Genomic DNA, 144179 nt, shown 5'->3' with positions numbered 1-144179 from the left:
CTGTGTGCACTGCTCAGGCTCAGGCCAGTGTGCTGCATCATCTATATATTAGAGATGAGCGCCGGAAATTTTTCGGGTTTTGTGTTTTGGTTTTGGGTTCGGTTCCGCGGCCGTGTTTTGGGTTCGACCGCGTTTTGGCAAAACCTCACCGAATTTTTTTTGTCGGATTCGGGTGTGTTTTGGATTCGGGTGTTTTTTTCAAAAAACCCTAAAAAACAGCTTAAATCATAGAATTTGGGGGTAATTTTGATCCCAAAGTATTATTAACCTCAAAAAACATAATTTACACTCATTTTCAGCCTATTCTGAACACATCACACCTCACAATATTATTTTTAGTCCTAAAATTTGCACCGAGGTCGCTGTGTGAGTAAGATAAGCGACCCTAGTGGCCGACACAAACACCGGGCCCATCTAGGAGTGGCACTGCAGTGTCACGCAGGATGGCCCTTCCAAAAAACCCTCCCCAAACAGCACATGACGCAAAGAAAAAAAGAGGCGCAATGAGGTAGCTGACTGTGTGAGTAAGATTAGCGACCCTAGTGGCCGACACAAACACCGGGCACATCTAGGAGTGGCACTGCAGTGTCACGCAGGATGTCCCTTCCAAAAAACCCTCCCCAAACAGCACGACGCAAAGAAAAAAAGAGGCGCAATGAGGTAGCTGACTGTGTGAGTAAGATTAGCGACCCTAGTGGCCGACACAAACACCGGGCCCATCTAGGAGTGGCACTGCAGTGTCACGCAGGATGTCCCTTCCAAAAAACCCTCCCCAATCAGCACATGATGCAAAGAAAAAGAAAAGAAAAAAGAGGTGCAAGATGGAATTATCCTTGGGCCCTCCCACCCACCCTTATGTTGTATAAACAAAACAGGACATGCACACTTTAACCAACCCATCATTTCAGTGACAGGGTCTGCCACACGACTGTGACTGATATGACGGGTTTGTTTGGACCCCCCCCAAAAAAGAAGCAATTAATCTCTCCTTGCACAAACTGGCTCTACAGAGGCAAGATGTCCACCTCATCTTCACCCTCCGATATATCACCGTGTACATCCCCCTCCTCACAGATTATCAATTCGTCCCCACTGGAATCCACCATCTCAGCTCCCTGTGTACTTTGTGGAGGCAATTGCTGCTGGTCAATGTCTCCGCGGAGGAATTGATTATAATTCATTTTAATGAACATCATCTTCTCCACATTTTCTGGATGTAACCTCGTACGCCGATTGCTGACAAGGTGAGCGGCGGCACTAAACACTCTTTCGGAGTACACACTTGTGGGAGGGCAACTTAGGTAGAATAAAGCCAGTTTGTGCAAGGGCCTCCAAATTGCCTCTTTTTCCTGCCAGTATAAGTACGGACTGTGTGACGTGCCTACTTGGATGCGGTCACTCATATAATCCTCCACCATTCTATCAATGTTGAGAGAATCATATGCAGTGACAGTAGACGACATGTCCGTAATCGTTGTCAGGTCCTTCAGTCCGGACCAGATGTCAGCATCAGCAGTCGCTCCAGACTGCCCTGCATCACCGCCAGCGGGTGGGCTCGGAATTCTGAGCCTTTTCCTCGCACCCCCAGTTGCGGGAGAATGTGAAGGAGGAGATGTTGACAGGTCGCGTTCCGCTTGACTTGACAATTTTGTCACCAGCAGGTCTTTCAACCCCAGCAGACCTGTGTCTGCCGGAAAGAGAGATCCAAGGTAGGCTTTAAATCTAGGATCGAGCACGGTGGCCAAAATGTAGTGCTCTGATTTCAACAGATTGACCACCCGTGAATCCTTGTTAAGCGAATTAAGGGCTGCATCCACAAGTCCCACATGCCTAGCGGAATCGCTCCGTGTTAGCTCCTTCTTCAATGCCTCCAGCTTCTTCTGCAAAAGCCTGATGAGGGGAATGACCTGACTCAGGCTGGCAGTGTCTGAACTGACTTCACGTGTGGCAAGTTCAAAGGGCATCAGAACCTTGCACAACGTTGAAATCATTCTCCACTGCACTTGAGACAGGTGCATTCCATCTCCTATATCGTGCTCAATTGTATAGGCTTGAATGGCCTTTTGCTGCTCCTCCAACCTCTGAAGCATATAGAGGGTTGAATTCCACCTCGTTACCACTTCTTGCTTCAGATGATGGCAGGGCAGGTTCAGTAGTTTTTGGTGGTGCTCCAGTCTTCTGTACGTGGTGCCTGTACGCCGAAAGTGTCCCGCAATTTTTCTGGCCACCGACAGCATCTCTTGCACGCCCCTGTCGTTTTTTAAAAAATTCTGCACCACCAAATTCAAGGTATGTGCAAAACATGGGACGTGCTGGAATTTGCCCATATTTAATGCACACACATTATTGCTGGCGTTGTCCGATGCCACAAATCCACAGGAGAGTCCAATTGGGGTAAGCCATTCCGCGATGATCTTCCTCAGTTGCCGTAAGAGGTTTTCAGCTGTGTGCGTATTCTGGAAAGCGGTGATACAAAGCGTAGCCTGCCTAGGAAAGAGTTGGCGTTTGCGAGATGCTGCTACTGGTGCCGCCGCTGCTGTTCTTGCGGCAGGAGTCCATACATCTACCCAGTGGGCTGTCACAGTCATATAGTCCTGACCCTGCCCTGCTCCACTTGTCCACATGTCCGTGGTTAAGTGGACATTGGGTACAACTGCATTTTTTAGGACACTGGTGAGTCTTTTTCTGACGTCCGTGTACATTCTCGGTATCGCCTGCCTAGAGAAGTGGAACCTAGATGGTATTTGGTAACGGGGGCACACTGCCTCAATAAATTGTCTAGTTCCCTGTGAACTAACGGCGGATACCGGACGCACGTCTAACACCAACATAGTTGTCAAGGACTCAGTTATCCGCTTTGCAGTAGGATGACTGCTGTGATATTTCATCTTCCTCGCAAAGGACTGTTGAACAGTCAATTGCTTACTGGAAGTAGTACAAGTGGGCTTACGACTTCCCCTCTGGGATGACCATCGACTCCCAGCGGCAACAACAGCAGCGCCAGCAGCAGTAGGCGTTACACGCAAGGATGCATCGGAGGAATCCCAGGCAGGAAAGGACTCGTCAGACTTGCCAGTGACATGGCCTGCAGGACTATTGGCATTCCTGGGGAAGGAGGAAATTGACACTGAGGGAGTTGGTGGGGTGGTTTGCGTGAGCTTGGTTACAAGAGGAAGGGATTTACTGGTCAGTGGACTGCTTCCGCTGTCACCCAAAGTTTTTGAACTTGTCACTGACTTATTATGAATGCGCTGCAGGTGACGTATAAGGGAGGATGTTCCGAGGTGGTTAACGTCCTTACCCCTACTTATTACAGCTTGACAAAGGGAACACACGGCTTGACACCTGTTGTCCGCATTTCTGGTGAAATACCTCCACACCGAAGAGCTGATTTTTTTGGTATTTTCACCTGGCATGTCAACGGCCATATTCCTCCCACGGACAACAGGTGTCTCCCCGGGTGCCTGACTTAAACAAACCACCTCACCATCAGAATCCTCCTGGTCAATTTCCTCCAAAGCGCCAGCAACACCCATATCCTCCTCATCCTGGTGTACTTCAACACTGACATCTTCAATCTGACTATCAGGAACTGGACTGCGGGTGCTCCTTCCAGCACTTGCAGGGGGCATGCAAATAGTGGAAGGCGCATGCTCTTCACGTCCAGTGTTGGGAAGGTCAGGCATCGCAAACGACACAATTGGACTCTCCTTGTGGATTTGGGATTTCAAAGAACGCACAGTTCTTTGCGGTGCTTTTGCCAGCTTGAGTCTTTTCAGTTTTCTAGCGAGAGGCTGAGTGCTTCCATCCTCATGTGAAGCTGAACCACTAGCCATGAACATAGGCCAGGGCCTCAGCCGTTCCTTGCCACTCCGTGTGGTAAATGGCATATTGGCAAGTTTACGCTTCTCCTCCGACAATTTTATTTTAGGTTTTGGAGTCCTTTTTTTTCTGATATTTGGTGTTTTGGATTTGACATGCTCTGTACTATGACATTGGGCATCGGCCTTGGCAGACGACGTTGCTGGCATTTCATCGTCTCGGCCATGACTAGTGGCAGCAGCTTCAGCACGAGGTGGAAGTGGATCTTGATCTTTCCCTAATTTTGGAACCTCAACTTTTTTGTTCTCCATATTTTATAGGCAGAACTAAAAGGCACCTCAGGTAAACAATGGAGATGGATGGATTGGATACTAGTATACAATTATGGACGGACTGCCACGGTTAGGTGGTATAAAAAAACCACGGTTAGGCGGTATATATTATAATAATAATACAATTATGGATGGACGGACTGCCTGCCGACTGCCGACACAGAGGTAGCCACAGCCGTGAACTACCGCACTGTACACTGGTTGATAAAGAGATAGTAGTATACTCGTAACAACTAGTATGACACTATGACGACGGTATAAAGAATGGAAAAAAAACCACGGTTAGGTGGTATATATTATAATAATAATACAATTATGGATGGACGGACTGCCTGCCGACTGCCGACACAGAGGTAGCCACAGCCGTGAACTACCGCACTGTACACTGGTTGATAAAGAGATAGTAGTATACTCGTAACAATTAGGATGACACTATGACGGTATAAAGAATGAAAAAAAAAACCACGGTTAGGTGGTAGGTATATAATAATAAATAATACAATTCTGGTCGGACGGACTGCCTGCCGTGTGCCGACACAGAGGTAGCCACAGCCGTGAACTACCGCACTGTACACTGGTTGATAAAGAGATAGTAGTATACTCGTAACAATTAGGATGACACTATGACGGTATAAAGAATGAAAAAAAAAACCACGGTTAGGTGGTAGGTATATAATAATAAATAATACAATTCTGGTCGGACGGACTGCCTGCCGTGTGCCGACACAGAGGTAGCCACAGCCGTGAACTACCGCACTGTACACTGGTTGATAAAGAGATAGTAGTATACTCGTAACAATTAGGATGACACTATGACGGTATAAAGAATGAAAAAAAAAACCACGGTTAGGTGGTAGGTATATAATAATAAATAATACAATTCTGGTCGGACGGACTGCCTGCCGTGTGCCGACACAGAGGTAGCCACAGCCGTGAACTACCGCACTGTACACTGGTTGATAAAGAGATAGTAGTATACTCGTAACAATTAGGATGACACTATGACGGTATAAAGAATGAAAAAAAAAACACGGTTAGGTGGTAGGTATATAATAATAAATAATACAATTCTGGTCGGACGGACTGCCTGCCGTGTGCCGACACAGAGGTAGCCACAGCCGTGAACTACCGCACTGTACACTGGTTGATAAAGAGATAGTAGTATACTCGTAACAATTAGGATGACACTATGACGGTATAAAGAATGAAAAAAAAAACCACGGTTAGGTGGTAGGTATATAATAATAAATAATACAATTCTGGTCGGACGGACTGCCTGCCGTGTGCCGACACAGAGGTAGCCACAGCCGTGAACTACCGCACTGTACACTGGTTGATAAAGAGATAGTAGTATACTCGTAACAATTAGGATGACACTATGACGGTATAAAGAATGAAAAAAAAAAAACACGGTTAGGTGGTAGGTATATAATAATAAATAATACAATTCTGGTCGGACGGACTGCCTGCCGTGTGCCGACACAGAGGTAGCCACAGCCGTGAACTACCGCACTGTACACTGGTTGATAAAGAGATAGTAGTATACTCGTAACAATTAGGATGACACTATGACGGTATAAAGAATGAAAAAAAAACCACGGTTAGGTGGTAGGTATATAATAATAAATAATACAATTCTGGTCGGACGGACTGCCTGCCGTGTGCCGACACAGAGGTAGCCACAGCCGTGAACTACCGCACTGTACTGTGTCTGCTGCTAATATAGACTGGTTGATATTTAAAGAGATATTAGTAGTATACAACAATACTATACTGGTGGTCAGGCACTGGTCACCACTCCTGCAGCAAAAGTGTGCACTGTTAATTAATATAATTGTACTCCTGGCTCCTGCTAACAACCTGCAGTGCTCCCCAGTCTCCCCCACAATTAATTATAAGCTTTTAATTTATACATTGATGACTGTGCAGCACACTGGGCTGAGCTGAGTGCACACAGACTGAGTCACACTGTGTGACTGACTGTGCTGTGTATCGTTTTTTTTTTCAGGCAGAGAACGGATATAGCAGAGAGAAGTGAACGGATATATTATATTAAATAAAAGTTAACTAGCAACTGCACTGGTCACTGACTGTGGTAAACTAACTCTGTCTGCGACTCTGCACAATCTCTCTCTCTCTATCTAATCTATCTCTATTCTAATGGAGAGGACGCCAGACACGTCCTCTCCCTATCAATCTCAATGCACGAGTGAAAATGGCGGCGACGCGCGGCTCCTTATATAGAATCCGAGTCTCGCGATAGAATCCGAGCCTCGCGAGAATCCGACAGCGTCATGATGACGTTCGGGCGCGCTCGGGTTAACCGAGCAAGGCGGGAAGATCCGAGTCGCTCGGACCCGTGAAAAAAAACATGAAGTTCGGGCGGGTTCGGATTCCGAGGAACCGAACCCGCTCATCTCTACTATATATATTATATATCTGTCTGACTGCTCAGCTCACACAGCTTATAATTGTGGGGGAGACTGGGGAGCACTACTGCAGTGCCAGTTATAGGTTATAGCAGGAGCCAGGAGTACATAATATTATATTAAAATTAAACAGTGCACACTTTTGCTGCAGGAGTGCCACTGCCAGTGTGACTAGTGACCAGTGACCTGACCACCAGTATATATAATATTAGTAGTATACTATCTCTTTATCAACCAGTCTATATTAGCAGCAGACACAGTACAGTGCGGTAGTTCACGGCTGTGGCTACCTCTGTGTCGGCACTCGGCAGCCCGTCCATAATTGTATATACCACCTAACCGTGGTTTTTTTTTCCTTTCTTTATACATACATACTAGTTACGAGTATACTATCTCTTTATCAACCAGTCTATATTAGCAGCAGACACAGTACAGTGCGGTAGTTCACGGCTGTGGCTACCTCTGTGTCGGCACTCGGCAGCCCGTCCATAATTGTATATACCACCTAACCGTGGTTTTTTTTTCTTTCTTTATACATACATACTAGTTACGAGTATACTATCTCTTTATCAACCAGTCTATATATTAGCAGCAGACACAGTACAGTGCGGTAGTTCACGGCTGTGGCTACCTCTGTGTCGGCACTCGGCAGCCCGTCCATAATTGTATATACCACCTAACCGTGGTTTTTTTTTCTTTCTTTATACATACATACTAGTTACGAGTATACTATCTCTTTATCAACCAGTCTATATATTAGCAGCAGACACAGTACAGTGCGGTAGTTCACGGCTGTGGCTACCTCTGTGTCGGCACTCGGCAGCCCGTCCATAATTGTATACTATCCAATCCATCCATCTCCATTGTTTACCTGAGGTGTCTTTTAGTTGTGCCTATTAAAATATGGAGAACAAAAATGTTGAGGTTCCAAAATTAGGGAAAGATCAAGATCCACTTCCACCTCGTGCTGAAGCTGCTGCCACTAGTCATGGCCGAGACGATGAAATGCCAGCAACGTCGTCTGCCAAGGCCGATGCCCAATGTCATAGTACAGAGCATGTCAAATCCAAAACACCAAATATCAGTAAAAAAAGGACTCCAAAACCTAAAATAAAATTGTCGGAGGAGAAGCGTAAACTTGCCAATATGCCATTTACCACACGGAGTGGCAAGGAACGGCTGAGGCCCTGGCCTATGTTCATGGCTAGTGGTTCAGCTTCACATGAGGATGGAAGCACTCAGCCTCTCGCTAGAAAAATGAAAAGACTCAAGCTGGCAAAAGCAGCACAGCAAAGAACTGTGCATTCTTCGAAATCCCAAATCCACAAGGAGAGTCCAATTGTGTCGGTTGCGATGCCTGACCTTCCCAACACTGGACGTGAAGAGCATGCGCCTTCCACCATTTGCACGCCCCCTGCAAGTGCTGGAAGGAGCACCCGCAGTCCAGTTCCTGATAGTCAGATTGAAGATGTCAGTGTTGAAGTACACCAGGATGAGGAGGATATGGGTGTTGCTGGCGCTGGGGAGGAAATTGACCAGGAGGATTCTGATGGTGAGGTGGTTTGTTTAAGTCAGGCACCCGGGGAGACACCTGTTGTCCGTGGGAGGAATATGGCCGTTGACATGCCAGGTGAAAATACCAAAAAAATCAGCTCTTCGGTGTGGAGGTATTTCACCAGAAATGCGGACAACAGGTGTCAAGCCGTGTGTTCCCTTTGTCAAGCTGTAATAAGTAGGGGTAAGGACGTTAACCACCTCGGAACATCCTCCCTTATACGTCACCTGCAGCGCATTCATAATAAGTCAGTGACAAGTTCAAAAACTTTGGGTGACAGCGGAAGCAGTCCACTGACCAGTAAATCCCTTCCTCTTGTAACCAAGCTCACGCAAACCACCCCACCAACTCCCTCAGTGTCAATTTCCTCCTTCCCCAGGAATGCCAATAGTCCTGCAGGCCATGTCACTGGCAATTCTGACGAGTCCTCTCCTGCCTGGGATTCCTCCGATGCATCCTTGCGTGTAACGCCTACTGCTGCTGGCGCTGCTGTTGTTGCCGCTGGGAGTCGATGGTCATCCCAGAGGGGAAGTCGTAAGCCCACTTGTACTACTTCCAGTAAGCAATTGACTGTTCAACAGTCCTTTGCGAGGAAGATGAAATATCACAGCAGTCATCCTACTGCAAAGCGGATAACTGAGTCCTTGACAACTATGTTGGTGTTAGACGTGCGTCCGGTATCCGCCGTTAGTTCACAGGGAACTAGACAATTTATTGAGGCAGTGTGCCCCCGTTACCAAATACCATCTAGGTTCCACTTCTCTAGGCAGGCGATACCGAGAATGTACACGGACGTCAGAAAAAGACTCACCAGTGTCCTAAAAAATGCAGTTGTACCCAATGTCCACTTAACCACGGACATGTGGACAAGTGGAGCAGGGCAGGGTCAGGACTATATGACTGTGACAGCCCACTGGGTAGATGTATGGACTCCCGCCGCAAGAACAGCAGCGGCGGCACCAGTAGCAGCATCTCGCAAACGCCAACTCTTTCCTAGGCAGGCTACGCTTTGTATCACCGCTTTCCAGAATACGCACACAGCTGAAAACCTCTTACGGCAACTGAGGAAGATCATCGCGGAATGGCTTACCCCAATTGGACTCTCCTGTGGATTTGTGGCATCGGACAACGCCAGCAATATTGTGTGTGCATTAAATATGGGCAAATTCCAGCACGTCCCATGTTTTGCACATACCTTGAATTTGGTGGTGCAGAATTTTTTAAAAAACGACAGGGGCGTGCAAGAGATGCTGTCGGTGGCCAGAAAAATTGCGGGACACTTTCGGCGTACAGGCACCACGTACAGAAGACTGGAGCACCACCAAAAACTACTGAACCTGCCCTGCCATCATCTGAAGCAAGAAGTGGTAACGAGGTGGAATTCAACCCTCTATATGCTTCAGAGGTTGGAGGAGCAGCAAAAGGCCATTCAAGCCTATACAATTGAGCACGATATAGTAGGTGGAATGCACCTGTCTCAAGTGCAGTGGAGAATGATTTCAACGTTGTGCAAGGTTCTGATGCCCTTTGAACTTGCCACACGTGAAGTCAGTTCAGACACTGCCAGCCTGAGTCAGGTCATTCCCCTCATCAGGCTTTTGCAGAAGAAGCTGGAGGCATTGAAGAAGGAGCTAAAAGGGAGCGATTCCGCTAGGCATGTGGGACTTGTGGATGCAGCCCTTAATTCGCTTAACAAGGATTCACGGGTGGTCAATCTGTTGAAATCAGAGCACTACATTTTGGCCACCGTGCTCGATCCTAGATTTAAAGCCTACCTTGGATCTCTCTTTCCGGCAGACACAGGTCTGCTGGGGTTGAAAGACCTGCTGGTAACAAAATTGTCAAGTCAAGCGGAACGCGACCTGTCAACATCTCCTCCTTCACATTCTCCCGCAACTGGGGGTGCGAGGAAAAGGCTCAGAATTCCGAGCCCACCCGCTGGCGGTGATGCAGGGCAGTCTGGAGCGACTGCTGATGCTGACATCTGGTCCGGACTGAAGGACCTGACAACGATTACGGACATGTCGTCTACTGTCACTGCATATGATTCTCTCAACATTGATAGAATGGTGGAGGATTATATGAGTGACCGCATCCAAGTAGGCACGTCACACAGTCCGTACTTATACTGGCAGGAAAAAGAGGCAATTTGGAGGCCCTTGCACAAACTGGCTTTATTCTACCTAAGTTGCCCTCCCACAAGTGTGTACTCCGAAAGAGTGTTTAGTGCCGCCGCTCACCTTGTCAGCAATCGGCGTACGAGGTTACATCCAGAAAATGTGGAGAAGATGATGTTCATTAAAATGAATTATAATCAATTCCTCCGCGGACACATTGACCAGCAGCAATTGCCTCCACAAAGTACACAGGGAGCTGAGATGGTGGATTCCAGTGGGGACGAATTGATAATCTGTGAGGAGGGGGATGTACACGGTGATATATCGGAGGGTGAAGATGAGGTGGACATCTTGCCTCTGTAGAGCCAGTTTGTGCAAGGAGAGATTAATTGCTTCTTTTTTGGGGGGGGTCCAAACCAACCCGTCATATCAGTCACAGTCGTGTGGCAGACCCTGTCACTGAAATGATGGGTTGGTTAAAGTGTGCATGTCCTGTTTTGTTTATACAACATAAGGGTGGGAGGGAGGGCCCAAGGACAATTCCATCTTGCACCTCTTTTTTCTTTTCTTTTTCTTTGCATCATGTGCTGATTGGGGAGGGTTTTTTGGAAGGGACATCCTGCGTGACACTGCAGTGCCACTCCTAGATGGGCCCGGTGTTTGTGTCGGCCACTAGGGTCGCTAATCTTACTCACACAGTCAGCTACCTCATTGCGCCTCTTTTTTTCTTTGCGTCATGTGCTGTTTGGGGAGGGTTTTTTGGAAGGGACATCCTGCGTGACACTGCAGTGCCACTCCTAGATGGGCCCGGTGTTTGTGTCGGCCACTAGGGTCGCTAATCTTACTCACACAGCTACCTCATTGCGCCTCTTTTTTTCTTTGCGTCATGTGCTGTTTGGGGAGGGTTTTTTGGAAGGGACATCCTACGTGACACTGCAGTGCCACTCCTAGATGGGCCCGGTGTTTGTGTCGGCCACTAGGGTCGCTTATCTTACTCACACAGCGACCTCGGTGCAAATTTTAGGACTAAAAATAATATTGTGAGGTGTGAGGTATTCAGAATAGACTGAAAATGAGTGTAAATTATGGTTTTTGAGGTTAATAATACTTTGGGATCAAAATGACCCCCAAATTCTATGATTTAAGCTGTTTTTTAGTGTTTTTTGAAAAAAACACCCGAATCCAAAACACACCCGAATCCGACAAAAAAAATTCGGTGAGGTTTTGCCAAAACGCGTTCGAACCCAAAACACGGCCGCGGAACCGAACCCAAAACCCGAAAAATTTCAGGCGCTCATCTCTACTATATAGCCTCCTCTGATTGTACACGAGGCAGTCCGCCAGCCGCGTCCGCCCGTCACTTCCCGCCCGGTCCAATGACGTCATCCGCAGGCGCCGGCGTCCGGCATCATGACAACTTTAACGAAGCACACCATTAATAACAAAAAGTGAACAAGTGCTAACACCTATGAAGTGCAAAGAATAAACATGTAGTACAATCCTGTAAAGAGAATAGGAGCTGTTATACATAACTGAGTACTGGAAGACCTATGCTATTACAGTACATGATGTTCAAAATAGTCTCACAAGGAGTAAAAGAACCATAAGATTATGACAAAATTAATAAGATACATAAAGATAACAGCTCAAAGAAACAGTATCCTATGGGTATATGAGCATCAACTTCTTGGATGTATGCATTCAGATAGTAGATGGCAAAGTCAATACCAAACTTTTTGTTAAGCCTACAGATAGGAATAATGGCCCTCATTCCGAGTTGTTCGCTCGCAAGGCGAATGTAGCAGAGTTACACACGCTAAGCCGCCGCCTACTGGGAGTGAATCTTAGCTTCTTAAAATTGCGACCGACGTACGCGCAATATTGCGATTACAAACGAGTTAGCAGTTTCAGAGTAGCTCCAGACTTACTCTGCCTGTGCGATCATTTCAGTGCTTGTCGTTCCTGGTTGACGTCACAAACACACCCAGCGTTCGCCCAGGCACTCCCACCGTTTCCCCGGCCACTCCTGCGTTTTTTCCGGAAACGGTAGCGTTTTCATCCACACGCCCCTGAAACGCCGTGTATCCGCCCAGTAACACCCATTTCCTGTCAATCACATTACGATCGCCGGAGCGAAGAAAAAGCCGTGAGTAAAAATACTTTCTTCATAGTAAAGTTACTTGGCGCAGTCGCAGTGCGAACATTGCGCATGCGTACTAAGCGGATTTTCACTGCGATGCGATGAAAAATACCGAGCGAACAACTCGGAATGAGGGCCAATATGTTAGCCTCTAGCCATCACCTCTCAAAAAAGGTCTCCCGTACTCTCAGATGCTGCGAGTGCGCAGGATCGTAAGTGATGAGAGTGCGGTAGAAGCAGCATTAGAATCCATGGTTACAAAGTTCCTACAGAGGGGCTGTTAGATGACTTATTGGCTACTAAGCTGAAAGTGTTAAGTATTCCTAGATCTGTTGCACTGACGTCTGCTGTTAAAGCACCACAAGATCGATTGATTTGGACCAATAAATTTCATAGTTCCAGCAACCAGATTAATAGACTAACTAAGTCCCTGTGGCCAGTGGTGCAGTCCGACAAACATTTGAAAAGCCTAGCCCATACTAAAATCATGCCAGCCTACAAAAGGGGTAAGAACGTGAGAAATTACGTAGTAAAAACGGATATTCAATTTCCGTTAGTTCATGAGGCTAAATCTTTGGGTTTTCTTAACCCGACACGCTTGGGTTGTTTCAAATGTTTGGGCTGCACGACCTGTAGCCACATGATTGCTGGAGATAGCTTTTGTCACCCCTATACTGGCAAAAAATTTAAAATCCTGCATCGGGTGACTTGTACAACCAAATTTGTGGTGTACCTGCTGAGTTGCCCCTGTGGCCTACACTATGTGGGCAAAACGGAATGCGCCTTTAAAGAACGTATGGCGGCGCACAGATCTGTTATTAGAGCAGCACTCAGTTCTGGAAAAAGCGACCAACCGATATCTAGGCATTTTGTGTCCGCTCGCCACTCTCTGGCACAACTACGATATCGCATCATAGACCACATTCCCCCACTTAGACGGGGGGGTGATAGGGGTCTTTTATTGCTTAAAAGGGAAGCTAAATGGATCCACCTTCTTGACACAATGTCCCCCAGAGGACTCAATGAACATCAGGGCCTCAATTGCTTCATCTAGAGGGTTTTAGTTTCATGCAGTATTTTGCAGAAACCTCTTGGCAGTCTTTGTACTGGTGTGGAGTCTGTATGTTCTCCACACCTGTCTTTTTACATTCTATTGCTCTATGATTGTTTTTACATACTGCCAATATGGGATGCATATATTTAGTCAGTTTTGAATTTATTTGCTAAAACGGTGTGTTATGGTGTGGAGTTTGTATGGTCTCTACAGATTTTTACTAATGTTTATTATTAAGCTGCGTTGCTAGTTAAAATATTTGTAATACAGTTGAGCTATTTCTTTATGCTAGCCATTACCCATAGGATACTGTTTCTTTGAGCTGTTATCTTTATGTATCTTATTAATTTTGTCATAATCTTATGGTTCTTTTACTCCTTGTGAGACTATTTTGAACATCATGTACTGTAATAGCATAGGTCTTCCAGTACTCCGTTATGTATAACAGCTCCTATTCTCTTTATAGGATTGTACTACATGTTTATTCTTTGCACTTCATAGGTGTTAGCACTTGTTCACTTTTTGTTATTAATGGTGTGCTTCGTTCAGGTTGTCATGACGCCGGCGCCTGCGGATGACGTCATTGGACCGGGCGGGAAGTGACGGGCGGACGCGGCTGGCGGACGGCCTCGTGTACAATCAGAGGAGGCTATATAGGTATGTATGTCTGTATGTTTTATTTGTCCTGATGAAAATGTAATTATTTACATTGAAACGTTGACAGTATCCTTGGAGTTGTGTCTTGTTTTATTCGCCGAGAGTGCCGCCCGCACAGACGTGGTATTTTTGAGGGAGGTTTATTCCTCTCCCTATGGGAAGGCACCGGAAGTTTACTCGAAGTATTTGGAGGTTTATGGAGTGCCACCTGACTGGTTGTTATATAGGTACAAGGCATTAACAGCCTGTTAATTTTTCTACCCTGGAAATACAGTTGATGCCGACAGGGCATCCACCAACAACTGTGTCTCCCCTAGCGCGTTGACTTGTTTTCAAGCACACAAAACCAACCTGCTAATACTTAATTTTTTTGAATCAAGTACCGCCAAGCGTCGGCGAAGCCGACAGTTATCCCCACAGCAGCTTGTGACAAAGCCCTAACACCTGTCGACATATGTCGACTAACCGATAGTGGGTAAAAACAGGGAAACAGTGAGTTTATGTACCACAACAAGGATTATGTGTCCATTATTAAAATAAGATTTTACTCACCGGTAAATCTATTTCTCGTAGTCCGTAGTGGATGCTGGGACTCCGTAAGGACCATGGGGATTAGCAGCTCCGCAGGAGACTGGGCACAACTAAAGAAAGCTTTAGGACTACCTGGTGTGCACTGGCTCCTCCCACTAAGATCCTCCTCCAGACCTCAGTTAGGATACTGTGCCCGGAAGAGCTGACACAAATAGGAAGGATTTTGAATCCCGGGTAAGACTCATACCAGCCACACCAATCACACCGTATAACTCGTGATACTATACCCAGTTAACAGTATGAAATATAACTGAGCCTCTCAACAGATGGCTCAACAATAACCCTTTAGTTAGGCAATAACTATAAACAAGTATTGCAGACAATCCACACTTGGGATGGGCGCCCAGCATCCACTACGGACTACGAGAAATATATTTACCGGTGAGTAAAATCTTATTTTCTCTGACGTCCTAAGTGGATGCTGGGACTCCGTAAGGACCATGGGGATTATACAAAAGCTCCCAAACGGGCGGGCGAGTGAGGATGACACTGCAGCACTGAATGAGCAAACTCTAGGTCCTCCTCAGCCAGGGTATCAAACTTATAGACTGTTGCAAAAATGTTTGAACCCGACCAAGTAACAGCTCGGCAAAGTTGTAAAGCAGAGACCCCTCGGGCAGCCGCCCAAGAAGAGCCCACTTTCCTCGTGGAATGGGCTTTTACAGATTTAGGGTGCGGCAGTCCAGCCGCAGCATGTGCAAGTTGAATCGTGCTACAGATCCAGCGAGCAATAGTATGCTTAGACGCAGGAGCACCCAGCTTGTTGGGTGCATACAGGATAAATAGCGAGTCAGTTTTCCTGACTCCAGCCGTCCTGGAAACATATACTTTTCAGGGCCCTGACTACGTCCAGTAACTTGGAATCCTCCAAGTCCCAAGTAGCCGCAGGCACCACAATAGGTTGGTTCACATGAAAAACTGAAAAACTGATACCACCTTAGGAAGGAATTGGGAACGAGTCCTCAATTCCGCCTTATCCATATAAAATACAGATAAGGGCTTTTGTATGACAAAGCCGCCAATTCTGATACACGCCTGGCCGACGCACGGCCCACAGCATGACCACTTTCCACGTGAGGTATTGTAGCTCCACGGATTTAAGTGGCTCAACCCAATGCGACTTCAGGAAATCCAACACCACGTTGAGATCCCATGGTGCCACTTGAGGCACAAACGGGGGCAGACTATGCAGCACTCCCTTAACAACAGTCCGAACTTCAGGCAGTGAAGCCAGTTCTATTTTGGAAGAAAATCGAGAGCGCCGAAATCTGGACCTTAAATGGAACCCAATTTTAGGCCCATAGTCACCTCTGACTGTAGGAAGTGCAGAAATCAACCTAGCTGAAATTTCTCCTTTGGGGCCTTCCTGGCCTCACAGCACGCAACATATTTCCACCATATGCGGTGATAATGGTTTGCGTTCACTTCTTTCCTAGCTTTAAATAGCGTAGGGATAACTTCCTCCGGAATGCCCTTTTCCTTCAGGATCCGGCGTTCAACCGCCATGCCGTCAAACGCAGCAGCGGTACGTCTTGAAACAGACAGGCCCCCTGCTGCAGCAGGTCCTGTCTGAGCGGCAGAGGCCATGGGTCCTCTGAGATCATTTCTTGGAGTTCTGGTTACCAAGCTCTTCTTGGCCAACCCGGAACAATGAGTATAGTTCTTACTCCTCTCCTTCTTATTATTCTCATTACCCTGGGTAAGAGAGGCAGAGAAGGGAACACATACACCGACTGGTACACCCACTGTGTTACCAGAGCGTCCACAGCTATTGCCTGAGGGTCCCTTGACCTGGCGCATTATCTTTGTAGCTTTTTGTTGAGGCGGGACGCCATCATGTCCACCTGTGGCCTTTCCCACGGTGTACAATCATTTGGAAAACTTCTGGATGAAGTCCCCACTCTCCCGGGTGGAGGTCGTGTCTTCTGAGAAAGTCTGCTTCTCAGTTGTCCACTCAGGGAATGAACACTGCTGACAGTGCTAACACATGATTTTCCGCCCATCGGAGAATCCTTGTGGCTTCTGCCATCGCCATCCTGCTTCTTGTGCCGCCCTGTCGGTTTACATGAGCGACCGCCGTGATGTTGTCTGACTGGATCAGCACCGGCCGGTGTTGAAGCAGGGGTCTAGCCTGACTTAGGGCATTGTAAATGGCCCTTAGTTCCAGAATATTTATGTGTAGGTAAGTCTCCTGACTTTTCCATAGCCTTGGAAGTTTCTTCCCTGTGTTACTGCCCCCCAGCCTCGAAGGCTGGCATCCGTGGTCACCAGGACCCAGTCCTGTATGCTGAATCTGCGGCCCCCTAGAAGATGAGCACTCTGCAGCCACCACAACAGCGACACCATGGCCCTTGGAGACAGGGTTATCCGCCGATGCATCTGAAGATGCGACCCGGACCACTTGTCCAACAGATCCCACTGGAAAATCCTTGCATGGGACCTGGCGAATGGAATGTCTTTGTAAGAAGCTACCATCCTTCCCAGGGCTCGCGTGCATTGATGCACCGACACCTGTATACGTATTAGGAGGTCTAGAGACGACAACTCCTTGGACTTCTCCTCCGGGAGAAACCCTTTTTATCCTGTTCTGTGTCCAGAACCATACCCAGGAACAGTAGACGCGTCGTAGGAACCAGCTGCGACTTTGGAATATTCAGAATCCAGCCGTGCTGTTGTAGCACTTCCCGAGATAGTGCTACTCCGCCGAACAACTGCTCACTGGACCTCGCCTTTATAAGGAGATCGTCCAAGTACGGGATAATTATTTCGGCCATTACCTTGGTAAATACCTCGGTGCCGGGGACAGACCAACGGCAACGTCTGGAATTGGTAATGACAATCCTGTACCACAATTTTGAGGTACTCCTGGTGAAGAGGGTAAATAGGGACATGCAGGTAAGCATCCTTGATGTCCAGTGATACCATGAAATTCTCCAGGCTTGCAATAATCGCCCTGAGCGATTCCATTTTGAACTTGAACCTTCGTATATAAGTGTTCAAGGCTTTCAATTTTAGAATGGGTCTCACCGAACAGTCTGGTTTCGGTACCACAACATTTTGAAATAGTAACCCCGGCCTTGTTGAAGGAGGGGTACCTTGATTTCACCTGCTGGAAGTACAGCTTGTGAATTGCCGCCAGTACTACCTTTCTCCGAGGGCAGCAGGCAAGGCTGATGTGAGGTAACGGCGAGGGGGAGTCGCCTCGAACTCCAGCCTGTATCCCTGTGATACTATTTGCAGAACCTAGGGATCCACCTGTGGGCAAGCCCACTGGTCCCTGAAGTTCCCGAGACGCGCCCCCACCGCACCTGTCACCACCTGTGGAGCCCCAACGTCATGCGGTGGACTCAGAGGAAGCGGGGGAAGATTTTTGATCCTGGGAACTGGCTGCTGGTGCAGCTTTTTCCCTTCTTCCCTTGTCTCTGTGCAGAAAGGAAGCGCCTTTGACCCGCTTGCTTTTCTGAAGCCGAAAGGACTGTACCTGAAAATACAGTGCTTTCTTAGGCTGTGAGGAAACCAGGAGGTAAAAAATTTTCTTCCCAGCTGTTGCTGTGGATACGAGGTCCCAGAGACCATCCCCAAACAATTCCTCACCCTTATAAGGCAGAATCTCCATGTGCCTTTTATAGGCAGCATCACCTGTCCACTGCCGTGTTTCTAATATTCTCCTGGGAGAATGGACATTGCATTAATTCTGGATGCCAGCCAGCAAATATCCCTCTGTGCATCCTTTATATCTAAGACGACGTCTTTAATATGCTCTATGTTAGCAAACTATTATCCCTGTCTTAGAGTATTAATATTATCTGACTGGGTATCAGACCACGCTGCAGCAGCACTATTTATGCTGAGGCAATTGCAGGTCTCAGTATATAACCTGAGTGTGTATATACAGACTTCAGGATAGCCTCCTGCTTTTTATCAGCAGGCTCCTTCAAGGTGGCCGAATCCTAAGACGGCAGTGCCACCTTTTTTGACAAACGTGTGAGCGCCTTATCCACCCTAAGGGATATCTCCCAATGTGACCTATCCTCTGGCGGAAAAGGGTACGCCATCAGTAACTTTTTAGAAATTACCAGTTTCTTATCGGGGGAACCCACGCTACTTTACACACTTCATTCATTCATCTGATGGGGGAACAAAACACTGGCTGCTTTTTCTCCCCAAAAATAAAACCCCTTTTATGTGGTACTTGGGTTCATGTCAGAAATGCGTAACATTTTTCATTGCCGAGATCATGTACCGGATGTTCCTAGTGGATTGTGTATATGTCAACCTCGACGACACTGGAGTCAGACTCCGTGTCGACATCTGTGTCTGCCATCTGAGGTAAGGTGCGCTTTTTTGAGCCCCTGATGGCCTTTGAGACTCCTGGGCAGGCGCGGGCTGAGAAGCCGGCTGTCCCACGGCTGTTTTACGTCATCCAGCCTTCTATGTAAGGAGTTGACATTGTCGGTTAATACCTTCCACCTATCCATTCACTCTGGTGTCGGCCCCACAGGGGGCGACATCCCATTTATCGGCCTCTGCTCCACCTCCACGTAACCTTCCTCATCCTACATGTCGACACAGCCGTACCGACACACAGCACACACACAGGGAATGCTCTGACTGAGGACAGGACCCCACAAAGTCCTTTGGGGAGACAGAGAGAGAGAGTATGTCAGCACACACCAGAGCGCTATATAATGCAGGGATTAACACTATAACGGACTGATTTTTCCCCCAATAGCTGCTTGTATAAACAATATTGCGCCTAAATTTAGAGCCCCCCCTCTCTTTTTAACTCTTTGAGCCTGAAAACTACAGGGGAGAGAGCCTGGGGAGCTGTCTTCCAGCTGCACTGTGAAGAGAAAATGGCGCCAGTGTGCTGAGGGAGATAGCTCCGCCCCTTTTTCGCGGACTTTTCTCCCGCTTTTTTATGGATTCTAGCAGGGGTATTTATCACATATATAGCCTCTGGGGCTATATATTGTGATGATTTTGCCAGGCAAGGTGTTTATATTGCTGCTCAGGGCGCCCCCCCCCCCCCCCCAGCGCCCTGCACCCATCAGTGACCGGAGTGTGAGGTGTGCATGAGGAGCAATGGCGCGCAGCTGCAGTGCTGTGCGCAACCTTGGTGAAGACTGAAGTCTTCTGCCGCCGATTTTCCGGAACACTTCTTGCTTCTGGCTCTGTAAGGGGGCCGGCGGCGCGGCTCCGGGACCGAACATCAATGGCCGGTTCCATGCGGTCGATCCCTCTGGAGCTAATGGTGTCCAGTAGCCTAAGAAGCCCAAGCTACCACCAGTTAGGTAGGTTCGCTTCTTCTCCCCTTAGTCCCTCGCTGCAGTGAGTCTGTTGCCAGCAGATCTCACTGTAAAATAAAAAACCTAAAATATACTTTCTTTCTAGGAGCTCAGGAGAGCCCCTAGTGTGCATCCAGCTCAGCCGGGCACAAGAATCTAACGGAGGTCTGTAGGAGGGTCTTAGTGGGAGGAGCCAGTGCACACCAGGTAGTCCTAAAGCTTTCTTTAGTTGTGCCCAGTCTCCTGCGGAGCCGCTAATCCCCATGGTCCTTACGGAGTCCCAGCATCCACTTAGGACGTCAGAGAAACATAATGCTATACGACACCCCCCCCCCCCCTCCTGCACCCTGGAGGCCGACGGGGAGCAGGAGCAGAGAGTGCAGCGCTTCCGCTGCCTCTCCCTCCCGTTCGCGCGGCACTGGCTGGCGGGCGCCGAAGCATGTCCCCCAGTCAGTGATCACATTTTTTAAATGTTGCCCAGGGCGCTCCCCCCCAGCACCCTGCAGGCCCGGTGGAGTGCGGGAGCCGGGAGCGCAGCGCTACCGCTGCTGTTCCCTCCCGTTCACGGCGCACTGGCGGGGTGGGCACCGAAGTATGTACCCCCACCAGTGATATTACAGATTTTATTATATGCTGCCCAGGGCGCTCCCCCCCCCCCCCAGCGCCCTGCAGGTGATGGAAAGCGCGGGAGCGCAGCGCTACCGTTGTCTCTCCCCCCTGCAACACGCTGGCGGGGTGAACAATACGCTGTGCCCAGGCACCGTAATATGTCCCCCGCCAGCATTACAGACTGTCAGCAACATGCCCCCAGGGTGCTCCCCCCCAGCGCCCTGCACCCTGCCAGACACGTTGGTGTGTGGGAGCCTGGAGCGCAGCCCTACTGCTGCTGTTACCTCCGTTACTGAAGTCTTCTGCCGTCACTGAAGTCTTCTTTTCTTCCAATACTCACCCGGCTTCTTTCTTCCGGCTTTTGTGAGGGGATTGACTGCGTGGCTCCGGGAACAAGCAGCTAGACGCACCAAGTGATCGAACCCTCTGGAGCTAATGGTGTCCAGTAGCCGAGAAGCAGAGCCTTTAAACTAAGAAGAAGTGGGTCCTGCTTCTCTCCCCTCACTCCCACAATGCAGGGAGCCTGTAGCCAGCAGGTCTGCCTGAAAATAAAAAACCTAACAAAGTCTTTAGAGAAACTCAGGAGAGCTCCCCTAGTGTGTGACCCATCACTCCTGGGCACAAAGTCTAACTGAGGTCTGGAGGAGGGGCATAGAGGGAGGAGCCAGTTCACACCCAGTTTAAGTCTTTATAGTGTGCCCAGGCTCCTGCGGATCCGTCTTTACCCCATGGTCCTTTTGGAGTACCCAGCATCCTCTAGGACGTATGATAAAGTTACATTCAACACATTCAGTAAAGGAGCCAAGTTTTTCAACCTAGGACAGACCCAAACCTGAGGGCCACGACGCCTGTGTTAAACTAATTGTGGCATTAGTTTAAAGGAAACTTAATTCGTGAATTGTAAGGTGGGTTATTGCTAAAAAACCTCTACAGTATTTAACACATACTTCTCTTACCAAATGTGTGGCAACAATCTCTGCTTCTGACAGAATCAGAAACCTTGTTACCGGTATTAAAATATAGCAGTTTCAAATGTAGGCTGTTTTATCCTACAAAATGTACGCTACAGTCGATCCCATGTAACAAGCAGGCTAGGTTTCAAACAATTTAAGCATAAAAGTTAACTATGCATGGTGTACAAATGCTCAATGCTCATGTTATCTTGGTCTAAAGATCTTAATAGTAACAATATTCTGGTTACTCTATTTACTTACCATATTTGCATAGCTGTAGTTTTAAATAAATCTTGATACACACCACGGAGAAATGGACTAAGCGGTTTGTAATCTCATCAGTTTTGCATTTTGAATATTTCCTAAGCTCAAACCAACATTTTAGAATAGCATACTGAATGACCACCGAAGTTTTTACTATTACAAGTATAGAAACCACCAGATTTACTAAGTAGCACTTTTGAAACTGCCACAATCATTTGCCTTACTCAATACATAATTACCCTTAAATGTATTGTGATTCTTCTACTGATTAGCCAGATAGACACAGCAGGTAAAGGGGGGTACTCATGGAGCGATCGCTGCTTAAAATCTAAGCAATCTGACTAGATTGCTTAGATTTTAAGACTGATCGCTCCGTGTGTACCCCACACAGCGATAGCGATGCGCAGCCCCACGCATCGCTATCGCTGGTGTTAGATTGGCCTGCCGTGCAGGCCAATCTAGTGGGTCGCTTATTTGTTCACCCGCTGGGTGAAATGAGCGCCCCCCCCCCCGCACGCTCAGCACACATCTCTCCCGCATCGCCCAGTGAGTACTGGCCTTAACAGCCATTGTATCAGTGGCGTAACTACTGCCCCCGCAGTCCTCGCGGTGGCTTGGGGGAGAGGGGCTGCGGGGGCGCCACTGATTTAGAACAGATTGACATGCGGACGAGCGTCCGCATGTCAATCTGCGATCTCCTCTCCCTCCCTGCGGTGCCTGCTCCCCCGGCCCCCCCCTATGTGTTGGAGGGACACGAGCGCATCGCGCGTCTCTCCTGTGTCCCTCCTGGCTCTCCCCCGGCCGGTCTAAGGAAGCAAGTGCCGTTCGTGAGCTCTGATTGGCTCACGAACGGCACTTCCTTTATTAGACCAGCCGGGGGAGAGCCAGGAGGGACACAGGAGAGACGCGCGATGCGCTCGTGTCCCTCCAACACATAGGGGGGGGCCGGGGGAGCAGGCACTGGGGCATATACCCGGCACTGGGGACATATACCTGGCACTGGGGGGGCAGATCTGGCACTGGGGACATATACCTGGCACTGGGGGGGCATATACCCGGCACTGGGGGGATATACCTGGCACTGGGGGGGCATATACCCGGCACTGGGGGCATGTACCTGGCACTGGGGGGGCATATGCCCGGCACTGGGGGGGCATATACCCGGCACTGGGGGGGCATATACCCGGCACTGGGGGGGCATATACCCGGCACTGGAGGCATATACCTGGCACTGGGGGGGAAGCAGGCACTGGGGGGGAATATCTGGCACTGGGGGCATATACCCGGCACTGGGGGGGCATATACCCGGCACTGGGGGGGCATATACCCGGCACTGGGGGGGCATATACCTGGCACTGGGGGGGGCATATAACTGGCACTGGGGGGGCATATACCTGGCACTGGGGGGGCATATACCTGGCACTGGGGGGGCATATACCTGGCACTGGGGGGGCATATACCCGGCACTGGGGGGGCATATACCCGGCACTGGGGGGGCATATACCTGGCACTGGGGGGCATATACCTGGAACTGGGGGGGAAGCAGGCACTGTGGGGGAATATCTGGCACTGGGTGCATATACCTGGCACTGTGGGGGAATATCTGGCACTGGGTGCATATACCAGGCACTGTGGGGGAATATCTGGCACTGGGAGCACGGCCCTAGCAACAAGCACTACCCCCTAGCAACGAGCATGACACCCAGTGCATGAAACCCCTGGCAACGAGCATGACATCCTGGCACCGTGCATGGAACCAAGAGCATGAAACCCCTGGCAACGAGCAGGTAATTTAAAAGTAATTGGAAGCCTTACTGTAGAACTTAATGTGTAATGGGCATTACGGTGTGTGGCATAATGTATCACGGACATTGCAATGTGTGTCATAATGGATCTGGCATTACGGTGTGTTGTATACTATGTCACGGGCATTGTGGTATGTGGTATAATGTCTCAGGATCATTGTGGTGTGTGTCATAGACATTGTATGTGCTATAATGTATCAGGGGCATTGCAGTGTGTAGCATAATGTATAACGGGCATTGCGATTCCTGTCATAATGTGTCACAGGCATTACGGTGTGTGGCATAATGTGTCGGGGGCATTACGGTGTGTGGCATAATGTGTAGGGGGCATTACGGTGTGTGCATATTGTGTCATGTGCATTATTGTCAGTGATCGCAAAAACGCGCTATGGCGCGTATTTTACCCAGAAACAGCCGCCCGGGACTCACATTTAGAAGATGAACGGGTCCCACAGGACGCGCTCATCTGAATATGTGTTTGCATGTGTTAAGCCTGTCAGCGGAATGCAGGTGGTGACTGGCTGTTTCCTCGGCCAATCACCTCCTGTAGTCTCCATCCAATCACAGCCTGCAGCATCTTCCGCTTTGAATCCTGCTCCCCGCCAGCACATGAATCTGTGCTGCAGGGCTGACAGACTGGCCCCGCTCATCCGGCTCCACTGCCGCTCTGCCGCCAGCACCCTCCTCTGCGACTGGGAGTACAGCTCCGGATCTACCCGCCGCCACCCCCCTACCCGGGACCCGCTCAACGCCCCACCGAGACCCGACAACTACCTTCCAGCAGGAGCCGGCCGGGCTGCACAGCTCCCGCTGTAGGTAAGCAGTAGACAGTGCTGCATCGCCCCGCTTCACCTGGAGTAGCTGGTGCAGATGCGGGATGTCCGGGGGCTGCAAGCTCCGTGTGTGCAATGTGAGGCCGCTCAGAGTGTCAGGGCCTCACTGACACCATTTTTCTGACAGCACAGTGCAGTGAGTGCACTGGCACAAGTAGCCAGCCGGCGCCGCAGCATGAAGGAGCTATCTGTGAAATCGCAAGCAGAGGCTGGCAAGAAGGAGCTCCTCCGATCGCTTCCCCTGACGGGCTGGCCACTGCTAAATATACCAGTAATCAGTACAACTGTGCAGTGACATTGACTTTCCCATTGCACCTGGGGCTCCACTACTTTGACACAGTTGGAACTGATTATCGGTATATTTAGCAGTGGCCAGCCCGTCAGAGGAAGCGATTGGACGAGCTCCTTCTTGCCAGAGAACAGCCTCTGCTTGCGATTTCACATAGAGCTCCTCCAGGCTGCGGCTACTACAGGCGCAGGCTGGCTACTTGTGCCAGTGCACTCACTGCACTGTGCTGTCAGAAAAAATGGTGAGTGTCAGTGAGTTGCTGCTGGGGGCGGAGCCACTTGTGTCAAACGGCCCCTTCGTGCAACTGGAGGTGATAAGTGAGTGGTTACTGCAATGTGCCTCAGTGCTCTACCAGGCGCATTGTGTATAATAACGTGCTCTACCAGGCGCATTGTGTATAATAACGTGTTCTACCTGGCGCAATGTGTATGATAACATGTTCTACCTGGCGCAATGTGTATGATAACGTGCTCTACCTGGCGCAATGTGTATGATAACGTGCTCTACCTGGCGCAATGTGTATGATAACGTGTTCTACCTGGCGCAATGTGTATGATAACGTGTTCTACCTGGCGCAATGTGTATGATAACGTGTTCTACCTGGCGCAATGTGTATGATAACGTGCTCTACCTGGTGCAATGTGTATAATAACGTGCTCTACCAGGCACATTGTGTATAATAACGTGTTCTACCAGGCGCATTGTGTATAATAACGTGCTCTACCAGGCGCATTGTGTATAATAACGTGTTCTACCTGACGCAATGTGTATGATAACTTGCTCTACCTAGCGGCAATGTGTATGATAACTTGCTCTACCTAGCGGCAATGTGTATGATAACATGCTCTACCTGATGCAATGTGTATGATAACGTGCTCTACCTGGTGCAAAGTGTATGACGTGCTGTACCTGGTGCAAAGTGTATGACGTGCTGTACCTGGTGCAAAGTGTATGACGTGCTGTACCTGGTGCAAAGTGTATGACGTGCTGTACCTGGAGCAAAGTGTATGACGTGATCTACCTGGATCAGTGTGCATAGGAGGTTCTACCTGGTGCAATGTGTATAAGCGCCACTACTGTGTGGTGTAATGTGAATTGACACTATTATGTGGTCACGCCCCTTCCCTATGAAGCCACGCCCCTAAAATTTTGCGACGCGCCTACGGAGCGCACTACCTGTTCTTTATGGTCTAAGTGGTCTAACACCAATTCACTTTCTGCCTAAGGGCACCAAAATGTCTAGTTACAGCTCTGGTGCAGGGTGTCCTGCATGCTACACAGCCCAGCAGCATTGTCACCCCATCCCCCCCATCTTGCAACACTTTTGTAGTGTCCAAACAAGATTAAAATTAATAAGAACCTTAATTCCGATGGGACCCAGAAAAAGACCGGTAGGACCCCAAATTTTAAAAGTGAAGGGTCCCTGGGACCCACTTTTTTTTTGGCTCAGCGCGATCACTGATTGTGTGTGGAATAATGTCTAAGGGCCATTGCAGTATGTGGAATAATGTATACTGGGCATTACTATAAGGAGGAAAAATGACAAATAATGTAAGGGGCATGAATCAGGATTATTTTTCTTTCCTGTGGTGGCCAACGTCTGGGCGTGCAGGTTGCAAAACTGGGGTATAAGGTAGTCTTTTCCTGCAATGCCACGCCCTCCACGCAAAGCCATGCCCATTTTGACAAAGCCACACCCCTTTTTGCCAGCACGCGCCTGTGGCACGCGCATTTTTCTACCTTTGCTAGTGCCAATTACGGGGTGTATGGGGGGGGGGGGGGGGGGGGGGCGCCGAAGGATTTTTTGGCTTGGGGGAGAAAAATTTCTAGTTACGCCACTGCATTGTATGGTGGTTTTGTGGTCAAAACCAGATGGGAAAAACCCACAAGCAGCAGTAAAATAAATTCAGTGGTTTGATGCTTCAATTTGCTGGCAATGCATGGAAAAAAATAAATAAAAATCTGATGAAGTGTGGTATCAAGGGATTACTTATTTTGAGCATTATCCATACAACTCTAAACTATTTTGAAACACGGAGGAAAGTCAGAAAAAGCATGCATCAACTAACTTTAGTAATAAAGTACATTTCTTTTATAGACAACAAAGCACTACAAAAACTTCAGAAGCATACTTAACGAAACAGATACGTCAAAAGGGGTTGTGGGTGAAATGCCAGCGGGCATTGGGAAGCAAGGTACCCGTCACCCTCATTCTCCCCCCTGCAGCCTAAGCCTAGCCACCCCAATTCCAGCAGTGGCTGGCGTTCTGATCAGTGTCGGATTCTGGTGTCTTGACAGCTGGGATCCCAACCATATCCAGTCAAAAGGTTTTCTCTATCGTCCTAGTGGATGCTGGGGTTCCTGAAAGGACCATGGGGAATAGCGGCTCCGCAGGAGACAGGGCACAAAAAGTAAAGCTTTTTCCGATCAGGTGGTGTGCACTGGCTCCTCCCCCTATGACCCTCCTCCAGACTCCAGTTAGATTTTTGTGCCCGGCCGAGAAGGGTGCAATCTAGGTGGCTCTCCTAAAGAGCTGCTTAGAAAAAGTTTAGCTAGGTTTTTTATTTTACAGTGATTCCTGCTGGCAACAGGATCACTGCAGCGAGGGACTGAGGGGAGAAGGAGTCAACTCACCTGCGTGCAGGATGGATTGGCTTCTTGGCTACTGGACATCAAGCTCCAGAGGGACGATCACGGGTACAGCCTGGATGGTCACCGGAGCCACGCCGCCGGCCCCCTTGCAGATGCTGAAGACAGAAGAGGTCCAGAATCGGCGGCTGAAGACTCCTGCAGTCTTCAAAAGGTAGCGCACAGCACTGCAGCTGTGCGCCATTTTCCTCTCAGCACACTTCACACGGCTGTCACTGAGGGTGCAGGGCGCTGGGAGGGGGGCGCCCTGGGAGGCAAAATGATTACCTATAAAGGCTAAAAATACCTCACATATAGCCCTAGAGGCTATATGGAGATATTTAACCCCTGCCTGATTTCTCTAAATAGCGGGAGACGAGCCCGCCAGAAAAGGGGCGGGGCCTATCTCCTCAGCACACGGCGCCATTTCCTCTCACAGCTCCGCTGGTCAGGACGGCTCCCAAGTCTCTCCCCTGCACTGCACTACAGAAACAGGGTAAAACAGAGAGGGGGGGGCACATTTATGGCGATAATTTGATATAACAAAGCAGCTATAAGGGAGCACTTATTATAAGGCTATCCCTGATATATATATAGCGCTTTTGGTGTGTGCTGGCAAACTCTCCCTCTGTCTCCCCAAAGGGCTAGTGGGTCCTGTCTTCGTTAGGAGCATTCCCTGTGTGTCTGCTGTGTGTCGGTACGTGTGTGTCGACATGTATGAGGACGATATTGGTGTGGAGGCGGAGCAATTGCCAAATATGAGGATGTCACCCCCTAGGGAGTCGACACCGGAATGGATGCCTTTATTTATGGAACTACGGGATAGTGTCAACACGCTAAAGCAGTCGTTTGACGACATGAGGCGGCCGGACAATCAATTAGTGCCTGTCCAGGCGACTCAAACACCGTCAGGGGCTGTGAAACGCCCTTTGCCTCAGTCGGTCGACACAGACCCAGACACAGGCGATGACTCCAGTGGTGACGGTGACGAATCAACCGTATTTTCCAGTAGGGCCACACGTTATATGATTTTGGCAATGAAGGAGGCGTTACATTTAGCTGATACTACAGGTACCACTAAACAGGGTATTATGTGGGGTATGAAAAAACTACCTATAGTTTTTCCTGAATCAGAAGAATTAAATGACGTGTGTAATGAAGCGTGGGTTGCCCCTGATAAAAAACTGATAATTTCAAAGAAATTATTGGCATTATACCCTTTCCCGCCAGAGGTTAGGGAGCGCTGGGAAACACCTCCTAGGGTGGACAAGGCGCTAACACGCTTATCTAAACAAGTGGCGTTACCCTCTCCTGAGACGGCCGCACTTAAAGATCCATCAGATAGGAGGATGGAAAATATCCAAAAAAGTATATACACACATGCAGGTGTTATACTACGACCAGCTGTAGCGACTGCCTGGATGGGCAGTGCTGGGGTAGTTTGGTCAGAGTCCCTGATTGAAAATATTGATACCCTGGACAGGGACAATATTTTACTGTCGTTAGAACAAATAAAGGATGCATTTCTTTATATGCGTGATGCACAGAGGGATATCTGCACACTGGCATCACGGGTAAGTGCTATGTCCATTTCGGCCAGAAGAGCTTTATGGACGCGACAGTGGACAGGCGATGCGGATTCAAAACGGCATATGGAAGTTTTGCCGTATAAAGGGGAGGAGTTGTTTGGAGTCGGTCTATCAGATTTGGTGGCCACGGCTACAGCCGGGAAATCCACCTTTCTACCTCAAGTCACTCCCCCACAGAAAAAGGCACCGACTTTTCAACCGCAGCCCTTTCGTTCCTTTAAAAATAAGAGAGCAAAGGGCTATTCATATCTGCCACGAGGCAAAGGTCGAGGGAAGACAGAGCAACACGCAGCTCCTTCCCAGGAACAGAAGCCCTCCCCGGCTTCTACAAAAGCCTCAGCATGACGCTGGGGCTCCTCAAGCGGACTCGGGGATGGTGGGCGGTCGTCTCAAAAATTACAGCGCGCAGTGGGCTCACTCGCAGGTAGATCCCTGGATCCTGCAGATAATATCTCAAGGGTACAGGTTGGAATTAGAGACGGATCCACCTCGCCGTTTCCTGAAGTCTGCTTTACCAACGTCCCCCTCCGAAAGGGAGACGGTTTTGGAAGCCATTCACAAGCTGTACTCTCAGCAGGTGATAGTCAAGGTACCTCTTCTACAACAAGGGAAGGGGTATTATTCCACTCTTTTTGTGGTACCGAAGCCGGATGGCTCGGTAAGGCCTATTCTAAATCTGAAGTCCTTGAACCTGTACATAAAGAAGTTCAAGTTCAAAATGGAGTCACTCAGAGCAGTGATAGCGAACCTGGAAGAGGGGGACTTTATGGTATCCTTGGACATCAAGGATGCGTATCTCCACGTTCCAATTTACCCCTCACACCAGGGGTACCTCAGGTTCGTTGTACAAAACTGTCACTATCAGTTTCAGACGCTGCCGTTCGGATTGTCCACGGCACCTCGGATCTTTACAAAGGTAATGGCCGAGATGATGATTCTTCTTCGAAGAAAAGGCGTATTAATTATCCCATACTTGGACGATCTCCTAATAAGGGCGAGGTCCAGAGAACAGCTAGAGATGGGATTAGCACTGTCTCAAGAAGTGCTAAAACAGCACGGGTGGATTCTGAATATTCCAAAATCCCAGTTAATGCCGACAACTCGTCTGCTGTTCCTAGGGATGATTCTGGACACGGTTCAGAAAAAGGTTTTTCTCCCGGAGGAAAAAGCCAAGGAGTTATCCGAGCTTGTCAGGAACCTCCTAAAACCAGGAAAGGTGTCTGTACATCAATGCACAAGAGTCCTGGGAAAAATGGTGGCTTCTTACGAAGCAATTCCATTCGGCAGATTCCACGCAAGAATTTTCCAAAGGGATCTGTTGGACAAATGGTCAGGGTCGCATCTTCAGATGCACCTACGGATAACCCTGTCTCCAAGGACAAGGGTGTCTCTTCTGTGGTGGTTGCAGAGTCCTCATCTATTGGAGGGCCGCAGATTCGGCATACAGGATTGGATCCTGGTGACCACGGACGCCAGCCTGAGAGGCTGGGGAGCAGTCACACAAGGAAGAAACTTCCAGGGAGTATGGACGAGCCTGGAAACGTCTCTTCACATAAACATTCTGGAACTAAGAGCAATATACAATGCTCTAAGCCAGGCAGAACCTCTGCTTCAGGGAAAACCGGTGTTGATCCAGTCGGACAACATCACGGCAGTCGCCCATGTGAACAGACAGGGCGGCACAAGAAGCAGGAGTGCAATGGCAGAAGCTGCAAGGATTCTTCGCTGGGCAGAGAATCATGTGATAGCGCTATCAGCAGTGTTCATCCCGGGAGTGGACAACTGGGAAGCAGACTTCCTCAGCAGACACGATCTTCACCCGGGAGAGTGGGGACTTCATCCAGAAGTCTTCCACATGCTGGTAACCCGTTGGGAAAGACCAATGGTGGACATGATGGCGTCTCGCCTCAACAAAAAACTGGACAGGTATTGCGCCAGGTCAAGAGATCCGCAGGCAATAGCTGTGGACGCGCTGGTAACGCCTTGGGTGTACCAGTCGGTGTATGCGTTTCCTCCTCTGCCTCTCATACCAAAAGTATTGAGAATTATACGGCAAAGAGGCGTAAGAACGATACTAGTGGTTCCGGATTGGCCAAGAAGGACTTGGTACCCGGAACTTCAAGAGATGATCACGGAAGATCCGTGGCCTCTACCTCTAAGGAGGGACTTGCTTCAGCAGGGTCCCTGTCTGTTTCAAGACTTACCGCGGCTGCGTTTGACGGCATGGCGGTTGAACGCCGGATCCTAATGGAAAAAGGCATGCCGGAAGAAGTCATTCCTACTTTGATTAAAGCAAGGAAAGAAGTAACCGTGCAACATTATCACCGAATTTGGCGAAAATATGTTGCGTGGTGCGAAGATCGGAGTGCTCCGACGGAGGAATTTCAACTGGGTCGATTCCTACATTTCCTGCAATCAGGATTGTCTATGGGTCTCAAATTGGGATCTATTAAGGTTCAAATTTCGGCCCTGTCGATTTTCTTTCAAAAAGAATTGGCTTCAGTCCCTGAAGTCCAGACCTTTGTTAAGGGAGTGCTGCATATACAGCCTCCTGTGGTGCCTCCAGTGGCACCGTGGGATCTCAATGTAGTTTTGGATTTTCTAAAATCTCATTGGTTTGAACCACTAAATAAGGTGGATTTGAAATATCTCACTTGGAAAGTGACCATGCTTCTAGCCCTGGCTTCTGCCAGGAGAGTGTCAGAATTGGCAGCTTTATCTTACAAAAGCCCATATCTGATTTTCCATTCGGACAGGGCAGAACTGCGGACTCGTCCGCATTTTCTCCCTAAGGTGGTGTCAGCATTTCATCTGAACCAGCCTATTGTAGTGCCTGCGGCTACAAGTGACTTGGAGGACTCCAAGTTACTGGACGTTGTCAGAGCATTAAAAATATATATTGCAAGAACAGCTGGAGTCAGAAAATCTGACTCGTTGTTTATATTGTATGCACCCAACAAGATGGGTGCTCCTGCGTCTAAGCAGACGATTGCTCGTTGGATCTGTAGTACAATCCAACTGGCACATTCTGTGGCAGGCCTGCCACAGCCTAAATCTGTAAAGGCCCACTCCACAAGGAAGGTGGGCTCATCTTGGGCGGCTGCCCGAGGGGTCTCGGCATTACAACTTTGCCGAGCAGCTACGTGGTCAGGGGAGAACACGTTTGTAAAATTTTACAAATTTGATACTCTGGCTAAGGAGGACCTGGAGTTCTCTCATTCGGTGCTGCAGAGTCATCCGCACTCTCCCGCCCGTTTGGGAGCTTTGGTATAATCCCCATGGTCCTTTCAGGAACCCCAGCATCCACTAGGACGATAGAGAAAATAAGATTTTACTTACCGATAAATCTATTTCTCGGAGTCCGTAGTGGATGCTGGGCGCCCATCCCAAGTGCGGATTATCTGCATAAATTGTACATAGTTATTGGTAACTTATTCGGGTTATTGTTGTAGGAAGCCATCTTTCAGAGGCTCCGCTGTTATCATACTGTTAACTGGGTTTAGATCACAAGTTGTACGGTGTGATTGGTGTGGCTGGTATGAGTCTTACCCGGGATTCAAAATCCTCCCTTATTGTGTACGCTCGTCCGGGCACAGTACCTAACTGGAGTCTGGAGGAGGGTCATAGGGGGAGGAGCCAGTGCACACCACCTGATCGGAAAAAGCTTTACTTTTTGTGCCCTGTCTCCTGCGGAGCCGCTATTCCCCATGGTCCTTTCAGGAACCCCAGCATCCACTACGGACTCCGAGAAATAGATTTATCGGTAAGTAAAATCTTATTATCATTACAATGCAACATTGATACACAAGCCATTACCTTTGTTCAACTTGCAAAGGTTTTAATGTCATCACCTAAATCAACTGTTCTACATACAAACCAAAAGGAGAGCATGGGCACAATTTACCAATAACCACTTAACGATTTATTTCGCCGAAAACCGATCCAAAATGGTCGGGTTTTTTATTTTTATATGAGTGAATTAGGTGAAGAACATGACTAACCCTATCCCAAATGATTTTAGTGATTTTTTTTTTAATATATATCTATACATCTATATATCTATACATCTATATATATCTATATCCAGTGGTGGGATTCAAATAAATTAACAACAGGTTCTATGTCCTAATGACCATTTTAAGTATACCAAAAGATATACCTAAAGGTAGTTTAATAATTCACGTTTTTAATACTCAAATAAGAACAATAAAAGAGGTACACAAAAGTAGATGAAAAGAGAGACTACATACATACCCCCAGCCAGGCTGAATCCCACCACTGTATGTATGTATGTATGTATGTATGTATGTATGTATGTATGTATGTATGTATGTATGTATGTATATATATATATATATATACATATATATATATATATATACACACATATATACATAAATATACACACACATACATATATATATACACACACACATATACATATATACACACACACATACATATATACACACATATATATATATATATATATATATATATATATATATATATACACACACACACACACACACACACATATATATATATATATATATAACAAAAAATGAGAATAGGTGCCTCCTAGTGTAGTATTGTATGTAGGATGTAACAGTCACCCTTATTGTCACCCTGTGAAATAGAGGTGTACCGTATATGGTGGAATTCCAACCACCTTTCTCAATGGCACAAAGTCACAATCTCAAAATGAGCGACGTAATCAGTAATATCCTGGTGATACTCCTCCTTCGTTCCCTGCAGCCCAATGACGAGAAACCGCAGCTCAGAGTGTCACAGACAGAGCACAGATATAAATGATGCACAGTCCCGGGGTACAGAGGGAATGAGGCAGGATACACATACATACACACACATACACCGCAATGTGACCCGGCACTCCTCACGCTCCACAGCGTTCAAACAACTGCTCCCGTGCCTTCTCCTCCTGTGAAATCTCCACAATATGAAAGCAAATAAGGGCGGCACTGGGAGACTTGTCAATGCCCACCAGCAGCATACAGGAGAAGGTTCCAATGCCCACAGTATTCCAGTACCTCAGTCACCGAAACAGAAGATGCTACACAAAGTACCCCACACAACAGGAAGGATATCCCTTTAGGGGTACGTACCCGGCCAATAATAGCCGGAAGAGAAGTGCCCCAACGAGGCGAGGGGGGCAGGCGAGGAGCCAACGCAGGCACCAAACCACCAAGAGGGAGACAATTAATTTTTGATTTATCTTCTAATTACATTTCTGAACTTGAGTCCAAAGTCCTGAGTAGAGGACTTTCATTTGTCCCTACAATAACGCCAGACCCGTTCCAACAGAAGATCGAGAACTATAAACTTAGTAGATTGTTGAAACTAAAGGAACATTATTCTCAGCACAACCCGGTGGATGTACACACAGGAACTGTCTCACTCCCACCTCAGGTGAGAAAACTATCGAAATCCACTTTTGAGCCACAGTCCCTGAACACTTCCATTAAGACTTTTAGTCGCATGCTTGAGCTGCCTGATCAGAGCTCTAAGGGTGAATGTTATCCTAACCTCCAGAAGGAGGAGTTTGATGCCCTGAAAGCCCTCAGCAAGAGGGAAGATATAATCATTCGGCAGGCTGACAAGGGTGGGGGTATTGTGGTTTTAGATACAGTGCATTATAAAGCTGAATGTTCACGTTTACTGTCTGATGAATGTACTTATGCTAAGCTATCTAGGGACCCAACTAATGTATTTAAGAGAGAGAGTTGGATGAATTGCTTACACAGGCAGTTGAAAATGGCGTTATTACTTCTGATGTATATAGGGCATTGTGTGTGGACCATCCAGTGGTTCCTGTATTCTATATTACCTGTATTCCAAAGATTCATAAGGATGCGGTGAACCCCCCAGGCAGACCAATTATATCAGCCATCGTTGTGTGAAGCTATACAAAACACACCGACTCATCTGAAAGATACTTCCTCCTTACTCCGTCTGTCTGAAAGCATAGGGGTAGTGCCACAAAAGGTAATTTTGGCATCAGTTGATGTGACAAGTCTGTACACTTTTATCCCGCATGGGGAAGGGATTCAGGCGGTAGAACATCTGATTACCAACAACCCTTGGTATACAGGCCCAGACATCAAGTTTTTGGTGTCACTCTTAGAATTCACATTGACACAATTACTGTCACGCAGGAAATAATTATTATATTCAACGTACTGGCTGTGCCATGGGGTCGGCAGTGGCCCTGGCATTTGCCAACACCTACATGTGGGAGGTTGAAAGATATTCCTGCAGGATAGTGCCATCTCCCCTCAACTGTGTCTCTATCAGCGTTACATTGATGACGTGTTGATTTTTTGGGCAAGAGCGAAGTCTCAGCTGGTGGGCATCATTGAACAGCATAACGACTCATCTAGTCCAATTACGTTTACTATGGAGGTAAATGAAAATCAGATTTTCTTGATGTGTGCATTACCATTAATGAAGGTGTTATTAGCACCAAACTGTACACAAAGGCAACAGACAGGAACAATCTGTTAAAATTTGATAGCTTCCACCCAAAGTCCACTATCCGGGGTTTGCCCTATTCCCAGTTCCTACGGGTTTGTCGTATAACTAATTCAGTGGTGGAAAGAGACAGGCAACTAGGGTTAATGACAACCAAATTTAGGCAGAGAGGCTACCCGTTAGATGTTAGAACAAGCTAGACGAAAGGCCTTAGGCCAATCGCGTCAAAATCTCTTGAAATCTAACAAAAACTCTTGAAGGGGAGGTTCCCATGGGTGACGCAATATAATTCTGGCAGCCCTTATAGAGCTAAACAAACTAGACAGCTATGGCCCATAATTTCCTCTGATAGAGAACTAGGAGAGGCATTTCAATCGAAATTGCTTCCCAGCTACTCTAGAGGCAGGAGTATACGGGACTATGTAGTGAGGACTGATATTTCTAAGTTTATACAAGGACAACCTTCGAATAACTCTGGACACTTCGAAATGGCCTGACTGTACCTCCATTGAAATTAAAACATTCCAACATTCCAGTTATCCAACTTTTGTACTGCTTACGTGCCAATACTGCCATGTCTTGTCAGTTGATAATTACACTTTGAAATGGCCTGACTGTGCCTCCACCGAAAAAAAAAAAATGTCTACATCCTGACGGTGCCTCCACCGAAAATAAAAATGTCTACATCCTGCCGGTGCCTCCACCGAATAACTTTTTGCGACGCAAAAATGGATGCTACAAGTGTAATGGCTGCACTACGTGCAGCTACTTAGTCCAGGGGGATACCTTTCAACACCCTCATACAGGGAAGCAATACTCCATAAGGTACCCCTTGACTTGTGACTCCAAGTTTGTAATTTATCTTCTGACGTGCCCCTGCGGACTAACCTATGTCAGCAAAACAGATTGTGCATTTAAAACGAGGATGGCACAGCATCGGTATGCAATACGGGAGGCCATCAAATCGGGTAGCAGCGATCAGCCTGTGGCACGTCACTTCATGCTGGCCAAGCACGGAATAGCGACCCTGCGTTATAAGATCATAGATCATGTCCCGTTCTCTTTACGAGGGGAGACCGGTCTAAGAAATTGCTCCAGGTTGAAGCCAAATGGATATTTACTTTAAATACACAATACCCTAGAGGGTTAAACGAGGCATTGAGCCTTAAATGTTACCTGTAATAATTTGATGTGCTAGGTATATTTATACCCTGTTATTATTTGCAATGGACTACTGGTCACTATTGTGGGAGAGTTATATTATGAATTGGTATCTATATTAATGCATGCAATATCTCTAGTGAATTACTGTTTGAGATGTGTGTGTGTACTGTGTATACTGGATCTGCTGGACGAGTCTGCCGGAGTTCTGATATTTTATTGTATATTAACTTTTTATTCACTGTATATATCTGGGTAATCAGCGCCATGTTGTCTTTATTATTGCACAAGTGAGTCGCTTTTATGAAATGCTGAACGCTGCCATAGCGTGTGTATCAGCTGGTGGATTGTTTACTTATTGTCACCATGGTTACCTATCCCCAGAGCCCCAGCTAGATGGACCGTAGCCGCATCACTTCCTGTGGGCGGAGTGACGTCAGGACCGGAAACCAGGGCAGCGTGGCTGGAGCCGGTGGTGTGGACCTCTCCCAACACAAGTATTTAAACACTGTAAATTGTACTGTTATGTACCCTGACGAAGGGGTATTGACCCCGAAACGTTGACACTGCAATAAAAGCACTTGTTCTTTTTTCACCGCATTGACAAGTCTCCCAGTGCCGCCCTTATTTGCTGCATGTTTTTTTATATAATATATATATATATATATATATATATATATATAATTTTACTTACCGGTAAATCTATTTCTCATAGTCGGTAGTGGATGCTGGGAACTCCGTAAGGACCATGGGGAATAGATGGGCTCCGCAGGAGACAGGGCACTTTAAGAAAGAATTTGGATTCTGGTGTGCTCTGGCTCCTCCCTCTATGTCCCTCCTCCAGACCTCAGTTAGAGAAACTGTGCCCGGAAGAGCTGACCGTACAAGGAAAGGATTTTGGGAATCCAGGGTAATACTCATACCAGCCACACCATATAACTTGTAATAACTTTACCCAGTTAACAGTATGAACAACAGAGCATCAGATCAACCCTGATGCAACTATACATAACCCTTATTTAAGCAATAACTATATACAAGCATTGCAGAAGAAGTCCGCACTTGGGACGGGCGCCCAGCATCCACTACGGACTACGAGAAATAGATTTACCGGTAAGTAAAATCTTATTTTCTCTAACGTCCTAGTGGATGCTGGGGACTCCGTAAGGACCATGGGGATTATACCAAAGCTCCCAAACGGGCAGGAGAGTGCGGATGACTCTGCAGCACCGAATGAGCAAACACAAGGTCCTCCTCAGCCAGGGTATCAAACTTGTAGAACCTTGCAAAGGTGTATGAACCTGACCAAGTAGCTGCTCGGCAAAGCTGTAATGCCGAGACCCCTCGGGAAGCCGCCCAAGAAGAGCCCACCTTCCTTGTGGAATGGACCTTAACTGATTTAGGCAGCGGCAACCCAGCCGCAGAATGAGCCTGCTGGATCGTCTTACAGATCCAGCGAGCAATAGTTTGCTTTGAAGCAGGCGCCCCAAGCTTGTTGGAAGCATACAGGATAAACAAAGATTCTGTTTTCCTGACCTTAGCCATTCTGGCTACATAAACCTTCAAAGCCCTGACCACATCCAGTGACTTGGAATCCTCCAAGTCAGTAGTAGCCACAGGCACCACGATAGGTTGGTTTATATGAAAAGGATGAAACCACTTTCGGCAGAAATTGTGGGCGGGTCCGCAATTCTGCTCTATCCGCATGAAAAACCAGATAAGGGCTTTTATGTGACAAAGCTGCCAATTCTGACACACGCCTAGCTGAAGCCAAGGCTAATAGCATGACCAACTTCCACGTGAGATATTTCAATTCCACCGTTTTGAGTGGTTCAAACTAGTGTGATTTCAGGAAACTCAACACCACGTTAAGATCCCAAGGTGCCACTGGAGGCACAAAAGGGGAATGAATATGCAGCACTCCCTTTTCAGGCAGAGAAACCAGTTCTTTTTGAAAGAAAATGGATAAGGCCGAAATCTGAACCTTAATGGAACCCAATTTAAGGCCCAAAGTCACTCCCGCCTGTAGGAAGTGAAGGAAACGGCCCAGCTGGAATTCCTCCGTAGGGGCATTCCTGGCCTCACACCAAGCCACATATTTTCGCCATATACGGTGATAATGTTGAGCGGTCACATCCTTCCTAGCCTTTATCAGCGTAGGAATAACTTCATCCGGAATGCCTTTTTCTGCTAGGATCCGGCGTTCAACCGCCATGCCGTCAAACGCAGCCGCGGTAAGTCTTGGAACAGACAGGGCCCCTGTTGCAACAAGTCCTGTCTTAGAGGCAGAGGCCACGGGTCCTCTGTGAGCATTTCTTGCAGATCTGGATACCAAGTCCTTCTTGGCCAATCCGGAACAATGAGTATTGTTCTCACTCTTTTTCTTATGATTCTCAGCACCTTCGGTATGAGAGGAAGAGGAGGAAATACATAGACTGACTGGAACACCCACGGTGTCACCAGTGCGTCCACAGCTATCGCCTAAGGGTCCCTTGACCTGGCACAATATCTCTATCTTTTTGTTGAGGCGGGTTGCCATCATGTCCACCTGTGGCAGTTCCCACCGACTTGCAATCTGCGTGAAGACTTCTTGATGAAGTCCCCACTCTCCCGGGTGGAGGTCGTGCCTTCTGAGGAAGTCTGCTTCCCAGTTGTCCACTCCCGGAATGAACACTGCTGACAGTGCGCTTACGTGATTCTCCGCCCAGCTAAGAATTCTGGTGGCTTCCACCATCGCCACCCTGCTCCGTGTGCCGCCTTGGCGGTTTACATGAGCCACTGCGGTGATGTTGTCTGACTGAATCAGAACCGGTTGGTCGCGAAGCAGGGACTCCGCTTGACGTAGGGCGTTTTATATGGCCCTTAGTTCCAGGATGTTGATGTGAAGGCAAGTTTCCTGACTTGACCACAGCCCTTGGAAATTTCTTCCCTGTGTGACTGCCTCCCACCCTCGGAGGCTTGCATGCATGGTCACCAGGACCCAGTCCTAAATGCCGAATCCGCGACCTTCAAGAAGGTGAGCACTCTGCAGCCACCACAGGAGTGACACCCTGGCCCTGGGGGATAGGGTGATCAGCCGATGCATCTGAAGATGTGATCCGGACCACTTGTCCAACAGATCCCATTGAAAGGTCCTCGCATGGAACCTGCCGAAGGGAATGGCCTCGTATGATGTCACCATCTTTCCCAGGACTCGCGTGCAGTGATGCACCGACACCTGTTTTGGTTTTAATAGGTCTCTGACCAGTGTCATAAGCTCCTGAGCCTTCTCCATCGGGAGATAAACCCTCTTCTGGTCTGTGTCCAGAATCATGCCCAGGAAGGGCAGACGAGTCGTAGGAATCAACTGCGACTTTGGAATATTTAGAATCCAGCCGTGCTGTTGTAACACTTCCCGAGAGCGTGCTACGCTGATCAGCAACTGCTCTCTGGACCTCGCCTTTATGAGGAGATCGTCCAAGTATGGGATAATTGTGACCCCTTGCTTTCGCAGGAGCACCATCATGTCCGCCATTACCTTGGTAAATATTCTCGGTGCTGTGGAGAGACCAAACGGCAACGTCTGGAATTGGTAATGACAATCCTGTACCACAAATCTGAGGTACGCCTGATGAGGTGGATAAATGGGGACATGAAGGTATGCATCCCTTATGTCCAGAGACACCATAAAATCCCCCCTTCCAGACTTGCGATGACCGCTCTGAGCGATTCCATCTTGAACTTGAACCTTTTCAGGTATATGTTCAGGGATTTTAAATTCAATATGGGTCTGACCGAACCGTCCGGTTTCGGTACCACAAACATGGTCGAATAATAACCCTTTCCTTGTTGGAGAGGAACCTTGACCACCACCTGCTGAAGATACAATTTGTGAATTGCAGCTAACACTATTTCCCGCTCTAAGGGGGAAGCTGGCAGGGCCAATTTGAGGTATCGGTGAGGGGGCATCTTTTCTTATTCCAGCTTGTATCCCTGAGACACAATCTCTATTGCCCAGGGATCCACCTGGCAGTGAACCCACTTGTGGCTGAAATTTCGGAGACACGCCCCCACCAGGCCTAGCTCCGCCTGTGGAGCCCCAGCGTCATGCGGTGGATTTAGTGGAAGCCGGGGAGGACTTCTGTTCCTGAGAACTAGCTGTGTTGTGCAGCTTCCGTCCTCTGCCCCTGCCTCTGGCAAGAAAGGACGCACCTCAGACTTTGCCTTTTTGTGATCGAAAGGACTGCATTTGGTAATACGGTGCTTTCTTAGGTTGTGAGGGAACATATGGCTAAACATTTGACTTTCCAGCAGTAGCTGTGGAGACCAGGTCCAAGAGACCCTCCCCAAACAATTCCTCACCCTTGTAAGGTAAAACCTCCATGTGCCTTTTTGAGTCGGCATCGCCTGTCCATTTCCGAGTCCACAGGACCCTTCTGGCAGAAATTGACATTGCATTTATTCTAGAGCCCAGTAGGCTAATCTCTCATATATAGGACAGCGTCTTTTATATGCCCCAGGGTCATTAATATAGTATCCTTGTCTAAGGTATCAAGTTCCTCAGATAAGGTATCCGTCCATGCTGCTACAGCACTACACACCCAGGCCGACACAATTGCCGGCCTTAGTAAGGTACCTGAATGTGTATAAATGGACTTCAGGGTACCCTCTTGCTTTCTATCCGCAGCATCTTTTAGGGTGGCCATATCCTGTGACGGCAGGGCTACCCTCTTGGATAAGCGTGTTAAAGCTTTGTCCACCCTAGGGGAGGATTCCCAGCGTAACCTGTCCGTTGGCGGGAAAGGATACGCCATAAGCATCCGTTTGGAAATCTGCAGTTTTTTTATCTGGAGATTCCCAAGCCTTTTCACATAACTCATTTAGCTCATGTGAAGGGGGAAAAGGTCACCACCTGCCTTTTTCCCCCATACATATTAACCCTCTTGTCAGGGACTGGGGTTTCCTCTGTGATGTGCAACACATCCTTCATTGCTATAATCATATAACGGATGGCTTAACCAATTTAGGCTGTAACTTTGCATCATCGTAATCGACACTGGAGTCAGAATCCATGTCTGTATCTGTGTCAACAATTTGGGATAGTGGGCGCTTCTGAGACCCTGACGGCCTCTGCGACATAGGATCAGGCATGGGCTGAGACCCCGACTGTCCTAAGGTTTCAGCTTTATACAACCTTTTATGCAAGCTATTAACATTATCATTTAAAACCTTCCACATATCCATCCAATCAGGTGTCGGCGGAGACACCACATTCATTTGCTCCCGCTCTGCTTCCACATAGCCTCCCTCGTCAAACATGTCGACACAAGCGTACCGACACCACACACACAGGGGATGCTCTTTTTTGAAGACAGTTCCCCCACAAGGCCCTTTGGAGAGACAGAGAGAGAGTATGCCAGCACACACCCCAGCGCTATATGTCCCAGGAATCACACAGTAACTTAGTGTTAACCCAGTAGCTGCTGTATATTATGTTTTTGCGCCTAATTTATGTGCCCCCCCCCCCCCCCTCTCTTTTTACCCTCTTCTACCGTGAATCTGCAGGGGAGAGCCTGGGGAGCTTCCTCTCAGCGGAGCTGTGGAGAAAAAAATGGCGCTGGTGAGTGCTGAGGAAGAAGCCCCGCCCCCTCAGCGGCGGGCTTCTGTCCCGCGTTTCCGTACAAAATTATGGCGGGGGCTCATACATGTATACAGTGCCCAACTGTATATGTCCAACTTTTGCCAAGAGTGTCCTAATTGCTGCCCAGGGCGCCCCCCCTGCGCCCTGCAGTGACCGGAGTATGGGGGTGTAGTGTGGGAGCAATGCAGCACAGCTGCAGTGCTGTGCGCTACCTCAGTGAAGACTGGAGTCTTCTGCCGCCGATTTTGAAGCCTTCTTGCTTCTTTCACCCGGCTTCTGTCTTCCGGTTCTGTGAGGGGGACGGCGGCGCGGCTCCGGGATGACAAAGGGTGAGATCCTGTGTACGATCCCTCTGGAGCTAATGGTGTCCAGTAGCCTAAGAAGCAGGACCTAGCTTCAGAAAGTAGGGCTGCTTCTCTCCCCTCAGTCCCACGATGCAGGGAGTCTGTTGCCAGCAGATCTCCCTGAAAATAAAAAACCTAACAAAATACTTTCTTATAGCAAGCTCAGGAGAGCTCACTAAACAGCACCCAGCTCGTCCGGGCACAGATTCAAACTGAGGTCTGGAGGAGGGACAGAGGGAGGAGCCAGAGCACACCAGAATCCAAATTCTTTCTTAAAGTGCCCTGTCTCCTGCAGAGCCCGTCTATTCCCCATGGTCCTTACGGAGTCCCCAGCATCCACTAGGATGTTAGAGAATATATATATATATATATATATATATATATATATATATATATATATATATATACACACACACACATATACATATACAGGTTGAGTATCCCTTATCCAAAATGCTTGGGACCAGAGGTATTTTGGATATCGGATTTTTCCGTATTTTGGAATAATTGCATACCATAATGAGATATCATGGTGATGGGACCTAAATCTAAGCACAGAATGCATTTATGTTACATATATACCTTATACACACAGCCTGAATGTAATTTTAGCCAATAATTTTTATAACTTTGTGCATTAAACAAAGTGTGTCTACATTCACACAATTCATTTATGTTTCATATACACCTTATATACACAGCCTGAAGGTCATTTAATACAGTATTTTTAATAACTTTGTGTATTAAACAAAGTTTGTGTACATTGAGCCATCAAAAAACAAAGGTTTCACTATCGCACTCTCACTCAAAAAAGTCCGTATTTCGGAATATTCCGTATTTCGGAATATTTGGATATGGGATACTCAACCTGTGTGTGTGTGTGTGTGTATATATATATATATATATATATATATATATATATATATATATATATATATATATATATATATATATATATATACACACACACACACACACACACACATATATATATATATATATATATATATATATATATATATATATATATATATATATATATACACACACACACACACACACACACACACACACACACACACACACACACATACATATATACACACCGGGAATGTCCGGCACTCCAATAAACTGAAGGCAACTTATCTGGGTGCCCTTCCAAAGTATTATGTAGCATATGGTGTCACGGACGGCACTCCAGCATGTAAATAAATCCAACAGAAGCCAGAAGTAATGGTCAACGTTTCGGAGCTATGCTCCTTTATCAAGACTTGATAAAAGAGCATAGCTCCGAAACGTAGACCATTACTTCTGGCTTCTGTTGGATTTATTTACATGCTGGAGTGCCGTCCATGACACCATAACATACATACATACATACATACATACATACATAGCTCAAAAAAATAAAGGGAACACTAAAATAACACATCCTAGATCTGAATGAATGAAATATTCTTATTAAATACTTTGTTCTTTACATAGTTGAATGCGCTGACAACAAAATCACACAAAAATTATCAATGGAAATCAAATTTATTAACCCGTGGAGGTCTGGATTTGGAGTCACTCAAAATGAAAGTGGAAAAACACACTACAGGCTGATCCAACTTTGTTGTAATGTCCTTAAAACAAGTCAAAATGAGGCTCAATAGTGTGTGTGGCCTCCACGTGCCTGTATGACCTCCCTACAACCCACACAAGTGGCTCAGGTAGTGCAGCTCATCCAGGATGGCACATCAATGCGAGCTGTGGCAAGAAGGTTTGCAGTGTCTGTCAGCGTAGTGTCCAGAGCATGGAGGCGCTACTGGGAGACAGGCCAGTATATCAGGAGACGTGGAGGAGGCCAACAACCCAGCAGCAGGACCGCTACCTCCGCCTTTGTGCAAGGAGGAACAGAAGGAGCAATGCCAGAGCCCTGCAAAATGACCTCCAGCAAGTCACAAATGTGCATGTGTCTACTCAAACGATCAGAAACAGACTCTATGAGGGTGGTATGAGGGCCCGACGTCCACAGGTGGGTGTTGTGCTTACAGCCCAACACCGTACAGGACGTTTGGCATTTGCCAGAGAACACCAAGATTGGCAAATTCGCCACTGGCGCCCTGTGCTCTTCACAGATGAAAGCAGGTTCTCACTGAGCACATGTGACAGACGTGACAGAGTCTGTAGACGCCAAGGTGAACGTTCTGCTGCCTGCAACATCCTCCAGCATGACCATTTTGGCAGTGGGTCAGTAATGGTGTGGGGTGGCATTTCTTTGGGGGGCCACACAGCCCTCCATGTGCTTGCCAGAGGTAGCCTGACTGCCATTAGGTACCGAGATGAGATCCTCAGACCCCTTGTGGGACCATATGCTGGTGCAGTTGGCCCTGGGTTCCTCCTAATGCAAGACAATGCTAGACCTCATGTGGCTGGAGTGTGTCAGCAGTTCCTGCAAGACAAAGGCATTGATGCTATGGACTGGCCTGCCCGTTCCCCAGACCTGAATCCAATTGAGCACATCTGGGACATCATGTCTCTCTCCATCCACCAACGCCACGTTGCACCACAGACTGTCCTGGAATTGGCAGATGCCTTAAGTCCAGGTCTGGGAGGAGATCCCTCAGACCATCCGCCACCTCATCAGGAGCATGCCCAGGCATTGTAGGGAGGTCATACAGGCACGTGGAGGCCACACACACTACTGAGCCTCATTTTGACTTGTTTTAAGGACATTACCTCAATGTTGGATCAGCCTGTAGTGTGTTTTTCCACTTTAATTTTGAGTGTGACTCCAAATCCAGACCTCCATGGGTTAATAAATTTGATTTCCATTGATAATTTGTGTGAGTGTTGTCAGCACATTCAACTATGTAAAGAACAAAGTATTTAATAAGAATATTTCATTCAGATCTAGGATGTGTTATCGAGTGTTCCCTTTATTTTTTTGAATATAATCTATCTATCTATCTATCTATCTATCTATCTATATATTTTCATATTCAGAGGGGGCACTCTCCAGACTTTTCAATATACACAACTGTTCATTTATTTGTAGTATACTTCACATAATCAGCATAATGGCAAGATTGTCCTCAGAGGACAATCTTGCCATTATGCTGATTATGTAAAGTATACTACAAATAAATGAACAGTTGTGTATATTGAAAAGTCTGGAGAGTGCCCCCTCTGAATTTTTATCTACAAATTTGAATACCTAGGTATTTAAGTGGACACCCCAGCATTTGCTTATTATGAAGATGTGAGTGCTACCGTCTGTCGGATCTAATATCTATCTATATCTATACACACACACACACACACACACACACATACATGCAACAATAGAAGAATTGGCACAGGGGTTCGCATCAACTCCCACTATTCCAACCCCTAATTGGTTAATACGTTTTTAAAAAATAACAACATGTTCCATCATAAAACATTTATTAAAAACATATTCAAATTAATACAGAGGAGATATATTATTCCACACTTTAAGATGTATGACTCTTAGCGCTGAATACAAATGTTGAAGGATAAAACGAACGGTCCAGGACGCTGCACGTTTTAACGATCAGAGGTGGTGGAGGGTGCTGACGGGAAGCACTTTCCCCACAGCAGTGTCTCTTAAGTGCTCACAATATTTTTATTTATAGATATACACAGATATTCTAATATCAGAGGCTACCGCCCCTATTACACAGTGATTGGCTACTAATACTGTAATTCATTCACAAAAGCAGCTTTCAATGAGACTCACACTGCAATGCATTGTGGGTCATATAACAATTAAACTTTTACTTATATTGGGTGGATATAAGGGTGAGGATTATTATAGTGAATTAATCCTAATAAGAGGATAAAACTAACCAACCGTTAGTTTATACCATTAATAATCAGGCTATAATTAGCCTTTATTTGTGAACCAATCAAAAATAAGATTTTAAACCTACCGGTAAATCTATTTCTCCTAGTCCGTAGAGGATGCTGGGGACTCCGTAAGGACCATGGGGTATAGACGGGCTCCGCAGGATAGGGCACCTAAAAAGAACTTTGACTATGGGTGTGCACTGGCTCCTCCCTCTATGCCCCTCCTCCAGACCTCAGTTAGAGAACTGTGCCCAGAGGAGATGGACAATACAAAGGCAGGATTCAGCAATCCAAGGGCAAGATTCATACCAGCCCACACCAATCATACCATGTAACTTGGAACATACATAACCAGTTAACAGTATGAACAAACGACAGTAACGGTCCAAGACCGATGTCAACTGTAACATAACCCTTATGTAAGCAAAAACTATATACAAGTCTTGCAGAGTTTCCGCACTGGGACGGGCGCCCAGCATCCTCTACGGACTAGGAGAAAGATTTACCGGTAGGTTTAAAATCTTATTTTCTCTTACGTCCTAGAGGATGCTGGGGACTCCGTAAGGACCATGGGGTTTATACCAAAGCATCCAATCGGGCGGGAGAGTGCGTACGACTCTGCAGCACCGACTGAGCAAACGCTAGATCCTCATCAGCCAGGGTATCAAACTTGTAGAATTTAGCAAAAGTGTTTGACCCCGACCAAGTCGCCGCTCGGCAAAGTTGTAATGCCGAGACGCCTCGGGCAGCCGCCCAAGAAGAGCTCACCTTCCTAGTGGAATGGGCCTTAACCGAAATTGGTACCGGCAATCCAGCCGTAGAGTGAGCCTGCTGAATCGTATTACAGATCCAGCGAGCAATAGTCTGCTTCGAAGCAGGAGCGCCAATCTTATAGGCCGCATACAGGACAAACAGAGCCTCTGTTTTCCTAATTCTAGCCGTCCTGGCTACATACATTAAGGCCCTGACTACGTCCAGGGATCTGGAATCCTCCAGGTCACTTGTATCCACAGGCACCACAATAGGTTGATTCATATGGAACGAAGAAACCACTTTAGGCAAAAATTGCGGGTGTGTCCTCAATTCAGCTCTATCCACATGAAAAATCAAGTAAGGGCTCTTGTGTGACAAAGCCGCCAATTCTGACACTCGCCTTGCTGATGCTAAGGCCAACAACATGACCACCTTCCAGGTAAGAAATTTCAACTCAACCTTGTTAAGCGGTTCAAACCAGTGTGATTTTAGGAACTGCAACACCACGTTCAGGTCCCATGGTGCCACTGGAGGCACAAAAAGGGGGATGGATGTGCAGCACTCCCTTTACAAATGTCTGGACTTCTGGAAGAGAAGCCAATTCCTTCTGAAAGAAAATCGAGGGGGCAGAAATCTGTACCTTACTAGAGCCTAATTTCAGGCCCATATCCACTCCTGTCTGTAGGAAGTGGAGAAGACGACCCAGATGAAAATCTTCCGTAGGTGCATTCTTGGTCTCACACCAAGACACATACTTTCGCCAGATACGGTGATAGTTTTATCGTCACCTCCTTCCTAGCCTTTATTAAAGTAGGGATGACCTCTTCCGGAATCCCCTTTTTCGCTAGGATTCGGCGTCATGCCGTCAAACGTAACCGCGGTAAGTCTTGAAATACACAGGGCCCCTGCTGCAACAGGTCTTCCCTCAGAGGGAAGAGAGTTAGAGGAGGAAACACGTAGACCGATTTGAACACCCACGGTGTTACCAGAGCGTCCACTGCTATTGCCTGAGGGTCCCGAGACCTGGCGCAGTACCTCTGAAGTGTTTTGTTGAGGAGTGACGCCATCATGTCTATTTGAGGAGTTCCCCAAAGACGTGTTACGTCTGCAAAGACTTCTTGATGAAGTCCCCACTCTCCTGGATGGAGATCGTGTCTGCTGAGGAAGTCTGCTTCCCAGTTGTCCACTCCCGGAATGAATACAGCTGACAGAGCGCTTACATGATTTTCCACCCAGCGAAGGATCCTTGTGGCTTCCGCCATCGCGACTCTGCTTTTTGTCCCGCCTTGGCAGTTCACATGAGCCACTGCTGTGACATTGTCTGATTGAATCAGAACCGGTAGGTTTTGAAGAAAACTCTCCGCTTGTCGAAGGCCGTTGTAAATGGCCCTGAGTTCCAACACATGATGTGTAGACAGGACTCCTGGTCTGACCAAAGACCCTGAAATTTTTTTTTTGTGTGTGACCGCTCCCCATCCTCGGAGGCTCGCGTCCGTGGTAACCAGGATCCAATCCTGAATTCCGAACCTGCGACCCTCCAGGAGGTGAGCACTTTGCAACCACCACAGGAGGGACACTCTGGTCCCTGGGGACAGAGTTATTTTCCGATGTAAGTGCAGATGGGACCCGGACCATTTGTCCAGAAGGTCCCATTGAAAAGTCCTTGCATGGAACCTTCCGAAGGGAATGGCCTCGTAGGCCGCCACCATTTTCCCCAGAACTCGAGTGCATTGGTGAACTGACACCCTTTTCGGTATTAGCAGGTCTCTGACCATGTTCTGTATGTCTTGGGCTTTCTCTATTGGGAGGAAGACCTTCATTTGTTCCGTATCCAGTATCATACCTAGGAACGGTAGTCGAGTTGTCGGAATCAACTGTGATTTCGGTAGATTTAGAATCCAACTGTGTTGCTGGAGCACTCTCAACTAGCGCGCCACACTGTTCAGCAATCTCTCCCTTGATCTCGCTTTTATCAGGAGGTCGTCCAAGTATGGGATAATTGTGACTCCATGCTTGCGCAGGACCACCATCATTTCCGCCATTATCTTGGTGAAAATCCTCGGGGCCGTGGAGAGTCCAAACGGCAACGTCTGAAATTGGTAATGACAATCCTGTACAGCGAATCTCAGGTATTCCTGATGGGGGGCATATATGGTGACATGAAGGTACGCATCCTTTATGTCCAGAGACACCATAAACTCCCCCTCCTCCATGTTGGCTATTATCGCTCTGAGAGATTCCATTTTGAATTTGAATCTTATGTACAGGTTTAGGGATTTCAGATTCAAAATAGGTCTGACCGAACCGTCCGGTTTCGGGACCACAAATAGGGTTGAGTAGTAACCTCTTCCCTGCTGGTGCAGGGGAACCTTGATTATCACTTACTGTATACACAGCGTTTGAATTGCAGCTAACACTACCTCCCTTTCCGATGTGGAAGCTGGTAGGGCTGATTTGAAAAATCGGCGCGGGGGCACCTCCTCGAATTCCAATTTGTAACTGATAAAGCTAAATATTTATCGTATAACATTCAACATATATTGGTAAGAGACTCAGTACGCAATGGGGCGTACGGGGTACCGTAAGGGTACGCACTTAGTGTAGCAGACGCTAGGCAGTGGTCGAGACGCACGAGCGACACGTTCGCTCACGGCTTACGCTGGGTATCGAGCACGCTATAGGCGGTCCGAGTGCCGTAATGCTACGCTACTAGAGTAGCAGACGCTGTGCCCACAAGAGAAACACGAGCGGCGCAGACGCTCACAGGATGACACACAGTAAACCTTGTATGCAACACAATGAAAGGATGAGCCTATACTGTAAACCTTGGTTTTGTAATGTGAACACAATGCAATGCTAATTAACCTCTATTATATAAAAGCCTCTTGAGCGATTGAGACGCTCTGAATACTCTCAGCAATGTAATAAACACACAATACCTTGCTAAGGTTCCAAAACCTTTACTAACTAGATTTAGTTATGTAAAAAGGGAAAATACAGTTAACATCTTATACACTACAGACTAACATCGATATCTAAACATAATAACTACACATATACAATATACAACAGCGTAACAAAGAGAGAGAGAGAGAGAGAGAGAGAGAGAGAGAGAGAGAGAGAGAGAGAGAGAGAGAGAGAGTGAGAGTATGGCAAATACAAACAGAACAAGTTGGTTACAGAGAAAAACTTACACACTGGGGAATGATCGCTGCGCAGCCCTGGTCACCAGCTCTCAAGTTAGTCAGTGATGAAAACCTTTTGTGGAGAGTAGACTGAGCTGGCCCAAACTGGCTGCCTTATATACACTGCATACAGTACACTGCAAAGGGGCCTACAATCTCATTGTTCATTGGACACAGGAATCTGTCTTCACATTATAACAAAAGGTCATAGGTTGATTCAAACAGGTGGGCTGTGACTATTTCATACTGCTCAGGTGGGAGGGAATCTCAGGATTCCCGCCACATGGATAATGAACTGCAAATATAGTAAATGTCCATAAACTTCTTATAGACCTAACTATTCGCAGGAGCGATTAATTTCTCTCAAACCAATACCGGAATGTTTCTAATAATATACTCTACCGTTGCATACCAAACACCACTGCTCAAAACCTGTCTGACCCTTCGTATCATGTAAAAAGGGATTTCTCTGTCCATAAACTAGTTACACTAAACAAACTTACTGATATTATTAAGGAGACCATAACCTACAAAATGCACTATTTGGATTAACTATGTGACAATTGAGTCGCTCGCCAGACGCACACCAACTCTACTGTAAATGCACATACCACGCGCTTGAGCGCATGTCCGTGGAGGCGCCGTCACGCAACTGCGAATATGCGCACGCACGGGAGAGAATGTGCACGTGCAGCGGGCAAGCGCATGGGGTTAGTACAAGGCATGAGAATAACAATATTTTTCGACTTTGACAGTCCACCCTTTGGCAGTCACCAATAACTGCCACTTCCTAAACAAAATGGAAAAATATATGTCATCATGTAAACACCTTTTTATGATTGGGTAAGGGGAGGAGAAGGTGGGAAAAGTATGACCTAGTGAGATAGTAAAAGCATGTGTGTATGAAATCCATGTTTGAGGGGTCATGTATCATCGTGCCGTACGTGTTTTAAATCAAGCTTCGAGGTATTGCGAAGTATACATTTGAATCCTTCTTATCCCGTATCAAGGGTCTGTGGATGGGCTGTCAAACTCTACCGAGCTCTTTTCGGCTTTTGGTTGCAACAAATGGGGGAGCACATTTAGTTGATGATACATGAAGGGGGGCAACATGTGAGTGCTAATATGTGAGAATCACCTGTCGACTATGTGAGATACTACCTGGAGGTTGTAGAGATGAAGATAAGAGACAATCGTTATAAATGCAGTCGTAAACTATGTGAGTTTATATAAACAGTCGCAGATTGAGGTCTTGTCTGATGTCTAGTCTTGATGTACATGTTGTCTGATGTCTCTCGGTGCTTTTGCTATAAATAGCGAGCAAAAGCTTTTCCATTGTCCATAAAGTTACAGTCTCTAAAGTATTGGGCTATAGTAAAAGTTAAAGTCACTAGGGATATTGGGGGCTTGTAGCATAGTTCATCAATGGTCTGTATAAAAGAGGTTGTCAAATTCTTCTTCTAAGCAGATGTCTTTGTACCTTGGAGGAAAACAAAGGAGAAACGGGTGAAAGAAACGGACCGTGGAATCACATTTTCATCACAACATTGTCTCTATCGTTGGGTCATAAATCAAATTAGTTGTTATTAGTGTCCTCGCTCCTCAGACTCATCACTCTGGTGCTACCTTTACACTTCGTTAAAGTCCGAACGCATCTAAATATTAGGCCAACCAATATGACGACTCCCAGAATACACGAGAAATTTCCCTACGTCCATTATAATACCTTGGGTCCATTCTCCTAAACCAGAGAACCAATCTCGTGGGTTCAACCATGACACCCAACTGGTCAGCTCATTACCCACAGCAGCGAGTGTGAGATTGTGTTTCCTTCGAAACTCCCACTTCAATTGCAAAATGTCATCCATCTTTTGGTCTATGACCTCAGCCGGGTCCTCAGTGCTGTTTGTAATATACGTGCAGCACTTTACACCATACTGAGTTGCTAGGGTAACACAATACCCGCCTGTCACTGCTGTGAGATAATTGAGAATCATCCTATGCTGAACCAGCTCTGTTTTGTAGGCTTGTAACTCTTTCCCAGTGTACCTGAACGTGTCGTCATACATTTCGGTGATATTGTCTAACAAGTTCGCTAGCGCAGATATAGATTTATAATTTATCACTCCTCTGGCGGTACGAGTGATCTAACGCGAGTAGGAATTGAATCCCAGTGGATTCATGGATCAGATCAGAGGCCGAGTGCTCTGTCCTCTCTATCAGGTGCCTTTTAACGACGTGCTTGTAATGAGTGTGAGTATAAGGAGCTTGGGCACCGCGGTGAATGTCTCATTTTGTTATGGGATACAGTCATTACTTCAGGCAGTACTTTTCCAATGTAACACAATCCCTCTGAGTTTGGGGCAAGCCACTTATACGCCTTTCTCCCGCATATGAAATATGCATCATCGGGGAGAACATATGGGACAGAGTATGACATTACCATGTTACAAATTTTCCATGTGAAATCTCCTAACCCTAACTCTCCCATCTGTCTAGTACACGTATCAGGTTGTACGATATGTGCACAGTATCCTGGTGATACTTCTCCAACTCGCATGGTCCTACTTCCTAGAGTATACCTATACCGGAAATATTTTCCACTGTTGGCGATCTGGCGTATAAGCTCTGTGTCTATGGGCATTCTATTGGCTCTATATGAAAAGGTCATGGTTTGATTACTTCATGACACTTCCCAATTTCCCGGCTTTCGGGGATTGGAAATGTTAAAGCATACTAAGGACTTATCCACGTGATCCTGGTGGAGCTTCAAACTAGGAGGACTAGAGATATTAAACCTCTTGTCCACCGGCCTCCCACCACTTAACTCAAGTACCTCTCCTACAGTTAAAGGGAATGGTACTAGTCCTGATTTGCTATGACCTTGAGGTACTTGAGCATACCCAACAGTCTGTCTGATTTAACACCTTACCCACTAAGGAGTGATAGTCACTCAATGGATGCCGGTCCATGTGGATATTAAAACTGGACTGACATTTCTTAATGCACCCATCCTCAACTATATTGTCACAATGCCTACAGATGCATTTCTCTTCAGCTAACAATCCTTCACAATTCCTTCTATTGTCAATGCTACCAGATCGTTTTCTGATACTCGCCTTTACTCGGTGATTATGCTGCTCTTGGAAAACTACGCCTCCATCCTGGTCATCAGAACCCATTCAAGATCCTTTCTCGACCTCCATGGTACTCTCACCGAAAAAGACTGCTCTGGTCAACAGGAAAATCCAGATCACAGTCTCTTGGGGCAAGTCCATCTTATAGGAGGAAAAGGAGAAAAATAAGAAGGTGGAAGGAGAATAGGAGGAAGATGGGAACTGGAGAAAATAACAAAAGGGAAAAAGAAATCTGGCTCGACAAACGCCTCCGGTCTTATTATTCTCAGCGCTCAGGTGTCGTCTCAACCTTCCCGGAACAGACACTCTAGTGATACAACCTCTACCGTCTGTTCTTTATCACGGGACCTCTCTGGGTCAGCAACCTTTTTACAATGAGACGAATGGACCCAAGTCTCTCTCTCGGCAACCTTCAATGCTGTCGTGCTGGTCAATAAGACTTGATATGGTCCTTCCCATCTGTCAATAAGGCAACCTGAGCGTAGAAAATTCCGTATCATTACATAATCCCCAGGTTCAATGTCATGACAATTACTGTCTGGCAAATCAGGAATCACCAACTTTAGATCATTCTGATTCCTCAATTGCTTACTCATTTTAACCAAATACTTTACAGTGACTTTATTGTTACATTTCAAATCATCCTGGGGGTTAATCATAACATGGGGTTGTCGACCAAACAGAATTTCAAAAGGAGACAGATTAAGAGGGGACCTGGGAGTGGTTCTGATGCTGTATAATACGATTGGCAAAGCTTCGGGCCACAACAATCCTGTTTCAGCCATTACCTTGCTTAATTTGTTTTTAATAGTGCGGTTTACTCTTTCCACTTTCGCACTCGCCTGGGGGCGGTACGGAGTGTGCAGCTTACTATTAATTCCCATCAACTTACACATTGCTTGAAAAACTTCACCTGTAAAATGGGTACCCCCATCACTCTCAATGATTCTAGGGATACCGTACCTACACACAAATTCCTGCACAATTTTCTTTGCAGTAAACACAGCTGTATTTGTGGCCGCGGGAAATGCTTCAACCCAATTTGAGAACACGTCAATACAAACCAATACATATTTTAAATTTCTACAAGGTGGCAATTGTATGAAATCAATTTGTATTACCTGGAAAGGACCATCTGTAGGAGGGATATGGGATGGCTCTGTTGGTATTGCCTTTCCGATATTCTTCCTCAAGCAGGTAAGACATGTCATCGCTCTTTTACCCGCATGGGAAGAAAATCCTGGGGCGCACCAATAAGCTCTTACCAACTTACACATTCCTTCTTTGCCTAGATGAGTCAGTCCATGTGCCGCTTCCGCTAGACTTGGAAGGTATGCTCTGGGTGCCACTGGCTTACCCTGTCCATCTGTCCAGAGTCCTGAGGACTCCTGGCCATATCCTTTTGACCTCCACACTGCCTTTTCTTGTGGTGAACACAAATTTTGCATTTCATATAATTTCTGTGTGTTTACAGTATTAAATACCATCAGTTGTGTGCTGTCTGTCTGTATGTGGTTACTGGCTGCTGATTTAGCAGCTTCGTCTGCTCGGCTGTTACCAAGTGATACCGGGTCTTGGCTATACGTGTGAGCTTTACACTTGATAACAGCCACTCTGTCGGGTTCCTGTATCGCTGTTAGAAGTCTTTTGATGTGGGCTGCATGTGCTACGGGTGTGCCAGCTGCCGTCATGAAATTTCTGAGGCGCCATAGGGCCCCGAAATCATTGACTACTTCGAAGGCGTACCTAGAATCTGTGTAGATATTGGCTGACCTGCCTTTAGCCAGTTCGCATGCTCTGGTTAGGGCAACCAGTTCAGCAACTTGTGCAGAGTGTGGTGGGCCTAGGGGTTCCGCTTCTATGGTACCTTGGTCATCTACGACTGCGTATCCAGTACACAAGTCTCCCGAGTCCGTCTGTGACAACTGCAGTCAGTGTAGAAAGTAAAATCTACATCTTCCAGTGGGTTGTCACTGATGTCAGGCCTTGCCGTGAAATTTTGGGCCAAATATTCCATACAATCATGCGTGTCATTTTCCTTACTAAATCCTCCTTCACCATCACTCTCATCCTCCACCCTTTGTGCCTGTCCAGGCACACCTGGGAGATATGTTGCAGGATTTAGTGCGCTGCATCTCCTTATGGTGATGTTTACGGGGGCCATCAACGCCAATTCCCATCTTGTAAACCGTGCTGATGAGACGTGTCTGGTTTGGGCCGAATTCAGTAAAGCTGACACTGCATGTTGTGTATGAATTGTGAGGTTGTGTCCTAGCACTACATCTTCGCTTTTACTTACTAGCAATGCTATTGCTGCAACACTTCGCAAGCATGTGGGGAGGGATCGCGCTACCGTGTCTAGCTGAGCGCTATAGTAGGCTACCGGCCTGCTGGCATCACCATGCTTCTGGGTTAAGACACCTGCCGCGCACCCAGCACTCTGTTCCGTACAGCTCAAAGGGTTTTCCATAATCTGGCATGCCTAATGCTGGTGCCTGCGTTAAGCACTGTTTAAGTCTCTCAAATGCCATCTCAGACTCGTCTGTGTGCGAAATCCGATCAGGTTTGTTTGAGGAGACCATCTCCTTCCAGTATGGAAAAACCTGGGATCCAGTTACGGCAATACCCACACATTCCTAAAAACGTTCTAATCTGTTGCTGGGTTTGTGGCAGGGTCATGTCACGAATTGCTTGAATTCTATCAGCGGTGAGGTGTCTCAGTCCTTGTGTCAGACAGTGTCCCAAGTATTTTACCCTGGTCTGGCATAATTGTAACTTGTCTTTGGAAACTTTGTGTCCGGTGTTTGAAAGATGAAACAGGAGTTGTTTCGTATCTCTCAGAGAGGATTCCAGTGAATCTGAACACCGCAGTAGGTCATCCACGTACTGTATTAATATTGATCCACTCTCAGGTTGAAAAGACTGTAAACAATCATGCAAGGCCTGTGAGAAAATACTTGGACTGTCAATGAAACCTTGTGGTAATCGAGTCCAGGTGTACTGAACTCCTCTGTATGTAAATGCGAATAAGTATTGACTGTCAGGGTGCAGAGGTACCGAGAAGAAGGCGGAGCAGAGGTCAATCACAGTGAAAAATTTGGCAGTGGGAGGGATTTGCATAAGGACGACAGCTGGATTTGGCACTACGGGGAATTGACTCAACTATTTTGTTGATCCCTCTTAGATCCTACACTAATCTGTAACCCCTCCCCCCACTCTTTTTAACAGGGAAGATGGGACTATTGGCAGTGCTGGACGTCCTTACCAGAATGCCCTGTTGTAGCAAGCGCTCTATTACAGGGAAAACTCCTAACTCCACCTCTGGCTTCAGAGGGTATTGTGGGATTTTTGGAGCTATCCTACCATCTTTCACTTGTACAACTACTGAGGCTACGTTTGCCATTAATCCAGTGTCTTGTCCACCCTTGGTCCAAATTGATTCCGGTATCTGGGAAATCATTTCCTCTACCTTGGACGGACACCTATTTACAAGAACAGTGTGTGACATTAATCTTGTTGGGGAGTCTAGCATATCCTGCACTTCCTGAGCGTGGTTTTCGGGTATGTCCAAGAACACACCTTCAGGAGTACAATATATGACACATCCAATTTTGCACAGTAAATCTCTCCCTAGGAGATTAGTCGGAGCCGATGCAGCCAGCAGAAAAGAATGCTTGGTATGCAAAGGCCCTATCGTAATCTCTGCAGGTTTGCTTAAAGGGTAGTGTTGTACTACTCCTGTTACTCCCATGGCTGGAATTGTTTTACCAGTGGTTCTCATGCCCACGGTCGAATTTATCACCGACTTGGCCGCCCCCATATCTACAAGGAAATTTAGAGATTTACCAGCTACATCAATTGTGACCTCGGGTTCACTTCCAAGGCTCACAATTAATTTCACTGGCTGCAGACTACAGGTGTGGCCCCACCCCTATTGTATGTGGTGACCTCCCTGCATTGTGCTGGCAGCTATTACCTGTGAAGGGGGTAAATGGGAACTATCAGAGACTTGCCAGTCTCTTCTTGGGGGATACCTTTTTGTTTCCCCTGCGTGTGGCTCATAACTCCGTCTCTGCGGTCCTTGATCCCAATTTCGTGTGTCATGTCGTTGTCTAGGGGGTTGATATGAGTTTTGTGCACTTTTAAATCTACAGTCTCGTGCAAAATGTCCCTCTTTATGACAGTAATAACAAGTTACCACATTTGACTTACCCATAGGGGTCTGAGACTTATGCTGAGTTGGCCTTGTGGTAAGGGCCTGTATACTTACAGCCATCAGGTTATCACTCTGCGACTCCCTGTGTCTGGTGATGTTCCGATCATGATCAATAGCGGCCTCTCTCAAAGTAGCCACTGACAAACCTCGCCAACATGGTTGGGTGGTCTGTACCCTCGTCCTCAATACTTCCTTTAAACCATCCATTAACACAGATACTGCTACTTCTCTATGATTCACATTTGTCTTAATGTCTTCTATCCCTGTATACTTAGCTATTTCCTGTAGTGCCCGATGAAAATAATCAGCAGCTGTTTCTCCCTCCTTTTGCTTGATGGAGAAAATTTTGTTCCATTTAGCAACAGCTGGGAAATATACTCCCAGCTGCAAGTTAATTCTTTTCACATTATCTTGATTGTACTCCTCAGTAAGAGGTACCTCTTCGTCTAGTCTACAGTCAGTTATAAAACTCGATGAGTCGACATTGGAGGGTAAACATGCCCTCAGCAATGTCCGCCAATCTTTGTTATTGGGCTCTACAGTATGTCCTAGCTCTCTAATGTACTTCTGGCTTGCAACTAGATCTTTCCTAGGATCAGGGAATTCAGACACCATTGATCTGAATTCCATTCAGGAAAAGGGGCAATGCATTGCGATGTTTCTGATAGGAGTGACTCCTGAAGTGTCAGTTTTCCCATTTGGTACTGCAATTACCCTAACGGGATTAAGTTCAATAACATCATTCTGAGTAGATTCTACAACATGTGGTGTAATGGTTTCAGCATAGTGTACAGTGCCGTACTTACCAGTTGATACGACCTCACCTATCCCTCCACTAGGGGCCTTTGATACTGCTCTTACTGGTTGGGACGTGCCCACTGTTGTTTCTGCTATGGTGGCTGCTAGAGAGAGTGCCGATATTGTTGTGGGTTCATCCTCTTGGTCACAATCCTGGGGAAAGTTTAAAACGGGGTACAGCTTGCACGAGTTAGTATTAGCATCAACAATCTTAGTTACATTATTCTTAACATCTATACAGTTACTAAGTGCATGTTTATCATACACCAGTGTGCCATTCTCTGTAACCACTTTCTCTCCCGTTATGTATGGTGGTGGTGGAGCGGTGGCTATCAGTTTTCTGATAGGGTTAGATCCAGCCGCTTGAGCCAATCCTCTCTGTATTTCACCTTCCTGTTGCCATAATTGTAAATAATCATAATGTTTGATCCGTCTCTTTGCAGATTTAATGAGACATATCCTTCTCCTTAGATTTTGTAACACCTCGGCGCTAAAACTGCCTACCCGTGGGAACTTTTCCCCGTCATGCACAGTCATTCTTTCCCATTCATCGCACAAAACCTCTGTGTGTGAACCGTATTTCTCACACATGATATACCTTGCCGACCCGATTGGTCGGTTTACTGAATCAACTTGGACCAGGGTTGATCACCCCCTACCTGAACAACTGGCCCCCATCTTTGCAGGTGTTGCTTTCGCTACCTCTGACCTTCAAATCCGGGTCTTCAGCGAACCCTTACAAAAACCAAGATGTCCGGGGTAGACTGTGAAAGTTTACAGAGTACCTCCACTCACTCGCCCACGTTGACCAATATGCCCACACACTGCATTAGCGCTGGCGTACACAACCTAGGGCCCCTGCGACCTGAACCTCTATTTACTGGAACATGTGGGTGTGATCCGAAGAGCACTTAACCCTTCCCAGTAAACATCAGTTGCTGGAGAATTTCTGAGTGACCAGCGAACCTCCCTTAAAATAAAAAAAAAAATGACACAAATCACATTAGAATGTACAAATAGCGTTTATGACCCCTCTAGCGTACGCAAATGGTACTGGGTCAAGTTACTAACTAATGCACACAATTACATGCGGTACAATCGTTTTGCACATAAGCAACTAATCTTAAGTGCGGAACGACCAGTGGAATCGAAAATTGTGGCTGCGAATTCCTTCAGCTGGAGCTTAATGGCCTATATGGGTATTGCACCAACCCTCCTGGTGTTGTGCTTCTTGACTATCTGTAGCGGACTTCCTAGTCCGCTGTACCTAGACCTCCTGGTCTGTCTCTGGACCTCCTGGTCCGTTATCTCTAATGCTCTTATTTAAATATGTTAACAAGGGATGCCTCCCAAGCCACCGTGCTGTCACTTTCACGTATGTACCTCACGAGAACTCGATTTCCTGTGATTCCACCCAAAAATGAGAAACTTATATACAGGTTGAGTATCCCATATCCAAATATTCGGAAATACGGAATATTCCGAAATACGGAATTTTTTGAGTGAGCGTGAGATAGTGAAAGCTTTGTTTTCTGATGGCTCAATGTACACAAACTTTGTTTAATACACAAAGTTAAAAAAAAATATTGTATTAAACTACCTTCAGGCTGTGTGTATAAGGTGTATATGAAACATAAATTAATTGAGTGAATGTACACACACTTTGTTTAATGCACAAAGTTATTAAAAATATTGGCTAAAATTACCTTCAGGCTGTGTGTATAAGGTGTATATGAAACAAATACCTTCTGTGCTTAGATTTAGGTCCAATCGCCATGATCTCATTATGGTATGCAATTATTCTAAAATACGGAAAAATCCGATATCCAAAATACCTCCGGTCCCAAGCATTTTGGATAAGGGATACTCAACCTGTATATGTATACACACTCTTTCACCTCATATACGCTTTACTTTGGTTTCTGCGCAGAAATCCCTTTCATTCAGTATCACAGTCTAGTCCCGAAAGGAGTTACAACTAGAGAAGGATTATTTACGCTAAAATTTAGGACACCGAGATTGACTTGCGCTATTATCGCGTTGCCTCCGTATCGCCTACTAAAACAATACTATTGTGCGATTTGTATTACGTGGGCGTACCCATACGCTCCGTTGCGTAATATACGCTACGTGCGCCAGCCCTTGCGTCGCGTACACTTGTCCCGCCCTTTGTTAGGGACACGTGTACACAGGCCAGACATGTCCACAGTAACACAAGTATCACGTTTATATCAATGTAAATGATCTTTAACTGTAATCATTTACTGAACACCACACAGAACTTCCTTGTATCTTAGGCAAGCCGTGTGCCTGTTTTACAAATTACTCCCTTACGTATTAATTTTACTTTTAACTACCAATAGCAACAAATCTTTCTCAGCACGTTATCAATGATAAATGGCAAACAGGAGAGTGAGATGTGAAAATTACACAAATGACAAATGCAGGTGTGTGCGTGTGTTGCGTACGCAATGCGTATCAAGCAGAAATAAAACAGTTTTAAAAGACAATAGCGTACTGTTCTTACCTTCCGGTTCCGGATTCCACCAGCACTCCTACAGCGTAGCGATGCAGACGCTTATCTAGTCAGCACTACCGTATCCCTCACCACCAACACGGATACAAAGGGATACGCCTTCCCGCCCTTTGCTGACAGATAAAGTCTGCTTGTGTTCGCTAGAGTGGATATGTGGAGGACGGACGAGCCGCCAATTGATAAAGCTAAATATTTATCGTATAACATTCAACATATATTGGTAAGAGACTCAGTACGCAATGGGCGTACGGGGTACCGTAAGGGTACGCACTTAGCGTAGCAGACGCTAGGCCGTGGTCGAGACGCACGAGCGACACGTTCGCTTACGGCTTACGCTAGGTATCGAGCACGCTATAGGCGGTCCGAGTACCGTAATGCTACGCTACTAGCGTAGCGGACGCTGTGCCCACAAGAGAAACACAAGCGGCGCAGACGCTCACAGGATGACACACAGTAAACCTTGTATGCAACACAATGAAAGGATGAGCCTATACTGTAAACCTTGGTTTTGTAATGTGAACACAATGCAATGCTAATTAACCTCTATTATATAAAAGCCTCTTGAGCGATTGAGACGCTCTGAATACTCTCAGCAATGTAATAAACACACAATACCTTGCTAAGGTTCCAAAACCTTTACTAACGAGATTTAGTTATGTAAAAAGGGAAAATACAGTTAACATCTTATACACTACAGACTAACATCGATATCTAAACATAATAACTACACATATACAATAGCGTAACAATAACAGAGAGAGAGAGAGAGAGAGAGAGAGAGAGAGAGAGAGAGAGAGAGAGAGAGAGAGAGAGAGAGAGAGAGAGAGAGAGAGAGAGAGAGAGAGAGAAAGAAAGAAAGAAAGAAAGAAAGAGAGTGTGAGTATGGCAAATACAAACGGAACAAGTTGGTTACAGAGAAAAACTTACACACTGGGGAATGATCGCTGCGCAGCCCTGGTCACCAGCTCTCAAGTTAGTCAGTGATGAAAACCTTTTGTGGAGAGTAGACTGAGCTGGCCCAAACTGGCTGCCCTATATACACTGCATACAGTACACTACAAAGGGGCCTACAATCTCATTGTTCATTGGACAAAGGAATCTGTCTTCACATTATAACAAAAGGTCATAGGTTGATTCAAACAGGTGGGCTGTGACTATTTCATACTGCTCAGGTGGGAGGGAATCTCAGGATTCCCGCCGCATGGATAATGAACTGCAAATATAGTAAATGTCCATAAACTTCTTATGGACATAACTATTCGCAGGAGCGATTAATTTCTCTCAAACCAATACCGGAATGTTTCTAATAATATACTCTACCATTGCATACCAAACACCACTGCTCAAAACCTGTCTGACCCTTCGTATCATGTAAAAAGGGATTTCTCTGTCCATAAACCAGTTACACTAAACAAACTTACTGATATTAAGGAGACCATAACCTACAAAATGCACTATTTGAATTAACTATGTGACAATTGAGTCGCTCGCCAGACGCACACAAACTCTACCGTAAATGCACATACCACGCGCTTGAGCGCATGTCCGTGGAGGCGCCGTCACGCAACTGCGAATATGCGCACGCACGGGAGAGAATGTGCACGTGCAGCGGGCAAACGCATGGGGTTAGTACAAGGCATGAGAATAACGATATTTTTCGACTTTGACATAACCCTGGGAAATTATTTCCAACACCCAGGGATTCAGGTCCGAACTGACCCAGGCCTGACTGAAAAGTCGAAGACGTGCTCCCACCGATGCGGACTCCCTCAGGGGAGCCCCAGCGTCATGCTGTGGGTTTTGGAGCAGCCGGGGAGGACTTTTGTTTCTGGGCACCTGCCGCAGCAGGTGCTTTCTTGCCTCTGCCCTTACCTCTGGCGAGGAAAGAGGATCCCCGACCTCTTTTGGACTTGTTCGACCGAAAGGACTGCATCTGATAGGGTGTTACTTTCTTTTGCTGTTGGGGAATATATGGTAAAAAATTTGATTCACCTGCTGTAGCTGTGGAAACCAGGTCCGTCAGCCCATCCCCAAACAATACATCCCCCTTATAGGGTAGTACTTCCATGTTTCTTGGAATCCGCATCACCCGTCCATTGGCGAGTCCATAAGGATCTTCTCGCTGAGACAGACATGGCATTGGCCCTAGAAGCTAGCAATCCAAAGTCCCTTTGAGCATCCCTCATAAATAAGACTGCGTCTTTAATATGGGCTAAAGTTAGGAATATAGTATCCTTATCCATATTATCAAATTGATCTGTCAGCTCATCTGTCCAAGCTGCAATTGCGCTACACACCCATGCCGACGCAATTGTCGGTCTTAGCACAGCGCCCCGATGAGAATAAATACACTTTAAGGTAGTTTCTTGCCTGCGATCTGCAGGGTCCTTAAGGGCCGCTGTGTCAGGAGACGGTAGCGCCACTTTCTTGGACAAGCGCGTCAGGGCCTTGTCCACAGTGGGGGGTGATTCCCATATCTCCATGTCCTGCTTAGGGAAAGGGTATGCCATATAAATTCTTTTGGGGATCTGCGGTCTCTTATCCGGAGTCTCCCAAGCTTTTCCAAAGAATTCATTTAATTCATGAGATGTGGGAAAGTTAATAAACTGTTTCTTTTCCTTAAACATGTGTACCCTTGTGTCGGGGACCAAGGGTTCATCCACAATATGCAACACATCCCTTATTGCCACAATCATACACTGAATGGTTTTAGTCACCCTAGGGTGCAATTTTACCTAGTCATAGTCGACACTGGAATCAGAATCTGTCGGTAGTAGTGTCTTGTGTTAAGGGACGCTTTTGAGACCCCGACGGGCCCTGTGAGTCGGTCCAATCTGAGGATTGACCCCCTGATGTCCCCCCTAAATCAGCCTGATCAAGCCTTTTATGTAAAGATGCCACACTTGCATTCAACATATGCCACATGTCCATCCAATCTGGAGTCGGCACAACCGACGGGGACACACCACTCATTTGCTCCATCTCCTCCTTGGAGAAGCCTTCTGCCTCAGACATGTTGACACACACGTACCAACACCCCACACACACAGGGATTAACCTATAAGGGGACAAAACCCCAACCAGGTCCTAAGGAGAGACAGAGAGAGAGTATGCCAGCACACACCAGCGCTTAAAAACACTGGAAAATTTATGTCCAGATAGCGCTTTTTTATATATATTATGCCAATTCCCACTCACTGCGTCGTTAATGTGCCCCCCTTTTTTCCAGCCTGTGAGTTCAGCAGGGGAGAGACCAGGGAGCCAGCGTTTTCATCATGCAGCTTCTGTGGAGAAAATGGCACTGGTTAGTGCTGAGGATCAAGCCCCGACCACCCGACGGCGGGCTTCGGTCCCAGTGATTTATCAATAAAATGGCGGGGGATCATAGATTTACTGCCTCCGCAGTCTAATCCAGCTGTATTTGTGCCAAAATGTGAGGTTTATTGCTGCCCAGGGCGCCCCCCCCCTGCACCCTTCAGTGCTGCTCTGTGTGTGAGTGAGACTGGGAGCAATGGCGCGCAGCGGTACCTCATGAAGATCTGATGTCTTCTGCCACCTAAGATGTCTTCTGCCTTCTCTATCCGGCTTCTATCTTCGGCATCTGTGAGGACGGCGGCGCGGCGTCGGGACGAACCCCAGGTGAGACCTGTGTTCCGACTGCCTCTGGAGCTAATGGTGTCCAGTAGCCTTAGAAGCAGTGCCCAACTTGACAAGCCAGCTCTGCTTCTCTCTCCTCGGTCCCACGATGCAGGGAGCCTATTGCCAACAGGACTCCCTGAAAATAAAAAACCTAACAAAATTATTTTTCCACAGAAAACTCTGGAGAGCTCTCTGCAGTGCACCCATTCTTCTCTGGGCACAAGATCTAACTGAGGTCTGGAGGAGGGGCATAGAGGGAGGAGCCAGTGCACACCCATAGTCAAAGTTCTTTTTAGGTGCCCTATCTCCTGCGGAGCCAGTCTATACCCCATTGTCCTTACGGAGTCCCCAGCATCCTCTAGGACGTAAGAGAAATAGGATATGTGATGACATCACCTTCCCCTTTATAAGGGGTAACATCTAGTTTGGTGCTTCATTGCACAGGTACTGAGCGTCCACTGCAGATGTATAGAAGGTAAGGGAATATGGCATCATTCTGAACAAAGTTCTATTTAAATATGTAAATGTCACTATGTATATTTTATTCATGTATATATGCAATAATGCACGTTAGTGCTTTCAATGGTTGGATATATTCACTTTCACATCTCTTGATTTTGTGACAGTATGTAATTAAAAGTTTATTCTTTGATAATTCATTCCAGCACTTTAAGAGTCTGGGTTTAAAGATCAGCACTTTCATTATGTCAATCAATGAAACAGCTGGACTCAGAGTATTTAATTGTATTTATTTGTCTTAAAACCCTCCAATAAATGTTATACCTAAAAAGGGAGGTTGTTCTTTAAATACGGTTTCATTATAAAATGCATCAATTATCCCAAGTCAAAACTGATATCATTGACTAATTAAATATCTGATAATGACCATTCACTAATTTGCCCTAAATATGAATTTATTAGGTTTCCTTTCTTAGTGACCCTTCAGTACCTTGGTTTCCGAATTTTTGTACAAGTTCTCACCACAAGGTATGTGAGGGGACATTATGATATATTTTTTACATATAGAATATGAACACTCAGTATATATGATGAGGTCAATATTTTTCCAATTAGTCCACACGGATTGTTAATCAGAAAGCCTCAGTGTTATATTGAAGTTTCCATCATGCATGTATGAACAAGTTTTGTCGCATTAAACTGTTTGTATAAACTACTGTACTTCTCAGCTGCTTCAGGTAGGACCCAAGATTCAATTGTAATTTTCTTCCTTTTCATTCTGTCTACTCCGATATATCCTTGTTCTATTATGATATGTTCCTCATATATTTTGATTGAATGTATTATGCATTTTTATTAAAGGAACAATTATTTTTAGTTCTGATAAGATTTTTTACAATTGTAGAGATACCCCTGATGAAGTCTTTTGTATAAGACGAAACGCGTTGGTTGTCTGTGTTGTGAAGCTATCTCCGAACCAACTATAAGGAGGAGGAGATTGTTGTGATCCTTCAACATTTGTATTCAGCGTTAAGAGTCATACATCTTAAAGTGTGGAATAATATATCTCCTCTATTAATTTGAATGTGTTTTTAATAAATGTTTTATGATGGAACATATTTTTTTTTAAAGTATTAACCAACTAGGGGTTGGAATAGTGGGAGTTGATGCAACCCCCTGGCGCCAATTCTTCTATTGTTGTATATTACTTATTTCCAGTCCCTTCTAACAGGAGACTTAGTTGAATCAGGCTGCCTATACCAAACAATTTACATACGTATTTATTCAGGGTGACAGGTTTTACAAATTAGCGCAAAGGGAGAGTATTTGTTTGATTAGATAGATAGGTGATTTTGGTTGCCTACCGGTAAATCCTTTTCTCGTAGTCCATAGATGATGCTGGGGTCCATATTAGAACCATGGGGTATAGACAGGTCCACCAGTAGCCATTGGCACTTTAAGAGTTTAATAGTGTAGGCTGGCTCCTCCCTCTATGCCCCTCCTACCACACAGTCTAGAAACTGTGCCCGAGGAGACGACATACTTCGAGAGAAGGAATTACATAGATAGTGGCGAGATTCATACCAGCTCACACAAACATGAAAACCGGCCAACATGCCGGAACAACTTGGCAATAACGCAGAACTTACCTAGGAACCAGGAAACACTAAACCATAAACAAATGCAGGAAACGAAGCGCTGGGCGGGCACCCAGCATCCTCTACAGACTGCGAGAAAAGGATTAACCGGTAGGTAACAAAAATCCTATTTTCTCTAACGCCCTAGAGGATGCTGGGGTCCATATTAGTACCATGGGGATGTACCAAAGAACCCAGTATGGGAGGGAGAGCGCGGAGGCTCCTGCAATACTGCCTGACCAAACTTAAGATCATCAGAGGCCAAATTATCGAACTTGTAAAAACTTGGCAAACCTGTTCGACCCCGACGAAGTAGCTGCTCGGCAGAGTTGTACAGCAGAGACACCCCAGGCAGCCGCCCAGGTAGAGCCCACTTTACGAGTAGAGTGGGCCTTTACAGATTTCGGACGCGGCAAACCTGCCGTGGAATAAGCATGCTGGATAGTGAACCTGATCCAGCGTGAAAAACGACTGCTTAGAAGCAGGACATCCTATTTTCTTTAGATCATAGAGGACAAACAGAGTCACTTTTCCTATGACGAGCCGTCCTCTTCGCGTAAATCTTCAAAGCCCTCACTACATCCAAGGCCTTTGAAGTAATTGAGGAGTCAGTAGCCACTGGCACCACAATAGGTTGGTTGATGTGGAAAGCAGACAACCTTAGGTAGGAACTGTGGACGAGTCCTAAGTTCTGCCCTGTCTTCATGGAAGATCAGATAGGGGCTTTTACAAGATAAAGCCCCCAATTCAGACACGCGTCGTACAGAAGCTAATGCCAACAAGGTGACCGCCTCCAACGTGAGAAACTTGAGATCAGCCTCCTGTAGAGGCTCAAACCAAGCAGATTATAGGAACTGCAACAGCACATCAAGATCCCATGGAGCCATAGGTGCCACAAAAGGGAGGCTGGATGTGCAGAACCCCTTTGAAAAAGGTCTGAACCTCAGGAAGAACAGCAAATTGTTTTTGGAAGATGGACTAAACCGAGATCTGGACCTTGATTGATTCCAGTCTCAGCCACACATCCACCCCTGCCTGCAGAAAAACGACCAAGTTTAAATTCCACCTCCGGAAACTTCTTGGCCTCACACCAAGAAAATATTTCTTCCAAATGCAAGGGTAATGCTTAGACATTACCCCCTTCATGGCCTGTATCAGGGTAGGAATGACCTCACTCGGGATACCCTTCCGAGATAAGATCTGGCGTTCAACCGCCATGCCGTCAAACGAAGCCGCGGCAAGTCTTGATAAGCTAACGGCCCCTGCAGAAGCAGATCCTCCCAAAGAGGAAAAGGCCATGGATCTTCCAGCAGAAGATCCAGCAGATCCGCATACCAAGCCATCCTTGGCCAGTCCGGAGCAATGAGGATTGCCAGAACCTTCGTTCTTCTCACGAGGTGAAGAACCCTTGGTATCAGAGGAAGTGGAGGGAACACATACCAGTGCGTCCATCGCCACTACCTGTGGTACCTCCGTAGATTCTTGTTTAGGCGGGAGGCCATCATGTCTATGTGAGGAGCCCCCCCACCAACCGGTTACCTCCTCGAACACCTCTGGATGGAGGCCCCACTCCCCTGGATGGAGATCGTGTCTGCTGAGGAAGTCTGCTTCCCAGTTGTCTACACTCGGAATGAAGATTGCCGACATTGCCACCGCGTGCATTTCTGCGCAGATGATGATCTTTGACACCTCTGCCATGGCAGCTCTGCTCTTCGTTCCGCCTTGTTGGTTTATGTAGGCTACTGTGGTCACGTTGTACGACTGCACCTGAACAGCCCGATCTTGTAGAAGGTGTGCTGCTTGCCGAAAGGTGTTGTAAACGGCCCCGAGTTCCAGGATGTTTATTGGGAGAAGTGACTCTTGAGCCGACCATTGTCCTTGAAAGGTTTCCCCCAGAGTACCGCTCCCCAACCTCTTAGGACTTGCATCTGTGGTCAAAAGAATCCAGTCTTGAATTCCGAACCTTCGCACTTCCAGAAGGTGTGGAAGTTGCAGACACCAGAGGGGTGAAATCCTGGCTTTCAGAGACAGGCGTATCCTCTTGTGCATGTGTAGGTGAGAGCCCGACCACTGGTCCAAGAAGCCCAGTTGAAAAAGTCGAGCATGAAACCTGCCGTACTGCAGAGCCTCATAGACAGCAACCATCTTCCCCAGAAGACTTATGCATTGATGAACAGATACCCGGGTAGGCGGTAGCACATCTCAGACCATTGTTTGAATCACCAATGCTTTCTCTGCCGGGAGAAACACCCTCTGCACTTCCGTGTCGAGGATCATTCCCAGGAAAGACAGCCGCCTTGTCGGCTCCAGATGAGACTTCGGAAGATTCAGGATCCAACCGCGCTTCCTGAGCAGCTGTCGTGACTGCGATGAACCGCAACAACCTCTCCATGGATGACGCCTTGATCAGGAGATCGTCCAGATATGGAATTATGTTCACCCAGTTTGCGGAGAACAATCTCCGCCATCACCTTGGTGAAGAACCTTAGTGCTGTTGAGAGGCCAAACGGAAGCGCCTGGAACAGATAGTGATCGTCCATCAGCACTAACCTGAGATAAGCTTGATGCTGCGCCCAAATTGGAATGTGGAGGTAAGCATCCTTGATGTCCAGGGATACTAGGAACTCCCCCGCCGACAGCCCTGAAATGACAGCTCTCAGATTCCATCTTGAATGTCAACTCCTTGAGATAAGGGTTCAAAGATTTTAAATTTAGAATAGGCCGTACCGAACCATCCGGTTTCGGTACCACAAAAAGGTTCGAATAATAACCCTTGTTCCGTTGCTGAAGAGGGACCTGAACAATGACCTCTGACACCAATTTCCTGATGGCCTCCAGAAAAATTGTCCTGTCCGCCAGCAGAGCTGGTAAGCCTGACTTGAAGAAATGGTGAGGCGGGGGCTCTTGAAACTCCAGTCTGTACACTATATCCAGAACCCAGGGGGTCCAGACCAGACGACACCCAGACGTGGCTGAACTGCCTGAGTCTCGCCCCCACCTGACCTTCCTCCAGGCCTAGCTTTACACAGAGGACTTAGGGGTATCAGAAGCGGGTTTCTGGGTCTGGGAACCTGCGGGAGCAGGTTTCTTTCCTTTGGCGAAGGTGTTCAAAGGTGTATTCTTTCTAGGCCTCATGGCCCGAAAGGACTGTGACGTGTTAGATGAAAAATACTTTTTCGTAGCCGATACAGCGGAGGGGAGAAAAGGAGAGACTTACCCACGGTAGCCGTGGCAATCCACGCATACAGCCCCTCCCCAAATAGAGCCCGACTTTTATACGGAAGGCCTTCCACACACTTCCTGGATTGCGCGTCCGTAGGCCAGTTGCGCAGCCAGAGACCTCTGAGAGCCAAGACTGACATGGAGAACCCCACAGCCATGGAACCCAGGTCCTTTATGGAATCCACCAGGAACCCTGCAGAATCCTGAATATTACGCAAACACAAATCAACGTCACCTTTGTCCAGCGTAGACTATTCCTTCTGCAGAGAGTGATCGACCACCTGGCAATAGCTTTAGCAATCCAAGCACAGGCTATAGTAGGCTGCAATATAGCCCCCGAAGCCGTGTAAGTGGATTTCAGTGTAGCATCCAACTTGCGATCTGCCGGGTCCTTTAACGCGGTAGATCCCGGCACCTGTAAAACTACCTGTTTGGACAGCCTGGATACATAGGCGTTTACTATCCGCGGGGACTCCCACCTCTTCCTATGGGAAGGGAAAAGCCACCAACACCCTCTTGGGAATCTGGAATTTCTTTTCAGGAGTTTCCCATGCCTTTTCAAAGACAGCATTCAATTCTTTGGATGCTGGGAAAGTGAGGGGGGACTTCTGTGAAGGCCTCCTCCACCTGTTCTGGAGCTGTGTCTGAAATATGTAAAACATCCCTAACAGCCTCAATCATCAACTGCACCCCCTTGGCAAGTGATGCCGTCCCCCGCAACACATCGCCATCACCGTCTGCAGTGTCAGAGTCAGTGTCCGTATCAACCTGCATAATTGCAAGCGCACGTTTATGAGAATGTACCACCGGGAACCCCGAGGAGGCAGAATCAGACCATACTACCATAGAGGACTGGAGGACCTGAGTGGCATGCTCAGTCCTAGCCACCCTCTCAGAAGTCTGAGAAATAGTCCCCCTCAGAGAGGCTAACCATTCTGGCTCTCCAGCTGGGATCTGCGCTAAAACTGTGCAATCCTGATTACATGGTATGGAGTCCTCCTGGGATGACAAATCCTCTGAAGCATATGACACATTGTCCCTAGACATGTTACCACACACACCACCCCACAAACACACAGGGCATTATGTAGGCAGAGTTTCCCACCCCAAGAAAGGCAGAGACACAGATTGGAGCCAACCCACACAGCGCTTTTTAGGCAAAGGGAGTCCCTTCCCAGCGCTGACAGTGTCCCTTAATTGGTGACACAGCCTATTATGCAGCCTCCCCTCCCTTCTACAGCCCCCTGGTACCATACAGACGGCTGGAGAAAGCTCTGGAGGGACCTGGATCCAGTGGATAGTGACTGCAGGCAGAAAAAATAGGATTTTAATACCTACCGGTAAATCCTTTTCTTAGTCCGTAGAGTATGCTTCAAGAACTATGGGGTATAGACGGGATCCGCAGGAGACATGGGCACTTCAAGACTTTAAAAGGGGTGTGAACTGGCTCCTCTCTCTATGCCCCTCCTCCAGACTCCAGTTATAGGAACTGTGCCCAGGGAGACTGACATTGAGGAAAAAGATTTAATTTTTAAACTAAGGTGAGATACATACCAGCTCACACCTTAACCACACCGTACAACATGGCATTCAACAACGCATGCAACGGCATGAATATCAGCAGCCACAGACTGACCTCAACACAACATGTGTGTAACCATAACCAATAACTGCAGATACAGCCAGCACTGGGACGGGCGCCCAGCATCCTCTACGGACTAAGAAAAGGATTTACCGGTAGGTATTAAAATCCTATTTTCTCATACGTCCTAGAGGATGCTTCAAGAACCATGGGGTTTATACCAAAGCTCTAGAACGGGCAGGAGTGCGGATGACTCTGCAGCACCAATTGACCAAACAAGAGGTCCTCCTCAGCCAGGGTATCAAACTTGTAAAACTTTGCAAAGGTGTTTGATCCCGACCAAGTAGCAGCTCGGCAAAGCTGTAATGCAGAGACCCCTCGGCAGCCACCCAGGATGAGCCCACCTTTCTGGTAGAATGGGCCTTCACAGATTTCGGTAAAGGCAATCCCGCCGTAGAATGAGCCTGCTGAATCGTATTACAGATCCAGTGTGCAATAGTCTGCTTAGAAGCAGGAGCCCCAATCTTGTTGGGAGCCCACAGGACAAAAAGAGCCTGTTTTCCTAATCTGAGCCGTTCTGGCGACATAGATTTTCAAAGCTCTAACCACATCAAGAGACTTCGATTCCGCCAAGGCATCAGTAGCCACTGGCACCACAATAGGCTGGTTTACGTGAAACGATGAAACCACTTGGCAGAAATTGCCGACGAGTTCTCAACTCCACTCTATCTGCATAGAAAATTAAATAGGGCCTTTTGTGAGACAAAGCCGCTAATTCAGATACCCGCCTTGCGGATGCCAAGGCCAACAGCATGACCACTTTCCAAGTAAGGAATTTCAACTCAACCTTACGTAAAAGGTTCAAACCAATGAGATTGCAGGAACTGCAACACCACATTAAGATCCCATGGTGCCACTAGGGGCACAAAGGGAGGTTGGATGTGCAGCACGCCTTTCACGAAGGTCTGAACTTCTGGAATGGAGACCAATTCTTTCTGAAAGAAAATTGATAGGCTAAATTAAAGTACAAATTTCGGCCTTAACTTTAGGCCCGCATCCACACCTGCTTGCAAAAAAAAATGGAGCAAATGCCCCAGCTGAAATTCTTCCGTAGGAGCCGTCTTGGATTCACACCAAGACACATTTTCTCCAAATACAGTGGTAATGCTTCACCGTTACTGCTTTTCTAGCCTGAAGTAGTGTGGGAATGACTTCACTGGGAATACCCATTCGGGCTAGGATTTGGCGTTCAACCGCCATGCCGTCAAACGCAGCCGCTGTAAGTCTTGATACACGCACGGTCTTTGCCGTCACAGGTCCTCTCGTAGAGGAAGAGGCCAGGGATCTTCTATGAGTAATTCTTGAAGATCCAGATACCAGGCCCTCCTTGGCCAATCAGGAACAACGAGTATTGCCTGAACCCTTGTTGTTCTTATGATCTTTATCACCTTTGGAATGAGTGAAAGTGGAGGGAACACATAGATCGACTGAAACACCCACGGTGTCACCAGGGCGTCCACCGCTACTGCTTGAGGGTCCCTCGACCTGGAATAATATCTCTGAAGTTTCTTGTTGAGGCGGAACGCCATCATGTCTATTTGAGGAATTCCCCAACGACTTGTCACTTCTGCAAAGACCTCTTGATGAAGACCCCACTCTCCTGGATGAAGATCGTGTCTGCTGAGGAAGACTGCTTCCCAGTTGTCCACTCCTGGAATGAAGACCGCTGACAGAGCGCTTGCATGTCTCCGCCCAGCGAATAACTTTCGTGGCCTCGGCCATTGCCGCTCTGCTCTTTGTTCCGCCCTGGTGGTTTATGTACGCCACTGCTGTTAGGTTGTCTGACTGAATCAAGAAAGGAAGACAGCGAAGAAGATGTTCCGCTTGCAGAAGGCCGTTGCAAATGGCCCTTAATTCCAGAATGTTTATGTGCAGACAAGCTTCCTGGCTTGACCATTTTCCCTGAAAATTTCTCCCGTGTGACTGCTCCCCAGCCTCAGAGACTTGCATCTGTGGTCACCAGGATCCAATCCTGAACCTGCATCCCTCCAGAAGGTGAGAACTGTGCAGCCACCACAGGAGGGAGATCCTGGTCCTGGAAGATAGGAGTATTTTCCGGTGCATGTCCAGGTGAGACCCGGACCACTTGTCCAACAGGTCCCACTGAAACACCCTGGCATGGAAACTGCCATACTGAATGGCCTTGTAGGCCGCCACCATCTTCCCCAGCAACAGAGTGCATTGAAGAAACGACACTCTTGCCGGTTTCAGAATCTGTTTTACCATGTTCTGTATTTCCAGAGACTTTTCCACTGGAAGAAAAACTCTAAATTCTGTATCCAGAATCATACCCAGGAACGACAGTCGTGTCGTCAGAACCAACTGATTTTGGCAAGTTTAGGAGCTAACCATGTTGTTGCAGAATCGCCAGTGAGAGCGCAACGTTTTTCAGCAATTGCTACTTGGATCTCACCTTTATGAGATCGTCCAAGTACGGGATAATAGTGATTCCTTGATTGCGCATGAGAACCTTCATTTCCGCCATAACCTTGGTGAAAATCCTCGGAGCCGTGGATAGACCCAATGGCAACGTCTGAAATTGGTAATGACAATCCTGAACAGCAAACCTCAGGTAAGCCTGATGTGGAGGATATGGGGACATGTAAGTACGCATCCTTTATGTCAACTGACACCATAAAATCCCCCTCCTCCAGACTGAAGATCACTGCTCGGAGAGATTCCATCTTGAATTTGAATTTGTTTAGAAAGAAACTAAGGGATTTTAGGTTCAGAATTGGTCTGACAGCCATCCGGCTTCGGTACCACGAACAGACCCTAATAAAGACCCTCCCCCTGTTGTGACAGGGGTACCGTGACAATGACTTGATTTTGACACCGCTTTAGTATCGCAGCCCATACTACCTCCCTTTCTGGAAGAGAAGCTGGCAAGGCAGATTTGAAAAATCGGTGACGGGGCACGTCTTGAAACTCTAATTTGTACCCTTGGGTTACTCTCTCATATCCAAGGACCCAGGGCCGAGCGAACTCAGACCTGCAAGAGTTTGAGACATGCCCCCACTGGTGCGGACTCTCGCAGAGGAGCCCCAGTGTAATGCAGTGGATTTGGTAGAAGCCGGAGAGTACTTCTGTTCTTGGGAACTTGCCACAGCATGTTACCTTTTTCCCTTTCCTCTTGCAGTAAGGAAGGAGGATCATCGTCTTTTTTTTTTATTTTTTGGGCCAAAAGGACTAGATCTGATAGTGGGGCATTTTATTTTGTTGCGCAGGAACATAAGGTAAAAATGCCGACTTACCCGCAGTAGCCATAGATACCAGGTCAGTGAGGCAGTCACCAAAGACACTACCGTTAAACGGTAGAGACTCCATAGTCGTCTTCGAGTCAGCATTCCATTGATGAATCCACAATGCCCTCCTAGCCACCTTTTTGGACAGACGCGATAGAGCTTTGTCTACTGTGGGGATTGACTCCCACTTTCTCTAACGTCCTATAGGATGCTGGGGACTCTGTAAGGACCATGGGGAATAGACAGGCTCCGCAGGAGACCTGGGCACTTTAAGAAAGACTTTGGATTCTGGGTGTGCACTGGCTCCTCCCTCTATGCCCCTCCTCCAGACCTCAATTTTAGACTGTGCCCAGAGGAAGATGGGTGCACTGCAGGGAGCTCTGAGTTCACTGCTAAGAAAGCATTTTTGTTAGGATTTATTCTTATCAGGGAGCACTGCTAGCAACAGGCTCCCTGCATCGAGGGACTGAGGAGAGAGGACCAGACCTACTTAAATGATAGGCTCTGCTTCTCGGCTACTGGACACCATTAGCTCCAGAGGGAGTGGAACACAGGTTCGTCCTGGGCGTTCATCCCATAGCCGCGCCGCCGTTCTCCTCACAGAGCCGGAAGAAACGAAGAAAGAAGGCGTCTAAGGCGGCAGAAGCCTTCAGGTGCTTCACTGAGGTAATGCACAGCACGGCACGGCAGCTGTGCGCCATTGCTCCATTACACCTCTCACTCCGGTCACTGTAAGGGTGCAGGGGGGGGGGGGGGGCACCCTGGGCAGCAATAAATACCTCTCCTATGGCAAAATAACCTATATACATGTACAGGTGGGCACTGTACATGTATATACAAGTCCCCGCCATATTTTACAAACTTTGAGCGGGACAGAAGCCCACCGCCGAGGGGGCGGGGCTTCTCCCTCAGCACTCACCAGCGCTATTTTTTTCTTCACAGCACCACTGAGAGGAAGCTCCCCGGACTCTCCCCTGCTTGACACACGGTGACAGAAGGGTTTTAAAGTAGAGGGGGGGGCACATAATTGGCAAATATATATACTATAGCGCTACTGGGTAAACATACTGTGTTTTTCTCCTGGGTCATATAGCGCTGGGGTGTGTGCTGGCATACTCTCTGTCTCTCCAAAGGGCCTAAGGGGGATCCTGTCTTCAGAAAAGAGATTCCCTGTGTGTGTGGGTGTCGGTACGTGTGTGTCAACATGTTTGACGATGAAGGCTCGCCTAAGGAGGAAGGGGAGTGCATGAATGTCGGGTCGCAGTCGGCACCGCTGACACCAGTCTGGGTGAATATGTGGAATGTCTTGAATGCTAATGTAAATTTATTGCACAAGAGATTAGACAAGACTGAGGCTAGGGATCAGTCAGGTTGTCAGATCCCAGTGGCAACGGGACCATCTGGGTCTCAGAAACGCACATTATCCCAGATCACCGACACAGATACAGATTCTAGTGTCGACTATGAGGATGCAAAATTAGCCAAAAGTGGCGAAAGGTATTCGTTGCATGATTGTTGCCATTAAAGAGGTTTTGCATATTACTGAGGAACCCCCCTGTCCCAGACACGAGGGTGCACATGTATAAAGAGAAAAAAACCTGAGGTCACTTTTCCGTCCTCATTTGAGCTAAGCGAATAGTGCAAAAAGGCTTGGGAATCTCCAGACAGATTACAAGTTCCCAAAAGGATTCTTATGGCGTATCCCTTCCCACAAAAGGATAGGATACGATGGGAACCTTTGCCTAAAGTAGACAAGGCGTTGACCGCTTATCCAAGAAGGTGGCACTGCCTTCCCAGGATATGGCTACCCTCAAAGATCCTGCTGATCGTAAGCAGGAAGTTACCATGAAGTACATTTACACACATTCCGGTACTATTGTTAGACCGGCGATGGCATCTGCCTGGGTTTGTAGTGCTGTCGCAGCATGGACTGATTCCTTATTTAATGAGATTGATGCCCTAGATAAGGATACCATTCTAATGACCCTAGCGCATATCAAGGATGCTGCATTATATATGAGGGATGCACAAAGACATTTGTTTACTGAGCTCTAGAATAAATGCTGTCTGTTTCTGCTAGGCGACTCTTGTGGACCAGACAGTGGACGGGGGATGCCGACTCAAAGTAGCATATGGAGTCGTTGCCGTACAATGCGGAGGAGTTGTTTGGGGAAGGCCTCTCGGACCTGGTCTCTACTGCTACAGCTGGTAAATCGAATTTTTTACCTTATGTTCACCCACAACATACTAAGAAGGCGCCTCATTATCAAATGCAGTCCTTTCGATCAAATAAAAGCAAGTAGGTTTGGGGATCGTCCTCTTACCAGAGGTAAACAGAAAAAAGCTGCACACAGCTAGTTCCCAGGACCAGAAGTCCTCCCCTCCGTCTGCAAAATCCACCGCATGACGCTGGGGCTCCCCTGGGGGAGTCGGCTCAGGTGGGGGCACGTCTTCGAATTTTCAGCCACGTCTGGGTTCGCTCACAGGTGGATCCCTGGGCAATAGAGATTGTTTCTCAGGGATACAGGCTTGAATTCGAAGAGATGACTCCTCGCCGATTTTTCAAATCGGCTCTGCCGGCTTCTCCGTCAGAGGGAGTTGGTGTTATCTGCAATTCAAAAATTGTATCTTCAGCAGGTGATAGTCAAGGTTCCTCTTCTCCAGCAAGGAAAGGAGTATTACTCAACCCTGTTTGTAGTCCCGAAACCGTACGGTTCGGTCAGACCCATTTTGAATCTAAAATCCCTGAACCTGTACTTAAAAAATGTTCAAGATCAAGATGGAATTGCTCAGAGCGGTCATCGCCAGCCTGGAGGGGGGACGGGGGGGATTGGATGGTTTCCCTGGACATAAAGGATGCATACCTTCATGTCACAATTTTTCCACCTCACCAGGCGTTCCTGAGATTTGCGGTACAGGACTATCATTACCAATTTCAGATGTTGCCGTTTGGGCTACAAAGGCGAGATCCCGAGAAGTTACTGAACAGCGTGTCACTGAGAACGTTGCAGCAGCACGGCTGGATTTTCAATATTCCGAAGTCCCAGCTGGTTCCTACAACGAGTGACCTTTTTGGGCCCGATTCTGGACACAGAACAGAAAAAAGGTTTTTCTTCCGATGGAAAAGGCTCAGGAGCTCATGACTCTGGTCAAGGACCTGTTGAAGCCAAAAAAGGTTTCAGTGCATCACTGTACTCGAGTCCTGGGAAAGATGGTGGCATCTTACGAGGCCATTCCCTTCGGCAGGTTCCATGCGAGGACTTTTTAATGGGACCTACTGGACAAGTGGTCCGGGTCTCATCTACAGATGTATCAAAAGATCACCTTGTCTCCCAGAGCCAGGGTCTCTCTCCTGTGGTGGCTACACAGTGCTCACCTCTTAGAGGGTCGCAGGATCGGCATTCAGGACTGGATCCTGGTGACCACGGACGCAAGCCTCCGAGGTTGGGGTGCAGTTACTCTGGGAAGAAATTTTCAAGGTCTCTGGTCAAGTCTAGAGACTTGTCTTCACATCAATGTCCTGGAGTTGAGGGCCATATACAACGCCCTACGTCAAGCGGAGGCATTATTTCGGGACAAACCTGTTCCGATTCAGTCGGACAATGTCACGGCAGTGGCTCATGTAAACCGCCAAGACGGCACAAGGAGCAGAGTGGCCATGACAGGCTACCAGGATTCTTTGCTGGGCGGAAGGCCATGTAAGCGCACTGTCAGCAGTGTTCATCCCGGGGGAGGACAACTGGGAAGCGGACTTCCTTAGCAGACACGACCTGCATCCGGGAGAGCGGGGACTTCATCAGGAAGTCTTCGCACAGATCGTGGGTCGGTGGGGACTGCCTCAGATAGACATGATGGAGTCCCGGCTCAACAAGAAGCTAAAGAGGAATTGCGCCAGGTCAAGAGACCCTCAGGCAGTAGCAGTAGACGCTTTGGTGACACCATGGGTGTTCCCTCCTCTGCCTCTCATACCCAAGGTGTTGAGAATATTAAGACAAAGGGTGAAAACAATACTCATTGTTCTAGATTGGCCACCAAGGACTTGGTATCCAGATCTGCAAGAGTTGCTCACAGAAGATCCGTGGCCTCTGCCTCTAAGGCAGGACCTGCTGCAGCAGGGGCCCTGTCTGTTCCAAGACTTACTGCGGCTGCGTTTGACGGCATGGCGGTTGAACGCCGGATCTTAGCAGAAAAAGGTATTCCGGAGGAAGTCATTCCTACCCTGATCAAGGCTAGGAAGGACGCGACATCGAAACATTATCACCGTATATGGCGAAAATATGTTTCTTGGTGTGAGGCCAGGACTGCTCCTAGGGAGGAGTTCCATTTGGGCAGTCTCCTTCACTTCCTTCAAACGGGAGTGAATTTGGGCCTAAAATTAGGGTCCCTAAAGGTACAAATTTCGGCCTTATCCATTTTCTTTCAAAAAGTATTGGCTTCTCTTCCTGAAGTACAGACATTTGTGAAGGGAGTGCTGCATATTCAGCCTCCTTTTGTACCTCCGGTGGCGCCTTGGGATAGTCACATTGGTTTGAACCACTCAAAAACGGTGGAGTTAAAATATCTCACTTGGAAGGTGGTCATGTTGCTAGCCTTGGCTTCTGCTAGGCGAGTCTAGGAATTAGCGGCTTTATCACATAAAAGCCCCTATCTGGTTTTTCATGTGGATAGGGCGGAATTGCGGACTTGTCCTCAATTCCTACCTAAAGTGGTTTCATCCTTACATATGAATCAACCTATTGTTGTGCATGTGGCTACGCGTGACTTGGAGGATTCAGAGTCCCTGGATGTGGTCAGGGCTTTGAAAATTTACGTGGCCAGAACGGCTAGAGTCAGAAAAACAGAAGCACTATTTGTCCTGTATGCAGCCAAAAAGGTTGGTGCTCCTACTTCAAAAGCAGACTATTGCTCGCTGGATCTGTAACACGATTCAGCAGGCACATTCTACGGCAGGATTGCCATTGCCTAAATCGGTTAAGGCCCATTCCACTAGGAAGGTGGGCTCATCTTGGGCGGCTGTCCGAGGGGTCTCGGCATTACAGTTGTGCCGAGCAGCTACTTGGTCGGGGTCAAACAAGTTTGATACCCTGGCTGAAGAGGACCTCCTGTTTGCTCAATCGGTGCTGCAGAGTCATCCGCACTCTCCCGCCCATTTGGGAGCTTTGGTATAATCCCCATGGTCCTTACGGAGTCCTCAGCATCCTCTAGGACGTTAGAGAAAATAAGATTTTACACTTACCGGTAAATCTATTTCTCGTAGTCCGTAGAGGATGCTGGGCGCCCGTCCCTACTTCTGCAAGACTTGTATAGGTTAATCGGTTGAACCGAGGCTATGTTGTTGTTCATACTGTTAACTGGGTAGTTTAATCACAAGTTATACGTTGTGATTGGTGTGGCTGGTATGAATCTTGCCCTTGGATTAACAAAATCCTTTCCTCGTACTGTCCATCTCCTCTGGGCACAGTTTCCCTGAGGTCTGGTGGAGGGGAATAGAGGTAGGAGCCAGTGCACACCCAGAATCCAAAGTCTATCTTAAAGTGCCCATGTCTCCTGCGGAGCCAGTCTATTCCCCATGGTCCTTACAGAGTCCCCAGCATCCTCTACAGACTACAAGAAATAGATTTACCGGTAAGTGTAAAATCTTATTTTTCCCTGTCCCCAGAGGGGAACGGATATGCCACTGGAATTCTTTTGGAAACCTGTACCTTCTTGTCAAGATTTTCCCAAGCCTTTTCAAAAAGAGCATTCAGTTCATGAGGGAGGAAACGTTACCTGAGGTTTCTTTCCTTTAAACATACAGACCCTTGTATCAGGAACAGCAGGGTCCTCCGTGATATGCAATACGTCTTTATCGCCACAATCATGTACTGAATGCTCTTAGCCAGTTTAGGATTCAATCTGGCATCACTATAGTCGACACTGGAATCAGAGTCAGTGTCTGTAATCTGGGTAAATGCACGTCTGTGACCCCGAAGGGGTCTGAGCTTGTGACAAATCTGAGTCTAAGAACCAGACATGGAGGATGCATTATCTATTCTCTTAGTCAACCGAGCCACATTTGCATTCAAAACACTCAACATTTTTACCCACTCAGCAGTCGGCGGTGCCGACAGGGTCACTCCCAGCGTCTTTTCTGTCCCCACTCCAGCTTCCTCCTGGGAAGAGCACTCAGCCTCAGACATGTCGACACACGTACCGACACCTACAATCACACTGGGCTATAGGGGACAGAACCACAGCAAAGCCTGTTAGAGAAACACAGAGGGAGTTTTGCCAGCTCACAACCCAGCGCCTATCCCGGTACTGAAAACGATTAAAATGCCTCAGACCTGTTAGCGCTTTTATAAATAAAAATAGCACCAAATTTACTGTGCCCCCCCCCCCCCCCCCCCCCCGCACAGTTACTTGTACAGCAGAGTGGAGGTCAGGGCCAGCATCTCTGCAGCTTCTGTGAAGAGAAAGTTGCGCTGGTCAGAGCTGTGAGGGCTAAGCCACGCTCCCTCACCGGCGCGCTTCAGTCCCACTCATTTTAGCATGTTTATACTGGCAGGGGGTCTATATTAAGTGCCCAGGCACTTTTCATATAACTTACCAATTTACTTCAGGGCAACATGCTGCCCAGGTCGTCGCCGCCCCCCCCCCCCCCGCGCACCCTGTTAGTGCCACTCTGTGTGGGAGCATGACGCGCAGTGCAACACCTCAAGACCTGGACTCTTCTGCAGTCACTGAAGTCTTCGGTTCTTTTACTCACCCGGCTTCTTTTTTCTGGCTCTGCAAGGGGGGTGACAGCGCGGCTCCAGGAACGAGCAGCTAGGCGTACAAGTGATCAGACCCTCTGGAACTAATGGTGTCCAGTAGCCTAAGAAGCGGAGCCTTTGAACTCACAGAAGTAGGTCTGCTTCTCTCCCCTCAGTTCCACGAAGCCTGTTGCCAAGCAGAGCTCCCCGAACATAAAAAACCTAGCATAAGTCTTTTTTCAGAGAAACTCAGTAGAGCTCTCCTGTGTGTGACCAGTCTCCCTGGGCACAGAATCTCACTGGAGTCTGGAGGAGGGGCATAGAGGAGCCAGTTCACACCCCTTTTAAAGTCTTAAAGTGCCCATGTCTCCTACAGATCCCATCTATACCCCATGGTCCTTGAAGCATCCCCAGCATCCTCTAGGACATATGAGAAATACTCTTTTACTAAGAGAACTCTGTAGAGCTCCCCTAGCTGTGACCAGCTCCTGCAGGCACATTTTCTAAACTGAGTCTGGTAGGAGGGGCAGAGGGAGGATCCAGCCCACAATACTAAACTCTTAAAATGCCAATGGCTCTTGGTGGACCCGTCTATACCCCATGGTACTAATATGGACCCCAGCATCCTCTAGGACGTTAGAGAAAATAAAAAAAAATGTAAAATATTTTTCAAACATCGAAACACTGATTGGAAACATTGCGACCATCTGAACATTGCACCTTTTATGTTGAAAGTCGGGGCAGCCTGCAGGTATACAGGGGGGGGTCTGGGGGTGGCTTGGGATGGTTCATTTACTCTCCCCAGCGGCTGCCATTGTCTGCAGCCGCTGGAGGGGGGTGATCCTGCCGTGCTGACCGATCAGCAGAACAGCAGACACAGGGTGAGAGTGCGGGGAGGCAAAGGGTCCCTCTGACAGCAGCAGCGGAGGGAAGTTTATCTTCCCTGCCGCTGCCAACACGGACCGTCGCATCCTTCAGCTATCACAGAATCAGACACTTAATACTTAATTGTGCTAATGTATTAAGTGTCTGAATCTATGATAGCTGCTAAAATAAAGGGGTTAAGCATGGTTTAAAAAAGCACAATCTATATAAAATATCCACATTTCAGAAGATGGTAGTATTGAGGAAAAACTGCATATTACATGGGAATGATAAATGTCCACACGATCAATGTTCAAACAAACATGAAGGATTTAAGGGTGAGGTTCTGAAGTGTGTCCCTCAAGGCACCACAACTGTCCAGGTTTTAGGTATATCTATGGCTCAGCATAGACTGACAGGCACTAATTAAGCATGGATAAGCTCAGGAGCTGGACCGTTGGGGTGACTTGAGGACCACATTTGAGAACCTGTGATTTAAGGGATGTTAGGGGGACACTCACTAGCTATCCCCAGTGCTGCCTTGATGTTTGCCCCCCTTTCCTTACTATAACGTAACCACTCCATTTTTATTCTCCATCTTTTCCCTCATCTGCTATTACTACTCTTATAGGCCCTACACACTGGCCGATATTCCTTAAAGATATGAACGATCTTGCGTTCAGATCTTTGAGTGTGGAGTCACCAGCGATGAATGATGCGCGGCCCCGCGCTCGTTCATCGCTGGTGCCCCGTCGGCTGTACATGCAGGCCAATATGGACGATCTCGTCCATATTTGCCTGCACTTCAATAGAGCCGGGTGACCGGGAGAGTGAAGAAATAAACAGATAGTGGCAAGATTCATACCAGCTCACACAACAGGCAAACCCGGCCAACATTCCGGACAAACTTAGCAACAGCTGAAACAGTAACTAACGCAGAACTTACCTAGGAACCAGGCAGTACTTAACTATAAAACCAATTCAGGAAAACACAGCGCTGGGCGGGCGCCCAGCATCCTCTACAAACTACGAGAAAAGGATTTACCGGTAGGTAACCAAAATCCTATTTTCTCTTACGTCCTAGAGGATGCTGGGGTCCATATTAGTACCATGGGTATGTACCAAAGCTCCCAGTACGGGAGGGAGAGCGCGGAGGCTCCTGCAACACTGCCCGACCAAACTTAAGGTCATCAGAGGCCAAAGTATCGAACTTGTAAAACTTAGCAAACATGTTAGACCCCGACCAAGTAGCTGCTCGGCAGAGTTGTACAGCTGAGACACCCCGGGCAGCCGCCCAGGAAGAGCCCACTTTAAGTGGGCCTTAACAGATCTTGGACACGGCAATCCTGCCGTGGAATAAGCATGCTGGATAGTGAACCTGATCCAGCGTGAAATCGACTGCTTAGAAGCAGGACACCCAATTTTCTTGGGATGATAGAGGACAGAGTCACACTTCCTATGACGAGCTGTCCTCTTCAAGAATATCTTCAAAGTCCTCACTACATCCAAGGCCTTTGAAGTAATTGAGGAGTCAGTAGCCACTGGCACCACAATAGGTTGGTTGATATGGAAAGCCAATACAACCTTAGGCAGGAACTGTGGACGAGTTCTAAGTTCCGCCCTGTCTTCATGGAAGATCAGATAGGGTCTTTTACAAGATAAAGCCCCCAATTGCGACACGCGTCGTGCAGAAGCCAAGGCCAACAAAGTGACCGCCTTCCACGTGAGAAACTTGAGATCAGCCTCCTGTAGAGGCTCAAACCAGATTGCAGAACTGCAACACCACATCAAGATCTAAGGGTGCTGTTGGCACCACAAAGGGAGGCTGGATGTGCAGACCTTTCAAAAAAGTCCAAACCTCCGGGAGGACAGCCAATTGTTTTTGGAAGAAGATGGACAAAGTAGAGATCTGGACCTTGGAGCCCAATCTCAGGCCCATATCCACCCCTGCTTGCAGGAAAAGGAGAAAACATCCAAGCTGAAACTCCACCGCAGGAAACTTCTTGGACTCACACTAAGAAATTTTTTTCCCAAATGCAATGGTAATGTTTAGACTTTACCCCCTTACTAGCCTGTATCAGGGTAGGAATGACCTCACTCGGGATACCCTTCCAAGCTAAGATCTGGCGTTCAACTGCCATGTCGTGGCAAGTTTTGATAAGCGAACAGCCCCTGCAGTAGCAGATCCTCCCGAAGAGGTAACGGCCTTGGATCTTCCAGCAGAAGATCTAGTAGATCCGTGTACCAAACCCTCCTTGGCCAGTCCGGAGCAATGATTGCCAGAACATGTTCTTCTTACCAGTTGTAAAACCTTTGGTATCAAAGGTAGTGGAGGAAACACATACTGACGTGAACACCCTGGTGTTAGCAGTGCGTCCACTGCCACTGCCTGAGGGTCTCTCGACCTGGAACAGTACCTCCGCTGCTTCTTGTTGAGGCGGGAGGCCATCCTGTCTGAGGAACCCCCCCACCAACCAGTTACCTCCTCGAACACTTCTGGATGGAGGCCCCACTCTCCTGGATGGAGATCGTGTCTGCTGAGGAAGTCTACCTCCCAGTTGTCTACACCCAGATGAAGACTGCCGACATCGCCACCGCGTGCCTTTCTGCCCAGAGGATTTTTGACACCTGACATGGCAGCCCTGCTCTTCGTTCCCCCTTGTCTGTTTATGTAGGCCACTGTGGTCACGTTGTCAGACTGCCCCTGAACAGCCCGATCCTGTAGAAGGTGTGCTGCTTGCAGAAGGACGTTGTACACGGCTCTTAGCTCGAGAATGTTTATCGGGAGAAGGGATTCTTGATCCGACCACCATCCTTGGAAGGTTTCCCCCTGTGCGACTGCTCCCCAACCTCTTGGACTTGCATCTGTGGTTAGATGGATCCAGTCCTGAACTCCGAACCTTCGGCCTGCCAGATGGTGAGGCAGTTGTATCCTCCAGAGAAGCGAAATCCTGGCTTTCAAAGACAAGACGGATCCTATGGTGCATGTGTAGGTGAGATCCCGACCACTGTTCCAAGAGATCCAGCTGAAAGGATAGAGCGTGAAACCTTCCGTATTGTAGAGCTTCGTAGGAGGCAACCATCTTCCCCAGAAGGCGGACGCACTGATAAACAGAGACCCAGGTAGGCTTTAAGACAAACCGGACCATTGATTGAATCACCAATGCTTTCTCCACCGGCAGAAACACCCTCTGCACTTACGTGTCTAAGATCATTCCCAGGAAAGACCGCCTCCTTGTCGGTTCCAGCAGGGACTTTGCTCAAGGAGCGCGGTTCGATCCTGAACCTTCCAGACATGTCATGAGAGCAATGGATCGCAACAACTTCTCCCTGGACGACGCCTTGATCAGGAGATCGTCCAGATACGGAATTATGTTCACCCCCTGCTTGCACAGGAGAACCATCATCTCCGCCATCACCTTGGTGAAGACCCTCGGTGATGTGGAGAGGCCAAACTGCAGCGCCTAAAACTGATAGTCCAACAGTGCAAACCGGAGATATGCCTGATGCGGAGGCAAGATGGAATGTGGAGGTACGCATCCTTGATGTCCAGGGACACCAGGAACTCCCCCTCCGTCAGACCTGAGATGACAGCTCTTAGAGATTCCATTTTGAATTTGAACTCCCTGAGGTAGGGGGTTCAAAGGTTTTAAGTTCAAAATTGGTTGTACCGAACCATCCGGCTTCGGTACCATGAAAAGGTTCGAATAGTAACCTTTGTTCCACTGATGAGGTGGAACTGGAACAAATTACCCTGGACACCACCAATTTTTGGATAGCTTCCAGAAGAATTGGTGTCTGCCAGTATAGCTGGCAATCCTGACTTGAAGAAACGGTGAGGCTGGAGATATTGAATCTCCAACCTTTACCCTCTGGACACTATATCCAGTACCCAGGGGTCCAGGCCCGATGACACCCAGACATGGCTGAAATGCCGGAGTCTTGCCCCCAACCTGACCTTCCGCCAGGCCTAGCTGTCCACAGTCATGCTAAGGACTTTGGGGTATCAGAAGCAGGCTTCTGGGAGCCGGCTTCTTTCCTTTAGCACGACCACCTCTGAAGGTGTTCTTTCTAGGCCTCGCGGGCCGAAAGGACTGACGTGGCTGGTGTAAAAGGCTTCTTCGTAGCCGGTGCTGCAGAGGGGAGAAAAGGAGACTTACCCGCTGTAGCCGTGGCAATCCACGCATCTAGCGCCTCCCCAACGAGAGCCTGACCTGTATAAGGTAGCCATCCACACTTTTCCTGGATTCCGCGTCCGCACACCATTGGCACAGCCAGAAACCCCTGCGAGCAGAGACTGACATGGAGGAGATCCCCGCAGCCATGGAGCCCAGATCCTTCATGGAATCTACCACGAACCCTGCAGAAACCTGAATATTACGTAAAAATATATCAACGTCACCTTTATCCAGCGTAGTCGATTCCTCCTGCAGAGTGATTGATAGCTTTTGCAATCCAAGCACAGGTTATAGTAGGCCGCAATATAGCCCCTGAAGCCGTGTAAATGGATTTTAGCGTAGCATCCACCTTCCGATCTGCCGGGTATTTCAGAGCGGTGGATCCCAGGACTGGCAGCACCACCTGTTTGGACAACCTAGAGACAGAGGCGTTGACCATCGGCGGGGACTCCCATTATTTCCTATCTTCCTCTGGGAAGGGAAAAGCAACCAAGACCCTCTTATGGATCTGGAATCTCTCATCTGGATTTTCCCAGGCTTTTTTAAAGGTCGCATTTAATTCTTTGGATGCCGGGAAGGTGAGGGGGGACATTTTATTGTCTGTGAAAAAGGACTCCTCTACCTGCTCCGGAGCTGTGTCCGTAATATGTAACATCCCTTACAGCTTCAATCATCAACTGCACCCCCTTAGCAAGTGATGCCATCCCCCTCAACACATCCCGGTCACGTCTGCAGTGTCAGAATCGGTGTCCGTGTCATCTTGCATAAGATTGGCAAGTGCACGTTTGTGAGAATGTACTGCAGGGGACCCCGAGGAAGCAGTATCGGACCATACAACCATAGAGGATTGCAGAACTTGAGTGGTATGCTCAGTCCTAGCAACCCTATCAGAAATCTGAGAAATAGTGGTACCAAACCATTCGACTTCGGTACCACAAAAAGGCCAGAGACTAAACATTCTGGCTCTCTAGCTGGGATCTGCGCTACAACAGTGCAATCCTGATTACATGGTATGGAGTCTTCCTGGGAAGATAAATCCCCTGCAGCATATAAAAGTGTCCCTAGACATGTCACATACACACCAAACACCCCACAAACACACAGGGTACTGGGCAGACAGTCTAGTCTCCCCCCCCCCCCCCCAAAGAATGGCAGAGACAGAGATTGGAGCCAACCCACACACACACACACAACGCCATTATAGGTATAGGGAGACCCTAACCAGCGCTGTGTCCCTTAATAGGCGACAGCCTTTACACAATCCCCCCTGGTACCTTACAGATAGCTGGAGGTGCTCTGGAGGGACCTGTTCATCCACTGGCAGTGAGCTGCAGGCAGGAAAATGGCGCTGAATGCTGCTGGGTCCGCTCTGAGAAGCTCTGCCCCCTTAATGGCGCTGTCTTCCCACTCCTGTGGGATTATACTGGCCTGAGGATTTGATTGCTGGCTGAGACCTGCGGACCCAGACAGGCTAGAAATGGTCAGCTGAGCCGCCCGGGAGCGCGGTTAATACTGCGCTCCTACCCATAGAGCTGCCCTCCTCACATTGACCCCCCGCTTGTAAGGAGGGACAGTGACTCACCACTTTCAGCTCTGCAAGGGGGTGGCGGCTGGCTGCTGGGGTGAGCGTCCGCACTGGAGCTCAATGTCCAGTCAGCGGAGACAGTGGCTCAGATCCCGCAGGGCGGACACTGCTCCCCCCCCTCAGTCCCTCGATGCAGGCAGGCTGTTGCCAGCAGCCTCCTGTAAAAACAAAACTCAAAGATAAACTTTTACCAGGAAAGCTCTGTAGAGCACCCCTAACTGTGACCGGCTCCTCTGGGCACATTTTCTAAACCGAGTCTGGTAGGAGGGGCATAGAGGGAGGAGCCAGCCCACACTATTAAACTCTTAAAATGCCAATGGCTCCTACTGGACCAGTCTATACCCCATGGTACTAATATGGACCCCAGCATCCTCTAGGACATAAGAGAAAATGTAAAACCAGGTTGGTTTTGCTTTTTAAATGACTTGCATTTTAAGATGCCAGCTAGATTCCATCATGTCTGGATCTTACAGGCAATTTACCAGTATGTGGCCTGCGTAACTGTCCCATCTTATAGTTACACATTTTTTTTTATGTAAATATTTCATCATGAGGTTTTATGCAATTGCAACCATTTACCTTCATTAGCCTGTTCAACAAGATTACCAAAGAAATGCTAACAAAACCTTTAACTGCCAATTCGCCAAAGTACAAGAATACCAAACCTTTGAACAAGGGAGTTTTAGGGGTATATTCAATTGAAGTCGAAAGCTGCCATCTGTCGAAAAGTTGTCAGTTTTCAACTTCTTTAGGTCGGAAGGGGTTCAGACATTCAATCTAACCCCAAATTATTCGACAAGTAGAGGAATTTGACTTGGGCAAAAGCACGTGGATCGGCGGAATAGCTCCCGATCCGCGTGCTTCTGTCGAAAACAGGGCCAAACCTTGGCCCCCTTTTTGACCATCTCAATTCGACTTTAAAAAAGTCGAATTGAGATACGGGAGCAGAGACGGGGGGGGGGGGGGCCTACAGCAGCGCCTATAGCAGCGTAGCCGGATGTGTCACAGCGGCATCCACCCGGCTCCATCAAGCGAGACCTTGCTTGCTGGGAGCCGGGAGGACGCTGCCGTGAGCGGCGGTTGTGACATCCTCCGGCTACTTGCCGGAGCTGCTGCTGTAGAGCAGCTCTCCGCCGTCTGCTCGCTGCTCTTCCCCCATCTCTGCTCCCGTATCTCAATTCGACTTTAAAAGTAAAATTGAGATGGCATTGAATAGCCACGGTCTGATCCATTCAAATGAATGTCTAAATGGATCTGGCTTCAATTGAATATACCCCTTAGTGTTTAATAGCAAAGCAAACATTTTAGTTTTCCCTTAGATTATAATGCTGCTACAGATAAGATTTTACTTACCGATAAATCTATTTCTCGGAGTCGTAGTGGATGCTGGGGTTCCTGAAAGGACCATGGGGAATAGCGGCTCCGCAGGAGACGGCACAAAAAGTAAAGCTTTTCCAGATCAGGTGGTGTGCACTGGCTCCTCCCCCTATGACCCTCCTCCAGACTCCAGTTAGGTACTGTGCCCGGACGAGCGTACACAATAAGGGAGGATTTTGAATCCCGGGTAAGACTCATACCAGCCACACCAATCACACCGTACAACTTGTGATCTAAACCCAGTTAACAGTATGATAACAGCGGAGCCTCTGAAAGATGGCTTCCTTCAACAATAACCCGAATTAGTTAACAATAACTATGTACAATTATTGCAGATAATCCGCACTTGGGATGGGCGCCCAGCATCCACTACGGACTCCGAGAAATAGATTTATCGGTAAGTAAAATCTTATTTTCTCTATCGTCCTAGTGGATGCTGGGGTTCCTGAAAGGACCATGGGGATTATACCAAAGCTCCCAAACGGGCGGGAGAGTGCGGATGACTCTGCAGCACCGAATGAGAGAACTCCAGGTCCTCCTTAGCCAGAGTATCAAATTTGTAAAATTTTACAAACGTGTTCTCCCCTGACCACGTAGCTGCTCGGCAAAGTTGTAATGCCGAGACCCCTCGGGCAGCCGCCCAAGATGAGCCCACCTTCCTTGTGGAGTGGGCCTTTACAGATTTAGGCTGTGGCAGGCCTGCCACAGAATGTGCAAGTTGGATTGTGCTACAGATCCAACGAGCAATCGTCTGCTTAGACGCAGGAGCACCCATCTTGTTGGGTGCATACAATATAAACAACGAGTCAGATTTTCTGACTCCAGCTGTCCTTGCAATATATACAATAGGCTGGTTCAGATGAAATGCTGACACCACCTTAGGGAGAAAATGCGGACGAGTCCGCAGTTCTGCCCTGTCCGAATGGAAAATCAGATATGGGCTTTTGTAAGATAAAGCTGCCAGTACTGACACTCTCCTGGCCGAAGCCAGGGCTAGAAGCATGGTCACTTTCCATGTGAGATATTTCAAATCCACCTTCTTTAGTGGTTCAAACCAATGAGATTTTAGAAAGTCCAAAACCACATTGAGATCCCACGGTGCCACTGGAGGCACCACAGGAGGCTGTATATGTAGCACTCCCTTAACAAAGGTCTGGACTTCAGGGACTGAAGCCAATTCTTTTTGAAAGAAAATCGACAGGGCCGAAATTTGAACCTTAATAGATCCCAATTTGAGACCCATAGACAATCCTGATTGCAGGAAATGTAGGAATCGACCCAGTTGAAATTCCTCCGTCGGAGCACTCCGATCTTCGCACCACGCAACATATTTTCGCCAAATTCGGTGATAATGTTGCACGGTTACTTCCTTCCTTGCTTTAATCAAAGTAGGAATGACTTCTTCCGGCATGCCTTTTTCCTTTAGGATCCGGCGTTCAACCGCCATGCCGTCAAACGCAGCCGCGGTAAGTCTTGAAACAGACAGGGACCCTGCTGAAGCAAGTCCCTCCTTAGAGGTAGAGGCCACGGATCTTCCGTGATCATCTCTTGAAGTTCCGGGTACCAAGTCCTTCTTGGCCAATCCGGAACCACTAGTATCGTCCTTACGCCTCTTTGCCGTATAATTCTCAATACTTTTGGTATGAGAGGCAGAGGAGGAAACACATACACCGACTGGTACACCCAAGGCGTTACCAGCGCGTCCACAGCTATTGCCTGCGGATCTCTTGACCTGGCGCAATACCTGTCCAGTTTTTTGTTGAGGCGAGACGCCATCATGTCCACCATTGGTCTTTCCCAACGGGTTACCAGCAAGTGGAAGACTTCTGGATGAAGTCCCCACTCTCCCGGGTGAAGATCGTGTCTGCTGAGGAAGTCTGCTTCCCAGTTGTCCACTCCCGGGATGAACACTGCTGACAGTGCTATCACATGATTCTCTGCCCAGCGAAGAATCCTTGCAGCTTCTGCCATTGCACTCCTGCTTCTTGTGCCGCCCTGTCTGTTCACATGGGCGACTGCCGTGATGTTGTCCGACTGGATCAACACCGGTTTTCCCTGAAGCAGAGGTTCTGCCTGGCTTAGAGCATTGTATATTGCTCTTAGTTCCAGAATGTTTATGTGAAGAGACGTTTCCAGGCTCGTCCATACTCCCTGGAAGTTTCTTCCTTGTGTGACTGCTCCCCAGCCTCTCAGGCTGGCGTCCGTGGTCACCAGGATCCAATCCTGTATGCCGAATCTGCGGCCCTCCAATAGATGAGCACTCTGCAACCACCACAGAAGAGACACCCTTGTCCTTGGAGACAGGGTTATCCGCAGGTGCATCTGAAGATGCGACCCTGACCATTTTTGCAGTGATCCTGTTGCCAGCAGGACTCACTGTAAAATAAAAAACCTAAGCTAAACTTTTTCTAAGCAGCTCTTTAGGAGAGCCACCTAGATTGCACCCTTCTCGGCCGGGCACAAAAATCTAACTGGAGTCTGGAGGAGGGTCATAGGGGGAGGAGCCAGTGCACACCACCTGATCTGGAAAAGCTTTACTTTTTGTGCCCTGTCTCCTGCGGAGCCGCTATTCCCCATGGTCCTTTCAGGAACCCCAGCATCCACTAGGACGATAGAGAAAAATACATGGTGGCTCTAAGTCCACACTCATGTGTTCACACTTAAGCATGAAGTCCACAGTCAATCACTCCTGTTTCAGTGCACTCAATTGATTCAATTGTTTTGGACGCAGCTGCCACTAGAGGGCATCTGACTGCAGCAATTCAATTGGTCTGCCATTCAGGCACACTGACGCCACGTAGGACACTTTCTTGCAGCCTCCTGAGGTGCAATAAAAATAAGATTTTACTCACCGGTAAATCTATTTCTCGTAGTCCGTAGTGGATGCTGGGACTCCGTAAGGGCCATGGGGATTAGCGGCTCCGCAGTAGACTGGGCACAACTAAAGAAAGCTTTAGGACTACCTGGTGTGCACTGGCTCCTCCGACTAAGACCCTCCTCCAGACCTCAGTTAGGATACTGTGCCCGGAAGAGCTGACACAATAAGGAAGGATTTTGAATCCCGGGTAAGACTCATACCAGCCACACCAATCACACCGTATAACTCGTGATACTATACCCAGTTAACAGTATGATAACAACTGAGCCTCTCAACAGATGGCTCAACAATAACCCTTTAGTTAGGCAATGGCTATATACACAAGTATTGCAGACAATCCGCACTTGGGATGGGCGCCCAGCATCCACTACGGACTACGAGAAATAGATTTACCGGTGAGTAAAATCTTATTTTCTCCAACGTCCTAAGTGGATGCTGGGACTCCGTAAGGACCATGGGGATTATACCAAAGCTCCCAAACGGGCGGGAGAGTGCGGATGACTCTGCAGCACCGAATGAGCAAACTCTAGGTCCTCCTCAGCCAGGGTATCAAACTTGTAGACTCTTGCAAGAGTGTTTTAACCCGACCAAGTAACAGCTCGGCAAATTTGTAAAGCCGAGACCCCTCGGGCAGCCGCCCAAGAAGAGCCCACTTTCCTCGTGGAATGGGCTTTCACAGATTTAGGGTGCGGCATTCCAGCCGCAGAATGTGCAAGTTGAATCGTGTTACAGATCCAGCGAGCAATAGTCTGCTTAGAAGCAGGAGCACCCAGCTTGTTGGGTGCATACAGGATAAATAGCGAGTCAGTTTTCCTGACTCCAGCCGTCCTGGAAACATACTTTTCAGGGCCCTGACTACGTCCAGAAAACTTGGAATCCTCCAAGTCCCAAGTAGCCGCAGGCACCACAATAGGTTGGTTCACATGAAAAACTGATACCACCTTAGGAAGGAATTGGGAACGAGTCCTCAATTCCGCCTTATCCATATAAAATACAGATAAGGGCATTTGTATGACAAAGCCGCCAATTCTGATACACGCCTGGCCGACGCCACGGCCCACAGCATGACCACTTTCCACGTGAGTTATTGTAGCTCCACGGATTTAAGTGGCTCAACTCAATGCGACTTCAGGAAATCCAACACTACGTTGAGATCCCACGGTGCCACTGGAGGCACAAACGGGGGTTGACTATGCAAGCACTCCCTTAACAAAAGTCTGAACTTCAGTCAGTGAAGCCAGTTCTATTTTGGAAGAAAATCGATAGAGCCGAAATCTGGACCTTAATGGAACCCAATTTTAGGCCCATAGTCACCTCTGACTTGTAGAAAGTGCAGAAAGCAACCTAGCTGAAATTCCTCCTTTGGGGCCATACTGGCCTCACAGCACGCAACATATTTCCGCCATATGCGGTGATAATGGTTTGCGTTCACTTCTTTCCTAGCTTTAAATAGCGTAGGGATAACTTCCTCCGGAATGCCCTTTTCCTTCAGGATCCGGCGTTCAACCGCCATGCCGTCAAACGCAGCCGCGGTACGTCTTGGAACAGACAGGACCCCTGCTGCAGCAGGTCCTGTCTGAGCGGCAGAGGCCATGGGTCCTCTGAGATCATTTCTTGGAGTTCTGGGTACCAAGCTCTTCTTGGCCACCCGGAACAATGAGTATAGTTCTTACTCCTCTCATTCTCATTACCCTGGGTATGAGAGGCAGAGAAGGGAACACATACACGGACTGGTACACCCACGGTGTTACCAGAGCGTCCACAGCTATCGCCTGAGGGTCCCTTGACCTGGCGCAATATCTTTGTAGCTTTTTGTTGAGGCGGGACGCCATCCTGTCCACCTGTGGCCTTTCCCCACGGTGTACAATCATTTGGAAGACTTCTGGATGAAGTCCCCACTCTCTCGGGTGGAGGTCGTGTCTGCTGAAAAAGTCTGCTTCTCAGTTGTCCACTCCGGGAATGAACACTGCTGACAGTGCTAACACATGATTTTCCGCCCATCGGAGAATCCTTGTGGCTTCTGCCATCGCCATCCTGCTCCTTGTGCCGCCCTGTCGGTTTACATGAGCGACCGCCGTGATGTTGTCTGACTGGATCAGCACCGGCCGGTGTTGAAGCAGGGGTCTAGCCTGACTTAGGGCATTGTAAATGGCCCAAAGTTCCAGAACATTTATGTGTAGGGAAGTCTCCTGACTTTTCCATAGGCCTTGGAAGTTTCTTCCCTGTGTGACTGCCCCCCAGCCTTGAAGGCTGGCATCCGTGGTCACCAGGACCCAGTCCTGTATGCCGAATCTGCGGCCCCCTAGAAGATGTGCAGTCACCACAACAGCGACACCCTGGCCCTTGGAGACAGGGTTATCCGCGGATGCATCTGAGAATGCGACCCGGACTACTTGTCCAACAGATCCCACTGGAAGATCCTTGCGTGGGACTTGGCGAATGGAAATTCTTCGTAAGAAGCAACCATCTTTCCCAAGGCTCGCGTGCATTGATGCACCGATACCTGTATTTGTATTAGGAGGTCTCCGTCTAGAGACGCCAACTCCTTGGACTTCTCCTCCGGGAGAAACCCTTTTTATCCTGTTCTGTGTCCAGAACCATACCCAGGAACAGTAGACGCGTCGTAGGAACCAGCTGTGACTTCGGAATATTCAGAATCCGGCCGTGCTGTTGTAGCACTTCCCGAGATAGTGCTACTCCGACGAACAACTGCTCCCTGGACCTCGCCTTTATAAGGAGATCGTCCAAGTACGGGATAAGTACTTCGGCCATTACCTTGGTAAATACCCTCGGTGCCGGGGACAGACCAACGGGAACATCTGGAATTGGTAATGACAATCCTGTACCACAATTTTGAGGTACACCTGGTGACGAGGGTAAATAGGGACATGCAGGTAATTATCCTTGATGTCCAGTGATACCCTGAAATTTTTCAGGCTTGCAATAATCGCCCTGAGCGATTCCATTTTGAACTTGAACCTTCGTATATAAGTGTTCAAGGATTTCAATTTTAGAATGGGTCTCACCGAACCGTCTGGTTTCGGTACCACAACATTTTGGAATAGTAACCCCGGCCTTGTTGAAAGAGGGGTACCTTGATTTCACCTGCTGGAAGTACAGCTTGTGAATTGCCACCAGTACTACCTTTCTCCGAGGGCAGGCAAGGCTGATGTGAGGCAACGGCGAGGGGGGGTCGTCTCGAACTCCAGCCTGTATCCCTGTGATACTACTTGCAGAACCTAGGGATCCACCTGTGGGCAAGCCCACTGATCCCTGCAGGTCCCGAGACGCGCCCCCACCGCACCTGTCTCCACCTGTGGAGCCCCAGCGTCATGCGGTGGACTCAAAGGAAGCGAGGGAAGATATTTGATCCTGGAACTGGCTGACTGGTGCAGCTTTTTCCTTCTTCCCTTGTCTCTGTGCAGAAAGGAAGCGCCTTTGACCCGCTTGCCTTTCTGAAGCCGAAAGGACTGTACCTGAAAATACGGTGCTTTCTTTAAGCTTTTGTGAGGAAACCTGGAGGTAAAAAATTTTCTTCCCAGCTGTTGCTGTGGATACGAGGTCCCAGAGACCATCCCCAAACAATTCCTCACCCTTATAAGGCAGAATCTCCATGTGCCTTTTAAATGCAGCATCACCTGTCCACTGCCGGGTTTCTACTACCCTCCTGGCAGAATGGACATTGCATTAATTCTGGATGCCAGCCGGCAAATATCCCTCTGTGCATCCTTTATATATAAGACAACGTCTTAAATATGCTCAATGTTAGCAAATATTATTATCCCTGTCTTAGCGTATTAATATTATCTGACAGGGTGTCAGACCACGCTGCAGCAGCACTATTTATGCTGAGGCAATTGCAGGTTTCAGTATATAACCTGAGTGTGTAAATACAGACTTCAGGATCGCCTCCTGCTTTTTATCAGCAGGTTCCTTCAAGGTGGCCGTATCCTAAGACGGCAGTGCCACCTTTTGACAAACGTGTGAGCGCCTTATCCACCCTAAGGGATATCTCCCAACGTGACCTATCCTCTGGCGGGAAAGGGTACGCCATCAGTAACTTTTTAGAAATTACCAGTTTCTTATCGGGGGAAACCACGCTTCTTTACACACTTCATTCATTCATCTGATGGGGGAACAAAACAGTGGCTGTTTTTTCTCCCCAAAATTAAAACCCCTTTTACGTGGTACTTGGGTTCATGTCAGAAAATGCGTAAAACATTTTTCATTGCCGAGATCATGTAACGGATGTTCCTAGTGGATTGTGTATATGTCTCAACCTCGTCGACACTGGAGTCAGACTCCGTGTCGACATCTGTGTCTGCCATCTGAGGTAACGGGCGTTGTTTGAGCCCCTGATGGCCTTTGAGACGCCTGGGCAGACGCGGGCTGAGAAGCCGGCTGTCCCACAGCTGTTACGTCATCCAGCCTTTTATGTAAGGAGTTGACACTGTCGGTTAATACCTTCCACCTATCCATCCACTCTGGTGTCGGCCCCACAGGGGGCGACATCCCATTTATCGGCCTCTGCTCCGCCTCCACGTAACCTTCCTCATCCAACATGTCGACACAGCCGTACCGACACACCGCACACACAGGGAATGCTCTGACTGAGGACAGGACCCCACAAAGTCCTTTGGGGAGACCAAGAGAGTATGCCAGCACACACCAAAGCACTATATAATGCAGGGATTAACACTATAACTGAGTGATTTTTCCCCAAATAGCTGCTTGTATACATATATTGCGCCTAAATTTAGTGCCCCCCCCCTCTTTTTAACCCTTTGAGCCTGAAAACTACAGGGTAGAGCCTGGGGAGCTGTCTTCCAGCTGCACTGTGAAGAGAAAATGGCGCCAGTGTGCTGAGGGAGAAGCCCCGCCCCCTTTTTGGCGGACTTTCTCCCGCTTTTTCTGTGATACTGGCAGGGGTAATTTTACATCTATATAGCCTCTGGGACTATATATGATGTATATTTTGCCAGCCAAGGTGTTTATTGCCCTCAGGGCGCCCCCCACCCAGCGCCCTGCACCCATCAGTGACCGAAGTGTGAGGTGTACATGAGGAGCAATGGCGCACAGCTGCAGTGCTGTGCGCTACCTTGGTGAAGACCGAAGTCTTCTGCCGCCGATTTTCCAGACCTTCTTCGTGCTTCTGGCTCTGTAAGGGGGACGGCGGCGCAGCTCCGGGAACGAACACCAAGGTCGGGTCCTGCGGTCGATCCCTCTGGAGCTAATGGTGTCCAGTAGCCTAAGAAGCCCAAACTACCACGTTAGGTAGGTTCGCTTCTTCTCCCCTTAGTCCCTCGCTGCAGCGAGTCTGTTGCCAGCAGATCTCACTGAAAATAAAAAACCTAAATATACTTTCTTTCTAGGTGCCCTGAGCCCCTAGTGTGCATCCAGCTCGGCCAGGCACAAGAATCTAACTGAGGTCTGGAGGAGGGTCTTAGTGGGAGGAGCCAGTGCACACCAGGTAGTCCTAAAGCTTTCTTTAGTTGTGCCCAGTCTCCTGCGGAGCCGCTAAACCCCATGGTCCTTACGGAGTCCCAGCATCCACTTAGGACGTTAGAGAAATAAAAAATAAACACAATTGTGGAAACTCAGCACTTTGGCTACTCAATTATTACTCAGGAGTGCTCAATTAGATTTTTTTGGGAAACTGGAGGAGCCCAAATTAAATTCACAGCACCACTGATACCCCTTTCACAGTAGCAGCAAAATCCTGGTGTTTTGCACATGAACACATCAGCCCAGAATTTTGCTAAATCTGGTCGCAATCATCTTTTGCACTGAGGAGGGGGGGGGGGGGGGGGATTTGCATTTTTTTTCTTACTATTCAATTAGAATCCTGTTTTCAATGCAAAAAAAATAAGAATTTACTCACCGGTAATTCTATTTCTCGTAGTCCGTAGTGGATGCTGGGAACTCCGAAAGGACCATGGGGAATAGCGGGCTCCGAAGGAGGCTGGGCACTCTAGAAAGATTTAAGACTACCTGGTGTGCACTGGCTCCTCCCACTATGACCCTCCTCCAAGCCTCAGTTAGGACACTGTGCCCGGACGAGCGTACACAATAAGGAAGGATTTTGAATCCCGGGTAAGACTCATACCAGCCACACCAATCACACTGTACAACTCGTGATATGAATCCCAGTTAACAGTATGAAACAACTGAGCCTCTCAACAGATGGCTCAACAATAACCCGATTTAGTTAACAATAACTATGTACAAGTATTGCAGATAAACCGCACTTGGGATGGGCGCCCAGCATCCACTACGGACTACGAGAAATAGAATTACCGGTGAGTAAATTCTTTTCTCTATCGTCCTTGTGGATGCTGGGGTTCCTGAAAGGACCATGGGGAATAGCGGCTCCGCAGGAGACAGGGCACAAAAAGTAAAGCTTTCCGATCAGGTGGTGTGCACTGGCTCCTCCCCCTATGACCCTCCTCCAGACTCCAGTTAGATTTTTGTGCCCGGCCGAGAAGGGTGCAATCTAGGTGGCTCTCCTAAAGAGCTGCTTAGAGAAAGTTTAGCTTAGGTTTTTTATTTTACAGTGAGTCCTGCTGGCAACAGGATCACTGCAACGAGGGACTTAGGGGAGAAGGAGTGAACTCACCTGCGTGCAGGATGGATTGGCTTCTTGGCTACTGGACATCAGCTCCAGAGGGACGATCACAGGTACAGCCTGGATGGTCACCGGAGCCGCGCCGCCGGCCCCCTTGCAGATGCTGAAGTAAGAAGAGGTCCAGAATCGGCGGCTGAAGACTCCTGCAGTCTTCTAAAGGTAGCGCACAGCACTGCAGCTGTGCGCCATTTTCCTCTCAGCACACTTCACACGGCAGTCACTGAGGGTGCAGGGCGCTGGGAGGGGGGCGCCCTGGGAGGCAAATGAAAACCTTTTTTGGCGAAAAATACCTCACATATAGCCCCCAGAGGCTATATGGAGATATTTAACCCCTGCCAAGATTCACTAAATAGCGGGAGACGAGCCCGCCGAAAAAGGGGCGGGGCCTATCTCCTCAGCACACAGCGCCATTTTCTCTCACAGAAAGCCTGGAGAGAAGGCTCCCAGGCTCTCCCCTGCACTGCACTACAGAAACAGGGTTAAAACAGAGAGGGGGGGCACTGATTTTGGCGATATTGAGATATATATATAAAGATGCTATAAGGGAAAACACTTATATAAGGTTGTCCCTATATAATTATAGCGTTTTGGTGTGTGCTGGCAAACTCTCCCTCTGTCTCCCCAAAGGGCTAGTGTGGGTCCTGTCCTCTGTCAGAGCATTCCCGGTGTGTGTGCTGTGTGTCGGTACGTGTGTGTCGACATGTATGAGGACGATGTTGGTGAGGAGGCGGAGAAATTGCCTGTAATGGTGATGTCACTCTCTAGGGAGTCGACACCGGAATGGATGGCTTATTTAGGGAATTACGTGAGAATGTCAACACGCTGCAAGGTCGGTTGACGACGTGAGACGACCGACAAACTATTAGTACCGGTCCAGGCGTCTCAGAAACACCGTCAGGGGCGTTAAAAACGCCCATTTACCTCAGTCGGTCGACACAGACACAGACACGGACACTGAATCCAGTGTCGACGGTGAATAAACAAACGTATTTCTCATTAGGGCCACACGTTAAGGGCAATGAAGGAGGTGTTGCATATTTCTGATACTACAAGTACCACAAAAAAAGGTATTATGTGGGAGTGAAAAAACTACCTGTAGTTTTTCCTGAATCAGATAAAATAAAATGAAGTGTGTGATGATGCGTGGGGTTACCCCGATAGCAAATATTGGCGTTATACCCTTTCCCGCCAGAAATTAGGGCGCGTTGGGAAACACCCCTTAGGGTGATAAGGCGCTCACACGCTTATCAAGTGGCGTTACCGTCTCCAGATACGGCCGCCCTCAAGGAGCCAGCTGATAGGAAGCTGGAAAGATATCCTAAAAAGTATATACACACATACGGTGGTTATACTGCGACCAGCGATCGCCATCAGCCTGGAGATGCAGTGCTGGGTTGGCTTGGTCGGATTCCCTGACTGAAAATATTTTATTCATATAGAGCATTTAATAGGATGCATTCTATATATATGTACGTGAGATGCACAGAGGGATATTTGCTCTCTGGCATCAAGATAAGTACGTTGTCCATATCACCCAGAAGATGTCATGGACACGACAGTGGTCAGGTGATACAGATCCCATACGGCACATGGAAGTATTGCCGTATAAAGGGAAGGAGTTAGTTGGGGTCGGTCCATCGGACCTGGGGACCACGGCAACAGCTGGGAAATCCAACCTTTTTACCCCAAGTTACATCTCAGCTGAAAAAGACACCGTCTTTTCAGCCTCAATCCTTCCTTTCCCATGAGGGCATGCAGGCAAAAGGCCAGTCATATCTGCCCAGACATAGAGGTAAGGGAAGTAGACTGCAGCAGGCAGCCCCTTCCCAGGAAAAGAAGCCCTCCACCGCGTCTGCCAAGTCCTCAGCATGACGCTGGGGCCATGCAAGCGGACTCAAGGTGGGGGGGTAGTCTCAAGAGTCTCAGCGCGCAGTGGGATCACTCGCAGGTTGACCCCTAGACAGTACAAGTATTATCCCAGGGGTACAGATTGGAGAGTCGAGACATCTTCTCCTCGCAGGTTTCTGAAGTCTGCTTTACCAACGGCTCCCTCCGACAGGGAGGCAGCATTGGAAACAATTCACAAGCTGTATATCCAGCAGGTGATAATCAAAGTACCCCTCCTACAACAAGGAAAAGGGTATTATTTTTCCACACTATATTGTGGTACTGACGCCAGACGGCTTGGTGAGACATAGTCTAAACTGAAATCTTTGAACACTTACATAAAAGGTTCAAATCGAGATGGAGTCACTCAGAGCAGTGATAGCGAACCGGAAAAAAGGGGTCTATATGGTGTCCCTGGACATCAAGGATTACCTCCATGTCCAAATTTGCCCTTCTCAACAAGGGTACCTCTGGTTCGTGGTACAGAACTGTCAATATCAGTTTCAGACGATGCCGTTTGAATTATCCACGGCACCCCGGGCCTTTTACCAAGGTAATGGCCGAAAAGATGTTTCTTCAAAGAAAAAAGGCATCTAAATTATCCCTTACTTGGACGATATCCTGAAAAGGGCAAGTTCCAGAGAACAGTTGGAGGTCGGAAGAGCACTATCTAAAGTAGTTCTACGACAGCACGACTGGATTCTAAATATTCCAAGAATCGCAGCTGTTTTCCGACGATACGTCTGCTGTTCCTAGGAATGATTCTGGGCATAGTCCAGAAAAAGGTGTTCCTCCGGGAGGAAAAAGCCAAGGAGTTATTCGACCTAGTCAGAAACCTCCTAAAACCAGGCCAAGTATCAGTGCATCAATGCACAGGAGTCCTGGGAAAAATGGTGGCTTCTTACGAAGCGATTCCATTCGGCAGATCTCAGGGGATTTGCTGGACAAATGGTCCGGATCGCATTTTCAGATGCATCAGCGGATAATCCTGTCTCCAAGGACAAGGGTGTCTCTTCTGTGGGGGCTGCAGAGTGCTCATCTTTTAGAGGGCAGCACACTCAGCATTCAGGACTGTGTTCTGGGGACCACGGATACCAGCCTGAGAGGCTGGGGAGTAGTCACACAGGGAAAAAATTTCCAAGGAAGTGTGGTCAAGTCTGGAGACTTCTCTCCACATGAATATACTGGAGCTAAGGGCAATTTACAATGCTCTGAGCCTAGGAAGACTCCTGCTTCAAAGTCAACCGGTGCTGATCCAGTAGGACATCATCATGGCGGTCGCCCACGTTATCAGACGGGGCGACACAAGAAGCAGGAGGGCAATGACAGCAAGGATTCTTCGCTGGGCGGAAAATCATGTGATAACACTGTCAGCAGTGTTCATTCCGGGAGTGGGCAACTGGGAAGATTTTCTCAGCATAAATGAATTCCACCCGGAAAAGTGGAAACTTAATCTGGAAGTTTCCACATGATTGTAAACCGTTGGGAAAGACCAAAGGTGGTTATGATGGCGTCCCACCTGAAGCGCCAGGTCAAGAGACACTCAGGCAATAGCTGGGACGCTCTGGTAACACCGTCGGTGTACCAGTCGGTGTATGTGTTCCATCCTCTGCTTTTCATACCCAATGTATTGAAAATGATAGGAAGGAGAGGAGTAAGAACTATACTCGTGGCTCCGGTTTGGCCAAGAAGGACTTGGTTCCCGGAACTTCAAGAGATACTAAGAAGGGTCTTGATTCGGCAAGAACCGTGTCTGTTCCGGGACTTACCGCAGCTGCGTTGACGCCAAGGCGGGTGAACGCCGGATCCTAAGGGAAAGAGGCATTCCGGAAGAGGTCATCCCTACCCTGGTCAGAGCCAGGAAGGAGGTGACCGCACAACATTATCACCACTTAGGTGAAAATATGTGCCAGGGTGTGAGTCCAGGAAGGCTCCACGGAAGAATTTCAACTAGGTTAATTTCTACATTTCCTGCAAACAGGAGTGTCTATGGGTCTCAAATTGGGTCCATTAAGGTTCAAATTTCGGCCTGTTGATTTTCTTCCAGAAAGAAATTGGCTTCAGTTCCTGAAGTCCAGAAGTTGTTAAGGGAGTACTGCATATACAGCCCCTTTGATGTCTCCAGTGGCACTGGGCGATCTCAACGTAGTTTTGGGATTCCTAAAAAATCACATTGGTTTAAACAACTCAAATCTGTGGATTTGATATATCTCACATGGAAAATGACCATGCTGTTGGTCCTGGCCTCGGCCAGGCGAGTGTCAGAATTGGCGGCTTTATCTCACAAAGCCATATCTGATTGTCCATTCGGACAGAGCAAAGCTGCGGACTCGTCCCCAGTTTCTCCTTAAGGTGGTGTCAGCGTTTCACCTGAACCAGCTTATTGTGGTACCTGCGGCTACTAGGGACTTGGAGGACTCCAAGTTGCTGGATGTTATCAGGGCCCTGAAAATATAGTTTCCAGGTTGGCTGGAGTCAGGAAATCTGACTTGCTGTTTATCCTGTATGCACCCAACAATGCTGGGTGCTTCTGCTTCTAAGCAGTCGATTGCTCGTGGGATTGGTAGCACAATTCAACTTGCACATTCTGTGGCAGGCCTGCCACAGTCTAAATCTGTTAAGGCCCATTCCACAAGGAAGGTGGGCTCATCTTGGGCGGCTGCCCGAGGGGTCTCGGCATTACAACTTTGCCGAGCAGCTACGTGGTCGGGGGAGAACACGTTTGTAAAATTCTACAAATTTGATACCCTGGCAAAAGAGGACCTGGAGTTCTCTCATTCGGTGCTGCAGAGTCATCCGCACTCTCCCGCCCGTTTGGGAGCTTTGGTATAATCCCCATGGTCCTTTCAGGAACCCCAGCATCCACAAGGACGATAGAGAAAATAAGAATTTACTTACCGATAATTCTATTTCTCGGAGTCCGTAGTGGATGCTGGGCGCCCATCCCAAGTGCGGATTATCTGCAATACTTGTACATAGTTATTGCTAACTAAATCGGGTTATTGTTGTTGTGAGCCATCTTTTCAGAGGCTCCGCTGTTATCATACTGTTAACTGGGTTCAGATCACAGGTTGTACAGTGTGATTGGTGTGGCTGGTATGAGTCTTACCCGGGATTCAAAATTCCTCCCTTATTGTGTACGCTCGTCCGGGCACAGTACCTAACTGGAGTCTGGAGGAGGGTCATAGGGGGAGGAGCCAGTGCACACCACCTGATCGGAAAGCTTTACTTTTTGTGCCCTGTCTCCTGCGGAGCCGCTATTCCCCATGGTCCTTTCAGGAACCCCAGCATCCACTACGGACTCCGAGAAATAGAATTATCGGTAAGTAAATTCTTATTATTTTCTCTAACGTCCTAAGTGGATGCTGGGAACTCCGAAAGGACCATGGGGATTATACCAAAGCTCCCAAACGGGCGGGAGAGTGCGGATGACTCTGCAGCACCGAATGAGAGAACTCCAGGTCCTCCTCAGCCAGGGTATCAAATTTGTAGAATTTTGCAAACGTGTTTGCCCCTGACCAAGTAGCTGCTCGGCAAAGTTGTAAAGCCGAGACCCCTCGGGCAGCCGCCCAAGATGAGCCCACCTTCCTAGTGGAATGGGCATTTACAGATTTTGGCTGTGGCAGGCCTGCCACAGAATGAGCAAGCTGAATTGTACTACAAATCCAGCGAGCAATAGTCTGCTTAGAAGCAGGAGCACCCAGCTTGTTGGGTGCATACAGGATAAACAGCGAGTCAGATTTTCTGACTCCAGCCGTCCTGGAAACATATTTTCAGGGCCCTGACAACGTCTAGCAACTTGGAGTCCTCCAAGTCCCTAGTAGCCGCAGGCACCACAATAGGCTGGTTCAAGTGAAACGCTGACACCACCTTTGGGAGAAATTAGGGACGAGTCCTCAATTCTGCCCTATCCATATGGAAAATCAGATAAGGGCTTTTACATGATAAAGCCGCCAATTCTGACACACGCCTGGCTGAAGCCAAAGCCAATAACATGACCACTTTCCACATGAGATTTCAGATCCACGGTTTTTAGTGGCTCAAACCAATGTGATTTTAAGAAACTCAACATCACGTTGAGATCCCAAGGTGCCACAGGAGGCACAAATGGGGGCTGAATATGCAGCACTCCTTTCACAAATGTCTGAACTTCAGGTACTGAAGCTAGTTCTTTTTGAAAGAAAATCGACAGAGCCGAGATCTGTACTTTAATGGAGCCTAGTTTTAGGCCCATATTAACTCCTGCTTGCAGGAAATGCAGAAAACGACCTAGTTGAAATTCCTCTGTTGGGGCCTTTTCGGCCTCACACCATGCAACATACTTCCGCCATATGCGGTGATAATGATTTGCTGTAACCTCTTTCCTAGCTTTAATAAGCGTAGGAATGACTTCCTCCGGAATGCCCTTTTCCTTCAGGATCCGGCGTTCAACCGCCATGCCGTCAAACGCAGCCGCGGTAAGTCTTGGAACAGACAGGGCCCCTGCTGTACCAGGTCTTGTCTGAGCGGCAGAGACCACAGGTCCTCTGAGATCATCTCTTGAATTTCCGGGTACCACGCTCTTCTTGGCCAATCCGGAACCACGAGAATTGTGTTTACACCTCGCTTTCTTATTATTCTCAATACCTTTGGTATGAGAGGTAGAGGAGGGAACACAAACTGACTGGTACACCCACGGTGTCAATAGAGCGTCCACAGCTATCGCCTGAGGGTCTCTTGACCTGGCGCAATACCTCTCTAGTTTTTTGTTTAGGCGGGACGCCATCATGTCCACCTGTGGACGACCCCACTGATTTACAATCATTTGGAAGACTTCTGGATGAAGTCCCCACTCTCCCGGGTGGAGGTCGTGCCTGCTGAGAAAGTCTGCTTCCCAGTTGTCCACTCCCGGGATGAACAGTGCTAGTACATGATTTTCCGCCCATCCTTGTGGCTTCTGCCATTGCCATCCTGCTTCTTGTGCCGCCCTGTCGATTCACATGGGCGACTGCCGTGATGTTGTCTGACTGGATCAGCACCGGCTGGTGTAGGAGCAGGGATTTTGCTTGACTTAGGGCATTGTAAATGGCCCTTAGTTCCAGAATATTTATGTGAAGGGAAGTCTCCTGACTCGACCATAGTCCTTGGAAGTTTCTTCCCTGTGTGACTGCCCCCCCCAGCCTCGAAGGCTGGCATCCGTGGTCACCAGGACCCAGTCCTGTATGCCGAACCTGCGGCCCTCTAGAAGATGGGCACTCTGCAGCCACCACAGTAGAGACACCCTGGTTCTTGGAGACAGGGTTATTAAGCGATGCATCTGAAGATGCGATCCGGACCACTGGTCCAACAGGTCCCACTGAAAGATTCTGGCATGGAACCTGCCGACGGGAATTGCTTCGTAAGAAGCCACCATCTTTCCCAGGACCCGCGTGCAGCGATGCACTGATACCTGTTTTGGTTTCAGGAGGTCTCTGACTAGAGATGACAACTCCCTGGCTTTCTCCTCCGGGAGAAACACTTTTTTCTGGACTGTATCCAGAATCATACCCAGGAACAGTAGCCGTGTCGTCGGAACCAGCTGTGACTTTGGGATATTCAGAATCCAGCCGTGCTGGTGCAGCACCTCCTGAGATAGTGCTACTCCCACCAACTGTTCCTTGGACCTCGCTTTTAGGAGATCGTCCAAGTACGGGATAATTAAAACTCCCTTTTTTCGAAGGAGTATCATCATTTCCGCCATAACCTTGGTAAATACCCTCGGTGCCGTGGACAGTCCAAACGGCAGCGTCTGGAATTGGTAATGGCAATCCTGTACCACAAATCTGAGGTACTCCTGGTGAGGATGGTAAATGGGGACATGCAAGTAAGCATCCTTGATGTCCAGGGATACCATGTAATCCCCCTCTTCCAGGCTCGCAATTACCGCCCTGAGCGATTCCATCTTGAACTTGAATTTTTTTATGTATGTGTTCAAGGATTTCAAATTTAAAATGGGTCTCACCGAACCATCCGGTTTCGGTACCACAAACAGTGTGGAATAGTAACCCCGGCCTTGTTGAAGTAGGGGTACCTTGATTATCACCTGCTGGGAATACAGCTTGTGAATTGCCGCTAGCACCGCTTCCCTGTCTGAGGGAGCAATCGGCAAGGCAGATTTTAGGAACCGGTGGGGTGGAGACGCCTCGAATTCCAGTTTGTACCCCTGAGATACTATTTGAAGGATCCAGGGATCCACCTGTGAGCGAGCCCACTGATCGCTGAAATTCTTGAGGCGGCCCCCCACCGTACCAGGCTCCGCCTGTGGAGCCCCACCGTCATGCGGCGGACTTGGCAGAAGAAGCGGGGGAGGACTTTTGCTCCTGGGAACCTGCTGTTTGTTGCAGCCTTTTTCCCCTACCTGTGCCTCTGGATAGAAAAAGACCCGCTTTTTCCACGCCTGTTTTTCTGGGTCCGAAAGGACTGAACCTGATAAAACGGCGCCTTCATAGGCTGTGAGGAGACATGGGGTAAAAATGCTGACTTCCCAGACGTTGCTGTGGAAACTAGGTCCGAGAGACCATCCCCAAATAATTCCTCACCCTTATATGGCAACACTTCCATGTGCCTTTTAGAATCTGCATCTCCTGTCCACTGGCGAGTCCATAAGCCTCTCCTAGCAGAAATGGACAATGCACTAACTTTAGATGCCAGTCGGCAGATTTCCCTCTGTGCATCTCTCATATATAAGACTGTCTTTTATATGGTCTATGGTTAACAGGATCGTGTCTCTGTCTAATGTGTCAATATTTTCTGACAGTTTATCTGACCACGCAGCGGCAGCACTGCACATCCAAGCTGACGCAATAGCTGGCCTAAGTATAATGCCTGAGTGTGTATATACAGACTTCAGGATCGCCTCCTGCTTTCTATCAGCAGGTTCCTTGAGGGCGGCCGTATCCGGAGACGGTAGTGCCACCTTTTTAGACAAACGTGTGAGCGCTTTATCCACCCTAGGAGGTGTTTCCCAACGTGACCTATCCTCTGGCGGGAAAGGGAACGCCATTAGTACCTTCTTAGGAATTACCAATTTTTTATCAGGGAAAGCCCACGCTTCTTCACACACTTCATTTAATTCATCTGATGGGGGAAAAACTACGGGTAGTTTTTTCTCCCCAAACATAATACCCTTTTTTGTGGTACCTGTATTTATATCAGAAATGTGTAACACCTCTTTCATTGCCTCAATCATGCAGTGAATGGCCTTAGTGGGCATCAGGTTAGACTCATCGTCGTCGACACTGGTGTCAGTATCAGTGTCGACATCTGGGTCTGCGGTCTGAGGTAGCGGGCGTTTTAGAGCCCCTCTAAAAGAGAGGAGGTAGAGGACTGCAGTGGGGACGCCAACGGATGATCAATCACCCTGGAACAATAATGCACAAGAAAATGAGGAGTCCCTTCTGCGCTCATCCAACAACATTACTGTTTATTGTTGTTGGATGAGCGCAGAAGGGACTCCTCATTTTCTTGTGCGTTTTAGAGCCCCTGATGACCTGTGCGACGCCTGGACAGGCACGAGCTGAGAAGTCGGCTGTCCCACTTTTGGCATGTCGTCAAATTTCTTATGTAAGGAGTCTATACGTGCACTCATTTCTTTCCATAAGCTCAACCACTCAGGTGTCTGCCCCGCAGGGGGTGACATCCCTTCTAAAGGCATCTGCTCCGTCTCCACATCATTATCCTCATCAAACATGTCGACACAGCCGTACAGACACACCGCACACACAAGGAATGCTCCAACAGAGGACAGGACCCACAAAAGCCCTTTGGGGGGACAGAGTGAGAGTATGCCAGCACACACCAGAGCTCTATATAATGCAGGGACTAACTGAGTTATGTCCCCTATAGCTGCTTTTTCTATATAATTTATAGAGCGCCTAAATTTAGTGCCCCCCCTCTCTTTTTTACCCTTTTCTGTAGTGTAGACTGCAGGGGAGAGCCAGGGAGCTTCCTTCCAGCGGATCTGTGAAGGAGAAATGGCGCCAGTGTGCTGCAGGAGATAGCTCCGCCCCTTTTCCACGGCCTATTCTCCCGCTTTTTTCTGGATTCTGGCAGGGGTATTTTCCACATAATTGCTTCTCAGCGCCCTCAGTGACCGGAGTGTGAAGTGTGTGTGAGGAGCAATGGCGCACAGCTGCAGTGCTGTGCGCTACCTTGGTGAAGACTGATGTCTTCTGCCGCCGATTTTCCGGACCTCTTCTTGCTTCTGGCTCTGTAAGGGGACGGCGGCGCGGCTCCGGGACCGAACACCAAGGACTGGGCCTGCGGTCGATCCCTCTGGAGCTAATGGTGTCCAGTAGCCTAAGAGGCCCAATCCGGCTGCAAGCAGGCGAGTTCGCTTCTCCCCTTAGTCCCTCGCTGCAGTGAGCCTGTTGCCAGCAGGTCTCCCTGAAAATAAAAAACCTAAATCTATACTTTCTTTCTAAGGGCTCAGGAGAGCCCCTAGTGTGCATCCAACCTCGGCCGGGCACAAAATCTGAGGCTTGGAGGAGGGTCATAGTGGGAGGAGCCAGTGCACACCAGGTAGTCATAAATCTTTCTAGAGTGCCCAGCCTCCTTCGGAGCCCGCTATTCCCCATGGTCCTTACGGAGTTCCCAGCATCCACTAGGACGTCAGAGAAAATAAGAATTTACTTACCGATAATTCTATTTCTCGGAGTCCGTAGTGGATGCTGGGGTTCCTGAAAGGACCATGGGGAATAGCGGCTCCGCAGGAGACAGGGCACAAAAAAGTAAAGCTTTTACCAGATCAGGTGGTGTGCACTGGCTCCTCCCCCTATGACCCTCCTCCAGACTCCAGTTAGGTACTGTGCCCGGACGAGCGTACACAATAAGGGAGGCAATTTGAATCCCGGGTAAGACTCATACCAGCCACACCAATCACACCGTACAACTTGTGATCTAAACCCAGGTAACAGTATAACAGAAAGAGCCTCTTAAAGATGGCTCCTTAACAATATAACCCGAATTTGTTAACAATAACTATGTACAGTATTGCAGATAATCCGCACTTGGGATGGGCGCCCAGCATCCACTACGGACTCCGAGAAATAGAATTATCGGTAAGTAAATTCTTATTTTCTCTATCGTCCTAAGTGGATGCTGGGGTTCCTGAAAGGACCATGGGGATTATACCAAAGCTCCCAAACGGGCGGGAGAGTGCGGATGACTCTGCAGCACCGAATGAGAGAATTCCAAGTCCTCTTTTGCCAGGGTATCAAATTTGTAGAATTTTACAAACGTGTTTTCCCCCGACCACGTAGCTGCTCGACAGAATTGTAATGCCGAGACCCCTCGGGCAGCCGCCCAAGATGAGCCCACCTTCCTTGTGGAATGGGCCTTAACAGATTTAGGCTGTGGCAGGCCTGCCACAGAATGAGCAAGTTGAATTGTGTTACAAATCCAACGAGCAATCGTCTGCTTAGAAGCAGGGGCACCCAACTTGTTGGGTGCATATAGTATCAACAGCGAGTCAGATTTTCTGACTTCAGCCGTCCTTGAAATGTATATTTTTAAGGCTCTGACAACGTCCAACAACTTGGAGTCCTCCAAGTCGCCAGTGGCCGCAGGCACCACAATAGGTTGGTTCAGGTGAAACGCTGATACCACCTTAGGGAGAAAATGCGGACGAGTCCTCAGTTCTGCCCTATCCGAATGGAAGATTAGATAAGGGCTTTTATAAGATAAAGCCGCCAATTTAGATACTCTCCTGGCGGAAGCCAGGGCCAGTAACATAGTCACTTTCCATGTGAGATATTTAAAATCCACCTTTTTCAATGGTTCAAACCAATGGGATTTGAGGAAATCTAAAACTACATTTAGATCCCACGGTGCCACCGGAGGCACCACAGGAGGCTGTATATGCAGTACTCCTTTAACAAAAGTCTGTACCTCAGGAACTGAGGCCAATTCTTTTTGGAAGAATATTGACAGGGCCGAAATTTGAACCTTAATAGATCTCAATTTGAGACCCATAGACAATCCTGATTGTAGGAAATGTAGGAAACGACCCAGTTGAAATTCCTCCGTCGGAACACTCCGATCCTCGCACCACGCGACATATTTTCGCCAAATGCGGTGATAATGTTTCGCGGTGACTTCCTTCCTTGCCTTAATCAAGGTAGGAATGACTTCTGGAATGCCTTTCCCTTTTAGGATCTGGCGTTCAACCGCCATGCCGTCAAACGCAGCCGCGGTAAGTCTTGAAAGAGACAGGGACCCTGTTGTAGCAGGTCCCTTCTCAGAAGTAGAGGGCACGGGTCGTCCGTGACCAACTCTTGAAGTTCCGGGTACCAAGTCCTTCTTGGCCAATCCGGAGCCACTAGTATTGTTCTTACTCCTCCTCACCGTATAATCTTCAATACCTTTGGTATGAGAGGCAGAGGAGGAAACACATATACTGATGTGTACACCCAAGGTGTTACCAGTGCGTCCACAGCTATTGCCTGTGGATCTCTTGACCTGGCGCAATACTTGTCCAGTTTCTTGTTGAGGCGAGACGCCATCATGTCTACCATTGGTCTTTCCCAACAGTTTATTAGCATGTGGAAGACTTCTGGATGAAGACCCCCCTCTCCCGGGTGAATATCGTGTCTGCTGAGGAAGTCTGCTTCCCAGTTGTCCACGCCCGGGAAGAACACTGCTGACAGTGCTATTACGTGATTCTCCGCCCAGCGAAGAATCTTGGCAGCTTCTGCCATTGCACTCCTGCTTCTTGTGCCGCCCTGTCTGTTTACATGGGCGACCGCCGTGATGTTGTCCGACTGAATCAACACCGGTTTTCCTTGCAGGAGTGGTTCCGCCTGGCTTAGAGCATTTTAGATTGCTCTTAGTACCAGAATGTTTATGTGAAGAGACTTTTCCAGGTTCGTCCATACCCCCTGGAAGTTTCTTCCTTGTGTGACTGCTCCCCAACCTCTCAGGCTGGCGTCCGTGGTCACCAGGATCAAATCCTGTATGCCGAATCTGCGGCCCTCCAATAGATGAGCCTTTTGCAACCACCACAGAAGATATACCCTTGTCCTTGGCGACAGGGTTATTCGCAGGTGCATCTGAGGATGCGACCCTGACCATTTGTCCAACAGATCCCTTTGGAAAATTCTTGCATGGAATCTGCCGAATGGAATTGCTTCGTAAAAAGCCACCATTTTTCCCAGGACTCTTGTGCATTGATGTACAGACACCTTTCCTGGTTTTAGGAGGTTCCTGACAGGTCGGATAACTCCTTGGCTTTTTCCTCGGGAAGAAAAACCTTTTTCTGAACCGTGTCCAGAATCATCCCTAGGAACAGCAGACGTATCGTCGGAAAACAGCTGCGATTCTTGGAATATTTAGAATCCAGTCGTGCCGTCGAAGAACTACTTTAGATAGTGCTCTTCCGACCTCCAACTGTTCTCTGGAACTTGCCCTTTTTAGGTCGTGCAAGTAAGGGATAATTTAGATGCCTTTTTTCTTTGAAGAAACATCTTTTCGGCCATTACCTTGGTAAAAAGGCCCGGGGTGCCGTGGATAATTCAAACGGCATCGTCTGAAACTGATATTGACAGTTCTGTACCACGAACCAGAGGTACCCTTGATGAGAAGGACAAAATTTGGACATGGAGGTAATCCTTGATGTCCAGGGACACCATATAGTCCCCTTTTTTCCGGTTCGCTATCACTGCTCTGAGTGACTTTATCTCGATTTGAACCTTTTATGTAAGTGTTCAAAACATTTTAGATTTAGACTATGTGTCACCAAGCCGTCTGGCTTCAGTACCACAATATAGTGTGGAAAAATAATACCCTTTTCCTTGTCGTAGGAGGGGTACTTTGATTATCACCTGCTGGATATACCGCTTGTGAATTGTTTCCAATGCTGCCTCCCTGTCGGAGGGAGCCGTTGGTAAAGCAGACTTCAGGAACCTGCGAGGAGAAGATGTCTCGACTCTCCAATCTTTACCCCTGGGATAATACTCGTACGATCTAGGGGTCAACTTGCGAGTGATCCCACTGCGCCCTGAGACTCTTGAGACTACCCCCCCACCTTGAGTCCGCTTGCACGGCCCCAGCGTCATGCTGAGGACTTGGCAGACGCGGTGGAGGGCTTCTTTTCCTGGGAAAGGGCTGCCTGCTGCAGTCTACTTCCCTTACCTCTATGTCTGGGCAGATATGACTGGCCTTTTGCCTGCATGCCCTCATGGGAAAGGAAAGATTGAGGCTGAAAAGACGGTGTCTTTTTTAGCTGAGATGTAACTTGGGGTAAAAAAGGTTGGATTTCCCAGCTGTTGCTGTGGTCCCCAGGTCCGATGGACCGACCCCCAAATAACTCCTTCCCTTTATACAGCAATACTTCCATCTGCCGTATGGGATCTGTATCACCTGACCACTGTCGTGTCCCTGACATCTTCTGGGAGATATGGACAACGCACTTATCTTGATGCCAGAGAGCAAATATCCCTCTGTGCATCTCACATACATATATATAGAATGCATCCTATTAAATGCTCTACATGAATAAAATATTTTCAGTCAGGGAATCCGACCAAGCCAACCCAGCACTGCATCTCCAGGCTGATGGCGATCGCTGGTCGCAGTATAACCACCGTATGTGTGTATATACTTTTTAGGATATTTTTCCAGCTTCCTATCAGCTGGCTCCTTGAGGGCGGCCGTATCTGGAGACGGTAACGCCACTTGATAAGCGTGTGAGCGCCTTATCACCCTAAGGGGTGTTTCCCAACGTACCCTAATTTCTGGCGGGAAAGGGTATAACGCCAATATTTGCTATCGGGGTAACCCTACGCATCATCACACACTTCATTTTATTTTATCTGATTCAGGAAAAACTACAGGTAGTTTTTTCCACTCCCACATAATACCCTTTCTTGTGGTACTTGTAGTATCAGAAACACGTAACACCTCCTTCATTGCCCTTAACGTGTGGCCCTAATGAGAAATACGTTTGTTTATTCACCGTCGACACTGTATTCAGTGTCCGTGTCTGTGTCTGTGTCGACCGACTGAGGTAAATGGGCGTTTTTAAAACCCCTGACGGTGTTTCTGAGCCGCCTGGACCGGTCCTAATAGATTGTCGGCCGTCTCATTTCGTCAACCGACCTTGCAGCGTGTTGACATTCTCACGTAATTCTCTAAATAAGCCATCCATTCCGGTGTCGACTCCCTAGAGAGTGACATCACCATTACAGGCAATTTCTCCGCCTCCTCACCAACATCGTCCTCATACATGTCGACACACACGTGCCGACACACAGCACACACACCGGGAATGCTCTGACAGAGGACAGGACCCACTAGCCCTTTGGGGAGACAGAGGGAGAGTCTGCCAGCACACACCAAAAACGCTATAATTATATAGGGACAACCTTATATAAGTGTTTCTCCCTTATAGCATCTTTTATATATATACAATATCGCCAAAATCAGTGCCCCCCCTCTCTGTTTTAACCCTGTTTCTGTAGTGCAGTGCAGGGGAGAGCCTGGGAGCCTTCTCTCCAGCTTTTCTGTGAGAGAAAATGGCGCTGTGTGCTGAGGAGATAGGCCCCGCCCCTTTTACGGCGGGCTCGTCTCCCGCTATTTTTGAAGTTAGGCAGGGGTTAAATATCTCCATATAGCCTCTGTGGGCTATATGTGAGGTATTTTTTGCCTCTAATAAGGTTTTTATTTGCCTCTCAGAGCGCCCCCCCCAGCGCTCTGCACCCTCAGTGACTGTTGTGTGAAGTGTGCTGAGAGGAAAATGGCGCACAGCTGCAGTGCTGTGCGCTACCTTTATGAAGACTCAGGAGTCTTCAGCCGCCGATTTTGGACCTCTTCTCTCTTCAGCGTCTGCAAGGGGGCCGGCGGCGCGGCTCCGGTGACCATCCAGGCTGTACCTGTGATCGTCCCTCTGGAGCTAGTGTCCAGTAGCCAAGCAGCAAATCCACTCTGCACGCAGGTGAGTTCACTACTTCTCCCCTAAGTCCCTCGTTGCAGTGATCCTGTTGCCAGCAGGACTCACTGTAAAGTAAAAAACCTAAGCTAAACTTTCTCTAAGCAGCTCTTTAGGAGAGCCACCTAGATTGCACCCTTCTCGTTCGGGCACAAAATCTAACTGGAGTCTGGAGGAGGGTCATAGGGGGAGGAGCCAGTGCACACCACCTGATCTGGTAAAAGCTTTACTTTTTTGTGCCCTGTCTCCTGCGGAGCCGCTATTCCCCATGGTCCTTTCAGGAACCCCAGCATCCACTTAGGACGATAGAGAAATAATAATAATTTTAGTCCTGGGTCCCAAACCATGCTCTTTACCAGGGTCGGGGCTGCGGCCCGGCAAATTCCCATGTCTCAATTGTGAAAGAGGTACTGTGTAAGAGATACTGGAAGTGAAAATACATGGCACTATATGACCAATTATGAAACAAGAAAAGCTAGTCCCACAGGACTCTTCACTAAGCTATGATGCAAATTTTGTACAATCTTTCTGAATCTTGAAGTATATGGATAAGCTTACATTTTAGATACATACTAATATATTTATACACATACACTTTAAATATATCTATAAATTAACAATGCTGGACGAACAGTATGGAAGATTACAATTTTCAAAAGAGAAACACCATTTTGTAGCTGACCAGAGCTACAGAAAATTGTGAATTAGAGGGGGGGGGGGTGAATTAGCTACGGTAATATAGCGTAGCTAACTAAATTCCCCCCATAGTCTAAAATAAAACAAAAAACATTGATCCAAGAAATGTGAAATGTAAAACATGTAGATTTAGTCAACATTTCTAAAGCTTCTGAAGCTGAACACAAATCTGGTTTGAATTAAGATAGTTAGACGTAATTTTAGAAACTGTAGTTTATTTACTAACAGTTTCTTATATAGCACAGCAAATTCCGTTGCGCTTTACAATTGGATTAGTGCATATGCAAGCAAAACGCAAAAGTACTTTTTTTGGCAAACAGACATCTAGTAGACTAAAATGCTCCATAATGGAATTGTAATGGGATCAGACATTCAGTATATATGAAGCCAACAAAAAGCACCAAGACAGAAAATAAAATTGAACCAGTTCATACATGCAGAGGAAAGACCTAATAAAAACCTAACAAACTCCGCCTCATCAGTAAAGTTGTGAATTTACTTCACAGAATGATAACCAACGGCAAATTTCTAGATTTGAAAAGCCACCTCACTTATCAGTGTTAAAGACTATTGGGAAATACAATTAGCTGTGATAACCCATTTTTGCTTAAATGTGTTATCTCGACTCATGAAAACTGAATTACCCACAACACTTCACACGCAATATTTCTCAAACGGGAAATTCTATCAACGCCTCCTGAGCATGTTAAAAAGTTGGGGAGAATACCCATTTAAAAAAAAAAAGTTACAGGTAAAAATATCTGGACTTGGATCAGAACCACCCCCTTAACTAATTAGGCACTTCCAAAGTGGTTAAATTTCTTTTGGCAAAGCCCCCTTACCCCCCCATATAAAAAAAAAAAATCACATCTCAATTTTTACAGTGAAAATGCATGAAATTGGGAGTACAAGTTATGGGACAGGTATATGGGGTTCTTTATGAGTGGGAAAGGTTTTCAAGCTTGTAGGTGGGTTATTGGTCATTTTTGCATTTTTTAATTATTCTAAGTGGCTTAAAATGATCAAAATATACACACAGGACAATATTTTTGGTCGCCCAGACAATTGGGCTGATTTATTCACCTAGAGGGGAATCCAGATATCTGCTACACCCAATTTTTTTTCTCTGAAAATTCAGCTGTTTTTTTCCCAAGATTAAGAAATCAGGCAACTGGGAGAAACTCGAGCCTCAAATCACACACTACCCGATTTTCCACCTGGACATATGGTCAATCATTGAAAATGCACACACACTTGCCGTTATGTGGTAATTTTGGTCGATATTATTGCCATTTAGGAATGACAGATTGGAAAAGCATTTATGGCCAAGATTTCCAGATTTACCTGCAAAACGACCCTACACTACAATAAAATTTAGTCAACCTACCTACTATGGCCAAATCTTTGTGTGTATTTACCCATTTATGTACCTGCATTACATTTATTTTGCACAATAAAAGAAAATTCTATCATTTTTTCAGTGTTAGAAAAATGCATACATCAGCCATTTAACACAATCTAAGAACCCCAAATACTTTAATGGCCAATAACAGACATATACTGTTATGCTATATCAGTGTCTTTTGGGATACAGCCGGATTTCCTAATTTTCACCTATATTTAACACCTTAAAGCAAGTAGTTTCGCATGAATGCAGATAATGTGATTTTCTATTGAACGGCATGATAGATGGTAGTGTGCATACCAGTGATAAGCAGAATTATCGCACAATAGGTGGGTTAACTGAACATGTCATCACAGCTAATTGAATTACCCATATGCGCCTTCCACCAAATCAGTTTTTATTTCAACATTCACCTGGCACAGACATGCCATAAGAAATGAATAGGACAAAGGATCAGTAAACATCCTATGAATTAGTAATAGTTATATGCATTTGATGATCCTATTGACTACAGCTTGATCCAAAAAGTACACACAAAATAGAAATAAAATGGTCAATAACCATCACCTGGTTCTCCCAGCCCCATTTGATTAGTCCATAGACATTACAGCACTCTATTACAAATCTTCTCACACATAACTTAAGGCAGTAACAGCCTCTGGGTGAATGCGTGAAGGAACAAAATTGTATGGACCAAGCAGGTTCCATGTATCATTCAAGACCATGGGGGAAATTCAATCCAAAATGAGATGCAATTTGCCATTCTGGAACGTCAAATCAGATCCATCTAATGTTTTGCACCACATAGGAATGGGCAAGACAGCTTTAATGAAAGCTACCATAACTGGCTAATGTGTTCAGCCAGAACACAACACCGAGAAATCGGAGTAATTTAAATAGGAATAAAGAACCCAAAAAAAAAAAAAAAAAAAAAAAAAAAAAAAAAAAGTAAAAAAAGTTAAAAAAAAAACCCCACCAAATTTTACAACTGAAGCGATTTTTGCCTATTTTCTAAGCAATCCGACTAGATTGCTTAAAAATTGAGCACAAATCGCTCCGTGTGTATGCCCTATAGCAAGCGCGTCGCTATCGCCAGCTCAGATCATTCATGCAGTATATATCTAGTCAGATCGCCTAGCATGCTTAAAGAAAACACTAGTTAGCACAGATCGCTCAGCACACATCGCTGTGTGTATAGCGATGTGTGCCAACTAGATCGCTTAACACAAGCACAAGTCACCCCGTATGTATGGGGCATAAGTACTACTATACAAGGAGTTTTAGAATGAACCTTGCACTGAGATTATGTAACAGACTATTTTGTTATTTAGTTACAAAATATTTTAGGCAGAACTAGAAATTAGTTAGAATATCTTGATAATTACCAAATCTGTTTGCAACATTGTTCCATCATACAGATTAGCATCTATTAAACTAGGCTGTAAATACAAGTTGAGGCTGCAATTTAAACAACTCTTAAACTACAAAAACAAATTACATTTATAGACATAGGCTAAAATGAAGTTCATTGTTAAATGAAGTTCCTTGTTAAAAATGTTTGATAATATGTAGGAGTTATTAAACTCTAAATCAGGACATAATGCCATGCGCAAGAAATCTAAACATTTTAAACACATACATGAAGGACTAAACTACAAATTGAGTTAACACAAATGGTCAATTTTATTTACATTTAGAAGGAGGCATTTAACATTGTTACATATCAATGCAGCTGGGAAACTCCACCTTCACTATTGAAGGAGTGGCTAACAGCAGAGAACAAAAATCCATCTTACAATTCCTAAACCAACTCTTCTGATCAGAGAACATGAGGACCAATTACCAATTTGTTAGAGAAATCAGTCAGATACCCACCACCTACAACTTGAGGGGGGGGGGGGGAAATTAGGGAACCAAAACATGAACACCCGTATATGTCAAAGTTTTCAAATGCAAGCTAAAAAAAAAAAAAAAATTGAAATTTGATATACTAGTTAATGCCTTCAACCATAATTATCCAAGTAGATTAATTCCCAATAAGGCTTGCTTATACCCCTTTCACATCGCACAAATAACCCGGTATCGACACGGCATATTGCCGTGTCGAAACGGGTCAGTGTGCGATGTGAAAGCTCTTTTGTTGAATTAGCGGGTCGCCTGACCCGGTAATTCAACCCGGTAAAAAAGAAGGGTTATTACCGGGTTGATTACCAGGTCAGGCGCAGTGTGAATGGGAGCTGTTCCGATGCGACACGGCTCCCATTCACTGCATAGGGAGAGGCGGCGCAGGAGATGAGCTCATCTCCCAGCGCCACCTCCACCCCCGCTGCGCCCCCCCGCTGCTATGGCAACCGACCCGGTATATTGCCAGGTTGGAATCAAGGGGTTTGCGTGGAGCGCACAGTATGTGTATCTTGTTCAAGGGGGCTGCTGGTATCTGGAGAGTTGTCCAGACTCTAAGGCTAGTGTTATCGTACAGGTTTTGGATACCTGCGCTCACCCTCTCTTTGGTGTTTGTATGTGAGAAATGATGTATCTCTATGATCTGTAAGTACCTTTATAAGTCACAATGCTTAGTATAACAGATGGTACAATAATTCACATATAATTGATATTGTGATTACACATAAATGCCCTTATAATAACATGCATGTTGTGTGAACATCCGATGTATAGGGAAATTAAACACAAGATGAAATAAAATATGGTATTGCCGCTTGATGAATATCCTAAAAAAAAAAAAAAAAAGAAAGAAAGGAGTCTTGTGAGAAAAGGAGTGTCTTTGTTCCAGATATATAGGAGTCAGTCTTTATCTGAAGGGATTTCCTTTCCCCTCAGTGTGAGTCTAAACAGTGTGCCCAGAGGCGGTTCTTTTGTCAATAATTGATCGTAGGTGGAGGTCGTGTTCTGGGAGGCCGGCGTCCCGGCCTGCCAGGTGCAACTTACCCTCACGATGTGATGTTTAGTTCTCTTTGTTCACTCTGTGGTGAGTGATGATATGGCCACTTGCGCTGTTTCCGCTGTATCCGTCCCCGGTGGTGTTCCTCAGCAGACAGGGCTGGAAGCCGGCGAGGAGTCTTTTGGATGTAGTTTCTTTCCTTGAAGAAGGCCAGTTGCGGCCGAAACCGGTTGGAAACAGATCCATGCAGACACCTCAAGCTTGCCAGCACATCACCGCAAACTACATCCAAAAGACTCCTCGCCGGCCAGCGAGTGGAGCGGCCGTTGAGACCGCACAGGACATAGGAAGAAGCTGAGCGTTGCAGCAACGCAACTTCCGGTTGTTCAGTGCGGCTTCCGGCGGGACCCGGCAGCCTAGCAGCAGAGCCAGGAAGGCTTCCAGCCCTGTCTGCTGAGGAACACCACCGGGAACGGATACAGCGGAAACAGCGCAAGTGGCCATATCATCACTCACCACAGAGTGAACAAAGAGAACTAAACATCACATCGTGAGGGTAAGTTGCACCTGGCAGGCCGGGACGCCGGCCTCCCAGAACACGACCTCCACCTACGATCAATTATTGACAAAAGAACCGCCTCTGGGCACACTGTTTAGACTCACACTGAGGGGAAAGGAAATCCCTTCAGATAAAGACTGACTCCTATATATCTGGAACAAAGACACTCCTTTTCTCACAAGACTCCTTTCTTTCTTTTTTTTTTTTTTTTTTTAGGATATTCATCAAGCGGCAATACCATATTTTATTTCATCTTGTGTTTAATTTCCCTATACATCGGATGTTCACACAACATGCATGTTATTATAAGGGCATTTATGTGTAATCACAATATCATCAATTATATGTGAATTATTGTACCATCTGTTATACTAAGCATTGTGCCATATTGCCAGGTTGGAAAGCCAGCAACGGAGCGCAAATGCCGGATCCCACCCGGTAAGTACACGTTTCTCTTGCCGGGTGGGATCTAGCATTTGCGATCTGAAAGCAGCATTAGTGTTTAAAAAAAATGCTGATAAACTGCATATTTTACACCTTGCAGTCTCATGAATCTGAAAAACAGCAAGAGAGAATCTACAAACCCACCATATAACTTCAGTAGTTTGTAAGTAGTGTCAACAGTAACACAAACATGCAAATAACTTAAATGCAGGGGAATTAAATGCTTTGTGAGGATCTCATGCCTTAAGTGCCCAAAGCACTAAAGCTGGGAGATGCATTTAACCGCAGGTAATGCCTGGTGATTAGACCCAAAAAGCTGTTCTCAACTTAAGTGCCAGACACAATGCTGTGGCCACACGCGGTACCACCACAAAAATGCTACGGCACTAGTTACCACAAATTTATGACCACAGACGCATGTTTGCATAGAATTGGATGTACTGTACTCATCCCAGAAGCTACATCCTTGTGAATAGAATCCACTCCCCCCCACCGTGATTTGAATGAACTATCACTACACATTTGAAAGTGTAACAATCAAATTAAACTGGTCAAGTGTAAATAATGCACACTAAAATGAGAACCCTTGAGTACTAACCCTAAAATACTTTATTTGCAAACTTGACATTGCCAATGACATAGCACATTATATTAAGAATAAATTGCATATCAGTTATAATACATTCAGTAAAAAAGATAAATCCCAACTGTCCTCAACAGGCCGGGACAAGTGCAATACCACATAAGTAAACAGCATTGCAATCAATCCCAACCTGCGCAGAAAGGGGTATATCTTTCTGTAACATCAGATGACTTGAGGTGCCATAATCAGTTTTGCATGGATTTGCACAGCAGGCATCAAAGCAGCTGGAAGCAAACCTGCAAAACTAATCGTGGACCACCATATATACACCAAAAAAAAAAAAACAAAACACGAGTACTGAAAAACATTTAGAAGTGGATTTACAGCCAGTAGTACTGTAAGTGCTCATGATGCAGTAGAACACTACACACTACCTGCACTATAAGCACTTTAGCACTACTGAAGCCAAAGCACTGTCCTATCAAGGTCAAGTTACAGCAGCCTCGAGATTTGTACAGTGGACAGCACAGACTGCTATCAGTTTTGCATAGATTTGCACAACTCAATTCTTCTTGTAGTGCAACTATGTAAAACTAACAGAAGTCTGCTTGAAGCAGCAAGACGCAGGAGTAAACATTTACATGAGATGGTTATACCAACAGCACTTTTTATGCCAGAAGGAGCATTTAGGGCAGTAGATGCTAATCTACTTCACTATCTGCACTAGATGCACCTTAGAACAAAAAGCACAAGATATACCTGAACAGACAGTCTGTCAACTTCTGCCAACATAATGCTACAAGTGCCTTCACTGCAGTAGGTTGTATTAAATAACTACCTGCACTGTAAGCACTTTGGCATTACCGTTGACAACAGAGAAAACCCATGGTTCTTGCCTAAAGCTTCATCTGAAAGAAAAAAAAAATTCTAGTTATTGCAAAGACATTTCTATTTAATACTGTAGTTTCTCTTTACACGACTTCACTAAATATCTGACATTAGATTAATCTTTTAAACTGGTATTAAATTAAGGGGGTAAATATGTTAAAATAAGATTTGATTTTAGGGTGATAGCAGATGCATTTGGTTGAGAAAGAACACATACAAGACCTTTCATTGATAATTTGTACTAGAAGTTGTGGAACATTCACCTGTAACTGAGCATTCTTACTGAGATAAGTGCAACGTGGGAATGGTCATGTGCTTTCCCACAGGCTTTGTCGTAATAAACAGCCATAGCGTCAGATGACAAGTTCCCATGAGCCGGCCGAAGCCGGACACACAGGAGGAGACACAGCGCGGGCAGGTGGAATGAGAGACGCTAGCCATGCGCCCAAACAATGGGTCTCTACCAACTTGCCACGTGTTGGGCCTTCCGTAATGGTGTAGGTGGTCTCAGGGAGGGCAGCAGTGCGGGGAGCTGCGCCTCTGCGGGCCTCATGTAAGCAGCACGTGTTGCTGCTGCCAGCGCCACGGCCGCTAGGGGCGCTGCGGCAGATGGAGCCCGTTCCTCTGCGGCATACAAGCGCCCGGATGTGCCGATAGGGGGGCACCCACGCGGGTGCGCAATTCTGCGCGGGACGTTAGCGCGCCGTCATAGCAATGACTCCCACTACCCCCCGCACCACGGCGTGGGAGAGCTGCGACCAGTGTGAGGCCTCGGAGCCGTCCTGCGCAGCTCCCGTGTGCGCCTGTACACAGTATGGTTCCCCCTCCCCCACACCACTACGCTCTCCCGCCTAACATGGCGCCGCAGAGTCCCTCAGCTGCCACTGCCGCTAACAATGAGCGGGCGGCGCGGCCTGGCCTCTCCGGACACACGGGATGTAAACAAACGCGGCGGTGGCGAGCGTGGGAAGGTCACGCCGCGTGTGCCGGCCTCGGCAGCTCTCGTCCCCACACACAATGAGCCGCGGTGAGGAGGGGATGAGGGAGCACGGCTAGGAGCGAGAGCGCCCCGGGACCCGCCGCCCGCACACAAAGGGCTTTGTCCCCGGAGGAGTGAGAGGAGGCCGCCGGGCAGCGTCCGGGCGCAATGGGAGACAATAGAAGTGTGTGCGGGCGGCGTGTGGCGGCGGCTGCTTGGCCTACACCCCGGGCTGCAGGGTGGCTTTGTTCAGCTAGAAACTTTACCCCCGCTCCGGCAGCCGGGCCCGGGCACACACCCGCACAGGCAGCACACGCGGGGAGCTGCAGCACGCGTTTCAAATCTCCCTCATTCCCCCCGCAGTGAGGCAGCGCCCGGCTGCCATGCGCTCTCTGCACTATGATAAACACAGCGGCCACCATGCAGCGCGCACACACACACACAGGGAGAGCCGCCGTCCGCCTCCCCCTCACACGGTTACCCCCTGAGAGTGAGCGCAGCGGGGGCACCGCCACCCTATCCGCCCCCCGCAGCTCAGCAAGCACTCACCTCAGGAGCCCCCGTCACCAGGCGCAGCACCAAAGTGGCGCGAATGCTGCCTGAACCCGGCCATGTGGGTGAATGAAGGGCGGCTCCCTCCCGCATGAACGTAAATATCTACAAGCCCAGATTGCTCATTAGCATAAAAAAAATGGACTTCCGAGCCGCCGAGCAGCCAATGAGAGGGCGGCCCCGCACGGCGCACAGGGGAAGTGCTGCCCCCTACTACACACAGATGTGCGCTCACTACTACGAGGCTACACAACAACGTGTTCCCACGGCCCCCTCCCCCAGCGCCTGTGTCCCGAACACACTCCGTGCTACCATCACACACACGCTGCACACAGCACAGGAACACTACACACTGATACCCCGGCAGCTGCTGCAGCCGCCCCGCAGCCCGATACCGCGACTGTGTGTCTGTGTGAGAGAGAGACAGTGAGCTGGGGAGAGCAGGAAAACATCATGTGGTCTCCCCCGTCACGTGCGTGTGTGTGGGAGCTGCGAGTGTAGAGAAGCAAGGATGTGCACTGGTGGCCGCCGCCGCCACCCATGTAAACATGCTGCTGCTGGGGAGGGGGCATTTCCGCGCTGTCCCTGGAACCTGAAATTAGTGTTAGTAAATAGGGGAGGGCGCTGGAAGGAGCACCTTGCCCTCGGCACGGGGTGGCTCGCCAGCTGCACATGGCGCTAGGCCTGCATGCACTTCCCAGGGATGTGTGCATGAGGGGACTGTGGCAGGCAGGAGGTCCAGGGCACACCCTAGCGATCAGAGGGCAGATTTCGGTGCAAAGATCTAAATGGGTTCTTTAGTGCATGTAGTGATGGGAGTCATAGAGCACACGTGTAGGTGTGAGAGCGTATACTGTACCATGTTTATGTTCTGCCTTGTTCTCAGTGTGGATGGAGACCCTTATCCTGTAATTGCATTTTGCTACTGGTGGCACGTGACATAATGCAGGCCTTACATTTTTTATGAGGGTTATATAAATATGCTAATGGAATATTTTTTTTTTGCTTTATAATAGTTTGAGCCTTTCATGTAATACTCTTAGGGGTTCTGGCACCTCCTACAGATTCACTATAGTTAATAAATGTATGAAACAATTTATTAAATATGTTTCAAATACACAATCTTTGATTTAAAAGTGTTAAAACATTGTTTACATATATACATGTAACAATTCTATATTTTCTATTTATTCATATAGCAGGTTTCCCTTTCTTAAGCATAACACCATATAACATCATATATTTGAGGTTTTCAGACGCGGTCCCCAAGGCACCCACACGGTCCAGGTGTTAAGTATATCCATGCTTGGCCCCAGGTAACAAGTAGTACCTCAGTCAGTTTGATTTTACCATTTGTGCTGAGCAATGTATATACGTAAACCCTAGACTTTTGGGGTGTCTTGGTGGCCATGTTTGAGAACCTCTGTCCTAATAGATAATAAAAGGCTAACATTGCTTCTCACTGTTATGGGGGGAATTCAAGTGTTTTGCTCAGTTTTGGTGCACACAACTGCAAGCACTAACATTGTTATGTTGTTCTGTCATTTTGACAGGCTGGTAACTAGTATTTTATGATACATCAGCCTAGTTACATCCTGAGGCACTTCTGGACATTTCTGATATAATGGTCTGGAAGTAGTACAAAAAAGTGCTCAACAATATGTAACAACACCTTATTTGTTTACTAGGTAAAGTATAATATGCACAAGTACATGACACAAAAACAACGCTGTCAATCCAAAATTGTTTTATGGTGTGACTAATATATCGTCACGTTGACAGATACAGTACCACAATTGCACCTTGACAAATGCAAAATATGATTTGGTATGGCTTTTAATGTGTAAATAAGTTATCTATAAAGCAAGAATGCTGAAATGTGTAATTTTTTTTCACATTTTTGGCAGAACTTTCTCTGAATAAAGACTTGTATTGAATTGTGTTTAATGTTATAATTTATTACTTTGATAAATAGAAAACTTAATGTTTGCGCAATAACATTTCAGGCTATACACTTCATAAACCATCTAAATAAAACATTAGAACCATGCATTTAAATATTCAATGTCAAATTCCTTAATCATTTAACTAATGTTAAAGATTTCCACATACAAATTATCCTAAATAGATGTCATCCTCCAATATCCATAATAATGGACATTAGGCTGCATCTGCTAACAAACTGTAAACACAGTAACCCATACCAATCTATTTGATTGTATAATTGCTAATTGGTTGTTATGGTTTACTTTGTTTGCAGTTTTGCATTCACTTACTAAACCAACTCCATACTGTGCATAATTTTGTTTTGTTTAGAAATAAGTTCTTTTTGAGTCAGTGAAAAGGGGTTCTCTGAAATCCATATTACTAATCCAAAAATGAATATCGTTTAATGAAGGATTTTGGTCTTAAAAAACAAAACAAAAAAACAAAAAAAAGACTGGTTGGAGTGTACAGTGTTCATTTGTAAAAACATGTATAGTTCAGTATCCTTTGTGAATAGGACATAATGCACACAGGAAATACTGTAGGCTAAACTTAAATATTTTTATAAATATCTATATATATATCTATATATATATATACATGTGTGTGTATATATATATATATATATATATATATATATAAATAGCGTGTAGGACCGGCACTCACCTCTCTTAAAAAGACTTGCTCCGGTGCCCTCTGGAAACAATTGATACTCCAAACTCATCTAACAAGCAGCGGCACTCAGAGATTTCAATAAGTGAAAAAATGTGAAAGTTTTTAATCCATGTTAAAACATGTTAAGGCCTTAACATGTTTTAACATGGATTAAAAACTTTCACATTTTTTCACTTATTGAAATCTCTGAGTGCCGCTGCTTGTTAGATGAGTTTGGAGTATATATATATATATATATATATATATATAAATGTATGTGTGTGTGTGTGTGTATGTATGTATGTATGTATGTATGTATGTTTGTTCCAGCATAACTCTGGAATGCCTGGAGCAATTTACACCAAACTTGGAACACATATGACTTCTGACTTACAATCTGGAGAAAAATACTGTTGGGGTAAGACACCCCTAGCACCCATAGGGGTGGGGGTGGGAAGGGGGTGACATGTAAAAATCCAAAGTTTTCGGGGTTGCGGAGAGGAATAGTGACACCCCCGATGCCATTTAAGTCCAAGTTCAGCCCCCATCAGCATGGGGGGTGAGAAGGAGTGAAAAATAATATGTCCAAAATGACTGACAGTGTCAAATCCATAGTTTTCGGGGGTGCAAAGCTGATCGCATTGTGAAAATTGATATGTTCCTTAGACTGTCCGTTAACATATAGGCTATGTATCTTCATGCTAATTCTTTTAGGGGTTGCGTAGTGAATTTAAACTTGAAGATGGGCGCAATGAAAATAGTCTTATTGCCACGTGGATGAAGCTGTGGGCAAAAAGCTAGTGTGTATGTATATGTATATATATATATATATATATATACACACTATTTTAATTGATAAGCAGAGACCTACCGTAATAACCACTGTAAGGTTGCTAGAGCCACCATCTTTGTTGCTTACAATCTAATTTTTTTAGATTGTCTCAAGAGTTACATAGACTTGTAAATGTTTCACATCAATATACATTGTCACTAAATTCTCTGAAGTCGTCATATGAATGTATCTTCAACACCTTTCAATGAGAATACGCAAAAGTGTAATTTCTCCCTGTGAAGCACAATAGTTGCCCCCTTGGGGTTTTTAAATATAAATATATATTGGTAATATTGTATTACTTTGAAAGATTAGTGTAATAAAACTATGAATGTAACCATTATTTAATTTATTTTTGTTAATTTTTCCTTTTACTAAAATGCTCCATTTTAGTAGATTTACTCAAGACAACCTACAATGCTGTGAAAACCATGGTTGGCTGGTGTAAACCAAATGGCTTAAAAAAACCCACTTTTTTTAAATTATGCTGTATCCTTTTTTATTATGCGCTATCTACAGGCACGGCGCTATGACTTCTTAAAAAAAGGCTATTGTAAGGAAATCCCCATAGTATTCCAAGTTTTTGTTGCTTGTGGTCTTCATTTGAGTGAAATCAACCAATGCAGTAAATTCACATACACAACAGAGACATAGGGAGTGTGAAACCAGATCAGAGAGGTACTAAATCTGCCTAGTTTCAGCTAAGACTCCACAAACGCCTTAACAATCTTATAGGAAAGGGGAAAATCACAACTAACATTCTCAATCTTAATGGCCAAACAATTCTAACACATTAAAGGCAATACACAAAGAAACACATCATGGTTTAATCTTCATGTTTATTTAAATTCAAAACTTTCAGTCTTATTGCAGTGTCTCTGAGTGTACTTTGTCTTTTTTAAATACTGTATATGGATTGTTAATGTTAGAACGCATTACAGCATTATTGATTAAGGTTTCTGATACATAGGAATAATTCACATTATTTATATAATAAGCAGGATTCCATTTTTGTTATATTCAGACAATGCAAAAAAAAAACTTGTTAAAACAAAAAAAAAAGTTTATACAAAAGAAAAACCTTTTTTTCAAACTGGTAAAAACACAAATGCTACTTTACATGTATATATCAAAATTAACACTATTTAGAACGTATGTATGTTGCTCACCGTTTCCTGTTTTAATAGTAACACATGAATGATTAACAGTGAGTTGTAATGGTAACTAATTTTCCGACCTTGATTTTGAAACTAGTAGCTACCACCTGAAACTTCATAATATGTCAAATAATTATATTTAATTGTTTTGTTTTAGATAATTTTGCATGTATGTAAATCTTTTTCTATTGTGAAATATTATCCATGTTGTTACTGATGTGATAAATGTCATAGCAAGAGTAAGAAACATTTTTTAAATATCCTCCTCTATAGTCCATCTTCAATCAATTGTGTAATGTGTTTGCTTCATCTGAAAAATGTTTTATACAGTCGGGTGTATAATGGAAGGAAGACCGAAAAAAGACAGATTGAGTAAATTGATTTTGATTATATGCTACTGCTGACTTAACATTCATGCTATATTTATACTTATATATTTATACTTGTTTTTTTTAGTCATATAGTTCTCAAATTTCTACCATTGGCTTGTGTTTGTTGAGTCTTTGATGTACATACAGTATGACTTACTGTACTGGTAACACATTCAGAATGACCTAGTATAGTAAATCAGATACTGTACACACACTTTTATTGATATAGAGTGAAAATATAACTGCGGATCACATTGAAGGAATGGGAGTTGGTGTACTTAAGTAAGTAAAATTACTAGTTACAGTATAAAAGTAACATATAGTAACTGAACTACAGTAGATGGGTACATTGTAAAGAGGAAAAAACATAACTGTCTAAAATTTTATTTGATTACAGAGGGGCAAATTCGGTCATCCGCTGGGTTTATCCCGTGGCTAAAGCTCTATCTGGAGCTATTCAATTACTGCCACTATCCCACGTGGTAAGCCCCATAGGGTGCACTTAACATGGATTTTCCATGCAGCATCAGCTACTGTGAGGAAAAATATGCATAAAGTGTACCCTCTGGGGCTTATCACATGGGGTAATTCCATGGCTATGGGGATTTAACCTAGGATTTATGGGTTAATACACAGGAAAATTGGCAGGTAATTTAACAATGTGCGTTAAAGTTGGAGCTTCAGCTGCATGGTAAGCCCCGCTGCTTATTGAATCTGCCCTTTAGTGCCTGAGATATTTTGTAAATTTGTGAACAAACATAATTTAGCATTTTCAGTTATGTGCTTTTTCAACAACAATCCTTGTTTGGGTATTAGAATCAATTTTATATAGTTTTTGTCTTTTGATTTTTTGTTTTTAATTCTATTAGTTTCTTTTACTTTTAGAAAATCTTTTTTTATTAGAATGTGCCCTAATAAGTCAGAATAGATCTTGGAGCATACTAAAAATATATTTTTCATTTTTACAGCAACTGTGTTTTTGCTAAGTAAAGCAGCCATTAGAACTGAAAGAAACAGTAATGCCTTTTTATTTTACTTTACATGTACAGCTAATTTGGGTATTCTGAGACTTGCACTGTATCCCTGGTGATCATGTCATCATCCTGGCATGCAGGATGTGGAAGTATCACTTCCCTTATACCCTCTTAGTATCCTATTGAACTCTGCAGAAACTATTGAACTATTAGGATCCGTTTATTATTTAATATCTATCTTTATCTATCTATCTATCTATCTATCTCCGTCCACATGCCCGGACAGAGACGCTCTGAATGGGAGCGTCTCTGTGCGCTCCCAGCATGACTAGGCGGATGGATCACCTAGTCACGCCAGGAGTGCTCGCCTGCAACTAGGCAGGCAACGATAACGGAGGCTCCATCTGTATGAGACATAACAATGGTATTCTGATTTAATGAGGGTTGGTGTTGCTCCCCAGAGTCAGAAAAATATCAAATAGCAAGAGAAAAAAGAAGACTCTAGTTTGGGGACACTCTTAATGTATTAATCCAGATCCTACTATGTCAAAACTCTCTATTTATTAAAATATAACCTTTATTGGTAATTGATTAAAAGTGAAATAACATAATGTGACAAACACAGACACTCGTATATATCAAAAATAATTAAACGAAACCCACTAATAAGCATGGTATGCATTTTAAGGCAGTGTAAATGTGCCCTATTCAATTATTACAAAAAATGTAGTTTAACCATAGTCCAGAAATTATATTATGACCATATTGCAAATTCTCTGTTAACTTAGTGTGCAAAGTGCGTACAAGAAAAAATGATGCGGAAAGATCACAAATTGTTTCAATAATGCTCAAACTGTATATACATATCCATAAATGACAGAGTTGTTGTTAGCGCACGCATATATGGTATTTATTAATTATTTGTACAGGTTGAGTATCCCATATCCAAATATTCCGAAATACGGAATATTCCGAAATACGGACTTTTTTGAGTGAGAGTGAGATAGTGAAACCTTTGTTTTCTGATGGCTCAATGTACATAAACTTTGTTTAATACACAAAGTTATTAAAAATATTGTATTAAATGACCTTCAGGCTGTGTGTATAAGGTGTATGTGAAACATAAATGAATTGTGTGACTAGACACACTTTGTTTAATGCACAAAATTATAAAAAATATTGGCTAAAATGACCTTCAGGCTGTGTGTATAAGGTGTATATGTAACATAAATGCATTCTGTGCTTAGATTTAGGTCCCATTACCATGATATCTCATTATGGTATGCAATTATTCCAAAATACGGAAAAATCCGATATCCAAAATACCTCTGGTCCCAAGCATTTTGGATAAGGGATACTCAACCTGTATATATATATATATATATATATATATATATATATATACCTCTCTATGTATGTGAGCCAGACATGATATTTTTGCCTGTGTGGTAATAGGTCTCCTATTTGACAGCCTATTAACATCCGTAGTGGGTACAATATAACAGATTATTAGTCCTGGAAATATTAACACCACAGTGTATCCAATTATTTAACATAATCGGTCTCTAAATACAAAATCACACTGCACCAGGCATATCCTTTTTTTACATACAGCAGTTTCAAAGTATCAGTTGAATGTTGCGCTGATCTGGTCACCAGGTATAAAACCATTATATGTATGGATAGTCACAGAGTGTAATTTGGATTAAAATGTTACATTACTCTGGTCACTGTGATCCGGGAACGGATTTTCAGTAATATTTGTGTTAGTGCAAGGTAACCTATTACCACAGGGATAAATATGAGTGTAACAAAAACAGTAGCAGGTTCCTAATTCATCAGCAATTCAATCTGTATTATATCCTGCACTCTCCAATTTGCATTACACATGGATCTATTATAGTTCCTTATATATAGATAACGCGTCAGTGTATATACAAGAAGGAGAATTCATTTGCATAGGAGAGGTTCAGGCAGGCCAGCTACTCCCAATAACCTACTACTTCTGCCACACCGTCTTGATCTTATGACTGCCTATGTTGAGTCCTCAGACGGTGCATGAGAGAGCAGTGGCCAGTGCATCTGCTGGTGAGAAGGAAGAAGAGACAGCCATACTTCTGTCCCTGTTAGAGCGGCTGTGACACCCTGATATCCTAGGACTTTGCAAGCTAACAACAATTGTGTCATTTCTGGATATGTATATACAGTTTGAGCATTATTGAAATAGTTTGGGATCTATTTGCATACTTTTATCTGGTCCATACTTTACCCACTAAGTCAATAGAGACTTTGCAATATGGTCATAATATAATTTTTGTACTATGGTTAAACTACAATTTTTGTACTAATTAAATAGGGCACATTTACATTGCCTTAAAACGCATACCCTGATTATTAGTGGGTTTCGTTAAATTATTTTTTATATATATGTGTGTCTGTGTTTGTCACATTGTAACCCTTTATGTTATTTCACTTTTAATCAATTACCAATAAAGGTTAAAATTTAATAAATAGATAGTTTTGACAAAGTAGGCTCTGGATGAATACTAAGTATGCTCCCTAACTAGTCTTCTTTTTTTCTCTTGCTATAATGCAGACAACAATCCTCCCAACTATTGTTTGTACTTCTGTTTTTGACATAATATCCTTCTATTTGTTGGCATGTGTAGATCTTTAAAATACATACTCCACTTGGTGACCCTTCTGTATCCTACAAATATAACAGCATGTTTATCCAGTGTGTTACTGCTTTGTTATTTAATTCGGAGGTGTATTATGGAACACATATTTCAAAAGCCTGCCAAGGTGTGTGTATGTATTTAAACAGTTGGAAATTTAATTATCTTATATAACAAATGCTCACATGGCCATTTGAAATGTTTTTAGTTATATGCTTAAGTATGTCATTTTATTGTATCAAATGTTAATAGTCATTTTCAAAAACGTATTAATTGGTCTGATCTAAGGTTATCGGAGTTGTTGTCTTAGAGTTCAAATGAAAAGCAGTACTTGCACAGTGAGTTGTCATTCTCCTTTACTGTTAGATTTAATATGAATATTTATTAGCCATCATGTTCATTTGTGGTGGGAAAAGATGGCAGAAAAAAAAAGTAAGTAGGGGTTCCACAGCCTCTGTTTTATGAAATGATTTCAAGGACAAGCTAAAAACTAATCTGAAAGCTGTGCACAAATTATTTAATAACAAATATGTAGAGATATATATCCAATTCATGTCGGGTCCTATCCGACATGTGAGTATTCAATGCCACAGCCAAACCCGACACATTTGGCCCATTCCCGACAATGGTAATCTGACTTTTTTTAAAATCAGATTGACATTGTCGAAAATGCGGCTAAAACTTGTCGGGTTTGGCCGCACTTCAGTCAGAACACGTGGATTCCGACAATTACTGGGAATTACCAACTTGTCGTAAAAAAACTGCCGGCATTAAATAGGTCGAAACCCCTTCCGACCTAAACCTGTCAGAAACTGCCATCTTTCCGACAAGATGGCAGTTTCCTACAATAATTAAATATCCCCCATAGCATTTATGTAATTTGCAAGAAACAAATACTGTATGTAGATCATAATTGTGATGTATTGCTAGAAAAAAGAAGCAATATATGTACTTGAAAAAACAAATCTACATTTTGATTCATACCATATATACCCCTCATATAAAATATGTAACAATATGTATTTTAATAAAAAATATTTCTCTAACGTCCTAGTGGATGCTGGGGACTCCATAAGGACCATGGGGAATAGACGGGCTCCGCAGGAGACTGGGCACTCTAAAGAAAGATTCAGTACTATCTGGTGTGCACTGGCTCCTCCCTCTATGCCCCTCCTCCAGACCTCAGTTAGAATCTGTCCCCGGCCAGAGCTGGGTGCTCCTAGTGGGCTCTCCTGAGCTTGCTAGAAAAGAAAGTATTTTGTCAGGTTTTTTATTTTCAGAGAGCTTCTGCTGGCAACAGACTCTCTGCTACGTGGGACTGAGGGGAGAGAAGCAAACCTACTCACTGCAGCTAAGTTGCGCTTCTTAGGCTACTGGACACCATTAGCTCCAGAGGGATCGAACACCGGTACCTAACCTTGATCGTCCAGAGCCGCGCCGCCGCCCCCCTCGCAGAGCCAGAAGTACAGAAGCAGCAGAAGCAAGAAGTCATCAAAATCGACGGCAGAAGACTCCTGTCTTCACTTAAGGTAGCGCACAGCACTGCAGCTGTGCGCCATTGCTCCCGCAGCACACCCACACACTCCGGTCACTGCAGGGTGCAGGGCGCAGGGGGGGGCGCCCTGGGCAGCAATTAAGATACCTGATGGCAAAAGTATACATATATACAGTCAGGCACTGTATATATGTGCGAGCCCCCACCATTTTTACACATGAGAAGCGGGACAGAAGCCCGCCGCTGAGGGGGCGGGGCCTTCTTCCTCAGCACACCAGCGCCATTTTCTCTTCACAGCTCCGCTGGAAGGATGCTTCCCAAGCTCTCCCCTGCAGTATACAGGTGCAATAGAGGGTAAAAAAGAGAGGGGGGGGGGCACATAAATTTAGGCGCAGAGATATATATATATAGATATATATAAAAACAGCAGCTACTGGGTAAACACTAAGGTACAGTGTAATCCCTGGGTTATATAGCGCTGGGGTGTGTGCTGGCATACTCTCTCTCTGTCTCCCCAAAAGCCTTTGTGGGGTCCTGTCCTCAGAGCGTTCCCTGTATGTGTGCGGTGTGTTGGTACGCCTGTGTCGACATGTTTGATGAGGAAGGATACGTGGAGGCAGAACAAGTGCAAATAGATGTGGTGTCGCCCCCGACGGGGCCGACACCTGATTGGATGGATATGTGGAAGGTGTTAAATGATAATGTAAGCTCCTTACATAACAGATTGGATAAAGCTGTAGCCTTGGGACAGTCGGGGTCTCAACCCATGCCTGCTCCCACAGCGCAGAGGCCGTCAGGGTCTCAAAAGCGCCCAATATCCCAGTTAGTTGACACAGACGTCGACACGGAATCTGATTCCAGTGTCGATGACGATGATGCAAAGTTGCAGCCTAAAATGACTAAAGCCATCCGCTACATGATTGTGGCAATGAAGGATGTGTTACACATTTCTGAGGAAAATCCTGTCCCTGACAAGAGGATTTATATGTATGGGGAGAAAAAGCAAGAAGTGGCTTTTCCCCCGTCACATGAATTGAATGAATTATGTGAAAAAGCGTGGGATTCCCCTGATAGGAAGGTAGTAATTTCCAAGAGATTGCTGATGGCGTATCCTTTCCCGCCAACGGACAGGCTACGCTGGGAATCCTCCCCCAGGGTAGACAAGGTGTTGACACGCTTATCTAAGAAGGTGGCCCTGCCGTCTCAGGATACGGCTGCCCTAAAGGATCCTGCGGATAGAAAGCAGGAAGCTATCCTGAAGTCTGTTTACACACATTCTGGTACGCTGCTGAGGCCAGCAATTGCTTAGGCCTGGATGTGTAGTGCGGTAGCAGCATGGACGGATAATCTGTCTGAGGAGTTAGATACCCTGGACAGGTACTCTGTTCTAATGACCCTGGCACATATCAAGGACGCGGTCCTATATATGCGGGATGCCCAGAGGGACATTTGCCTGCTGGGCTCTAGAGTAAACGCAATGTCCATTTCTGCCAGAAGGGTCTTATGGACTAGGCAATGGACGGGGGATACCGACTCTAAAAAACACATGGAAGTTTTACCTTATAAGGGTGAGGAATTGTTTGGGGACGGTCTCTCAGACCTAGTTTCCACAGCTATGGCTGGGAAGTCAAATTTCTTGCCTTATGTCCCGCCACAGCCTAAGAAAGCACCGTAATACCAAATGCAGTCCTTTCTCTCGCAAAAGAGCAAGAAAGTCAGAGGTGCATCCTTTCTTGCCAGAGGCAGGGGTAGAGGAAAGAGGCTGCACCACGCAGCTAGTTCCCAGGAACAAAAGTCCTCCCCGGCTTCCACTAAATCCACCGCATGACGCTGGGGCTCCACAGGCGGAGCCGTGGGGGCGTGTCTCCGACATTTCAGCCACCAGTGGGTTCGCTCACGGGTGGATCCTTGGGCTATACAAGTTGTGTCTCAGGGATACAAACTGGAATTCGAGGTGATGCCCCCTCACCGTTACCTAAAATCGGCCTTGCCAGTTTCCCCCATGGAAAGGGAGGTAGTGCTGGCAGCAATTCACAAGTTATACCTCCAGCAGGTGGTTGTAAAGGTTCCTCTCCTTCAACAGGGAAGGGGTTACTATTCCACTATGTTTGTAGTACCGAAACCGGACGGTTCGGTCAGACCCATCTTGAATTTAAAATCCCTGAACATTTATCTGAAGAAATTCAAGTTCAAAATGGAATCGCTCAGAGCGGTCATTGCAAGCCTGGAAGAGGGGGATTTTATGGTGTCTCTGGACATCAAGGATGCTTACTTGCAGGTCCCCATTTATCCACCTCAGATTTATGGTACAGGACTGTCATTACCAATTCCAGACGTTGCCGTTTGGGCTCTCCACGGCACCGAGAATATTTACCAAGGTAATGGCGGAAATGATGGTGCTCCTGAGAAAGCAAGGAGTCACAATTATCCCATACTTGGACGATCTCCTCATAAAGGCGAGGTCCAGAGAGCAGTTGCTGATCAGCGTAGCACACTCTCAGGAAGTGTTGCAGCAGCACGGCTGGATTCTGAATATCCCAAAATCGCAGCTGATTCCTACGACGCGTCTGCCCTTTCTGGGCATGATTCTGGACACAGACCAGAAGAAGGTGTTTCTCCCGGCGGAGAAGGCTCAGGAGCTCGTGACTCTAGTCAGAGACCTCTTAAATCCGAAACAGGTGTCTGTGCATCACTGCACGCGAGTCCTGGGAAATATGGTGGCATCATACGAAGCCATTCCCTTCGGCAGGTTCCATGCGAGGATCTTTCAGTGGGATCTGTTGGACAAGTGGTCCGGATCGCATCTTCAGATGCATCGGCTGATCACCCTGTCCCCCAGGGCCAGGGTGTCTCTTCTGTGGTGGCTGCAGAGTGCTCACCTTCTCGAGGGCCGCAGGTTCGGCATACAGGACTGGGTCCTGGTGACCACGGATGCGAGCCTCCGAGGATGGGGGGCAGTCACTCAGGGAAGAAACTTCCAAGGGTTGTGGTCAAGTCAGGAGGCTTGTCTGCACATAAATATCCTGGAACTAAGGGCCATATACAACGCCCTGAGTCAAGCGGAGCCTCTGCTTCGCAACCAAGCGGTGCTGATTCAGTCAGACAACATCACCGCAGTGGCTCATGTAAACCGCCAGGGCGGCACAAGAAGCAGAGTGGCGATGGCGGAAGCCACCAGGATTCTTCGTTGGGCAGAGAATCACGTGCAAGCACTGTCAGCAGTGTTCATTCCGGGAGTGGACAACTGGGAAGCAGTGGCCTCTGCCTCTCAGACAGGACCTGTTGCAACAGGGGCCCTGTCTGTTCCAAGACTTACCGCGGCTGCGTTTAACGGCATGGCGGTTGAACGCCGAATCCTAGCAGAAAAGGGCATTCCGGATGAAGTTATTCCTACGCTGATAAAGGCTAGGAAGGACGTGACAGCAAAGCATTATTACCGTATATGGCGAAAATATGTTGCTTGGTGTGAGGCCAGGAAGGCCTCTACAGAGGAATTCCAGCTGGGTCGATTCCTGCACTTCCTACAGTCAGGTGTGACTATGGGCCTAAAATTAGGGTCCATAAAGGTCCAGATTTCGGCCCTATCCATCTTCTTTCAAAAAGAACTGGCTTCACTGCCTGAGGTTCAGACGTTTGTTAAGGGAGTGCTGCATATTCAGCCCCCTTTTGTGCCACCAGTGGCACCTTGGGATCTTAACGTGGTGTTGGATTTCCTGAAATCCCACTGGTTTGAGCCACTTAAGACCGTGGAACTAAAGTATCTCACGTGGAAAGTGGTCATGCTGTTGGCTTTAGCTTCAGCTAGGCGTGTGTCAGAATTGGCGGCTTTGTCATGTAAAAGCCCCTATCTGGTTTTCCATATGGACAGGGCAGAATTGCGGACTCGTCCGCAGTTTCTGCCAAAGGGTGGTGTCATCTTTTCATTTGAACCAACCTATTGTGGTGCCTGCGGCTACTCGTGACTTGGAGGACTCCAAGTTGCTGGACGTAGTCCGGGCTTTGAAGATTTATGTAACCAGAACGGCTGGAGTCAGGAAGACTGACTCGCTGTTTATCCTGTATGCATCCAACAAGCTGGGTGCTCCTGCTTCAAAGCAAACTATTGCTCGCTGGATCTGTAACACGATTCAGCAGGCTTATTCTGCGGCGGGATTGCCGCAGCCGAAATCAGTGAAAGCCCATTCCACAAGGAAAGTGGGCTCTTCTTTGGCGGCTGCCAGAGGGGTCTCGGCATTACAGCTTTGCCGAGCTGCTACTTGGTCGGGTTCAAACACTTTTGCAAAATTCTACAGGTTTGATACCCTGGCTGAGGAGGACCTTGTGTTTGCCCATTCGGTGCTGCAGAGTCATCCGCACTCTCCCGCCTGTTTGGGAGCTTTGGTATAATCCCCATGGTCCTTACGGAGTCCCCAGCATCCACTTGGACGTTAGAGAAAATAAGAATTTACTCGCCGGTAATTCTATTTCTCGTAGTCCGTAGTGGATGCTGGGCGCCCGTCCCAAGTGCGGACTTTCTGCAATACGTGTATATAGTTATTGCTTAACAAAGGGTTATGGTTATGTAGCATCGGTTGAGTGATGCTCAGTTGTTGTTCATACTGTTAACTGGGTAAGCTTATCACAGGTTGTACGGTGTGATTGGTGTGGCTGGTATGAGTCTTACCCTGGATTCCAAAATCCTTTCCTTGTAATGTCAGCTCTTCCGGGCACAGTTTCCTTAACTGAGGTCTGGAGGAGGGGCATAGAGGGAGGAGCCAGTGCACACCAGATAGTACTGAATCTTTCTTTAGAGTGCCCAGTCTCCTGCGGAGCCCGTCTATTCCCCATGGTCCTTACGGAGTCCCCAGCATCCACTACGGACTACGAGAAATAGAATTACCGGTGAGTAAATTCTTATTTTTTTGTGGTAGGGCTTGGACATTTTTATGGTTTGAGTGATGGACAAATATTGTAGTCACTTCTGCACTGATCTTTAGCATAATGTAATTCAGATGTATAATATGGATGCAAGCTTTAGGAAATCATAAGAGTTTTGTTAAAATACTGTATGTTAGCAACTTATAGTTAAATATAATTGCATTATCACTACTCATTTGATTATATATAATATGTTTTTTCCTGACAATTTAGATATGGTTTTGAGATTATATTGGGAAAATTTTTCAGCCATGTTAACAGTTGGTGAGTATTTACTAGAGATGAGCGGGTTCGGTTCCTCGGAATCCGAACCCGCCCGAACTTCATGTTTTTTTACACGGGTCCGAGCGACTCGGATCTTCCCGCCTTGCTCGGTTAACCCGAGCGCGCCCGAACGTCATCATCCCGCTGTCGGATTCTCGCGAGGCTCGGATTCTATCGCGAGACTCGGATTCTATATAAGGAGCCGCGCGTCGCCGCCATTTTCACACGTGCATTGAGATTGATAGGGAGAGGACGTGGCTGGCGTCCTCTCCGTTTATAGAGAAGAGAGTGAGACTAGAGTAGAGAGAGACACAGTATTTACTTTAGTAATTTTGGGGAGCATTAGGAGGAGTACTACTACTTGCTGAAGTGATAGTGTGACTGTATATCTGACTTGTGGGGGAGACAGTGGGGAGCAGTTAGAGTCTGAGAGCAGGAGTACATATTTTAACGTACAGTGCACACTTTTGCTGCCAGAGTGCCACACTGCCATTGTGACCACACTGACCACCAGTATATATATTGTGATTGTCTGCTTAGGAGTACTACTTGCAAGTTGCTGATAGTGTGACCAGTGACCTGACCACCAGTTTAATTAATCACCACCAGTTTAATATATATATATATATATATATATATATATATAATTGTATATAATATATATATAATTGTATACCACCTACCCGTGTTTTTTTTTTTTTTCTTCTTGATACATACTACTATAGTAGCTTACTGTAGCAGTCTGCGGTGCTGCTGAGCTGACAGTGTCCAGCAGGTCCGTCATCAGTCATTACATAATAAATATATATACCTGTCCGGCTGCAGTACCAGTGATATTATATATATATATATTAATTTCATCTCATTATCATCCAGTCTATATTAGCAGCAGACACAGTACGGTAGTCCACGGCTGTAGCTACCTCTGTGTCGGCAGTCGCTGGTCCATCCATAATTGTATACCACCTACCCGTGTTTTTTTTTTTCTTCTTGATACATACTACTATAGTAGCTTACTGTAGCAGTCTGCGGTGCTGCTGAGCTGACAGTGTCCAGCAGGTCCGTCATCAGTCATTACATAATAAATATATATACCTGTCCGGCTGCAGTACTAGTGATATTATATATATATATATATTAATTTCATCTCATTATCATCCAGTCTATATTAGCAGCAGACACAGTACGGTAGTCCACGGCTGTAGCTACCTCTGTGTCGGCAGTCGCTGGTCCATCCATAATTGTATACCACCTACCCGTGGTTTTTTTTTTTTCTTTCTTCTTGATACATACTACTATAGTAGCTTACTGTAGCAGTCTGCGGTGCTGCTGAGCTGACAGTGTCCAGCAGGTCCGTCATCAGTCATTACATAATAAATATATATACCTGTCCGGCTGCAGTACTAGTGATATTATATATATATATATATTAATTTCATCTCATTATCATCCAGTCTATATTAGCAGCAGACACAGTACGGTAGTCCACGGCTGTAGCTACCTCTGTGTCGGCAGTCGCTGGTCCATCCATAATTGTATACCACCTACCCGTGTTTTTTTTTTTTTCTTTCTTCTTGATACATACTACTATAGTAGCTTACTGTAGCAGTCTGCGGTGCTGCTGAGCTGACAGTGTCCAGCAGGTCCGTCATCAGTCATTACATAATAAATATATATACCTGTCCGGCTGCAGTACTAGTGATATTATATATATATATATTAATTTCATCTCATTATCATCCAGTCTATATTAGCAGCAGACACAGTACGGTAGTCCACGGCTGTAGCTACCTCTGTGTCGGCAGTCGCTGGTCCATCCTTAAGTATACTAGTATCCATCCATCTCCATTGTTTACCTGAGGTGCCTTTTAGTTGTGCCTATTAAAATATGGAGAACAAAAATGTTGAGGTTCCAAAATTAGGGAAAGATCAAGATCCACTTCCACCTCGTGCTGAAGCTGCTGCCACTAGTCATGGCCGAGACGATGAAATGCCAGCAACGTCGTCTGCCAAGGCCGATGCCCAATGTCATAGTACAGAGCATGTAAAATCCAAAACACCAAATATCAGTAAAAAAAAAGGACTCCAAAATCTAAAATAAAATTGTCGGAGGAGAAGCGTAAACTTGCCAATATGTCATTTACCACACGGAGTGGCAAGGAACGGCTGAGGCCCTGGCCTATGTTCATGGCTAGTGGTTCAGCTTCACATGAGGATGGAAGCACTCAGCCTCTCGCTAGAAAAATTAAAAGACTCAAGCTGGCAAAAGCACCGCAAAGAACTGTGCGTTCTTCGAAATCCCAAATCCACAAGGAGAGTCCAATTGTGTCGGTTGCGATGCCTGACCTTCCCAACACTGGACGTGAAGAGCATGCGCCTTCCACCATTTGCACGCCCCCTGCAAGTGCTGGAAGGAGCACCCGCAGTCCAGTTCCTGATAGTCAGATTGAAGATGTCAGTGTTGAAGTACACCAGGATGAGGAGGATATGGGTGTTGCTGGCGCTGGGGAGGAAATTGACAAGGAGGATTCTGATGGTGAGGTGGTTTGTTTAAGTCAGGCACCCGGGGAGACACCTGTTGTCCGTGGGAGGAATATGGCCATTGACATGCCTGGTGAAAATACCAAAAAAATCAGCTCTTCGGTGTGGAAGTATTTCACCAGAAATGCGGACAACATTTGTCAAGCCGTGTGTTGCCTTTGTCAAGCTGTAATAAGTAGGGGTAAGGACGTTAACCACCTCGGAACATCCTCCCTTATACGTCACCTGCAGCGCATTCATAATAAGTCAGTGACAAGTTCAAAAACTTTGGGCGACAGCGGAAGCAGTCCACTGACCAGTAAATCCCTTCCTCTTGTAACCAAGCTCACGCAAACCACCCCACCAACTCCCTCAGTGTCAATTTCCTCCTTCCCCAGGAATGCCAATAGTCCTGCAGGCCATGTCACTGGCAATTCTGACGAGTCCTCTCCTGCCTGGGATTCCTCCGATGCATCCTTGCGTGTAACGCCTACTGCTGCTGGCGCTGCTGTTGTTGCTGCTGGGAGTCGATGGTCATCCCAGAGGGGAAGTCGTAAGCCCACTTTTACTACTTCCACCAAGCAATTGACTGTCCAACAGTCCTTTGCGAGGAAGATGAAATATCACAGCAGTCATCCTGTTGCAAAGCGGATAACTGAGGCCTTGACAACTATGTTGGTGTTAGACGTGCATCCGGTATCCGCCGTTAGTTCACAGGGAACTAGACAATATCTTGAGGTAGTGTGCCCCCGTTACCAAATACCATCTAGGTTCCACTTCTCTAGGCAGGCGATACCGAGAATGTACACGGACGTCAGAAAAAGACTCACCAGTGTCCTAAAAAATGCAGTTGTACCCAATGTCCACTTAACCACGGACATGTGGACAAGTGGAGCAGGGCAGGGTCAGGACTATATGACTGTGACAGCCCTCTGGGTAGATGTATGGACTCCCGCCGCAAGAACAGCAGCGGCGGCACCAGTAGCAGCATCTCGCAAATGCCAACTCTTTCCTAGGCAGGCTACGCTTTGTATCACCGGTTTCCAGAATACGCACACAGCTGAAAACCTCTTACGGCAACTGAGGAAGATCATCGCGGAATGGCTTACCCCAATTGGACTCTCCTGTGGATTTGTGGCATCGGACAACGCCAGCAATATTGTGTGTGCATTAAATATGGGCAAATTCCAGCACGTCCCATGTTTTGCACATACCTTGAATTTGGTGGTGCAGAATTTTTTAAAAAACGACAGGGGCGTGCAAGAGATGCTGTCGGTGGCCAGAAGAATTGCGGGACACTTTCTGCGTACAGGCACCACGTACAGAAGACTGGAGCACCACCAAAAACGCCTGAACCTGCCCTGCCATCATCTGAAGCAAGAAGTGGTAACGAGGTGGAATTCAACCCTATATATGCTTCAGAGGTTGGAGGAGCAGCAAAAGGCCATTCAAGCCTATACAATTGAGCACGATATAGGAGGTGGAATGTACCTGTCTCAAGCGCAGTGGAGAATGATTTCAACGTTGTGCAAGGTTCTGCAACCTTTTGAACTTGCCACACATGAAGTCAGTTCAGACACTGCCAGCCTGAGTCAGGTCATTCCCCTCATCAGGCTTTTGCAGAAGAAGCTGGAGGCATTTAAGGAGGAGCTAAAAGGGAGCGATTCCGCTAGGCATGTGGGACTTGTGGATGGAGCCCTTAATTCGCTTAACAAGGATTCACGGGTGGTCAATCTGTTGAAATCAGAGCACTACATTTTGGCCACCGTGCTCGATCCTAGATTTAAAACCTACCTTGGATCTCTCTTTCCGGCAGACACAAGTCTGCTGGGGTTCAAAGACCTGCTGGTGACAAAATTGTCAAGTCAAGCGGAACGCGACCTGTCAACATCTCCTCCTTCACATTCTCCCGCAACTGGGGGTGCGAGGAAAAGGCTCAGAATTCCGAGCCCACCCGCTGGCGGTGATGCAGGGCAGTCTGGAGCGACTGCTGATGCTGACATCTGGTCCGGACTGAAGGACCTGACAACGATTACGGACATGTCGTCTACTGTCACTGCATATGATTCTCTCCCCATTGAAAGAATGGTGGAGGATTATATGAGTGACCGCATCCAAGTAGGCACGTCAGACAGTCCGTACTTATACTGGCAGGAAAAAGAGGCAATTTGGAGGCCCTTGCACAAACTGGCTTTATTCTACCTAAGTTGCCCTCCCACAAGTGTGTACTCCGAAAGAGTGTTTAGTGCCGCCGCTCACCTTGTCAGCAATCGGCGTACGAGGTTACTTCCAGAAAATGTGGAGAAGATGATGTTCATTAAAATGAATTATAATCAATTCCTCCGTGGAGACATTGACCA

This window comes from Pseudophryne corroboree, chromosome 2, assembly GCF_028390025.1.
Source record: "Pseudophryne corroboree isolate aPseCor3 chromosome 2, aPseCor3.hap2, whole genome shotgun sequence".
In the NCBI taxonomy this organism is placed as follows: domain Eukaryota; kingdom Metazoa; phylum Chordata; class Amphibia; order Anura; family Myobatrachidae; genus Pseudophryne; species Pseudophryne corroboree.
Note: the sequence above shows the minus strand (reverse complement) of the source record.